This window comes from Melozone crissalis, unplaced genomic scaffold (genome assembly GCF_028551555.1).
Source record: "Melozone crissalis strain CALT ecotype California unplaced genomic scaffold, PUWL_Pcris_2 ptg000017l_1, whole genome shotgun sequence".
Classification (NCBI taxonomy): domain Eukaryota; kingdom Metazoa; phylum Chordata; class Aves; order Passeriformes; family Passerellidae; genus Melozone; species Melozone crissalis.
The window spans coordinates 5,775,931-5,917,130 of NW_026535795.1; the positions used below are offsets into that span (position 1 = coordinate 5,775,931).

The 141,200-nt window shown below is 44.5% G+C and overlaps 5 protein-coding genes across 13 annotated transcripts in view; 3 read left to right on the forward strand and 2 right to left on the reverse strand.

The window, feature by feature from the left end:
* Positions 1-4,868: 4,868 nt before the first annotated feature.
* On the reverse strand, positions 4,869-19,730 carry YTHDF1 (YTH N6-methyladenosine RNA binding protein F1). 2 transcript variants are annotated; one of them, XM_054274810.1, is made up of 5 exons: positions 19,601-19,730; positions 19,187-19,211; positions 17,625-17,704; positions 12,278-13,804; positions 4,869-6,394 (listed from the first exon to the last, which is right to left on the reverse strand). In XM_054274810.1, exons 1-5 carry the CDS (start codon positions 19,625-19,627, stop codon positions 6,368-6,370), a joined length of 1,686 nt encoding a protein of 561 aa, XP_054130785.1. In that variant the 5' UTR covers positions 19,628-19,730; the 3' UTR covers positions 4,869-6,367. The 2 variants fall into 2 exon arrangements, with proteins under 2 accessions (XP_054130785.1, XP_054130784.1); XM_054274809.1 differs by lacking the exon at positions 4,869-6,394 and having other exon boundaries at positions 9,413-13,804.
* Positions 19,731-22,628: 2,898 nt separating this feature from the next.
* Positions 22,629-35,664, forward strand: BIRC7 (baculoviral IAP repeat containing 7). Its single transcript, XM_054274821.1, has 7 exons — positions 22,629-22,740; positions 29,684-30,206; positions 31,166-31,265; positions 31,855-31,936; positions 32,026-32,071; positions 34,032-34,097; positions 34,595-35,664. The coding sequence occupies exons 2-7, from the start codon at positions 29,693-29,695 to the stop codon at positions 34,792-34,794; spliced, it is 1,008 nt and encodes a 335-aa protein (XP_054130796.1). The 5' UTR covers positions 22,629-22,740; positions 29,684-29,692; the 3' UTR covers positions 34,795-35,664.
* A 2,642-nt stretch (positions 35,665-38,306) lies between these two features.
* On the reverse strand, positions 38,307-88,979 carry NKAIN4 (sodium/potassium transporting ATPase interacting 4). 3 transcript variants are annotated; one of them, XR_008482977.1, is made up of 8 exons: positions 88,831-88,977; positions 63,428-63,565; positions 62,895-62,975; positions 54,239-54,436; positions 46,445-46,505; positions 43,326-43,410; positions 40,029-40,101; positions 38,307-39,577 (listed from the first exon to the last, which is right to left on the reverse strand). XR_008482977.1 is itself a non-coding variant. In XM_054274828.1 (7 exons), the coding sequence occupies exons 1-7, from the start codon at positions 88,882-88,884 to the stop codon at positions 39,568-39,570; spliced, it is 627 nt and encodes a 208-aa protein (XP_054130803.1). In that variant the 5' UTR covers positions 88,885-88,976; the 3' UTR covers positions 38,307-39,567. The 3 variants fall into 3 exon arrangements, 2 of the variants coding, with proteins under 2 accessions (XP_054130803.1, XP_054130804.1); XM_054274828.1 differs by lacking the exon at positions 40,029-40,101 and having other exon boundaries at positions 88,831-88,976; XM_054274829.1 differs by lacking the exons at positions 40,029-40,101; positions 43,326-43,410 and having other exon boundaries at positions 88,831-88,979.
* Positions 88,980-99,220: 10,241 nt separating this feature from the next.
* On the forward strand, positions 99,221-116,485 carry ARFGAP1 (ADP ribosylation factor GTPase activating protein 1). Of its 6 annotated transcripts, none has more exons than XM_054274814.1 (15): positions 99,221-99,309; positions 99,528-99,665; positions 103,103-103,166; positions 104,009-104,118; positions 105,074-105,245; positions 106,165-106,265; positions 106,937-107,022; positions 107,514-107,617; positions 108,978-109,034; positions 109,219-109,251; positions 110,418-110,447; positions 112,235-112,291; positions 113,580-113,639; positions 114,732-114,808; positions 115,217-116,485. In XM_054274814.1, exons 3-15 carry the CDS (start codon positions 103,107-103,109, stop codon positions 115,545-115,547), a joined length of 1,278 nt encoding a protein of 425 aa, XP_054130789.1. In that variant the 5' UTR covers positions 99,221-99,309; positions 99,528-99,665; positions 103,103-103,106; the 3' UTR covers positions 115,548-116,485. The 6 variants fall into 6 exon arrangements, with proteins under 6 accessions (XP_054130789.1, XP_054130790.1, XP_054130793.1 ...); XM_054274815.1 differs by having other exon boundaries at positions 115,220-116,485; XM_054274818.1 differs by lacking the exon at positions 113,580-113,639 and having other exon boundaries at positions 114,738-114,808.
* A 9,976-nt stretch (positions 116,486-126,461) lies between these two features.
* Positions 126,462-141,200, forward strand: part of LOC128936103 (DEP domain-containing mTOR-interacting protein-like) — a 17,269-nt gene continuing 2,530 nt past the window's right edge. The window contains exons 1-7 of the mRNA XM_054274820.1: positions 126,462-126,639; positions 133,460-133,638; positions 137,123-137,246; positions 138,571-138,749; positions 139,730-139,915; positions 140,263-140,403; positions 140,677-140,747. Of these exons, the coding sequence (XP_054130795.1) occupies positions 126,554-126,639; positions 133,460-133,638; positions 137,123-137,246; positions 138,571-138,749; positions 139,730-139,915; positions 140,263-140,403; positions 140,677-140,747 (966 nt within the window). The 5' untranslated portion in view covers positions 126,462-126,553. The remainder of the gene's footprint in view (positions 126,640-133,459; positions 133,639-137,122; positions 137,247-138,570; positions 138,750-139,729; positions 139,916-140,262; positions 140,404-140,676; positions 140,748-141,200) is intronic.

Consider the following 141,200-nt stretch of genomic DNA (forward strand, 5'->3'; position numbering starts at 1 on the left):
GCAGGTACTACATATAAAGAACAGAATTTGGTGTGATTAAGTGTCTGACCACCCAACTGCTGCCAACAGCTCAATTTCAGTACACCACAATTGAGTATTTTGATTCAAAGGGAGATCTCAAAGTGACACAGTGTGAGGACTGAAAAGAATAAAATAGAAGAAAAATCTCAACAATTTGCCAGCGGCTTAAGAAATAAAACCTGCTTTGATACCTCAGAATCTAATACTGTCCCAGAAATGGGGGAAACAGTCGTAACCAGTAACTGGTCCTTCCTGACACCCCCAGAGCCTCCATGCTCAGCCTATTTGGCTCCTACCCCTGCTCTCTGCTCTACCTGTGGGAAAGTACAAAATAGCTAATTTAAGGATTGAACTTGCACTCTTTTAACAAATGGTTCAAAAATCCTCTGCAATGGCAGAGTTTTGTTAACAGTCCTACCCTGCACCCCCTTCCAGCCTTTGTCCTACCCCAGTCCTGAGCAGCAGAGCTGGGAAGGATCTCAGCTCTTGTGTATCTCAGAGCACCTTTCAGAGGGGCTTAGCACAAGTTAAACATTGGGACAGAAATCTAGAAACTTTTCAGGTAGTTGCACTTAACAAATGTGAATTTTCATGCCAGGCAACAAATATCACCGATGTATTTATGGAATATAAGCCAAAACATCAAAGCACCTTGTCTTTTCACCAAACTGTTTTCAAGGGTTCTGGGTAATCAGCTTTTTTACAAGTGGCCAAAAGCCTGTGCTGACAGGTTTTGAAGTTACAAGCAGGAGCTTTTTGCAGACCTCTGAGGAGTTCTTCTCCCAACAAATCAGGCTATTTGCGCTCACATAAATGTATACTGTCGATATTTTACAAATTTGCATGAAACAGATTTATATTAGAAAAGGATTTTTATACATGCCAATAGACTAAGAAAGCTGAACAGTCTCCATAAATCCCCAGACCTTCCAAAATCCATTATTCCCTGAGTGGGCAGATTATCCACAAAGGGGATGAAGAAGCCACTCTCCACCACTAAGTTTAACTCCAAACTTGCTAAATCTGGGCCCAGTGCAGGGAATGTGCAGTCTTGGATTGAAAAGTGACTCTCCCTCCAGGTGGACACAATGATCTCATTTGCTACTTCTGAGCCTAATGACTCCCAGCTCCCCAAAGTTTTATCAGAACTGACTAAATACTATTTCAGCAAAGTGCCCTCAGCTGCAAGAACCTGAACATTGCATTTCTCTGCCCTCAAGTGCTTTCAGCTGAAATGTGTTGTCACAGGAGAGCAGCAGCAGCAGGAACAGCTCCTACTCCATCAGTGGTTTCTAACTCAGGAGGGTTTGCAGAACACAACTTCCAGGGAGATGCTGAGCTGTCCTAGAGGCTGAAATGTTATCAGTCATCAAATTGCTCAACTTACAATTTGCAGGCCCACAAGGCAAAGCACAGAAATCAAAGTAGATATAAATAATGAAAAAAGCTCCTTAATAATATCTGTATAAATCTATGTATCCTTTACTGATAAAAATTATTTTCTTCCTATCCTCACATCCAGATGGTGAGGGGGGGGAAAATATTTAAGGATGTCGCTCACAATATGTATTACTGCCCAAGGCATTGCATTAATAATCTAAAAATACCTGGAGACTGTATATTTGGTAAAACAAGTATTTACACCTCTTTTGCACTGTCTTCATTATTGAAACCACAGCAAAACACCAGATCCTACTGATTTAGCAGCAGTTGGACATTAGAAATGCATTTGGTGAAGACTTTACTGTCTGTCTGTTGTCATGGTAACATCCCAGGTAAAAATAATTTCTTGAATAACTTATAAACAGACAGATGGCATAAAACCTCCCACACTCTCCAAACTGAAGGATATTCAGTAAAAGACAGTGATGATGCCAGTTCCATGAAGTCCTGCATGTTGAAGAAGGCACATCTCCAAGGTCCTGCTTGTGCTGGCAGGAACTCACCTCAGAATGTGAACAAAAGGGAGATCAGGGATGCTGCAGGAAGCAGAATGAGGAGACACAAGTCAAGTCAGCACTCTTGTGTGCAGCATTTCCCAAGGGATTACAAAGGTGCCCTGAAATGATGGTCCTACATAAAACAAGGAAATTAATCCCACATTGTACCAGGGAACAAAAGCTTTTCCTGGAAATGCTAAAGCCCTGCCCTGCTCATGCTCTGACAGGGAAATGAGAAACATCCCACACTGCACGTGCAAAGCAGCTCTGCATCTGCAATAGGCAATTTGAGAGCTTTTTTTAATCAACACAAGCTTTTCTGAAGACAGGAAAGCTGTGAAATTGATAATGTTCATACCCAAGACATTTCCCTTCGCCCTCACGTTAGGTGAAAGCACCAAGAGATGTGAACTGGGAAGATGCACTGTGGGAATGATGTCAGCTATGGAACAGTCCATCAGGCTGAACCATGTTTCTTGTGAAATCCAAAATCTCCCTTTGCCAAGTCACACCCCAATTAAGTCATTTCAACATTCTGAGTCAACTCTCTGAATTCTAAAAATAGGCTGAACAAGAGCTGTTCCTTCTCAAAGGAGCTGTGGACAGGGCAGGCTACAGCCAAGGCAGTGATCACAGCCCCAGCTACACTTGCTCTGTTCTTGGGCAGGATCACAAATTCCAATTAAAACCTGCACTTGCCCAAAAATAGAGAACAGCTTTCTCCTGAAATGAGCAGATGCTGAGCACTGTTGTCAGCAAGAGCCAGAGCTTTTTCCAAGGGAAACAGATTGTTCAACATAAAGAATTCAAAGTAGCTGAGAGACCAGGAGAAGGAGCATTGCATCAAAACACACTTCCCTCCATCAGATGTTTGTGCTTAGTTTTGCATTTATCTCCTGTTTTAACTAAATTTCCCTTACTCCTCTCAGCCTCTTTTCTCAAGAGGTGCAGAAACCAGAAAAGGGCAGTAATATTACATCAGTTAGTTTTCTTTTGATAGTTTGGCACTTTCTCTGCCTACAAGGTTTTTTTATGGCCACATTTATTGGAATTTCCATCCTCTCTGGCCAAATTAAATCCCTCAGTTTTAAAGAGGAAAAGCAAAACACTTACCCATGCTCTGTAGTGCACTGTGGTCAGTCTAATGCTTAGAAATAAATACTGCTCTCTTCACTGAGATTTCACTAATACCCTTTGAGCAACTTCATAGACACCTTTAACTTCTTCAAAGAAATACCAAGTATTTTGTCAAGATACAGATCTTTGAATATCAACAGCAGTGTAAATTGAGAAAGGAAAAAAATAGAATTTTATATTTTACATCCTCTATTTCCCTCTCCCAAAAATGAGAAGTAAAAAAATCAGTCTGGCCTTATGAGCACAATGTGTTATGGAAGAGAAGTATTCTTGAATTTCTGCCCTCACATCTCAGTGTAGGTTTAACTTCATTGTTTTCTCTAGCAGCTCAAGTCACTCCCAGTGACAAACATAATCTCCATAAAGATTTAATTATTCTGTACTATTGCTTTTGGTGTGACTACCTGCAAACAAATAGGTTTTTTTCCCTCATGATGCACATTCACAGCTTCAGAGCAGTGCAATGTGCTGCCATCACCAACCAGCAATTGAACCAGAGACATAATTTAACTTTTTAATCAGCATTTGGTGCTACCAGCTCCATTTGGCTTAAAAGTGAAAGGCAGCAGAGCTAATGTCACACCCAAACTCCAGAAACACCAAGGAGTGTTTAAGGAGTGAGTTTAAGGAGTGAGTTTAAGCAGCAATTCCAAAAGCACACAGGAACATTCCTTCAGAACTATTACTTGGACTAAATAAAGAATAAGCAAGAGTTGTGACATGAAGTTATTCTTCAAGAGACACTGGAAGAATGTTTCTTCCCCCTCACAGTGAAATGTGAACTCTGTGAAACACAAAAAGTGAGTCATCCCTTGGAATTGCAGTGGCAGGGGATTGAAAATCAGGACCAGCAGCCAGCACTGCAGTTATCTGAGCACCCAACGTGCTTGTGATGAACAGGATTATTTTACCCACTCTTAAATCTTCTCCCACCTCTCTGATAGGGCTGTACAACACTGCAGTGTCAGTAACAAATCTCTTCTTACTGAAGCTGCTTTCTCTTGCCCACAAAGCCAGACAGCTGAAACACATCACCACTTTAATACTGCCAAACCAGTTTCAGTTGAAGGCTCCCAATTATTTTATTTTTGTTTTTAGAAAACATTTACCTGAAGTTCTATTGGTATATCACAGCAAAGAGTGCTTAGATCTGGAAAAAAATTACTGAAGTTGTGTAAGTAACTTTTCTCTTGAGGGTCCAGATGCAACAGTTCTTTCTGGCTCTAGAATCACCAGTGGAAGTGTTCTGATGTAAAAACTGAAACTAGCAGCAGGTGCTTTTATTGGATGGAAACACCTTTATAAAATGCACAATTGCTTCAAAAAGTCAGTTAAAAAAGATACCAAAGTAAATTACTGTAGTTAGAGCTGAGAAACACAGCCAAGTGCTGGGAACAAAACTGCTCAGAGCATTAGAGGATTTGGGAAGTTCTTTTCTCACCCTGGTGACCCCAGGCTGTGCTGCTGCCTCCTCAAGGACACAGCACAACTTCCAGTCTTCTCCTCAGCTTCTCCACTGCACCAGGGGAAAGGGAAGCACGAGGGACAGCACTGCACATGGATGCAGGTCCTCTGAGCAATGGGAACAGCCAAAGCTGCTTCCATGTGCTCTGCAGAGTCCTGTGAAACCGTTCAGGTGTGCTGAGAGCAAACATCTGAGTTAATCAAACCACTTCTCAAGTTAGATTAAATTTAGGAATCAGCATAAAGTGTGATTGGAACAGAGGAAGACAACTGAATGTAGGGAAAAAAATGAAAATGACATCAAGCTTGCTAAATATGTATTGTTTATTAAGGCTTGTATTCTCCTAGAGGAAAAAGTTAATCTGATGCTGTCCATTACTCCTTACAGGCAGTAACAGTCCAGAGACAGAGTTATACGTTCTAAATACAAGTCTAAATGATACAGATTAAACTTTATTTAAATTGGAGGTCCTTTTGGAGTAAATAGTATTCAGAAGATACTTGCTTTCTAATATAGTAAAAGATCCTCTACAATAAACACGTGCAGATTCAGTGTGCTAGAGCAGCGGACATGAGCACCATTTCCATGCTTAACTGGAACTCCAGTTGGTGACAGGTTCTCTGACGGTCCCCTCACTCCACAAAAACATGACAGCAAATTCATTTTCTTAAAACAGGTTTTTTTACTCATCCAACAGAAAAAAAAAAATTAGACAAACACACTGTCAATTTCAAATATCTGAGGCATAATCCATCATATTATCCGTACTATTAGTTCCTACGTTAAAGCTCAGCATTATTGGTATAAAAACTTTAAATGGCATTAGGATTTGGGGGGGTTGGGAGAGAGTAATGGAGGGAAGGATTAAAAATGATCTGCAATTAACTAATAACACCTGAAAGCTGAAACAGGTTTAAACACATTGTTTAAAACCCCTGCAATGTCGATAGCATCACATTATTATTTAATTAAGCTACAAAAACCGTAAAGCAGAATTATGGCAGAGAGAAAGCGTCTTGCTCACCCTCGGCAGGATATGGAATAACAGATGCACACTGAAGCACTGCTTAACAGAATGTGAAAGGGAAATATTTTCCAGAGAAACAATTCCACTGACAATTTGATTTTCTACTAGACAGAAAAAACCAACATGGCGCATCAGCAGTTTTTTAAAAGAGTAATTGTACAGATAAATAAAGAGGCAGAGCAGCTGCACAAAGTGATCAGAAATTTAGGAGTTTTTTAATTTTTAAAATTCTGAAGTGCAGTATCTTACGAGGGTTTCTTTTTTTTAATGACAGAAAAAAATTAAAAAAAAAAAAAATCAATGCATGGTTTCTTACTTCTGCCATGAAGAAAAAGGGATTGGGAGGAGGATAAAGGAAGATTTGTCATGTATTCTCCATAATCTCTATATCTGGCTAGGAACATAATTCGTGCCAAAATAAAGTCTTTGGGAAGCACTGACACTTTAGTATGCTCATGTATAGGTCCACATTAGGTTAATATAACTGTTTACCAACTTAAAAAAATAAAAACAGACACACCTTTATTAATGATTTCTACAGAATTTTACATAGAAAAAAAAGATACAAATTAATGCAGATCCACTTGGGCAAAAATAAACTACAATGTACTTAAAGATGCAACAACTTAATTTCCCCTGCACGAGAAGATATATTGGAACTGAAAGCTTTAGTTTGTCCTGATGCCAGGATACAGCACCAGTGATACTTAATTTTGTTTCTCATAGTCGAATCTAATATCAGTTCTAGTATATATATCAAACTGTTTATGTTTATTCTTATTGTTTGTTTCGATTCTGACGTTCCTGCAAAGAGAAAAAAGTTTAGATTTTAGTCAAAGGAACAAGCAGAGTTTTTAGTAGTTTAACAGAACTAATGTGATCCCAGATAATTACACATTTAAAACAATGCTGCTATATTTTATAAATATACTGTTCATACCCAACAAACCCAAGGCCTTGATAATTTATATTTTTAAGTGCAGTCTCAGGTGGAACATCTGGATGAATACCTGCAGTCACTTCAAACCAAGGTCACAGAGAGAGAAAGGTATAAAATATCAACACTCCTAAGGAGAACCAGGATCTGCAATATTCCACTTTCTGGATTATTTTAGCTACTGCAGTAGTAGCACAACCAATACACGAGCAGAAAGCAGATGGCAGATTAGTGAACTCCACAGAACTGGTCTAATTTTGAAGCACTCAAATGACTTTGGAGTTTAGTCACATTCAGTAAAAGCAGGGATTTGAGCTGTCGAGAAATTCTGTCCCTAAATCTTCCTACAGGTTCAACTACTCTGGGAAGCACTGGGAAACACCTGGGGGTAAGAGATAGAAACAATATCAGGTAGAAGGAAAGTTTTGTGTTTCTACAGTCTGATAAAACCCAGCACAGCTGGACTGACCACCTCAAGGGTGTCCCAAAGTGCTGCTGGGAGGGTCTTTGAGCCTTTCCCCCAAGTTTCTGCTAACCACAAATACTGAAGGCAGTAAAGATAGAGCTGGGGCTGCCTGCAGGGAGCTCCCCATCAGTGACCCTGTGCCCTCCCAGCAGCCCAGGGCTCCAGGGACACTGAGCAGTGCCCACAGAACACTCAGGGCTCTTCACTCAGGGTTCCAGGAGCCCCACAGGTGCAGAACGTGCAAGGACAGACAGCAGGACAGAACCAGGCTGCTGTGCCTCAGTCCTGTGCATCCACCAGCCAGGGCAGCACTGCACACTGAACAGAAACGGCTCGGCCTTCCCATTTTTGCTGCTTACAGGGCAGAACTGGCATGGAAATACTTCATTCTGTACTTAAATACATCAACAGGCACCAAATCCTATTCCAAAGGAAATTGTGAATAGCCTAAGCACCACCCCCAGCCAACTCCTGAACCATCTCCTGAACCATCACCTTCATATTTTGCTTTGTGGACTCATTCTGTATAAAGTTCATCTCAGAATTGTTTCTGTTGGGATGTAAAGCTTACTTGCTAATATAACAACCATTGTAAATGTAACAGACTGCATTTGCTGCTTCAGCTGGTCACAGAATAAAAATCAGAAGAGACTTTTAAAAACTGAATACATTGATTTCTGTCTCCAGGCAGAATGTTAATATTTTAATTTTCATAATAAAATTAAGTCAACAAAGTCCAGAATGAATTATGAATATATAATTTAAGACAGAAGTAAGAGATAGCAAAGTTGTTTTACCAAATCAACAAAACAAGCTGTGTAAAGTGGTAGAATTTATTAAAAATCTATTCCTCCTGTCTTTTAACTCTCAACTATGATGAATTATCAGTAAAAGCCATTTCCTAATGGCAGAGTATCAGAACATTACAAGTTGTTCTTAATAAAAAGAGCTTATGTCTGTCTGACATTTCAAACAAAAGGTGGTTACAGAGTATCTAGAACTGAATCATATCAACTCCATTTTCAGGCTTCCTGAAAGAGAATTGTTCCATCCTATTTCCAACTTCCATTTCCAAGGTGGCACATCCCCTTTACAGCCCTACCATGGTCATGAGCCCACTCTTTCCCATTGCCACCTCATGTAACTTACTGAATTTATTTTTAGTTTTCTGTGTAGTCATCCACTGACCTCCCTAATTCCACTTGCTTTAGAAATGGGAGTTTTCCATTCTCAAGGACTAGCCCCACATAAAAGAGGCAGGCTAGCACCTGAGACCTCCACCTGAAGTGCTCATGGCATTCAGAAACTCAGCTCAGACTGTAAGTCAGTAAAAAGTGCTCTTTACTGAGCAAGTTCCCAAGCAGTTCCTCCTACCTTGCTTTTTGCTTTCTCTCTTGGGGGCTAATCTGAGTCTTCCTCTTTACAAATGTCTCAAACCACATAAACTGATGAAACAATTCTTCGTGCTCTCCAGCATGGCTGCTTTTTAGAAGTTCTAACTCTCAAATTCTCTTCCTCACTGCTATTTAGCACTACTGCAAGCAAGAATAAACAGTTTTGTAAGCAGCTAACAAAGCTGTGCTCATTTTGGTTCTGAAGATCCGGAGCCTTCAGCTTCTCTTCTCCAGTGGAATACTCTTGATATCTCACAGGAGAGCTCCAGCTGCACTTCTCCTTCAGGACACTAATCTGTGTGGTCTTCAGACACAGGGAAAATAGGTTTCCACAAAACTTGCAGAGATTTCCACCTTGGAGGCACTCATCCCTGTCAAACTTCTTTTCTCTTCACTTCAGGCTAAAGTAGCTTCAGCTTTCCTACTAAACTTGGTTAAAGTCAGTGGGATCAAAGCATTCATCTTCAGACACAAAAATAGAAATATTTTCTGTATCTCAGGAACACTGTATTAATCTTAAAATATGTTTTTTAAACTAGAGCTTTGGAGGAAGGACAATACTCCATCCTTTTAAGTTCAGTGACTGTCACAGAAAGCTCATCACAAAGGAATCACCCAGTGCTAGGAGGAAATGAGTATTTCCAAGTACTAACACACACCAGCCAACACTTTTCAGTATTTAATCACCTAAAGCAGAACTGGTAATCTTGGTGATTCAGGAGCTTTCTGAGACTGTGCAGCTCTGCCAACACAACACCAAGGTGTAGAGCTGAGTGCCTTGCCTGAATCAGAGGTGACAGCACAGCAGCCCAGTACAGCAACTGGGACCATCTGCTGTGGTGCAGATCTGGGAGCCTGAGCTGCTCACAGCTCATCTGTCACCTGTGAAGTACCAAGATCTGCAACAAGTTTGTCTTCACAAGCTTTTAAACTTCGGAAGACAACTTTGGTAAGGCTCTGATGGCATGCTTTTAGGAAATAATAACTAATGCCACATTATTTTATTTTAAAAAAGCTCTCTCACACATCACAACTTTTTTACAGTTTTCAGAGCATGGGCTTTGATGACAGAAGTAGCTCTGGAGCTGACTGAAAAAGGCTGTGAGCGTCAGGTGAGAATTCATGCCACTCACTGTTCTGCTATTTCATTCCAGACCCCAGTCTCCTCCCAGTTTCTGGTTAATTATTTCAGTGTGGCAAATCAAAAGCTGGACTTATACCCCAGCATGACCAAACCCTCTCTCAATTCTGGAGGGATCTCTTCTTTCAGCAATGCTGCAAAGTGATCAATCTTTGGCACTTGGATGAATTTCATGCAGCAGTGTACCTGCCAAAGCATCACTGGATGATGTGGCACTGACACTGGGGCTCCTACATCAGTGACACTCAGCAGCACAGGCTGCAGCTGGCTCTGCACACAGCAGCCATGGAAATGCTGGTGAGCAACAAACTGGAACCATCTAAAGGGCTCAAATGCCAGTGCCTTGCCCTGCACAGATTACATTATTATTCTCCACTAAATATTTGTGTATAAATGAAATTGTATCATTTAAACTCGCCATGTACAGTTTTTTAAGAATTGTGTCCCTTTGTAATCACAACAGCAGTGAAATGGAAGCACAAAATTTCAATGATTTTACAGCTAAAGAGTATAATGAGTAAAATCCAGCAATCTGAAAACCAATTAAGATGGCACATATACCAATAACTATCTGAAAATGTCAACTGGGTTGTAAGATAAGGTTGTTGGCAATAAGATTCTTCAAAAATTGTCATAGGAAGACTAACTTTGTTAACAGGAAGATTTGAACTTCAACAGCACAAACTTCTTAAAAATAACTTTAGGTACATGCATATCCTGTAAAAAAAACCAAACTCTTCTAGTAATCAGCTGGACTTCTAAAATTCCTTTTATTAATGAAGGGGGAAAATATTGACTTTCCAATCACGTTTTATAGAGTGCAAGCTGACAAGCAGCATCTTATTTTTCATTCCTTCATTGCTGCTCTGCTTTAGCTCTCTAGCACTATCACCTTCCTCAGTGTACTTTGGTTTCCCATTTTCTAAGCTATTGAGAGGAATCTAAGAAATATTAAATTAGACTTCACAGTTTATTTTGTGAATGTGTAATACAAGCCAGGGCCTCTGTTTTAAATGAGGAAGGAAAATGCATTATTTTGAAAAACTGATCCTGTTATAAATAAAGCAATGACCTAGGTAAGAATATTTTTGTGCAGGAAGTGGGAATTAGTTGTTTATTAAATCAACCCAAAATGAGATCAGCTCAACAGTCAAACACCAACCCTCTGAGATCCTACAAAGCACAGGAATTCTGCTGTTTGTGCCACCACTGGGATCCTGCTGAGGCCAGGGATTTATCTGTGCAGGAGTAGATCTGTTATCACTTTCCCTGTGCTCTCACTTCTTAAACACCCACAGTTCTCCCCTCCAGCCTTGGCAGCAGAGCACAGGGAGAGAGAATTAAAAACCCAAACCAATCACACGCCAGTACACCACAAACACTGGGCAGAGGAACCCCAGGCTGCCTCACTTTGCCAGGACTCTCTCCTGCAGAAGGAACACCACTCCACATTAAATATTGAATTGCTAATTATCTACTGAAGGAATGAAGTGTTCAAGTAAAGCCCTTTAGGTTTTACTTTGTGGAATCCCACAGGGAGTATACAAGAAAAACTTGCAATTTTAAACTGTCCTTCCCTGCTGTGCCGAGTTCAGCTATGCACATCTATCATGGCCAGGAAAAGTTCAGCCACAAAGTTTTAAAGACACTGAACTCCTTTTCTCATATAATTTAAAGGCACAATCTATGAAGACAGTTTAAAGTAATTTTATCTACACTTTAAAATGGCAATAAAAAACTTTCAAGTGGCAATTTTAGAATTTAAGCTGCAGGAACAAGCATTAAGTCTTTGCTTTAAAAACATCTTAAAACAAGTGTGAGCTACCCTAAACTAAACCAGCCGATCAAACAAATGCTGTATTTGCAATGCTATACTAAAAAAGTCCAGGAAACTCTCAACACCAAGCAAATTGAAGTGTTACTTCAGTAGCAACTAGACATGCTGACACCTATTATTTTGTCAGCTCATTACTTCTAGACTGCCTAATTAGAAAAAGGCATTCTTGAAACTGAGGTATTGGGATGGAGAGGGACAGAGATCCCTTGTGGCAGACTTAGAGCCATGAAAGTGTATGGAAAGTTTTATTACACTCTCCCAGTTACTGCCCAGACTTCTCTCACTACATCTTCACTCAAAACTTCAAGAATTAGTAGACAGATTAAACCTGGGAACTGAAAACCTTTATTTATCCAAATAATACACGTGACTTCAGCAGCATAAATGCACTCTTTCTAGCACTATTCCAGCAATATTATGCAACTCTTTCTTTTCCAGAGAGATAAACTGAATAAACAAAATCAGGTTTCTTATTCTTAAAGGTGATGTACAAATTTCAAGTACCAGTACAGGTATCAATTTTGATAGCCCAGTTCCAGTCAAACAGTGTTTAAACACCTCATATTTAAGGCAAAAAACTTAAGTGACAATCACTGGCAGAACCCAATTCTGAAACAGAAACTATTTTCTATTAACCATTTTAAGATAAAAAAATAAATCAAACTGCAATAAACGGGACATAAAGTCCTGTACCCGCATTACTGCTTAGCTTTCTGCTTTGAAATTCATTGACTTGTGAAACTCTCACAAAGAAATATGCATCAGATTTGTGTTGTTAAACACACAAGAAACCATCAAGTTGAGATGTATTAAAAACATTTTGAATTCCTACTTACATTTTTCCACCATAGCAGCCTTCACATTTCATTTTCCCCATATCTGTGTATAAAATAAATTTTTTAATAAGTTTACCTTCCGCACCACCTCCTCCTCTTCCTGGCGCTTTTCATAATGAGAAAAGTCATCAAAGATGGAGGTCGTGTGCTTGTAAGTAGCAATAATTTTAAGCACTTGTTTTGCTTTTTCTAAGGGCACCTCCTGTGTATCACGGGAGTTTGTAACGGGTTTGTTGTCATTGTTCTCCAGCCTGATGTGTCTCAGTTGGTTGTTGGGCACATCCTTCACAAAGATCCACTTGACATCAAATTTCCCCTTCCACTTGTCCTGAGACCAGACACCCGCACTGGTGCCATAGTCCACAGGTGATTTCATCTCTGCTACTCCACAGAAGTGTCCACTGCCATTGACACTGAACAGCAAGTACACGGGGCCCTTGCTGTTCATGGAGCGAAAAGCGCTGTCCAGGCGTTTGTTGCCGTGTTCCGTACTACACCAAATAGAATATTTAATGGAACGATGAATATCATCCTCGGAATAGCTCTTTATTATGAACACACGTCCATTTTTAAGGTTCCATTCGAAATCTTTAGGGTTATAGCTGTGAGCAGCTTTCAGTTTTTCAAGGACCGGATGGGACTCCCCGCTCGGAACGGGGTTGGGCTGGGTGCTGCCAGCTGGGTTGGTGTCGTTCCCAGTTCCTCCACTTTGGCCAAAAGCTGCATTTCTGTTGCGAGGAGCTACCCAGCGGTTCTGGGGCGGCTGCTGAGGGGTCTGATACTGTGGCTGAGTCAATGGAGGAGGCTGAGCTGGAACAGGCTGAACAATTGGTTGCTGTGGCTGTGGAACAGACTGAGGAGAAGGTATCTGTTGGGGGGCAGGAACTTTTGCCACAGGACCCTTATTGTCCCAAGTACCTATGTCCATATTATGCTTTATAGGGGGTGGAGGCAACGCTCCTCCGATTACAGGTCCAGATTTTGTTTTCATTTTAGGCTGTGGTTTTGCAGGCTTGCTGGCAATCGCAGCCCAAGAGGTTGGTTTAGATACTGGCAAGTTTACATTAGATCCACCATTCCCAGAGAGGGCTCCTGTCATCCCGGCACTGTTAACAACAGAACCTACTGTTTTCACTGCAGAAGTCGTAACATCTCCACCAATCTTAAGTCCGACCATTCCCTGCTCAATACTGTTCATTCCAGGAGCTTTATTTAATGTATCATTATGAAATCCTGTTTGTCCATCCACAATGGTACCCCCCAGAGAACTGGGTGGGTAGCTGTAACTGCTCCCATATGCTGAGCTTTGTGTCTGCTGTCCTTGGGACCCGCTTGTTCCCCAAGCTGAGAAGGCAGGATTTTCAGGGAAGAAGTTAAAGCGGTGTTGGTAGATATTATTTCCCAGACCCCCAGGCTGTCCAAAAACGGCATCGTGCATAAAATGATGATCCCCATTACTGAGCTGTCCATAGGTGGTGAGATAAGGGATAGGAGGATCTCCTCCTGTAGACCATGGTGCTTCACTGAGAGAATAGGGGAACCCAATAGATGGTGGATAATAACTGGACAGATAAGGATCAGTCATTGATGGATAGCTACTGTTCTGTTAAAGAGAAAAAACAGTCACCAGATAAATAAACCCCTCATTTATAAACAGCCACAACACCAAACAGAAAAGAACACTAGAGACAAAGTAATGTAATTTCTAATGACAGATCTTAGTTCACATTCCAAGAGGTATTCAGTGCTAAAATGAAGCATCTGGGTATTCACAATACCCCAGAACTAGGGCCTCACACTGAGGTTAGTACTTGAGATGTTGAAACCATGTAATCTCACACTACTAAGGTTATTTAGTAGCCAATACCCCAAATTATTGCAAGGAACACATCTAACTATATTTTGTAGCTCACAGAACTGAGGGTATTTAGCATTTCTAGACTGCTACATGGAAGAAGCTTTAGATTAATCACCCTAATATGACAGTACATAATGTCATGTTGACATGTTACAATCCTCATTCTGGAGTTGTTTTTAGGGCCCAACAGTCTCCAACAAAAAAACTCACACCTCAAGCACTAGAACATACACAGGCTACTTCTGACACACATGCCAAGTTTGCCACAGGTAGGAGATACAAGCTGACATCACAGGGCCTGGTGCACCAGAGACAAATCCATGCCCAGATGGCACATGACAGAAGCCATCCCAAATCTTGGAGAAAGACCCTTTCCTGCCTGTTGCATAAATCTTTTCCTCCCTCAGTAGTAAAGTTACAACTGTGCAGGAGTGTTCCTGACCGTTCTTTCAAACAGGATATCTCTCCCACTCATGAAATAAGAGACCAAACATTTATAAACCAACAGACCCACTCTGAAATTTCCTTCTCTTCGACTGTTAAGTCTTAGAGCAAGCTGAGAAGCTTTTCCTCTCACTAACACTCTGCTGGCACCTGATCTTGAAGCATTCCATATGATTCTTACATTCAGCAATGCAAAAGAACAAAGCCAGGATGTTCTAAAGTGGGTTTTACTCCTCTTCAAATCAACTTGAAGCACTCATATTGGAGACCTTCCAAAGTGACACTCCAACTGTAATTACCAGAGAGGGGGTGGGAAGGTCAACATCTCCTGTTAATGAGTCAAACAGCAGCTCGCCTTTCCTTACTCTTAAAGGCTATTTTAAGAAGAGGAACTCTTCTTTCAAACTGCTAGATTTCAAACTTGAAAAGAAAAATCTATCTGCAAAATCAGGAAAATTGTACCAGAACTTCAGCCATTTTTCCAAAAATCTGATTATTCCTCAGCTTTCTTAAAAAAAAAAAAAAAGTAAAATGCCCTCCTAGCTGAAGATAGGCCTAATATTCAATTGATACAGAATCATTTTTACTGCTCATTTTTCAATGACCTCTTTTCCATGACACCTCAAAGCCAGAGTAATTCAATAGCTTTATGTTTCATACACAGAATACCACAATATGCCTCCAAGACTTCCATACAGTACTGCAAACACTTCAGAGATGAAACAGCCTAAATCAAATGTTATTGATTCAAAAGAAATGATCTCTGCCACTTTTCAAGCTGCCTTTATTTACACACAAATTCTATCACTAACAAGAGGTACAGAAATCACCTTCCTATGAGATGATCCTCTAAAATACACTGAGTTTTCAGAGCCTCCCAAGCTAAAGTAATCAATATTTAGCATAAAAAACCCCATTTTTCTGAAAGACTTAGACACTGCTGAGTGTTATATTTTAAATGTTAATTTAAGAAAAAAAAATAAAAACAAATACAGATGAAAGAGAGGAGATATAAGTAGTTCTCTGAGATACTTATGCTCATAAATTCTGTAAGTTTAGATTTTAAGACCAAAAAGAGTAAGCCTAGAGAAAAGCAAGTGTTTTCTCCCAGAAATATTTAGATTAAAGGATTTTAGACAATTCCTGAAGCTGTCATCTCTTCACACAGCCTGTAAAGTCTCCACACAAGGATTCTAACAAGATTCAAGGAAACTTTCAGCAGCCACCCTGACCAGACATTCAATCTATTTTGACTGGCTTTATGCCAGAGTGTAAAAGAAACCCTGACAGAAGTTCTTCCCTTCAACAGCAGAACTTCAATAAACTTATCCTTGACCTTTCTGCACCCTTCTGTATCTTTTTTATTAAAAATTTCCAAACAAAACCAACTCAACCATTCTGGTAATTAGGAAAGAATCTCCTATCCCCCAAAAATGCTCCTTGCTGGTGATTCCCTGTTCCATTGGAATAATATCTTGGTTCTCAGTGATTTTACAGGAGGATGCTTTTCTTGCTGGGTGTAAATCTGTACATGAAGAGTCTATTTGACTCTTAAAAGTACTTTTTAACACAATATTCCTCACCTACATTTGACTTTCGATGTTAAATATATTATTGTGTCAGCTGGAGCTTTAATTTCTTAAGTTTATTTTAAATACTCAGTTGGCTTCAAAATTTTCAAATCTTTTTTTTAAGTCATCTGTACTTTACAGTAATTTTCAAGGCCTGAATAAATCTGAGTGGATAACTGGATAATAAGGCTTTGTTCAGCAACATGGTTGTCTTCAGTACAAAATCTCACAGCCCTAATTAATGCTACTGCCACTTTCCACTTAAAATTGTAAGAGGACCTACACAATTGTTTCTTGTGCCATGCCAATTTTTCACTGCAGCATAAATAAATTGGTCAATGGAGCTACACTTTCATGAAGAAAACTTTTTATTATAATTATGGAAATTCTAACAGCCATAGCAAGTTTTCTATTTAATCCTAATAATTTGGCTTGTTGACAGCAAAGACAAACTTCCCAGAATAAAACTATAATAGATGGGTATATTTTTCCTATGTGAACATTCAGTATATTTAAAGTTTAAAGTCATTAAAAATCACACACAAATGTGATGAAGCACAATTTTAAAAAAATCAGAGGGAGGTGAAAACCTCAATTTCTTTTATAATTAATTCTACATTAAAAATTAGGATTTTCCTTCCTTTTTTTCCTACAAAAGTTTTTCTACCTTCCACAGCACATTAACTCCAAAGGAAGGAATGCTTCCCATTAAATTAAGTCTGGAGAACATGTCTGTGCTGCAAGCAAGCTCAGTGATGCCATCAATATTAACACTGGCATCTGACAGCTTCAGGCTGCATTATAAATTTCCTTTTTAAAATGTAACACTTTGCCATCCCATCATGTACCTGTAGTAAATGTTTCTCTCTGAAATGGGGTTTCATACTTGTCAATGAAAACTTTTTGCTTCTCCAGTTTCTATACATTTTGTTCCCTTTAAAGATCTGAATGTGAAGTCAAAAATTACTTCAGAGAACACTTTCAATTATAATGGCATTTTAGTCATGGATGTTGATTTAATGCACATTATAATGAGAGTTTACATTACAGTTCCTTACTCTTAAGTAACACATCTTTAACTCTTAAAATGTATCAGAGCACATGAAAGAACAACAACTTCTGAAGTGTAAAAAATGGGACAACTCTACTAAGTACCTAGAGAGCATCCAACCCAATCTCAACTACATTAATTTCTGTGATTATATAAATAACAGAAGCAGAATTTTTAGACTCTTACAAGCAACTGGCCTATCAAAGAACTGTAAAATCAGACTGTCCCAGTCCAGCCACACCAACAACCTGCAAGGGGAGGAGGAATCAGCTCCAGCTCCTTGGAGCATCAACTTCATTTTCACTTGTGGCCATCTGGAGATGCAGAGTAATATTAGCTTTGGGAACACAAATGCTGGTTGTATCACCAAGTAACACAATATGCTGTCATTTCTTTTTCCATTTCTATTTAAGGCATTTGCTCCCTCCACACAATCCTATGAATGGAGTGCCAACAGCATGCCTAAGGAAAAAAAAAACTAAGTTAAAAATATACTAACCTGATTTGACTGCCCGGAAAGGTAAGGTTCAAAATCGTTGTCATGAACTGTATCCTTCTGATGTAATGAACCATTTTGTACTACAAAAAAAGGGTTACAGCACATTAAAACAGCAGCAGCAGCATTGCAGGAGTGATGTTCCACCCTATGCTACTTTAGGAACAGCCAGATTTCTTCTGCAAACCAGAAAGACTCATAAAAAGACCAAGGGATGACATTTCCCACCCCCCACATAGTTTCTCTTTATATTACTGCTTATACAACAAAGTTTGAGTAAATTAAAAAAGTTAGTAATTAAAAATTCTACAGCTGAGAGTGAGTAAACAACTCATGTGAATTAACTCCCAACAGAAAATCATTATTGAGAACAATTTTGTGAAAAAAGATTGGGAAACAACATCTATTGTTCTGGCCCATAATTAGAACACACAAACTCACAGTTCTCCCAGCGTGTGTTATTCACTGCTTAAGCTGGCTAAAATAAGATGAGGTGAGGTTACATTTAATTATGAAATGAAGACTGCTAAGAGCTTTGGTATCCTGATATTTTCAAGAAAACTTAAGTTTCAACATTCTCATCTGTAAAAAAAAAGATATCTGCCATAAAGTCCTACTTCAGCATAAAAGAATGTCTGATAAGCATTTGAAACCCATTACTGAATGATATACAAACCCAAACCAGCTATTAGGTCCCTTCAAATAATTTCCTGTTTGCCTTAAATTTGAAAAAAACAAGGTCAAATACATGGTGTGGTAGTTGCTGTATTTACCTAGTTCATAGAACTAAATATAGCTGAATTAAATATAATACTGAACTAAATATAATACTACACCAAATAAAGTGTTTAGCAAACAAGTTTGGGAATTCAGCAGAGTATTTCTGCAAAGTTTAGCAAAGGGAGTAGAGATAGAAGAGTGTTTACAAACACAGGGAGATGTGATTCTTCAACTGGAAGGAGCTGGATTTTCAAGGCAGGTTAAGATGTATTAAGAAGCACTTATGAGTTGGATATTATTACTTTCTAAGTCTTAAGAGTTACATGCTTGTTAGCAAACACAGTAATTAAGATATTTTTTAGATGACTTAGTAATAAGTTTAATTTCAATTGGAGCAGAAGAGTTATAAAAATGCCTATTATCTCATCAGAAGTTAACCATCTTTTAAGTTCCCAAAATTATTACGTTTATGGGCTTAAGTAAGTGTCTCAGCCAACAGCAGAGCAGCAGCACAACTGCATTCAAAAAAGTAGGAAAAAATACAAAAATTGTACAGGGATATCCTTGTGACTTTACATAGCAACCTGTTTCATCTTCAACAGGGAGAATTATTTAGTACCAACAGAGTCCTTCCCACTGCAAATCCAGCAGCACTAAGTGGGATGCAGGCAAGCTCGGATGAATGGCAGTCGATGTTATTTTTGAAACAAAGCACCCATTCCCTCATTCCCAGATGTTTTCCATGCAGAGTAACAGCGATACATTTCTGCTCACCCACAGGTACCTGTGTAATTGAGCCCTTACAGTAACAATTTAAGCGACCAGATCACAGCATGATTTCTCACCTTTATTATCCTGTCCCTTCGGTCTCTGGGAAGCCACAGCACGTGATTACGGGGAAAAAAAAGAAAAGGGAAATAAAAAAGTTTATTTTAGAAAAACTCTTATATTGTCAGAGACACTGCGAACCCCACAGCTTCTAAGGACGGGGAAGAGACTTCTAAAAATGGCCAGCAGCATCTCAAGGTTTGTTTGGACCGGGGCTGGAGCAGCGTGTTCCACGTATCACTCAGCACCGGCCTTCCTGAGAAATGGCCCCGGCTCCGGGGAGGAGGCGGGAACGTGCTGTGCCCACGGGGGAAGTTACGGAGAACGATGGAGCTCGAAAGCAGCCGAGGGGGACAAGAAAAGCCCCGCGGGGCCTGCAGCCGCAGGCCTAGGAATCCCCCCGCCCACGGGCCGCCTCGCCGCTCACTCACCTGAGGGTCAACGCTTGTGGCAGACATAATTCATGCACAGGGCCCCGTGGTTCAGCAGAGAGCGCCGGGGAACGAGGCAGGGCCGCTCGGCGCGGCGCGGAGCTCCGGGGCCTGGCGGAGGGGCGGCGGCGGCGCCTCCTCTCCCCTCAGGCGGCGGCCGGGCGGGGAAGGGGCCGGGGCCGAGGGGGAGGGAAAGGGGCCGCCTGGCGCTTCCTCGGGGCGCCTCCTCAGGGTACGGCGGTGCAGGCGGCGGCGGCGCGGCTCGGCCGTGGCGCTAGCGGTGCCGGAGCGGGCCCGGTCTCTCACATGCCCGCGGGCCGGGCCTGGGGCCGCAGCGAGCGGGGCAGCGGCGGCCGCCGACTCCAATGGCGGCGGGCGCCGGGCTGCGGTGACGTCAGCGGCGAGCGCGCGGGGCGCGCCGGGAGCGCACGGGGCGGGGAGCGGGGGAAAGGCGCGCGGGGCGGTGGCGCCTCGTGCGCCTGCGCGGCAGCGCTGAGGGGGCGCATGGCGGACCTGGCTCATACGGCTCCGCCCCGCCACAGAGCGCTCGGGCTGCCCGGCTTGGGGAACGGCGGACTCAGGGCACTGCTCATTGCTGTGCGCGAATTCCTCCGGAGGAAAGGGTTCTTCGCCCAGCGAGTGGTCGGGCACTAGAACGGGCTCCCCAGGGATGTGGTGGCAGCGCCGAGGCTGAATGCTTGAGATATGTGCGGATAACGGCACATGGAGGGGTTCTTGGGTGTCCTGCGCAGGCCCAGCGTTGGACTCGGTGATCCTTGTGGGATTTTCCCAGCTGAGAATATTCTCTAATTCTGTTCCTCCCTCAGTCTTTGCGAGGACTCTGCCTCATGTTCTCAGGATCACTGGGGCAGAATCACTGAGCTGCCCGACCTGGAAGGACGCAGGATCCCCGAATGACTTAGGTTGGAAAAGAGTTCTGAGACCATCCGGTCCAACCTATGCCCAGCACCCCTGGTCAGCTGCATCAGGGCACTGAGTGCCAGGCCACTCCACCGCCTCCCTGGGGCCACCCATTCCAATGGCTAATCACTCTTTCTGTGGAGGAATTCCCCCTGATACCCAGTCTGAACACCAAGTACAGCTTAAGACTGTCAAGGACCATCAAAGACCAACTCCTATGCTGGCACAGGACACCCCCAGCAATGCCACCGTGTGTCTGAGAGCATTGCCCAAATTTCCTTGAGTTCCGTCAGGCTCAATGCCGTGATCACTGTCCTGGGGAGTCTCTTCTGGCTCCCCCAAGAGCTTTGGGAGACCAGCTTTCCCTTATACAGCTTGTCTGACCACTGGCAGCAGCCACCCTCAATATGTGTTTTTATCAGATTCATTTTTTTTTTCCTCTCTTCCAGCTATTTTGTAGGACCTGGGTGGAATTTGGGCCCCTTAGCCCAGTTTATGTTGATTTCAGCGGGATCAAGGTCTAAGTGCCGCTAGTTACAAAGTCTTGTAACATCTCCATGCTTAATTTTGAGGGTAAAAGTGGCAAATTCTGGTCCTCGTGGAATACATTAAACAACACAATCATGGTTTCCTTTAGATGCAATTAAAACCAGTCTTCTCTGTGTTCACATGTTTGAAAACTGTTTGAGTTTGTATTTACCATTCTAATAAAATATCGGAAACGAAGAGTCCACTTTTGTCCTTTTTTCTGATCAGACAAGAGCACCTGCACATGCTTTGGGTTCTCTGTTTGAATTAGGTAGCAAGTAATAATGAATATTTTCCTAGAAAATACTAATTTTCCCAGACTGCTTTGGGTTGGAAGGCACCTCAGAGATCATCTTGTTCCAATCCCAACTGTGGGCAGGGACAGCTCCCACTAGACCAGGCTGCTCCAAGCCCTGTCCAAGCTGGCCTGTTCCAATTCTGTTTGCTTTTGGTGTAATTATGGAGCAAATCAGTAAATCCCTGCTGTGGGCAATCCCTGAGCGAACTGGAAAATCTGTCCAAAGACCAGAACTTCAAGAAACAGGACAAAAAGAAGTGATCATTGTGGCTGGAGAGAGGAGCATGTGTGCAGCAGGAGGAGGGAAAGGCTGGGTGCCTGGGTGATGGGCACTGCTCCCAAGTCCATGTGATTGTGTATGTTCACATCTCGATATAGAAACGATGTGACTGTGAATCATCCCCGCCAGGAGAGCATGTGGGCAGGATGTTAGAGCTCTGTGCTTCAGCATCTCAGCACACAGGGGGCTCTCAGGCTGTACCTGTTAGGTGAGACCCAAAGGCAGCATGTCACATATGTACATGCATGTGCACATCTAAGTCTTTGTGGGAATAGGTTTTTTTTTATGTTGCATTTGGAAAATATGATTTTTTTTCCCCCCCTGGTAATGCTAAGAATGATCTTGTCTATCTGTTAAGAAGTGTATAGTCATTGAGAAATAAAACCAGTAAGATGAAAAGTCTCAGGTGAAGGACATGGATAAGGCAATATTCATATTTTTATATATATTATATGACTTAAGATACTCTTGGAGTGTAACATTGTAACCCAGGGGAAACATGGGGTTTGGTTCTGTCTTAGTTGAATGAAATGTGTTCTCATTTAAGAAAAAGTTGTACTTATCTTTTTCTTCCTTTGCTAACACTGAAATCTCAGAAGAGTTCATTTGTAAGCTGCAGCGTATTTTTGTTGGTGCTTTTATTATTTGTTTTTAATTCGGGTTTTACAGGAATTTTATGCAACCCTCTCTGTTATGAGCATGGAAGAAGATCAAATATTGCCATAATGGGATAATCTCCCTCCTGCCCCCTACACCCTGTGGGATGTTCCCAAACCAAGGATCCAGCATTCACTTCCATCATTTTAGGGTGAAAAATTAAAGCAGACACTCAGAGAAATTGTATCTGTTCTCCTCTCCTGTTTCTCATGTCACTGACACATTGTTTGTGAAAACATGAGGAGGGAAATCATATGCAAGGAGTGTGGCCTGTGAACAGATCCCATCTGACATCAGCATCACACATGCTGTTCCCTGCAAGACAAATTCCTTGGAAAGCTGTGGCAAGGAGCTCAGCAGAGCAATGACTGAGCACAGGCATTCTCCCTTGTCTCTTGATCTTCATCCTTGGCTACTCCTTCTTGCTGCTCTCTGGGGTTTCCATGAAATTGTCAGGTCAGTCTGTCTTTGCTTACTTTGTTGTGCATTTTTCCCTTCAGCTCTTTGCAGTGACTTCAGGTTGTTTTTCTTCCTCATCTTTCAGTCTTGCTATTGATTATTGATACAGGGACAAAATAAACTCATTCCAAGCCAATTTGCATGGAGAAAAGCAGATGATTGTAGTGTGAATAGCTCAAGAATAGATCTTTCTGCCTGTTGCCCAAGCAATATTCAGGCATCCAGGCACATTCTCTGCAATAAAAACACAGTCCAAACTATAGCAGGATTTAATTGGAAAATCAGATGTTCTGTGATTCTTGATGGCTGATTTTCTGCCAATTATAAAGTAGGACAAGCTCCATTAGAATCACAACAATGCCTGACAAATCCTTCTTTACAGGTAATTTAATGGCTGAATGGTGGAGCTGTGGCCACAAGTGGATAAGAATCTCTTCTGAGGAGCTGTTAGTTTAATATGTGAATAATTTGGAGTTGCAATGCCACTCAGTTTACATGAGGCTCCAGGTCTTCTGTTCCTGTACCTCCTGCTTTGGAGTAGGTAAAAGAAATAGAGCCCAAATGTGAGGCTCCTCCATGTCAGAACCAGAAGGAATTGGGAAATTATCAAAGTCAGTCAGAGGGAGAGGAATAGGTGAAATTCATCTTTGAGGAAACCTACCAGGTGCTACTTAGGAAGGAAAAAAGCAAGGGAATATAATTTGTATTTTCCATACTCACTGGGGGAATGTACTTAGCCCTATGGTTTTCCTCCTAAAATTTTAATTTGTATTCCCAATCCCTGTGCTGCTGCTCAGGCCTCTAAGCACTCTGCATGCTCTTTAGATCATTGGATTGTTGAACTGCTGAAAACTGAAAATAGTTTATTCAATTTGCAGATTTTTTTTCAAGTATTCAGAATGTTAGGGGAAACAAAAAAAGACAGCAAATAATGGATAGGGTTTGGGGTTGTTCTGAATTTCTTTTTTTTCCCCTCATGATTATTGAGTTAACTGGCAAGGGAAAGAAGGGCTAGAAAACTGAATAAAGAGAAAAAATAATCCTTGAAAAAGAAACTCACATTTTTCAGCTCCAAAAGACATTTAGAAAAAGAAAAGAGAAGCTATTTTCTACAAACACTTTCCTTTGAAAAAGAAGTGAACAGTGGTCAACCCACTCTTCAATAACAGAAATATTTTTTATAATAGGCTGGACACTGAAACCATGAAGTTTTTTAGATTTTTAAGACCAGTTCCTCTGCTGATTTTTTGAGTATCTGCTGTGCTTTGCAGATTTTCCTTTTCATATGTACTGTGTTCTGTTCTGTGGGCTGGGATATTAATAGGGTTTGATTTAAAGCACTTTCATGAATCACGTTGCAAGCTACATTTAGCTATTCCTAACTATTACAATACCTAAAGTTTTGAGGCAATCAAATGCCACAGTAGTGGGGGCCAGGGAAAAGAATTAGGGCAGGAGATGAAAAGATTTGAATTCCTGGGGGATCACTTCACAAAACAGGTGTTTGTTACTCACCTGTGTTAGTTCCAGCAGTCTCTATGTATAGGATGTGTACTTTCCACAAGAGCAGGCAGTGATAGGATAAGGGAGAATGGCTTTAAACTAAAGAGGAGAGGTTTAGGTTTGATATTAGGATGAAGTTCTTTACTCAGATGGTGCTGAGGCCCTGGCACAGGGTGCCCAGAGAAGCTGTGGCTGCCCCTGCATCCCTGGAAGTGCCCAAGGCCAGGTTGGATGGAGCTTGGAGCAACCTGGGACAGTGGAAAGTGTCCCTGCCCGTGGCAGAGATTGCAATGAGATTAACTTTAAGGTCCCTTCCAACCCAAACCATTCTGGCATTCTATGATTTACTTCATAGAAATATTTTCCAGGCTTCCTGAATGAAAGATTGTTAATGTGTGAAGAAATAACCATTTATTATTATTAATAGTCCACATTATTATTTAAAGCCCACTGAGAGAAGTGCAGCAAGGAAGCTGTTGATAAGCAGAGAAGATCACTGTAGATGTATGGCAGAACTTGCTAGGGGAAAATAAAAACTTGAGCTGCATGAAACAGCAAAGTGAGGCTTCTGAGCTTTGCCCTGCCCTGAGGAAATGGCTCTGTGCTTGTCCCAGGGGTGACCAGTCACTTTTCAGTGTGCTTTGTCACTATTCACTGAGTTGGATCCTGTCCTGTCCGCAGTGGATTTGCTTTGGGGATGCTATGGAGCTGAGGGTCAGCACCAGCAGAGTGCTTTGGTCCCTCTGGGCTGCCCTGGAGGCAGCTGAGCAGATGGGCTCCTCCTGGGTGTTCCTGTGGCAGGAGCTCCCCTGAGAGCAGCAGTGCAGGAGCAGCTCTGCAGGAGCAGACCAGCAGGCCCTTCAGGGGAAGGAAGGGGGAGGACAACACACAAGGAAGAGGCAGCCAGAAGAGGAAAAGAGAGGCCCTAAATGGAGAAACAGATCTGTGTCTAGGGCTTCAGGTATGAGGATTTTGTCTACTCTACACTTCATGCTGCAAAGCAATTACATCACAGGGTCTGAATGGTTTATTCTGGAAAATGGACCCACATCTGAATAATGGCTAACATTTGAGCAAGTGGGATTGGGAACTATGCCATAAATTTGCTCAATACCCAGTCCCTTTACACATCAGTTACAGTGACGAGCTATGGTGTCTCCTTTTGTGTTCCAGCCTCTTCATTTCTTCACCTATGCCAACTGATACCTTTTTTCCCTCCCGTTATAAAAGCCTCTTTCCTCAGTAAACTCTTAATTTATTGATGAAAGCACAATAGTCTACCCCAAGCTAAGCCACTCAGAACAGCTCCAGCCCCTTACAGCTGGGTGGCACCTCCAGAGTGGGGATGCTGAATTCTGCTGGAGTTTTTCCAGGGGCTCCAGTCACTTCAGTGCTTTCAAGCTCTTCATTATGCTGTCTCCAGATATATTCTGCCCCTTGTATTTATTGATTGTTTTCCTTGCAAATTAGGTTGATAATAGCAACCAGATTTTTGGTTAATTATGTTTATATTACTTTCTTCATCAAGTGTTTCCAATCACTGTCTAGTGATGGCAGTGTTGATCATTATCACTGATCTGTCCTGGACTCCTGATTGATGTTTACTGAGTCCCACATTTGTTTATCATTAGCTCATGACACTCGTCATTTTAAGGAGAATTCAGAAGTTCAGTAGGACATCTTAATGCTCTGAAAAGAAACTGAAAATGTATGACTTGCTAAAAAAGATCAGTGTAAGTTGCATACAACAGATTACTGAATATGTTATTTGCTTTCCAAATTTTGATGTGCTAAAATAAAACCCTATCATTTATACATGGTGACTTGTTTTTACTTGCTCTTAGCACCACACTTGGAGTCATTTCATCTTCTTCTGTTACAGTCATCTCACTGGTCCTCTTCAGCTTTCCTCTGTTGGTGAAATGTTCCCCCCAAAACCACAGATAATCAACCTTAGACCTGTCCTGAAGTTTTTATGATGGAAGAATGTTATGTATACAAGGGGAAAAACTCAAACCAAATAACTACTTCCAGAAACAAACCAATGTTGTCAATTAATTTAGAAGCTGCTTTTGAGCTCCTCTGAGATTTATGCAGCTCTTCCCCTTTAACATTTAGGCTGGGGCTTTCCCTAAAACAGGTGGAATTGTGCACACCTTTGAGAAGCCAGGTGTTTATAAGCAGTAGAAGATGAGGTTATTGTTTGTAAAATTCAGAATTATCAATCACTCTTATTGATTTACAGCCTCTGCAGGAGGGATTTTGTTAACTCTATCCCTTGGATTTTTAGGATGCATTCTTCAAAAATCAGCATAGACTTAGAAAGGATAGGATCCACAGAGTAGAAGATAATGTGCAATTATCTTTATATGTATTTTATTACAGAGAATTTCACTAGGGAGAATAGAATCACCTCCCCAGCACATTCTCTTGTTACAGCATTCTGTAAATGTCATGTAAAAGCACTGCCCTCTACTGCTCAGGGGCTTTCATTAGCAAGTATTTAATTAGCAAAAAACCCAACACTTCTTTTTGGATGGATGATTGTATGGGCTTGCCTGTAAAGAAAAAGGACTCAATCTTTTTATCAAAAGAAAAATGTTAATTTATAATTTCTGAGAAACACAAATCACCTATGTTCTTATGTTAATATGGAGAACTGATATTTTGTCAAGAGTTTAGAAGTAGCTTTATGCATCTTCTCAGGCAGTGGCAAAGGAAAATACATTTTCAAGTAATTGCAGCTTTCAAAACTATCATTAAAATCCTCCATTTTGTGGAATTGTGGCCACAGGAAGGCAAAGGAATAAGAAGATTTCAAGTTGTGAAGATGCAATTGCAGAAAAAAAAACTTGATTCCTGAAGTAAAGGCAATGCAATCTGTCAAAGCTGTCTGGAGAAAATTCTTGGTGCTATTTATCTGCTAATTTTACAGTACATTTTATTAAGAAACTTAAGGTGCAAAACATGTGAAAACAAGCTGAAAAAGATACAGAAATACTGTTAAGACAGTCACAGCAAAATAGGGATGTGACAGCCATTATATCATGGGAGTCAGGATGTCACACCTGGCACTAGACTAGGTTTTAACAAGATCTGGTATTTTCCAGAGAAAATTTGAGCTTAACTTTATACCTTTGCCTTGTGACTCCATTTTATAAAGATGAAATTTGGGCTCGTTAGCCAATAGAGACCTTCAGCCCATCCCAACCAATTGGGGGCAAGTAAGGATTATAAATGGCCTCTGAGGCAGGTGGACTCACTTACTCCTCAGCAGTTTTCTGCTTTGGGGGAGCCATCTGAGGAGAAAAGATTTTTGTGTGAGGCTTGTGATGTTGAGAGAGTTTTAAATTATGGAAGCTTTCTGGGGTTTAGTTAGCATGTTTCAGGTAAAGTTGGGGTATTTTTAAGGAATTTTTTTATTGTGCTAATTGTTGGTATGAGCTGTAATGATGTTTTGGCTTTCTATTCCTGTATAAGTAATGGGCTGTGGTAGAGTGTTGGTTTTTAGTGGTGTTATAGCTGTTTAAAATTTTAATTTGGTTTGGGGAGTCTCATTAGCAGAGCTAATGAATCTTCTGCAGAGTATATGAATATGCAGGTAAACCATAATGGGCTTCTTAGCAAGCCAAAGATAAATATATTTGTTCTCCTATGTTGTATCTCTTAGTAAAAAAAGTCTTTTGTGGAAGAAATACCTTCCTTTGTGAAGACACAAAGCAAAATCTGTGAAGCTTGCTCTCAAGGGCTTTCTAGGTGGAGGAAGGCTAAGATAACCTTGCCATCATCTCTGTTCAACCCAAAATTTGTTGTAGCTTAAGAGTTACAGCTTTTGCTTTGTTAAGGCTCAAGATGAGAGCAGCACTGCAAGTGGAGCTGTGCCTGATGAACAAGCTTTTGTGTTCTGGGAGCAAAATCTGCTGTGAAGGCAAACAATCTGCCTCTCCTCAGGCTGCTTAGCTTGCAGATTCTGCTGGGCATCAGTGACTGATGGCCTCAGAGCTTGTTTCTCTATGGACTTCTCCTTACACCAGTGGCACAGTCCTTGAGTAGCTTCTTTATTGTATCAAATAAAGCACAGTTTCTGAAAGAGACTTTTAGAGCCTTTTCTTCCAGCCCTGGTTTCTGTCCCTGTCATTATAGAAGGGAATTCTGGTTGCTAATGAACTTTCTTTTCCTTGCTACCTTTTATTATGAGAGACATGTGAATGAGTAAATTTGATTTTGCTTTTAAAATCTCGCTAAATGTGTAATACCTATTGGAGGACAGTTGTGAGTTTTGTGACTAGAATGACCTGTAAGCTTTTTTTCCTCCCTAAATGTGCTGCAGCCCTTAATTAAGAGAAACAGTTCTTCAGAGATGCTTCTGGCCTGAGTGTTTTTTAATCCTCCTCAGAGTCTCTGTGATGATGTTTGCTGCAGAGTAGCTGCTGTATCTGTGGTGTCCTCTTGTATGTATTTTACTGTGCATTGCTGTGGTTATCTGTTATTTTAATGTGCTGTACCAGCCTCAAAAAATTGTACCTTTTAACAGTGAGTATTTATATCTTCTTTTCCTGTGTGATGTCTTTTGGTTTGTGCTCTAATAATGCTTAGCCCTGATAACCATTAAATAGGAAGTTGAGTTGAACTCACCTATTGAGTTGGGTGGGGAAGGGATTTAGAGGGTTCTTAATTTTAAGAAGTGTTAAGTGTTGGAAGCAGTGGCTGAGCTGCAGTTCAGTTCAATCACCCAGGTAAGGGCTGTTACCTTGAGCAGGGTGAGAGCTTGGAGAATCAAGCACTTGGTAACTCCTTTAATTTCCCCCTTCGTCTTGCATGGAAGTAGCACAGACAGAATACGACAAAAACTAGAAAATCCTTGATTTAAGTACGCCACCTCATAGAAACTGTACCTAATTATTTTAGGCTTGGAAAAATTCTCTTTTATAGAGCTCTTTCTAGATAATCATTGCTTAATAATCATGACAATAAAAACATGAGAAATGTGATGTTTTGTGTGGTAAATGGGAGATGGAGACATTATTTGTTTGGGTGTGGCTGTTCTCTGTTTTGTCATGACATGCCTGGTTTAGGGAATAAAAAGCAGAGCCTTTTTCATGCTAGTTTAAGGGCTTAGCAAAATGGCTGGGGATTTATCTTGCCAAAGGTTCAGCTTGGGAGACAGCACAGGTTTTTTTTTGCCCTCCCCTCTCTGTTCCATCTCTCCTGTAAATTGGCAGAGAGCCTTGGAAAGCTCTGGACTCTTCCCACCAGGCACCAATGAAGGCTCAGCAAAACTCCAACAGCAAAGCACAGAAACACCAGATCTGTGACTGGGCTGCCATTCCCAAACAAGCTGGGCTTTGTTGTGAGCAGGAGCTTTCTGGAATGGGGAACAATAGCACGGGCTGGGAATGCAGCTGACTGCCCTGGGCTCTCCCATCCTCTCTTGCAGAGCACGGCCATGGGGGATGCAGCACCAGCAGAGGAGCCCAGGGCTGCTCGCTGCAGGCTCTTCAATTCCAGCATGAGGAGCGTGGCCAGCAGGCTCAGGACCTTCCAGCAGTGGCCCCGCACTGCCCCTGTGTCTGCCCAGGACCTGGTGGATGCTGGATTTTTCTACGTGGGCCCTGGGGATGAAGTGCAGTGTTTCTGCTGTGGTGGTGTGCTGAAGGACTGGAGACCTGGGGATTGCCCCCTCATAGAGCACATGCATTTCTTCCCTTCCTGTAAATACATCCGTGGGGAGAGTGCTGGGAACCAGGAGATGCTGTCCCTGCAGGAGATCTTTGACACTGTGGATGGGCAGTTCCTGAGTGTCTTGCAGGGGATAGTCAGTGAGGAGACAGCCATGCCCAACGAGCCGGAGTACCCTGAGATGGTGACAGAGGAGATGAGACTGTCTACATTTGAGAACTGGCCACAGAATTCCAGCATTCATCCAGAGCAACTGGCTAGAGCAGGGTTCTTTTACACAGGTAGGTACTCTGGGGAAATGTTCTTAACTCTTATTCGAGTTAACTTTTGAAAGCTTCACTGTTGCTTTTACAAATACCTGTGTGCACATGTATTGTAGTTAAAAACCACATCCTTCCTTCTGCCTGTGCTGTTTCTCTTGCTGCTTGTGCAGAATTTGTTTCAACATTTAACTCCTGTTTGAGTACTGAGGGGTCCACTAGTAAATACCTCCTTGCCAGCAGGAGAGGAACAGGTGATGTGTTTTGAACAGATGTTTTATGGACAGAAAAATGTGTGCTTTAAGGTCCATTGAGTGTATTTATTCCTTGCATTTTTAAAAGGATTTGAGGAGCTTGCTTGGTGTGTCAGGTTTTGGATAGGCTGTCTTGCACTGAAGCCTCTTCTCAAAACCCCAAACCTGAGTGACAGCTGCATGGAGTCAGCCCCTCTGGCTGTGGCTTGTTTCTCTAAGGACTCTTAATTTGAAATACAGAAATCAGATACTTTTTTTTGTTGAGGAAAATTGGCAATATTTATTGTAATCACATGCATGTGAATATCAATATAATATTATTATTTCCTTTTGAGAATGCTTTGCTGGTTAGGTAGCAGGTTTGAAGAAATACTCCTCTCTGAACTAACCAGCCAGAGGAAATATTTGCACAATGGCAGACTGTGGTTAGTGAGCAAAGTGTAACAGGTGTAACTAATTACAGCTCTGCTTCAAAGGCAGGCTGGGGGATTGTGCATGGGAGCATAGCTGCTCCCATGGATGCTGCCTGTGAGCTTGTGATCCCCTTCTGGAATCATCTCAGCCAGCTCTGGAGCTCAGCCTGAGTTCCTGCCCCTGCACAATGTGCACTGTGTTAGTAAATTGTCATGTGTTCATCAGCCTGTGTTTTGTGCTGGGTCTCACCCAGGGTTAGTGTAGGGCATGTGGTGTCTCAGGTGTCACATAATCTCTTGCTCTCCCTTTCAGGACGAGGGGATGTAGTGAGGTGTTTTTACTGTGATGGAGGCGTGAGGAGCTGGTCCTTGGGAGATGATCCTTGGAGGGAACATGCCAAATGGTACCCAGAGTAAGTCAGTCTTGCTTAACAAATACCCCCAAAAAAAGGTCATGCATTTCACACTGATACTTTCTTTCATAGGATAGAAATGTTTATATCCTCTCACCTTAAAAGCAAAATAAAATGTTCAAGCTCAGGTGAAATTACACAGTTCAGATCTGAGATTCTTTAATTTGACCTAGAGTTCACCATCTAAGAGTTCAATTAAAATAACTTTCTTTGGCATCAAAGAAGAGCTTTTATTACTCCTGCTCTGAGGTACAAGAAGAAATGTACTGTAAGCCTTGGTTTTCTGCAGCAGTTCTTGTTTCTTTCCTGTGAACTGCTCTCATCACAGTTCCTGTGGTCTGCTCTAAAGCATGTTACAACTGAGCTCCTCTTGGGCCAAAATGAAGATTGAATTAAGGGGCAGGGATCATGATCCTCTTACTGTCAGCCTTTGTGCAAGAGGTGGGCAGGTGAAACACCTGGTACCCTGTCTTTAATGGATGTATAGAGGTTTGCTCATTGCCCAACACACCCTTTACTTCTAAATTTCAAATTGCTACTTGCACTTGGGAGAGCCTGTACTGATGTATTTCAACTTTTCTGCTCCTAGGTGTGAATTTTTACTGCACTCAAGAGGGAGAGAATTTGTTAACAGCATTCAGGGAACCTTTTCTGGCACCCTGCTGGCTCCTGTGAGTCATGAACATTTTGCGTGTAGTGGATTAGGTTTGGTTGATGGGAGAGTCTTGAACACAGGCTTCTCTTTTTGTATCATTTTCAGAGACATTCCTGGGACCAGACTGAGCAAGACTCCTCTCCCTCCCAAGGTCAGTGCTGTAATTCCATGGTGTTTTATTTTCTGGTGGATGTGGTGTAGTCTGAGTTCCACCAGCCCACCTCAGCTGCTCTGCCCTCTGTAGACATGGCGCTTGTGAGATGTTTTGATATTCTAGAAGCTGTTTCACTTTGGTTTTAGGAAATGGTCTCTAGCTCAAGAAACAAAATTACTTGTTCTTGTGAGGCTTCTTAGTCAAAGGCCAGAGACACTTATCTAGTCTGGATAATCATGTGAATTTTGAGTACTTACCTTACTTACCTTTGGCTTTTGATGCTTTTGCTGTTGATGTCTGTATGTAAAGCCCTTCAGTACAACACTTTAAACATGCTTGATAAGAAACCAGAGAACAGTAAAGGGTCTAGATGTTCATGAAAATGTTGTTTCTGGGATTTACTCCCATTTATCAGTTGTTCCCAGAAATGTAAGTAGGTGAAGTTTGGCTCCCATAAGCTCAAGCAGGACTTGAGCCTTTGAAGAGACTGCCAGCTGAATTTCCTACTTCTGTTGTTACTGATGAATGGTTGAGGTAGGAGAGGCTTCAATTGGGATGTTCCACTTGATGCTCATGAAAGCAGTTCTGAGGCTTCTGTTCTGGGATGTGAAAACAGAGATAAGGATTCTGGACTGATGCCAAACACAGGAGACTGTTCACTGATAAAGTGAAATAAACCATCCAAAATAAGTGTTTGGGCTTTTATAAAAATGGCTTTGATTAACTTCCTTGTGAATAAAGATTTGGAGTAAAAAATAAATGTGGAAGTTAATCTAGCTAAGGGGATAGCTTGAGGAGTGTTCTAGGGTATATTAATGCCATTTTATGTAGAACACCTTCAAGGAATGGCACACTTTTTGCCCAAAGCTCTGCCTTTTTGGTAAAGTACCTGTTCACTGCTTTACAGATCCTCTGAGGAACTGGGAATTGCTGGCTCATCCTTCTGAGGATCAGAGTCTCATAGTGCAGAATGTCCTGCAGATGGGCTTTGACCCCGCCTGGGTGGCAAACCTGGTAGAGAATAAATTTGCGCTGACTGGGACTTTCTACCTGTCTGAGTCGGAGCTGATTTCAGACCTGCTGCAGGCAGGCTGGGGGGCCAGCAGCAGTGCAGGAGGGAGGAGAGGTAGGCCTGACCCACACCTGGGTGTTTCTCCTCTTCCTCTCTGCCCCTGGAGCGCTGCTGGGAGTGTCCTGAAGGTCTGCTGGAATTAAGAGGGATAATGCCCCCAAGCCTGCCTTCCCTTGGGAGCCTGAGCAATGAGGCTCTGATTTAGAGAAACCTGGAGGAGCTGTGGTTGCTGGGATGTCAGTGGCTCTATCTGGCTGTGCTGGGTTTCCTTGGTGTTTCCTGCTGCCCTCAGACCTGCAGTAACTGGCAGTCCATGATGTGCAGGCTCATGCACAAATTCACAGGTGATCCAGGCAGAGGCAGTTGTCTGAAGCAAAGCTCCTAGGATGGATAATCACTCCAAGCCTATTTAAAATTGGAATCAATAACCTGTTTAGAAATAGCCATAGTTCTTGTCTAGATAATATTTATTTTCCTTAACTTCCGCCTTTTGTTATCTGTTTTGTGAAGTCTATTTGCTAAGTTGAAGATTCCAAAGCTCCTGCCTCCACAGCATGGTCTGCCACTTCCGTAGCTAACATGGAAAAAGTTCCACAAAACTGAAATTTTGATTAAATAGTAGCACAGAGCTGGAATGACCAACTGATCTGATAGATAAACCACCTTTGAGGAAAGAATGTGATGTGGACAGACAGGCCTTGGCAAGGAGGTGAACGTAAAGAGCTGATGGAGCACCACAGAGAACATCAGCCAGGCCAGGCTGAGATAAGAAATTTTTAACCAAATGCATCTGAGGTCCAGAGTACTTCTGGTTTCCACACAGCACTGTCAGGATAGGGATAAAGGAGGGATCATTGAATACCATCTTCTTTTCTGGTTCTACAGGTGCTGTTCAGAGAGAGACTGGAACATCAAGACAAGAAATACGCTCTGTGCAGCAGAAGGAACCAGGTGCTCTGGGCTGGCAGTGTGGGGAACTGAGCTTAAGCATGACTGGGAGGAGTTCTAGAATAATAGTATCAGTAGTCATTATGCTAACTCATTTTTTTAAATTTTGAAGAGGACTGTGTGCTAGTTTGAGTGGTACCTGAGCACAGGAACCCTTATTTGGGGATTGGAGTGCCCCTGTGAAGGAGCTGTTACCAAAAAATCCACTTTATGGTGATAATTCATGTACCACAGTAAATGCTGTTGATCTGTGTCCCTGCTCAGCCCAGTGAGTGTAGATAAGCTGAACCTTGTGTAGATAAGCCAGTCTTCAATAGCTGTAGTTCTTCAGCTTAAATGAAACTTGCCTGAGAGGTACTTTTGCCATCTTCACAGTCTCTGAACAGAACAATGGGCAAGTTGCAGCAGTGTGACTTCCTAAGCTGTCACAACTGGCACTCTGTGAGTGTGACAAAACACTCACAATTTGGGCTCTTGTTTTTTTGTTTGTTTTTTGGTAGAGTCTCAGCTGAGCACAGAAGAACAGCTGCGGCGCCTGCAGGAGGAGAGGATGTGCAAAGTGTGCATGGACAGAGATGTGTCTGTTGTGTTTGTTCCCTGTGGCCACCTGGTAGCCTGTGAAGCATGTGCCCTCAACCTGAGGCTGTGTCCCATCTGCAGAGCTGCCATCCGGGGCAGTGTGAGAGCCTTCATGTCCTGAGCCACGCTGCACCCAGGGGGAAAGATAAGTCCATGCAACTCATTGGTAACTCAGCAGAGGGAGAAAAATAAGTAAATAATTTGCTGGAGCAATCTTATTTGTAGGGTGGCTTGGCATAAGTGTAAAAACTCACTGAATGTGTCTCCCATGCACAGTGTTTGTAGGAAGAACTGCTGGTTTGATCTCCTCTTGATTTAGGGCTGCTCCAGGAGAACTCTGCTGGGTTCTTTTGCCCTCCAAAATGAGGCTTTTATTGGCAGAGATTCTCCCTCTCCACATTTTTGTGTTCTCAAGTGAATCTTTGCTCTGTGTTGAAATCAAAGACTGTTTTCAGCAGACTTTTTTTTCTCACTTAGCAGTTGCCTAGAGATTATTCTCTTAGGGATTCCTTCAGGAAGTTTGATTGAAAATGGGAGTATTTTTTGTACAAAATGCATTCCATTGGGACTAGAATACTCAGCAACAATGTGTTGTGGGGGAGGGACAATCTACCTTTTTCTCCCCTTTTTGCTGTCTTTCTTTTTTCTCCCCTTTTTGTTGAATTTTCAACAACTGATGAAACGTTTCAGTAATACTCAAATTTGCATAACTAAGTGGAACAGTCTGGCCTAACTCTCCAGGCTCTCTGCTCTCAGCTGACCTCCCCTGGTGGAAGGCTCTGTGCTCAGGGTCACTGGATGGTCTCCTGGAAGCTTCTTATGGAGCTCTTCCCTGGCTCTTGGGTATTATCCTGGTAGGAAACTCTGGAAATATACCTTTTTAGAAAATATCTTTGCTGGCTAAAGTGGTGATTCTTATTTAAAATGGAATACTCTATCACGTAGCCAAAAAGAGTAAGTTTCATCCATGCTATGCCTTGTTAAGTGAAGGGAAAGGAAATAAGTTTTTAAAAATAAACTGTTCTTTTTCATGGAATAAAAATTTTCCTTTATTTAACTTAAAGGTTTGAGTATCTGATTTGAGTACAATTCCCTACTAGGGGAGGGGTGTGGTGGTGTCCTAAGATATTGGAGTGACATCAGGTCATAAACAACATCTGTCCTTCAGTGCTACGTGGGCATGAGTAAGAAAAGCAGCTGTTTTACCATCCATCAGTGTCCTTTGGAATTTACCAGACAGCATGTGGGTCATAGAGCCTTAGAATGGTTTGTTTGGAAGGGACCTTGAAACTCATCTCATTCCATCTCCTGCCATGGCCACCTTCCACTGTCCCAGTCTGCTCCAAGCCCTGTCCAAGCTGGCCCTGGACACTTCCAGGGATGGGGCAGCCACAGCTGCTCTGGGCACCCTGTGCCAGGGCCTCAGCACCCTCATGGGGAGAATTTGGCTCCTCAAAATTCTCTTAAACTGCAAAAGAAGGGATAAGGATGAAGGAGAATAAGGATCTGATACATGAAACTGTGCAAATGCAGAATAATTCTGATCTGTACTCTTTGTAGAATTTTGGTAGGTGGCTCTTTTTAGTGGATTTATGGATTTGTTACTAAACAGCTTAGGGGTTGCCTGTGAGTCACTTTAAGGTGTCAGTTATCTGTGGGTCCCATGGGAGGGCAGTTCTCTTTATCCCTGCCTTCAGAGGAAGGGAATATTAGCACAGTTCTTGGCAAAGATGAAGAAATTAAGACTTGAGTGGTTTAAACTCTGCAGCTCTTGGAGGAATTGGTTGGGTCTCTGCCAGACAGCAGCTTTGCTAGGGAACAGAATGTCACCATCATGCCAAATTAGGTCTTGTCTGGGTTCAGGATATCCTTGGCTTTGTTTTGCCTCTATAAATACAGCACAAACCAACAGTTTAAATAGATGTGCTAATCTGAGGAGGGAAAACACCAGCCCAGTGCTGGAACTGTGTTATTTCCTCCAAACTCACCTGAGTGTGACTGGAACTGAGCAAGGCTGGAACTGCACCAGCTCTTTCTGAGGCTAACCCCATTGAACTGTGTGAAAATGGAGAATGGCTTTTCCACCCCAGGGAAAGGGAGGAGCTGCTTTGTTTTCCTGCAGGGAAATGTCCCTTCAGAACCAGGTACCACGTTGTTCTTGGAGAGGCATCTCCAGCGATGCCTGTCCCCAACAGAGGGCACTCCGAAACTGGAGATAAGGGATCCCACCACCTTCAGCTGCTCCTGGACCGTGCTGGGCATGGCATGGGAGGGGTGGAACGGACTGGCAGCCCCTGCCTTCACAGAGCACGGTCACTCTGTCACCCTGAGGTACTCAGAGTGAGCCTAGCACAAGCAGACCATGAGAGAGAGAGAGAAGTTCTCAGGAATGGCTCTGCTAATGAAACATAGAGAAGATAATGAAGTGTGGAATATGACCCTTGGTAGCTTTGTCTCTTCTCAGACGTTTTTTTTTATGATTAATGTCTGTCGTTGATACTGCATCTTCTAGGCTTACCTGAACATGGGCTTAGTGTTTATTTTACTTCTGTTAATTGGTGCTTTATGCTACAATGAGCACAGGCAGTTGAGTGGTAGTTCTGAAGTGACTCAGTCATCATATTTTATTTCATTGATCTTTACCAGTGTGTATGAAAGCCGAGGGGCAATGCTGTTAAGTGCAGAGTTTGATGCTTTATCTCTTTAGAGTGCTTAGCAAGTGGTTTTGATCAGTTTAACTGGTGAAAGTGGCATCAGAGCTTGGCCAGTTGGGGAGGTGTAATGTTAAAAACATGTAGACCTCAACTCATAAAGTTCCCTCCTCTTCCTTCCCTCTCAATTCTTCCTGGAAGGACCAGCAAAATGTTTCAGGTATTCAGAGCTGAAACTGTCCTTTTTCCACCACCTGTGCTGAATTTTGATTGCTCCCAAACAAGGCTGACAAAGACTGCTGGTATCTGATTGATAATATTCTCTCTGAGGAAAAGAAATCATATTAAACCCAAAATGTGTGAACTCAGTGCTTAATGAGAAAAGGAAAGATTAATTTGAAAAGCCCCAAACAAATGAAATCTTTAATGGGAAAATCTCACTGAATAGAGGATGTGTATTCTTTTTGTTTTCTGCCTTTCCAGGGAATGTCAGGTGGGCAGACAGGAATGAGAGTGAACCATAAAGAAAGTGAATAAAGAGGAGGTGGAGAAAGAATTCTAAGTGTGTGCACACTGCTGTGTGTGATCTCAAAATGGAGAATAGCTTGTGTTTTATTGGTATTTTTTAATTTGGTAGTGACACAATGTTAATAATGAGGTACTTGTCTTTTGTCATGCAGAGCTGTCAAGGTTGAGCTTTATTTTTGAGGTATTAAACAAGGATGAACTAGTTGTCTGTTTTGCTCAGTCAGAAACTGTGGATTTTGGTGCCTAAAAAAAGGGAAAAAAACACCCTACAGAAAACAATATTTTTACTTGCAGCTGCACCCAGGCAGAACTCGGGATGTTTGGGGATCTAGAACAGAAGTTGCACAGAAGCAAAAAATACTCTCTCAGTGCTTATGCATTTGGGTTTATAAAAGAGGATTTTGCTTCCTGGCCCCTGTGGAATGAGACCAAAGAAAGCTGCATCATTCTGTCGTTGATTTAGCACTTAATGTTTTTATTTTTGTTTTTAATTCTTCCCTCACACTTCTCCCTAGCATGGCTTCAAGCTTGACCCTTCTGAAAAGCATTTCTCAAAAAATGCCAAGTAATCCCAAACAAATTAGGCAAGACAATAATGAATTACAACAGCACTTGAAGTATCAGCCCAAATATGCCAGGGCTGGCTGACAACTGCTCCTTCTCTGCTTTTGACACTTCACATGCTGGGAGACACAGCTAACAAAACTGACTTGGTTTTGTTCTTCATTTTAATCAACTGCTGCAGCTCATTAATGCAACTTAATTACACTGGCATTCCCCCTTCAGCCCTTTCCCTCCCCTCAAAAATCGTGTCAGAAATGAAATTCTCCCACCAGGCTGTCACCATGGAATAGGTGTGGCTCTAGGTGAAGAAGGCAGGTGCAAACCCACCTCTGCTCCATCAGGAACTGGGCTTTTTCCAGGGCCTGCAGCAGGATCCAGCCACACCAGGGTTAATTTAATGTAGCTGGGCAGACCCAGATTAGGCTACAGCTGCTCCAGAAATGGCTGGGCTGGTTGGATGTGGGGTGAAGCTGCATGCTGAGTGAAGAGCTGATGACTGCACTGGTTTCCAGCTGTTCAGCATTACAGGAGCCAGGCCACACTGAGCTCCAGGACAAAAGCCTACTGCCAAGTCTACAGAGAACGAGCAAGGGGGTCCTGGCTGGGGGCACAAAGGAGGGAAGAGTTCTCACCTATCACTTAGAACCCAACAGTGCCTAAGTAACTCGAGTGTAAAGAGCCCCCACCTCATGTTATGCAGGCAGGGAGGAGATGAAGTTGTGTTAGGGGACTTAGGCTCTGTTCAGAAAAAGGGAGGAGACTAACTACAGAAAATATGAAATGTCCCAGGGTGTTGTACAGTGCTTCCTTCTTTCTGGATCCATGGCACAAGGAAGCAGCTCCAGCTTCAACTGCAGCTCTTGAGAGAGGCTCTTGGTGAACTTGGTCTTCAGGCCTGTGCCGTTTCTGGGCCAGTACCAGCAGACTGTGGTAGGAAAGGTTCGTCAGGGCACTTGGAGGATTAAAAACCAACGGTGTGGCCGTTCTTTGATGTACATTCATTGCGTTTGAAAAGAAGACAAGGAATGAAAAAATGGAGTGGAGTTCACCATCCTGCACTTCCTCTGCCAAAGATCCAGGCCCCAGGGGACTGTTTCCTGCAGCACCTTTGGTGGAGTGCAAGGTTCATCCATCCTCTGGCTCCTCTTCACTTACGCAGGCCTAGAAGAGAGGGAAAAAGATGAAGCCAGGATGTGAGTGTGGAGCAAGAACTCAATTGATTTCTTTATGTGACAGAAATGGTGTGGAAATAATGAGGACAAATTTTTCTTTCCTCTTCTGGACTTTTAAATGTGATTGACTACAGATGAGGAATAGGATTGAGAGCTCACAAGTAATGTGGTTAAGTAGTCTTCAAGGCTGGAAAGAATGCAATGCACATGTCAGACCTGAATATGCTGCAGTTAGGCTCAAGTGTTAGATCTATGGATCCTCAGCGTTTGGAGCTGCATAAAATGTGGTTAGAAACTTAAAAAGCTAAGGGTCATCTCTAGGATAAAGGAGCTGCTTGAAATTGCAGTGATGTGCTGTTGGTGTAGGTGCAGCAGGATAAGCAGATCTACTTTTGGAGCCAGCAGTAAAGGTGAGTGAATGCTTTTGGCTGAAACATCACCTCTTACACATGCAGCTTCAGGATGCTCAAAAGAGTTTGCAAATTCATGTTGTTTGTTTGGGAAAAAGTCTACCTAGAAAGAGAAGCAGAAGTGTTTTGTTGTGTGTTTTTTCTCTCCTCAGAACAAAGTGGAATTTTTTTCCTGTTTAAGTTTCCTTTGTAAATTATTCTGCTTGTCAAAATTTGGAGGAGACAGGTGAGAAAACAATTCTAAAGGAGTTTTCCTCCCTCTCCTTCTTATTCCAGTGTTTCAGTCTTGGACTTTGGCTGTTTGACTAAATGTTCTTTGTGTGCTTGTACATATTGGTGTATTGAAGAACCCACTTTAGGCCAGTAGGGGATGATGGCTGTATGGGGACAAGTCCTTTAATGCTCACAGCTCTTCGTGCCTCTGGCCAGCAGACAGTGGCCCACAAAGATTGATCAGAGAGCATTAAGGTGAGAAATTGCCAACTGGAGCCTCAGATCCCTCAATTAACCAATACCTCCTGTTGCTGCCCTGTCAATACTGAGGTCTGCATCAGAAAAAAGTCACACCCTGTGCTAACACAGGGCCCTTTCCACTGGGAGATCTGAGGGAAGGAAAGTCCATAAAATCTGGCTCCACAACTCAAATTAAAGCTCTGGAGCCCCTGAAGTGATGCAGGACTTGAGGTGGAGATCAGCTTTAGGGGCTGGAGCCTCACAAAGGTGCAGTTCACTGCTTGGCCTTGCAAACACAGCCTTAAAAGGCAGGAAGACCTAGTGCTTGTCCCTGTACCTTTTAAATAAACAGAGAGCACCTCCTGCCATCCAGCAGGTTCTGGATTTAGCACTACCCTGTGTACAAAATCACACTCTGAGGCTATTCTGCTTTATGATTGAGATTGCACAGTGCTGCTTTCCAAAACAAATCTGGAGAGTGATGTCAGGAAACTGAAAGGATGCAGCAGGCACGAGGGGCTGACAAATGCTCAGGGATGCTCTGGGTACTTGGCAGGTGGCGCAGGGCCTTGGAGGGAACAGCTTGAGTGAGAAATGTCAAAGCTGGCTTGGCCAGCACTTCCAGCTATTGGTGCAAAAATGCTTTTTTGCCTCAAGTGATGAGAATTCTGTTACTACAAATGAACAAACAAGAAGAAAGGCAACCCAGAGCTGAGGTCCTGAGCTGTGCAGCCCAAGGGGGGACAATGGTGCCAGCAGGCACAACCTGTGCCTGTGCTTCCGTTCAGGGAGGAGAAAGAGTTCAACTCTTTCTTCCTAAATACTCACTGAAAATACTTTCTTTTAGCCTCAGGTGAGCAACTTTGTCTTTCCAGAAGTGATTTACTATCCTTTGGGTAAGTAACACAGAAACTCAGGTTCTGAAGACTTTACCATGTCTTCTATCACGAGTACTAATATATTATTATTAAATAATTAGTGTGGTGCCATGATTGGCAAAATGAATTGATTGGTTCACAGTTTGAATACTGAATTTAGCAGCTCATGTCATTGTACTGTGGAGCCTCAGATCTCTAAAATCTCATAAATTCAGTGATGTCATGAAGAGAGACTTGAGAAAAATGCAGGAAAGGGGACAGTGGGAGGAAGGAATGGGATCTCATCAGAAAAGGATAGGTAAAACTGGAGTGAATAAGATAATTCCATTAGGAATGAAGGAAAGTGATCCTGTTAGACAAGTGTGGCCTAGAAAATGCATCTGACTGCAGCCAAGGGGGTGATGCCATCCTAAAATAAAGGTTCCTGCCTGCAGTCAGCTCCAAGTGATTGGTTGTAGAAGAAATTTGGTTTCATTCAGCATTTCCATCAACAAAAAGGAGTTCTAACCAGAAACCCCGTGTTCCTGATCCTTAGCCCTTCTTAAATTTTAAATAAATTGGATGTATTTGTTGTTTCACATCTTCTTGAAGAGAATATAAAAAAACCCAACCTGCCTTCAAGTCATCACTAAATGATTTTCACAGCTGGACAAGGGCATGAGGCAGTCAGTGCCCCAGCCTGCAACACTCCATGGCACCATAACCTGGGAATGAATTATTCCCTCACTCCCATTCACACACATGGAAAAGAGGCAATAGGCTGAAATAAATAAACAAAAATTGCTATTTGGTGGCTGCTGAAATTTATAGAGGGTCACATTATCTACAGCTCAGCAGCTGTTTTCACCTTCTGTTAGCCTGGAAGAAATATTCTTTTGTGCTGGCAGAAGATATCAACAGCGAAGTGATGAGCTAAAGAAAGGGAGGGAGGAACAACAAAATTATCTGAGGACTTGAGCAGCAGCTTCCCCTCTTACTGAGGCCCTGGAAGAAAGTTTTACATTACTAACTTCTTTTCATATTACAATCTCCCCATACAGGAATCTTCATTTAGAAGTGATAACTTCTTTCAAAAGCAGAATTGGTCATTTTAAGAAAAAAGCAGCCCAAACCCTGTACTGTAAAAATGTGATGCTTCTTCAGCACGGTGCTGCATCCAGCTAGTAAATCAGGGAGCTGCTTAAAGCTGCACAGCTTCTGCAGACTATGAAAAATTCCACCCCACTGTGACAAAATGAGAGAGAAATCAATATTTAATCTCCTGTAGCATCCCTTGTAATAACACTAGAGAACCCCCAAAGTTACAGGGAATTCAGTGGCTCTGCACAAATTATTTTATTCCTGATCTTGTGCTGCAGTGACGAAGTGGGCAGTAAGTCCTTATGAAATCAGAGGGGCACATCTACTACTCTACCTCAGGGAAGTTTTTCTTCCGTCAGCCCCACTCTTTTCCACCATCCTCACATCCTTCTTTTTGGCAGGATTCTGGTAACATTGTTCCTGAAAAACAGCTTCCCTCAGCAGCTGCTGTAAAAAACTTCCAAGCGTTGAACTGCTTCTTGCAGATCAATTTAAGAAATATAAAATCAGATCTCAGTGCTGCTTTAAACAGACATAACTGGCCTTTGTGTTTGAGAATCTCATTAAGAGCCAGCTTTTAAGTGGACAGAGTGAAGTAGTGATCTTGTGCCTCAGGGCAGAAATGAGAATTCAACAGTGGCCCTTCATTATTGGGATGAGAGAAGCTGCTGTGGACAGCTCCCCTTTCTGCTCTCAGCTGAGTTTTTGGGCTCAGTTCTTGGAAGTAACAGAATTTAAAATTATTTTGGAACTGAGAAAGGGCGGCTTCACCCCTTCTGGTGTCCATTTGTTCATTCCTTCCATGCCTGAAAAGCCTGTTGTAGAAATCAACCTACAAAAGGAGGGAAAAAGCCAAACCTGTGGCACCCTTGAAACCAAGAAGCACGTGGAGTCTCTGAGCACAGGTGATACTTACAGGTATGTCTGCTTGAACAAAAGGTTGGTGGGTTTTTCATTGACATGGTAGAGAGGAAATGGATCAAATCCACCAATGAAATCAACTGAAAAAAAATCAGAACTCAAATAAACAAACAAACATGGCCAGAAAGTTGAAAGGAAATGAAAGGAAGGCTCGGTGAATGTCATGGCATAAACAGAAAAATTAGTGACAGAACAGAAAAGTGATTTTTTTTTTTCAAGTATGGATTTCTGGGACCTCCTGGGATGGGCAAGCATGCCAAAGAGGAGAATTCAGCCAACACAAAAGTTAAAGCAGAGCTAACAAAGACTCCAGAAAAGCCTCCTTGGCTATTGCCACCATACTGTGGTGCACGTGAGAGGAGCAGACAAAGCCAGAGGCGAGGGGAGGAAGCTGAGGAACAGCTCCTGAGCCCGTGCCAGGGAGAGGTTTGGCAGCACAGCCCTCCCTGCGAAGGTTACACACTCAAGTGGGAATTTTCTTGCCCCACTTGTCTTTCCTGCAAGACAACAGCAGCTTTGGAAAACTGCAACCAGCTCATTATCTCCAGCTCTGGTGTTTTTCTGCGTCTCCTCCGCCAAGTGAATTTCTTTGAATTGTGCACAAACAGGAACAAAGCCTCCCTTCTCCAGGGCTCACCAGGGCAGCGGGGAGAGCTCCCAGTGACAATTCCCTCAGTCACCGGGCAAGAATTCTCCAGGGCTGGAAAATTCTCCGTTGCCTGGACTCCAGGCCAAGCCTGCAGCACAGAGCTGGCCAGCACAGGCAGGGCAGGAGGGTGTCAGGTGCTGGGATTTGTCACTGACCTTGCAGAACCCTTTAAAACTGACCCAGTTTGGATCGTTTTTTGGTGCCAAGTTAGTACATTTTGTATGGAAGTGCGAAAACCATCCTGTCCAACTGCCGTTTAAAAAATAACTGGAGAATTTTATTAACTATTTAAGCGCCTGTTTAATTTTTTTTCCTGAAGGTGGCACTATTATTTTAAATTTAGGCTGAAGAGGTTTGAGGGTTTTTTGTTGATCAAATAATAGAAAAAATATTTACTAATATACTGGATGTGAAAAAATCCAAACTCCTTAAAATATATTTAGAAAACTAAGGACAACAGATTCTGACAAATTCCATCTTGATGGAGAGTTTCAGGCTGACACTGCAATTTTGGGACAACTGACAGGTAATGGGTGAAATCTGCAGAGGTTCTAAGTTAATTGTGGGGATAATTCCCAAATAGTTTCAGTGAAACTTTACCTTTTCTCAGCCACTTCTGAAAGTGTTTTGAGTATTCCAAAATCAAAACAGGCAGCCATTTTAAACAAAACCAAGATATTAACGTCATCACCTCAGTTGTAGAATGCCTAAATTGAGAAACTTTAAAGAATTGAAACTTTCAGTAACTACTGAGTACCTTGAACAAACACAAGTCTTATCATCTAAACACACAAGCATGAGGGCACTCAAAATCCAAGACACTTAAAAAAAATAAATCTTAAGTGTGGTTCCTTGTGATTCAATACACTGCATTAGCACATCTAAAATATTCTTGCCCACAATTCAGCATTAGTAGGCCCCTACTGCTGTGTTTTCTCATGAAAATCACGTTAGCATGAGCTTCCTGATTAATGTGCCTCTGCACTTATAATTACTTCATGCTGCATATCAAAGCAACATTTAAAGGAAACCACAAATGGAAGAGAAAATTAAAACGCAGCTCAAATTTATTCAGGTCACTGGAAGGATCTACCCCTGTGAGTGTGAAATATTGATGGTTTGTCATTGTTAATTATTCAAGCTGGCATTTTAACTCCAAGCTGGGAAACTGGGAGGGAAAGTGAATTTGTTAGTGGGAAAAAAAATACATATCCTGAAATTACCAGCTCTGTGTTGCCTAGATAAAGCTTCCTCCCATGCTGTTGCCTCTCCTAACAGATCCCTACTATAAAAATTAGTTCTGTCAAGTTATTGCTTTACAATATTCAGCAGGGGCTCAGAACTGGAGCTATTTAGCTAATACAAGAGCTATAGCCTAATTTAAAAAATATTACTATAATGTAGCACCTTCTCTAAGTGCACCGCCAAGCTCTACAGAAATGATCAATAAAGCCAGGAGAATGAGTTCAGCCAGGAAGGAAGGAAGAAAAAAACCATAAGGACAAGGCAGATAAGTAATGCATCTCCTCTCGCTCCTATGAAAACACATTCTTCACGTACTTTCAAATACTCAGTTCAAAGCTGTTGTTTTCCAGCTCTCCTCCATGCCAGCTGCTCTTTAAAACAACAAAGCTACTTGCACAAACCAAATCAATGCCTTAAAAGAATTGATACTTGGATGTAAAACCTTTGGATGAGATCCTTTGCTGGAGTAATCTGGCCTCGACCCAACACATTGCCAAACAAATCTAACTTTGCATTTACTTCATGCATCCATTTTTCTGTTTGTAAAATCATTGCTCTGAAAGGGCTTTTTAGAGGGGCAAAGCAATCCAGGAGCAGTGGGATACCTGCACAGGTCCCACAGACCTGTGGGTTTTCACCCTGACAGGTGTCACAGTGACTGGCTGTCACTGAGGAGATTTGTGTACCCAACACGAGGGAGCTGGCTCCTTCCTCCTCGTAATTCAAACACAGCACTTCCTCTGCTCTTAAATTAAGTGCTCAGATTGCTTCTTGGCAAGAACTCTCATGATCTGCTTCATCCTCAGCTGGTGGCACACGAGACTCTGCAGGTCTCCCACTTGAGCCCTGGGCTGAGAGCTTTGTTGTAGGTGCTTTTAATCACAGCAGTAATATTTCAGAGCCATTATTCTCAGGCTACATGAGCTTGAGAAGAGAGGCAGCTGCCCAGTTTCTCTAAGGCTCAGTCCAGCTGAGAAGCCAAAACCAAGTTCTTTTTGTGCTCTAAGTGTAGCAGAACTACAGCACCTAACACAGAGTGACATAGGGAAAAAACCCTTATAGCAAAAATAGCTGATCCTTGAGGGGTAGTCAGTGCCATAACACACAGAGGCAGAGATGGAGAGAAGTCTGATGGCAGCTCAGTCCTGACAGACAAACATCTGAGAGAGAAACAAAATTTACTAAAACCTTTGCCAAGGGATCTGTTGATAAATACTTACAGCTGTCTTCTTCTTCTGTAAAAACACTAACCACGTAACAGGCGTACACAAAGCCCACCAGCTGGAAAAGAGAGAGAATAAATCGTTTCAGCATCAGCCAGTGTGAGCCTGGTCAGAACCCACTGGGCACAACTTCAGCAGGCACTATTTACACTCGGCAGCATTTCTGTGACTGTGGAGCCAAGCCATATCAGGTGTGGGTGTCAGGGAAGGCACTGATGGAGCGCACCCAAAACTTGTAAGAACCATCCTCACCTTCAGAGCAGCACCTTCAGCTGCTTGAATGATTGGCAAGAACATGGGTTGGCTTTGTTGAAACTGAAATTGCTAAGTGAAGTCTCTGTAAGAAGTGATGGGAATGCCTTGTGGGACAGACAACAATGCACAGGGGACACAGAGTTGGAATGACAAAAACTCATAAACTCAGCATTCCTGTCCTATGGGGTAAATTACCAATTAGAGGTGAGTAGTTTTTATGCAAATGAGATAGAAAATTAGTTAACCATAAGAATGGTGCTGTACTGGCAGAAATGTTCAGACACCAAAATCTTTAGTAACTGGGTAGTTTCCAGAAGCTCTAAAGCATCAGAGCTGCCTCCTTCCTTCGGGCTCACTATCAAGGTGTTCCTCAGCCTAAACAGAAAAACAAACTCCTTGTACTATGGGAATTCCAGATGCAGCAGGGTCTTATTTTGCTTTGCCTTCTTCCTGTTAATCAAATATCCTCTCCATCCTTCATTTCACATCTTTACATAACACCCCACTTAGCGAGATCTTGGTTGACAGTAACTGCATTAGTAAAGTTATTGTGAGGCATAATTGTTTTCCACTGTGAACTCAATTCCTGGGAACAGGAGTCAGCCTGTAACACACAGTGACTCACTCCAAGTGGAGACAGAATGATGCATGGGAAGGCTTGAAAAGTAGAGTCCATTCATTTCTAATATGACAGAAAAATACATCACACCCGAAAACAAAAGGCAGGATAATGAGATTTCTGCTGGGGACTTTTACAATATTTGTGGTTTCTCCAGCTCTCCCTGACAAAACATGCCTTGTTGGGAGGAAATGGAATGTTTTTGTAGCATCACTAAACCCTGCTTTTCCTCTGAAGATTTTTCTATAATCATCTGAAAGAGAAGGCAGCTCACTGCTTTCCTCTTGGGTGAGCCTGATGGGAGCACATCCCAGAACCTCAGTGGAGGAACGGCAGCTCTGGGGACTCCCTCATTCCTCTGCTGGGCATTTCTGAAACCAAGGCTGCTTCAGGATAAACTCCTGTGAGCTACAGAGAAACGTAAATCCTCTGGCCACATGCAATGGCCAATCTAATTGCACTTTTAGAGTTGTCTCAGAATGGAACTATCACTGTTTAGGGCAGATAAAAACAAAGAGAGTATAAGAGATTTTTCCTCTCCAGTGGCTTGTATTGCAGTACCATAAAACCTGGATTTTTTTTTTTTTTGCCTGAATTTTGTGGCACTTTTTGGGCAGGTCAGAGCAACAAATCTGGGGAGGGGTCTGTAGCACAAGTTTGGTGAGGAATGGCTGAGGGGACTCAGGAGAAAAGGAGGCTGAGGAAGGACCTTAATGCTCCCTGTGACTCCCTGGAAGGAGCCTGTAGCCAGGAAAGGGCTTTCTTCTCCCAAGAAACAAGAAGAAAACAGGAAATGGCCTCAAGCTGTGCCAGGGGAGGTTTAGATTGGATATTGAGGAACATTTCATAATTAAAAGGGTTATCAGCCCTGGCACAGGCTGTGCAGGGCAGCGATGGAGTCACCATCCCTGGAGGCATTTAAAAGACAATCAGATGTGGCACCTGGGGACAGGTTCGGTGGCGGGCTCGGCAGTGCCGGGGCAGCTCGGTGGGCTCGGGCAGCTCGGTGGGCTCGGGCAGCTCTCCCAGCCCCAAGGACCGCGGGGCTCCCGGCCCAGCCCGGGCTCTGGCCGTGGTGCTGAAGCCCCGGGGCCGCTCCCCGGAGCCACCGCTCCTCCCTGGGCTAACCCTAACCCTGACCCAGGGGCTCCTGGAAAAACAAGCGTGCTTCCTGCACGTCCCAGCACTCCGAGAGATGTCCAACCAACCTTCTGATCTCCAGCATAAAGGCATCTGAACCCAAGTAACAAATTCAGAGTGTGCTCACACACATCCTCTGCACTTGCTCGAGCATTTTTATAGTTTCAAGATCCAGCCTCTTACATCACATCAAATTACACAATTTACACACACACACAAATATCCCGGCAGGAAAGGTGCACCCTGAATACACTCCCTGATTCCAAGGGAACTCTAGGACCATTCTCTCCCTCCCCAGATTTCCCATCACCTCTCAGAGGAGGAACTTTGGGTTAACAGCCATGCAAAGTGGCAGCCCTAAATCCCCTCACTGCAATTACACTCTATAACACGTAGACACAAATCTTATGTGGTACCTGTGTCAGGAAACTCTGGCTAGAATTACCAATGAAAATGATTTACCTGCCCAGTTTATGAGCAGAGTCAGGGGCCATTATCAGCTGTACTGTCACAGCAAACCTGATAAAGCTCTGGGCATTTTTCACGGTTCAGAAGCACCAAGCAATGTGATTGACTTGGGAAGTTTGTTTTGCACAGAAATTAATGCTCCATAACCCTCCACCATCATTCTGCTCACCCCATACATTTTTCACTTTGTGACTAAGGTGACTTTTTTTGCATTCAGAAAAACAAACCAACCAATCAAAGCCTAGTGAATTAAGTGAACTTTCCTAAATCTCTAATCCCAGCTTCACTGGAGTGGAGGGTTTTCTTTTTTAATTCCTTCCATCTCCTGGCTTTTTTTTTCAAAATCATCTGCTTGGTGTTTAAAATTTACTTTTTATTGACTTTATAATCCATTCCTTCTTTAGATGCATTTCAGCAATAAAAAAGCTTGTTAATTTAGTGGAACCTTTTATTCAAAGAAGCTTTGTCTTGTGATCTGGTCAGAACAGGAGTCTCAATGGCAAGGGGGGGAAAAGATGTACACTATAAATATGAATTCCAGTTTTTTATGTGCTGACCTTATTAAATACTCTAAAGGATTAATCTACAATTAAATAACCTCAAATTAAATAATCTCAAGGATTAACTGAACTCATGGCAATCCCCATGTCTCACCTTCAGAATAAATTAGGAATTAAATAGAGCTAAGGAGGAGAAATGCTGCTCCTGTTGTCCAGTCTTTCCCCTGGAAGAGTCTGCTGGAGTGTGGAATGAGCAGTCTCCAAGAAACACCTGAAATTCCCTTCTGACTGCATCTTTGATAACGATGTGTCAAACCCCCAAACATCACCCAGTTTATCAGCAATTAACACACAACAGGAAGCTTCACAGAAGCCAGCAATTTGGAATAATTTCACCCTTGCTCCAAGTGCCATCCTGGCTGCTGATTTCAATACCAAGGAGGAGTTTAAGCTCTGTATCCCAGGGAAATGCCAACAATTCCTGGATCTTTCCAAATTACATCGGGGAGGTGGAAGAGGAGGGAAAACGCCAGCGATGTAAAATGACACTAAGCCACTGCTCTAATTCCCCAAAGAATGTTCTAGGGCTTTAGCCTCTGCTGCTGTTTCTCTGCTTGTTCTGCATGTGCAGTACCAGCTTCCCCAAGCTGCAGAAGGATCTGATTAAGCCTTTTTATGAGGAACACATGTTGAGGGCAGGTGTGTTGTGTCAGCCTGGGAACGCACACGCTGCCCCAAGCACTCTGCAGGCAAACAGAGGGGGAAAGACAGGGAGAGACAGGGAATGGGGGAAACATGTGTCTGAGCACCCCCCTGCCCCTCAGCCCTCTGAAGTGAACTTTTTAATAGAGTTGAAAACTGTTCATCAAACAGCAGCGTTGAATGAAGGAGCGGGAGCCGGAAAGAGTAAATTAGAGAAAAACCTGGAGAAAGGGACCAGCTGGCTGCAAGTGTGCAAAATACACAAAGGATGGGAAGGCAAATTTTAGGAGGTGTTACTGTTACTTTTGTAAGATCTTGGCTTTAGTCTGCCTCTGTCCTAGTGAAGATTCTCCAACTCTTCTCTCAAAATAGACAAACTTGCCACTGCTTTTTCCACCAGAGAATAGGTGCAAAGGCTCTTCCTTCAGGCAGATGCATTCTAGGTTTCGCTTCTAATCAGAGCTAATGAAAGGTGCACGCTGACATCAGTGCAAGAGGGGGAAATGAAGGGAAGTCTGCTATGAGAAAGCAAAAATCCAGCTCGTGAATGAGCTATTGTGACCAGATAGCCAAAGAGAGGCAATCAAAATCCTTTAATTCCTTGACCTTCTTTACTCTTTGGATGCAATTACAACCACTGAAAATCTACCTTCTGCCAAGAGCAAGGCATCTCTTGCACACTGGTTCTCACATAACATCTGCTGTCAAGGCTTGCCTTGCTGCCTCCCTGGGAACCTTCCAACCTGTCAGTCTGAGTGAAAACAACAGACAGGCAGGCAGGCAGGCAGCGAGTTCTGGCGCCTGGGAAGACATTTCCAATTTCTACCCCATTCAGTGGAGCCTCAGGAAAAGCCCAAGCCTCCCCACTCCCAGAAGCACCATATGGAGAGCCCAGAGCTATGCCAGGTATTTCAGAGCTGGGAATCACTGCTCTCCCTGCTGGCTGGCGAGCTGGGGACGTGCAAGATGAATCCTTGCTAAGGAAAAGGCAAAGCAGATTCTTATCTTGACAAAGAAGTTGCTGCTGCATTTCCTACCTGGGTTTGTAGGATTATCTTTACAGTTCATTTCTATACCAGAACAGACTTTTAGATTTTGCCCCAATGAGCTTTTACCTCTCAATTTTGATTGCCTCTCTTTGGTTGGTTGTTTTACCTCTGACGTGTTTTGTGCTAAAGACTGAGAAAGATTTTCATCCTGGGCCCTACAGCAACTTGTACCACGTGTGGTGGTGACTAATATGCCCAAGTTTGATTGCATTCCAGATTAAAGGAATTGCTTTTGCCTTCAAGGAGTACAGACAAGCTCTGAGCAAAAGCAGACTGAGACCTTCTGTATCCTCAAATGTATGCCCAGGAGCAGGATGATATAATCAGCAGGAGTCACGCTGACAGCCAACACTGTGCTCACCACATGGATCCAGGTTTGCTTTCCCTCTCCTTTGGCATGCAAGACTGAGTTCAGGGAGCCTTGCCCCAGGTACACAACACTGCACTTCAGTCCCTCAGTATTCCCTCAAGGAACTGGAACTTCCAGAAAAAAAAAATTATATAAAATGCTCACCAATAAAGTTGGGTATTGCATATTCAAACAGGGTTGATTTCACAGTGCTGTATCTGGGGTGAAAACCAAACCAAGCAGAACACCCCCCCCACCCCCCCCACAACTTCTTAAAAACATCAGAAAAAGCAAACCCAAACTACTGAAAGGAAAATTTTGCCTGTCCCTTGCCCTTCCTAACAGGGAACTGACGATTGTGGTCTCAGACGAGGGAACGAGGTCACGTCTCTTGCTGCATCCCCTGAGCCTTCCAGTTGCTGGTTGTGTTTTTGTGCTATTGATCTGTGTCCCTGCCTGTCTGCAGCACTGTGCCTGCCAGCACTCTGGGGACAGCTGCCTGTAATAAAACCTGCCTCAAAATGAGATAAAGAGAACAGAAAAAGAAACTGGCAGGGATCAAAGAGTTTGACCCTCAGAGAGTAAAAAGGGAGAGAATTGGCTGACTGCTTTCAGGCAAGGTCTGAAGGAGAAAGACTTGCTTTTTGCCTGACCTCAAAGAAGAGGGGAAAAGCTCCATTCCTTCCACTACATGACAAAATTACATGAGCATTTCAGAACCAGCAGCAGTTACAGACCTGGGGCTTCAATACTCTGCTTTTATTACAGGACAAGCACAAATTTAGTTCGCTGCATAGCTGAGCCCATATGGGTTTCTTCCTACGAGTATTTTAACCCCATTTTGAGGGTTTAGGACTCAAAAATTTATTGCACCTTAAATATCAGGGTGAAAGAGAAAGAAAGTATTTCCCTAAATCCTATTTTGTCTTATATTTCCCTCCTGTCTCCCCATCTGGCCCTTAGTGATGTTTTGCAGATGCACAGAGAATATTGTCATGTGCCTTTGGGAAGAAGCAAAGGAAAAGCCACTGCCAGAGACAGAGTTCTATAAATCAGGGTGATCACTCAGCCCAGGGCCATGTGCCTAAGTCAGTAAGCTGCCAAAAAACAAAGATCTACTCCAAACAAACTCAGGAGCATTTGCTGGCTCAACCTCCGGCCCAGGGCACAGGGGCTGTGCCAGCTCAGGAGTTCAGGAAGGATGCTAAGAGTGAGAAACCTCTGTGCTCTAAAAGGGGATGGTATGACTGCAAAGTCTGCCCTTGTTTCACCAAACTCAGGTACAGTTCTGTTCCACCTAAAAGCCCTCTCTAAAGACAGCAGGCTGTATTCTGCTGGACACACAGGTTTGCCTCTCTCACACAGGGGCATGGCAGCAGCTCTCAGACAGATCCATGCAGATCATTTGGCCCCAAGAAGAGCTGAGGGGATATTAACAGCCAGCACACGTGCCAGGGAGCTCATCCAAGTCAGGAAACAGGAGCTTCTGCCTCTTCTCTGTGACAGGGCAAGAAAGGGGCCTGAGCCTTCCCCCTCCCTGCAGCTCCCTGGGTCACACACAGCCCAGCTAATAGGAAATGCAGGATCAGGACAGCACCAAAAACGTGCAGAGAAGTACTTGGCACTGCAGAAACTTGAAAAATCTCTGTAATCCTTCAGCATTTAAACAGGGCAAGGAGCCTTTCTTTTTTAAGCCAAAACTGAAAGCCAGAATCTGAATGGTTCCCCAGTTCGTGTTTTTGCCTAAAGCTATTAACCCCAAAGTAACAATCCAAAGCAGATTAGAGATGGGGGCTACAAAATGTAGGAGCAGCACCAAAGTGAGGAGCACAATGGATATTTTGTGTTAATTTCACAGAAAAGTGAGAAACAATGAACAGTAAATGTTAAGGATGCTGCATTTTTACAGAGTACTTTCAAAAGCCTGAGGAAGACTGTGATGAGGAAAGAGTGGATGAAAACATTTAGTGGCTATATCTTGGGTATCAGCAGAAGGAAAATAAGCTGCTTACTGCCTCCTAAAACTTGATTTCATTTTCTGGGGATTGTTCACAACAAATGTGCAGGTGTTTGCTCCACCACCCATCACCGAGCCATGGGGAGTAAGAGCAATCTTTCACAGAAACATGGAATTAAGGTTGGAAGAAGCCTTTTAAAGCTTCGAGTCAATCATCAACGCAGCATCACCACTACATTCATCACTAAACCATGTCCTCAAGTGCCAAATCCACACAGTTTTTGAACACTTCCAGGTGTGGTGGCTCCACCTCTTCCCTGAGCAGTCTGGTCCAGTGCTTTACAACCCTTTATGTGCAGAAATTGTCCCCAGTATCCAAACTAAACCTCCCTGGTGCCATTTGGTGCCATTTCCTCTTGTGCTGTCAAAACTTTTTCTTTTAACCCTTTTCCAGAAGGGTCAAAACGTGAATTCCCACACTCCAACAGGGATTCAGAACCCTCTGTTACTGCATGGTTGCACAGATGCATTACTTCAAGCATCAGGTTGCTGATACCCTTTTCCAACTGTTTCCAGCAGTATTCTTCATTAAGAGAGAAGAGCAGAACAATCCAACAAAACACATTTACAGCAGCTTTTGCATTCAGGCAATACAAAAAGCGGTGGAAAACACAGGCCAAGCTCTGTGCCTGGCAAAGAACAAAACCAAAGCAGCATCTCCTGGGGAGCTGCTCCCCTCGTGAGGCACTCACCGCGATGAGGATCTGGAAGGAGCTGTGCATGACCTCGATGTAGCGATACTCCAGGGCACAGCCGATGACAGAGATGTAGGAATGGTTATCCAGCCCCTTGATGCCAGACATTGGAGCCTCCTTCTTCACACAGCCAGGGCCATTCTCACTCCACCACGACTGGTGCCGGGAGATGTTGAATGTCAGGAGCTCGCTGTCCTGAAGGGAAAAGTTGCAAAGAGAGTTTTGTTTACTCTGCGAGTGTTTCAACCTCTCATGGAGTCCCTTTGGGTCAGCCCCCCTCAGAGTCAAAAGGAAAAACAGATTCTGTTGTGGTGTTTGGTCCCCAGGACAAGGTGAGAGATGGGAATCTGACTCCAAGTTTTAAGAAGGCATAATATAATATAATATAATATAATATAATATAATATAATATAATAGTATAGTATATAGACGTATATAATATATAATATATAATATCTATATAATATAATAATATATATAATACGTAATATAATATTATTATATTATATTATATTATATTATATTATATTATATTACAAAACATTGTTGTTATAATAAACTAACACAAGCACCTGGAAAATATGAACTTCATAACCCCAAAGTGAGTTTCAAAACCCAACAGATCTTCCTCTGTTCCTAGCTTTTAACACATCTGACAAGATCCTGTACCATTTTTACCTGATTTTCTTCCACACTCTTCACATCTGGTGCTTCTGCATCTCCTGCCAGCCCACCCAGCCCAGATGACCTCACAGTGCTGACTGCAGCTCCTTGTAAACCCCTCCCCTGCAATTTCTTATCAACTTTACCTCAAGAGGCTCTTTGTTTTGCTCCCTTGTCTTTCCTAAGTAAATACTTTAAACAGTTGAGGGGGTTACAGAGTGAAATGCCACACAAGGAGTGCAGGGCTTTGGTGTGCAGCCAGGTGCTTATTTTAACATGACCACACTTTCCTCACACTTGAGAAAAGCTCAGTATTTATGGGAACACTCAGAAGAGCTTTGGGATTTTGAGCCTGCAGGACATGGCAAAGGTAAAAGACAAACTCAGGGCTGGCTGAACAGCTGCAACCCTTCATGGGTGAGTGCCAAGTGCTGGCTGCCCCTGGAGGCCTCTCAGGGCACTTTGATGCAGAATCAACAATTCCTTTTGACCACAAAACAAGGCAAGGGGTTGGACGTTTTATTCTGAAAAATAGATTTAAAATTTTGAAGGCAGAGAATCTGTATTTCTACAGAGGGGGGTGAATGCTGGATATACACACATCACCCACCCATTAGTAAAGGTTTTAGCACCTATCCATAAACTATTTCACACTGCTCATGCCAGGGTCCTACACAGTCCCAGGAGGAAAGCTGCTGCTCCCAGAACAGCAGCAGTCAAAGCTTGGGGTATTCACACTTCCCAACATGGAAAACCTCACACGGCAGCTCCTTTGTGTCAGCTCCCCATGGAGTCAAAAGGAAAAACAGATTCAGAGCAGCCTATCCAAGCCCCTGCTCCAAATTCCCCTCCAGAGAGAGGGCCTGTCTCCTCAGCCAGCACAGGAGCCAAGCCAGGCAGTCCTGCAGATATAAAACAGACACTGAAAAGCATGTCCAGGGCCAGACTCGAGTCACAGGGCCAGGAACATGAACGCCAGCCAGAGAATCAGTGAACAGCCCCCAGCTGCCCCACTCTGCACCTTGTGTGGGGACCCTCCCTGCACCACAGCCACCCCAAACCAGCCTGCAGAGCCCTTATTCCAATCTGCTGCAGGAAGCACGTGCTGAGAAGTGTGGACAATGAAGTGAGGAGACGGCTGCCAAGCTCCTGACATAATCACCACAGCAGATGGCATGTGCTGGGCAGGAGATGGAGCAGGGCACAGACATGGAGCAGGGCACTGGGGCAGCTGAGACAATGGGGAAAACTCCATTAACAGTTGGGAGTTTAGCCTTCTCCTGGGCTTCACCCTTCAATGGCCCACACACAGCTCAGGAAGGCACCAAATCACAGCTTTTCTGCAAAGCTTGCTCTTTTTCTCCCAAGTTTGTGTGTTATGGGCTGATGGATTTTCCCCAGCCAAAGCCAGGCCTCCAGGCTGGGCCCTTCTCCATCTCACAAGGCACTCGCTGCTTTGGCTGGGGAAAGACGCAAGCATCTTTCTCAAAAAACAAAACAAACACAGAAATAAACCTCCAGAACAACCAAGAAACCCCTCAGGTGAATTCCTGTTTCTTTGCCTGGGGCTCCCCCCATTAGCACTGAAGCAAAGCTGTTCCCAGGGCACCACAGCATCTCCTCTCACCCTCAGTCCCCAGGGTTTTCCTCTCCCAGCTCACAGATGGTGCCTTCCCAAACCTTCTGCCTCACAGAGCCCTCAGTGTCCTCTCTGCTCCTCACAGAGGCAGCAGTGTGTGCTTGGCAAGGCAAGGAACTGCTTTCCTTCCAGAATCTCCCTTTTGTCAGCCTGCAGAGATTTGGCTCTGCCTTAACTTTGCTGCTGAACTTGTAAATTCAGGCTGGAAAAGCAGAGCAGGTGTGGCTGGAGGTGGGCAGGTGGAGGAACAGGAGGTCCCAACCAGCACTCGCTGCTTTTTGTCTACAATCACACTCCAGCTCTGAGCAAAAAAGAAAAAAATAAGGAAAAAAATCAAGAAATTCTACATCAGTGAAGAGCAGATGGGAAAAACGGAGCACATTTGGATTCTAAAAGCACCACAATGCTTTGAACCCATGAGCCATCCATCCCACAGATGTAAAGTGAATACTGATTGCACTGAATGTCTCTGTGCTCAGAGCCACCTTCCTGAGCCTCTGTCTGGGGCAAGGGCAGCACCAGAGGGTCTCAACATGCAAAGCAGAGCTGTTCCTCTGCCCTCGGGGGATACCTGTGTGATGGGGCACAATAAAAAGAGCACTCAAGAAAATCCCTTAATTGACCTCCCGTTGCTCAGAGCTTGCTGGGAGACTGCATAAACAACTCCAGGATGTCTCCTGTGGTTTGCCAGCCCCGTTTGTGAGAATGCAGTCGGAGGGAAGCGAGACCATGAACAGAACAGCACAGAAAAATCAGGAGAAAAGAGGCAGTTTTAAGAAGGTTTAGGGAACAGCTGTTTCCCAAAAGTTTTCTGCAATACATTTGAAATCTAAACACACTGAAATAGTCCCAGAAGTGGAATGTGGGCTGGGAGATGTTAATCAGCCCCAGCAGTGAGGCAGCTCTGCTGCAGGGACAGGGATCTGTGTGTGCCTGGCCCCTGCTCATCCCTTGCCAGGGCTGTCACTGCCTCCTTGTGAAAAATGCATGTATTTTATGATTGGCTTTTCGCTAATATTGAAATGAATATGTGTTGTGTTAGAAAGTAATGCTGTATTAATTCTCTTAAGTACTGTGTTAAATATAGTTTTAGGTTACAAAAATTGTTAAAATACAAACTATGCTATGTAGGATACTTTTTTTAAAGAAAGGACTTGCAGTGAGATAGGAGCCACAGGACACCTGAATCTTTCAGAGAAAAAGAATTTGTCGCCCTCTTATCAGAAGAAATGAACTTATTCCTGCCTCGAAGGCGCTGTTAGGATTGGAGGAAGAAGTTGAGGATGACCAGACACAATCCTGTGTTTGAATGGAATTTATGCATCATGTATGAGGTGTATGAATATGCAACAAGCTATTGCTTTTAAGGGTTAATCCTTTGTTAACTGTGCCCTTTTTCAGGCTCGTACTGCCCAGAAAAAGGTGCCCGGACTGTCCGTAACTCTTTGTCTCTATTGTCTCATATTGTCCTAATTCAAATTGTCCAAATGATCATTACTCTAATTGTATTACTATTTTTATAACCATTTTATTACTATTAAACTTTTAAAACTTTAAAAACAAGTGATTGGCGTTTTTCACACTCCAGCCTGGGGGGAAACACGAACCAGAAGCGACCCAAGCACCTTGAAGCCAGCCAAAAACATCACATCCCACTCTGAACTGCTGCAGCACCTGGCTGCCACCCGTGTGTCACCAGGGTGAGAGGGAGACAGGAGCACTGCAACTGCAGCACCCCCATTTCCCAGAGCCTGCCCACGGGAAACTCACACCTACCTCCCACACCCACGGAGCCAGCTGTGCTCCTGCGCTAAAATAGCTTCCTGAAAGCTGCTCTGAAATTATTTGCTAAGGTACACTACCAGAGATGGTTTTATTTCTTGTTGTTACCAGCCTTCTGAACTGCCTCCCCCAAATTTCCTTAATTATCAGGCAAAACCACACTAGGACAGCTCTGGAATAAATTGAACTTCATTTGGGAGCCACCAGAGCTTGACAGCAGAATCATTTTGAATCTCTTTAGATGGAAATATTCCTTATTAAAATAGGAAATATCATGTTCACCTTTCAGTCCTGCATCACCTTGAGACACAGAGAAACACTCCCAGTGTCTCTCAGTGGGCTTGTTGACAATGCCACAGCATTTAAAGCCAAATCCCAAACTTCCAAGTTCTACATTTAGAAGGAGCTGAGGGACAGTTTTACATACACATAAATTTATCCATCCTCCTGGTGTTTTAACCAGGTACAAAGCCATCCCAAGATGCCACCCAGATTCTCTGAAATACAAATAACCCCTGTTTGACTCACAAGGGCTGCTTCCATTTCAACAGGAGATTTAGACCACCACGACTCTGGATTGAGATCAAAGCAGTGCACAGACAAGAGAGAATATAAAGGAATGATAAAAAAAAATAAAGTTTATAAATCAGCATTCAAGAAGAATAATTCCAGAGGGAAAAGACAAAGGAACACATTGAAATACAGGACACCAGTTCCTCAAACCAATTTGAATATTTCTCAAGCACATGATGAAGAGTCAGTCAGCATGGCAGCTGGACAGACATATGCTCATATGTCTTAACAGCAGGATTTTAATAATTAACTCAGACTGAGGAGTTGCAGGAGGGATGTGTTTCACGCTCGAGTAGATAGGGAGAAGCTTTACACATTATTGCAAACCCAGCCTGGAAGCTGCAGAGCCAGCTCCCAGCAATTCACCTACCCAGATGGACATGGGAAAAGAGGGAGATGGGGCAGGAGGAGCAACAGCAACCTGGAAATTGCTGGAAACTGGGCTGTGAGCCCCACCACAGAGCAGTGGCACGGCACTTGGAGCTGCAAGCGTGCTCAGGAGTGTGGGCAGAGCCCGTCAGCAAGGCAAGGCTGCCAGGAGCTGCTCAGAGCACATCACCACCTCCTGCCAGTGCTGAGCAGCAGCCCTGCAAACCCAGCCTGCTCCAGCACCCACTGGCAGAGCACTTCCAGCAAAGCTGGCATGGGGAGCTGGCATTGTGTGCCTGGGGAGGCCCTTCCAGCAGCAGGGGAAGCGCTTCCTCAGACACTTGTGCTGATCCACCTGTGCCTGGCCAGCCAAGGAAGTTCTGCTGGGCCATATTTCAACACTCTTACTCCTGCTAAGAGAAGATTCCAAGATAAAAAACCCTGGCAGGATAGAAAGACAGAAGTCAAGTCAGTTTAGCTCTTCCAAGAAGTAGGGAATAGATTCAGTGATCAGTAGAATTTTCCTTTCCAATTAAAAATTCAGTATAACTCGTGATTGGTGGCTGGTTGGTAATTAGTTATAACTCCCTGAGCAGGGCTGACCAGAACAGCTCCTCAGCAATTCCATGGCCAGGGGACATGGAAGGGACATGCTGGAATAACCTGGAGGACAAAGGAGCACTTCAAGAAGTGTGAAAAACAGGAGGAAAGAGGGAGTGAGAAGTGGAGGAAAGATGCAGCAGAGAGCAACTCCTTGGTAAGGGAAAGCCAAGAGCCAAACTTCACCCACCAGCCCTTGTTCTACTGATGACCTGGAATTTATAACTGAGATTGTCCCAACCCCTTTGCCAAATCACCCATGGGCTGACATGGGACTGTGGGGTCCCTGGTTTCTGTTCATCAGATCAGCCAGGCACCCCAAGCAAGGGGGGCACAACAACAACATCCCATTTTTGTGAACAGCACATCCCTGCTCCCATCCTGTATCCCCTCACCACTGTGAAATCACACCTAGGCAGCAGAGCATAAAGAATTGCTTGCAATGAGTGCACATACCTGCTTCCTCATCTTTTCAATTCCCTGGGCTTTTCCTAAATCTGTTAAATCAGAAACACTTGAATCCTTTCTGTCCTGTCTCACCCCACCTGAGTTATCCCCCGTCCCAGCTGCACTGGGCTGTCATTACCAGGCACCAAGTTATCAAACTCCATTCTCTGGAGCTCCCTGCCCTTCCTGCATTCTCCCACTGTCAATAAGCTGCTGACAGAGCCTGCCCTGGCAGGCTGCCCTTGTCAGAGCACAGCAGTGTCAGTGCAGGGCTGGCAGCAATGCCATTCCCCCAGCAATCACACAGGAACAGCACCCTGAACACCTCCAGAGCCCTCAGCCCCCTCATGGACTCGCACAACCCTGTCCAAGCACTCCAGTGTGCTCATGATTAGAATGAGTCTGTGTTTACCAGACCAGCCCCATCAGCCTCCCTCCACCAAAGCTCTTCTCCCAATATTTGCAGTTTCCCTGCCTGCTGCCAGGCTCATGATGAGCTTTGACTTTGACTTCTGCTCAGGACTGGAGGGCAGCCACTATCCCCTGTGGGCACCCAGAGGTACCTGCAGCCCTGCTGCCATCCACTCCAGCTGGCACTGCCCTGTTCAGCCAAGCCCAGGTGCCCTTCTGGGGTCTGATTCCACAACTGACATCAATAAAACACCTGCTGCCTTTGGATCAGCTTTCCAGAGATGCAGCCTGTGAAGTGTCCTACAGAAATGTCCTGTCCTGAAGTGTCCTATAGAAACCTCAGCTCCTGCTCCAGGTGGATCTTTTGGTCTCTTGTGGAAGCAAAGATTTGTTTTGCCACTACAAAGACCCAAATTACTTCAGTGAGAGTGGAGGAGGATGGAAAGCAGCATCATTAGTTTTCCTTACAAAACAGCTTTTTAAAGTGAGAATAACTCATTAAGAACAGAGGCAAGGCTGTCAACTGCTTTACAGCCAAACAAGCACAAATTCTCTCTTGGTTTTGCTGGTTGCCATTAAATGAACTAATTTCTCATTGCAGCCCGAGAGGGAAGTCCACTGAGTCGGTAACAACTTACACTGCAGCCCAACTCTATAAAAAATGTCCCCAGTCACAAGTGTCACCCTGTAGGCTAAACAAAACCTCTCTGTGTGCTGGCTTGGCTAAAATGAGCCCCAGCACAGAGCAAGGTTACCAGGGGAAGCTCCTCTGTGCCACGAAAAAAGAAGTTTGTGGTGCTGTTTGAACTGCAGAACAGCAACCTGACGTGTTGCAGTGCAGGTTGGGATTAGCAAACATGAGGATCCAGCTGGCTGGAAGCAAACACTGGCTCTGAGAAGCTCCCAGAGCAGTTTATCAAGCCAACATTTTCTCTGCAGAAGGGAGCATATAAATAGTTACATAAAATTCTTTTTTTTTTTTCAGTTGGTCACAGCCAACATCGAGATCATCTCAGGCTGAGATTTCAGATTATGAATAATCGCTGTTTTGGGCAAGAACTCCCTCAAAGTTTATGGAGTTAATTGAGAGGGTGAATGAAGGTGAATTGAGACATTAGGAAGTCACATTTTCTTATCTGCAAAGGATTTAGGCCTGATAAAACCACGGGGCAATTCCAATTATGAGTGCAACTCCAGTGCATGACCTGGAATTCAGGCCAGATGTGGAGCACTCTGAAATGAACCTGCATCCCACAGTCTGAGCCTGCTGTGCTCCAGCAACACTCATAATTCATAGCTTACAGCCCAGCCTTAATTTAGGGCCTGCCTCCCATTTTTATTTTTTCTGACTCACTCCTCATTAGGCAGACAGCAATATTTAGCTAATCTACTCTTCAAAGAGCTTTGCATATTAACTCACAACAGCCTGGCCAGCAGCCATGGGTAACTACCACTGTACTTAAAAAGGAAGAAATGAGGCAGGGAAGGCATCCCAAGGAGATGAGGCAGATCCCTCTGGGGAGGGATGTTCTCTGTTCTGCAGACAGAGGAGCCTCTCCCCAAAGGTACAACAGGAAACATCTTGCCTGCTGTGGCAACAAGCAGGTATTTATCCCTGCTGCTGAAATGCAGCAAGGCTTCAGCAGGACTGGGAGGCACAGAAATATCAAGAGAGGGTCAGGTGTAGAGCTCCAGCAAAGTCCTTGGGGCAGCTCAACCCAGCCAGCCCCTGCTGCAGCCCTTCCCTGAGACACACTCAGTGCACACATCACACACCTTCCTGCCAAGGTGGGCTCAGATCCCAAGAGGATCAGCTGCAATCTGGTGATCTCACAGCCTTCCTCATCCTCCTCAGCATCACTGCTGGGAACTGGCCCTCAAAGCCCCTCTCCCCTCAGGATGGCTCTGCCCATGTATTATATCACTTATGGCTCTGCTGCCAGTCCTGCTCTCACCTCTGGAAAGCAAATGCACTGCACCTGCTGTGAGGGCAGGGTTTGTTCCAGCCACCACCTGCACCAACCAACCAAGAGCTCCAGAAATCAGCAGGGGCTCCTCAGTTTCCCATGCAAGCAGCAGTATTGCCCATCCCTGATAAAGCAGCCCCTCCACAGGCAGGATTGCTCCCAGCCCTGCCCTCCCCACTCAGCTGCACAGCCTGGCACTCACCTTTGAGAGCCCTCCCACTTCTAAGTAGAAGCAGATGATGAAGATATTCCAGGTGACCCAGACTGCAGTCCAGATGGCATACTGGGAAGGAATGGGGAGGGGGAGAGAGAAGCAATAAACATTAGGAAGTCACTGGAATTAGTGTGTGTGTATATATGTATTTATTGATGTATGTGTGCTCTAGCTGGGGGCAGTGGAATGCCCTGAGTCAGCACTGAAATCCTTTTTCTCTCCCTCTGTTTGTGTTCCATATTCAGATGCTCTCTTGCTTGATAAGCCACATAGGAGTCTGGAGAGCTGGAAGAGTTTCTGTGCTGCATTTGTCCAGCCCCCCACCCTCCCTCTCTGCTGGGCAGCATTTGGGCACAGAGAGAATGATGTGAAACCTCCCCAGCTTGGCACAGGCAGATTGCTGAGCACAGCCAGGCCCTCCTGCTGGAACAGCACGCAGGGCCTGATCCCCCAGGGGCTCTGCCCTGTCCCCGTCTCATGGCACATCCCCAGGGCACAGGCTGTGGCTGTCCCTCACTCACCACCACGATGTAGCGCGGCCGGTACTGGATGGTGCCGAAGAGCCCCAGGATGACGATGATGATGTGCAGGAAGTTGGCGAGGATTGGAGCCCACTGGTAGCCCAGGAAGTCGAACACTTGCCTCTCCAGAGCAGCCAGCTGGGAGGGAGAAGGACAAGGAGAGTCACAGTTCTGTACCCACACTGTTTGTGCCCAAGGTTTTCACACGCTCCCTGAGCAAAGCCCTGCAGCAGCTGAAGGTGGGACTCGGTTCCCAAAGCAATCTGAACCAGGTCAGCAGGACACAAGGCTTGTTCACACATCCCCCTTCCCCTCTGCTCCCATCCCAGCTCCTCTGATGGCTGAGCTCCAGTGCTGTGTGGTGTCTGAAAAATCCCTTTGCCAGGATTTCCTCTCCTGGGAAGCTGAGAAGCCATAGAGAAAAATGAAAACATAAACTATCTGATTGCTTCTCCTGTGTTTTGCTGCTTTACCATGTGGTCTGGAGATTGTTTATCCAACAGATGAATGTTTGATTGGTTTCATGTGAATTGTTTTTACTTAATGACCAATCACAGCCAGCTGTGTCAGACTCTGAGGAGTCAGTCATGAGTTTTCATTATCATTCTTTGTAACCTTCTGTCTGTATCCTTTCTCTATTCTTTAGTATAGTTTTAGTATTTTATAGTATTTAGTATTTTACAGTATTCTTTAGCATAGTTTTAGTATATAATATAATATAATATAATATAATTATATATAAGATAGAATTATATATAATATATAGTTATATATAATATAATAATATAATTTATTATTATATTATATTAGCCTTCTAAGAACATGAAGTCAGATTCTTAATTCCTCCTTCATCCTGGGTACCCCAAAAATCCCACAGTGTGGGGCATTCCTCTGTGGTGTGCTCTGTGGGGCTCGGGCAGAGGACAGAGGGGAGCAGAGGAATGGTGACATCTTAAATCCTGGACGTGAAATACGTCCACAAAGATGTCAGTGTAACTTTCTAGAGCTCGTTTGTCAGAGCCTTCAGCATCACTCCATCATTCCTGACACCTCCTGTGTCTCTGCTCTCCAGCACACATCCATCAAAGTGAGGGAGAGGAGGAAGCTCTCTCCTCCACCTTCGCCCCTCAGAAAATGCTGCCACCAGTAAGGAAATTCTGCCAGCACATCAGTTTTGCAGGACAGGCTGTGCTCTTCTCCAGCACTAATAACATGGTTCAAGGCTAGTACTGTGTTCTAGACATAAAACTCCATCACTGTTAGAATGCTGGGGCAGATTTTCAAACCACATCTGCATAAATATGTGGTTTTTACCTGTAGCCATCATCTGTGTATCAGACAACATCTGGTACCCTGGCCCTGAGCCCCTGTGCAGCTGAAAGAGAACAATGCAATTGTTTGCTGGCCTTTGCATGCCCACAGCCCTTAAATGATATTTCTACTGGAGAAATATAGTGAGTGTGGGGGGAAAACTGCTAATGCAGGTTTTTCTGCTGTGCCCAGCCTTGCATGGAGAGACCTTTTCTTTTTTTTTGTCTTTATTAACACAGTGCAAGCCCCTCTATGGACCCGTGTCTTCCCTGTCAGTACAAGATTTGAAAATATGTTTAATTATCACAGCAGGCCACAGGGATTGCATTATGACATTTCATATTTATTTTTGGCTAAATAAATAATTACAATTTACTATTGACAGTCAATATTCATTTAACTCCTAATCAGGCATTAACCATGAGTAATCCTGGTCTGCTGTGTGTAATCAGCTCTGTGACACCTTTTCCTAGCTGGGATCTAAGCAGCAGTGCTTCTGTGATGGCTTAAAGCATTTCAGGATGTCAGTGGCTGCAGGTTCCTCTCAAGCCCCAGGATGAGAGAAGCCACATCTATTAAATGGCCATTATTCCTCCTTCTTCCTGGCTCAGTGGGGAAATTGCCTTCACACCTCTCTTGGGCTAGGAAGGTATTGCAATTCCCAACACTGCTTTGAAAGTTCAATAAAAATCTGTATTTCAAAGGAATCTGTGGCTAAGGGCAATCAGTCAGGGAGGGGGTAGGCAGCTTTCCCTCTATGGCATCTTATTCCCAAATAAAGAAGGACAGAGGGTGGGGAAGCAATGGAGGCAGTCACCAAATCTCTCTCTTCTGCCAAATAATCTTCCTTTAGAAGCAGCACCCTCTGATCCCTCTGCAGCACCTGGAGATGCTGTGGGGCGAGCGCTGCCCCCCCAGCACAGCAGGTTTGCCACACCATCCATAGGTTAAACACTTAATCCTTCAGGAGGGATTAACACACATACCTCAACGACACCGGGGCATTTGGGATCCTGACTGGCTGGCAATGGGCCCCTCGACTGTGCCTGCTTGATCCAATCAGGCATTTAATTGGCTTTGTGTGCTGCAGGAGGAGTGGGAGAGCCTCACCCAGCCAGGGACACAATGGGTGCTCACTGAACCTGCCCAGCCTCCCCTCCTGCTGCAGGCTCTGAAAACCAGGATGAGCACAGATCCTCCTGCCCAGCCTCTGCCATGAGCTCCCCACTCCAGAACCAGGGCAAGCCATGTCTGCAGGAGTGTTTTCTTCTCCATTCTACTCCACGAGTATTTGTCACTAAGGCTGGATAAAAGTTTACCCTGCCACAGCCTGGTGATGTTTCCCGGTTTGTTTGCACCAGGAAGAGATTGGGCTGTGAGTGACAGATGAATGACCACCCTGGAGATGGACCTGCCGATCTACACAGCTTCAGATTTGGGCACAGATCCTTCAGAAGTCTCTGGATTTTTCCTCATAACCCTGAAAATCATCTTCACACCATGCTTCCTTCTCCCTCACCTTCCTTATCTCCAGGTTCTTTCCATCCTCATTTACTTTCTTGTGCCACCTTCCCAGCATTATTAAACTGGTTTTGTGTACCTGGGAGCTGCAGGCAAGACTCAGCTGCTCCAGAGATGGGCTGAGCACAGATCCTCCTACCCAGCCTCTGCCATGAGCTCCCCACTCCAGAATCAGGGCAAGCCATGTCTGCAGGAGTGTTTTCTTCTCCATTCTCCACCAGTATTTGTCATTAGGGCTGTATAAATTCATCCTGCCACAGCCTGGTGATGTCTCCTGGTTTGTTTGTACTACAAAGAGATTGGGCTGTGAGTGACAGATGAATGACCACCCTGGAGATGGACCTGCCGATCTACACAGCTTCAGATTTGGGCACAGATCCTTCAGAAGTCTCTGGATTTTTCCTCATAACCCTGAAAATCATCTTCACACCATGCTTCCTTTTCCCTTTTCCATCCTCATTTACTTTCTTGTGCCACCTTCCCAGCATTATTAAACTGGTTTTGTGTACCTGGGAGCTGCAGGCAAGACCCAGCTGCTGTAGAGATGGGCTGTGCCCATCTGTTGGCTTAGGGAAGGAGAAGGAATGTGGGATGTGCGAGCTCACACAAGCTGTTTCCTCATCTATAAAAAAAAAAATTCTGATTTTCTGTAAAACATGTTGGTGACAAGCAACTGATGAAACTCCAACACTGTGTTAGTGACAGGCAGGGAGTGAGTCTGTGCTGCAATCCAGCCATTGGAAACGCAGCCTGAAGTTATCCTGGGCCTACCCCTGCTCCCTCAGGAACCTACCATAATGAAGGAAATATTTGCTGGAAACAAATTGATAAACAGCCCTTTCACTCATTACACTGCAGGTCTGTGTGCACAGCTTACCCCCAAAGTGCTGCTGAGATCTGCAAACAGGGCTGATGCTGGGGCTGTGCTGGCCTTGCTTTGGGGCTGGCATGTGAAGAATGTCACTGTGTCCTTCAGCCCTGGTCCCTCCAGCCCTGCTCAGAGCTGGCAGGGTCAGGGTTTGCCCTGATCTATCTATGCTGAGCCTCTCTGGGTGCCTCTTGCTGAGCAGGGAATTGCCATCCTTCTCTTGTGCTGCCAGGTCTGTGCACAGCAATATCCTCGCCGTGCTGTTCCTACAATGATTCACAGGGTCCTATTGAGAAAGCCTATTATATTCCAGAGATACTGGTTGTAAAGAGGAATGTCACATATTGTGGCATAGGTTTCAGCCCACTCAAAGCTGACAGGACCTTTCCATCAGGGAGGACAAATTTTTCTTCTTTATAACTGTTCTTATTAAAACCAGGATTCCTTCTGCTCCTTTTGCTTCTCTAGCCTATAGTATACTTTTACCTTTCATCCTTTAAATTAAATGATTTATTGCAGCACTAAAATCAGAAGAGTTGTGGCAGAATTTTCTCTCCTGAAATAAACCCCATTTCTGCTGATCTGAGTGAAACTGGAGTAGCAAATAACCACGTGAAGCAATTGTTAGCCAGGCAAACGACACAAGCCAAAGCTCTCTCTTGGGCCATCACTCATTTATAGAGCTGGGGAAGGGCTGAAAGGCACAGGGATGTTCTGCAGCTCACGGAGCCCATCCCACAGCCCACACACAGGGAGCACAGAGAGCTCTGGACATGCTCAGGGACATCACAACATAAAACTGCTCCTGAGAGGGAAGCTGAGATGGAAGGGTGCTCACAGCAAAATAGCAAAAAAGTCCTAGAAAACATCACAAAACATGGGACAGTTCCTTATTGGGGGCTCAAACCTTTCCAATGGCCCTGGCAGGATGGTGTCACTGGCAGGTGTCACTGCCAGCAGGACACTCAGAGCTGGTTCAGCATGGCCTGGGGGTGCTTGTTTGAATTCCAGTCCCTCAAATCTTTTCTATCCCCTCAACTTTGTCTTCTGTTGCTCCTCCCCTGCTGATAAGCTGGAGAGTCCAACCTGCTCCCCTGTGCCCCATACTGCTGAGGAGGAAGGGATGCTGTGAACAGTCAGGCACCTGTAATTCCTTAACTCCCTGTCCTTTATAGCCTGCTATCAAAGCCATGTTATCAGCTAGATTTGCTCTTCTTAATTTATTAAGCTTTTAAAGCCTTTAATCTTATTTGGTTTGTATCTGTGTCTTCCACTGCATTTCTGAAATCAATTGGGACACAAAAGGAAAAATATCAGTCTCAAGACACGTTGATGTGACTCATACAGACACAGGAAAGGTGCTCAGAAAACCCCACAACAGGTCCAGTCACACATCCATTTGTATCTGTTTCTGTAAGCAAACCTGCTTTTAACCTTTCCAAGTTAAGCTTCTAAATGTTAGAAATAAATATCCAAGTGGGGAATAAAGGGAACAAATAGGAAAGGCTGATCCTACTGCTGAATAAAAAAAAACAAAAAAAAAACCACAAAAAACCCCCAAATAAAACAACAAAAAAGCGAAGAAAAAATGTTTTACCCAGAAACCCAGGCAATTTTCCACTTGACCTATAAGAAAACAACCTGAAAACTCCTTTGCTACTCCTTGTCTCTCAGTGCTGTGAGGACACAGCAGCTCCAGCTCTTGCTCCTCCTCCAGCTTCAGCTGGGACTAAATTTCCACTTAACCCCCTGTGTGTCCTTTCCCTCAGCCTGAGCCCAGCAGAGCCTCAGTGCAGCCCTGGGTCCCCCCTGCCCTGCTGGGATGCTGCTCCGGCTCCTGGCTGATCCCAACGCCCTGATCCAGGGTTTGATTTCCTGCCAAGTGGCTTCACTTTTTAAGATGCTCTTTCTTTGTCTGCTGTGCAAACACCATCACAGCTTTCACTGGAAAAGGCCTTTTCCTGAGGAAAAACCTGCTCTGGTTTCCTGAGATATTTTGGCCATGGGATGTGATGGCTCGAGCTCAGGGCCAAGTCTCAGTGCTATGACCCCTGTGATGGAAATTTACATCCTGCTACCTGAAACAGCATGAAGAAATTAAGAAGTCTCAAATTGTATAATTTGAAAAATATATCTATTTAGGTTTTGAACACAAAGATGGTTTTTTTTGGTTCTTAAGTTTGGCACTACTAAAGACCTGTCTGCAGTTTATCATTGTTAATATATTGGTATTATTATGATATAATGTTTAATTCTACACAGCTTTCTGTATAATTCCTTTGACTTTGTAAATGCTGGGACAATGCTAGAACTAAAGAATCCTAAACCCAAGCTGTTGTGTGCTGAGACTATCAGAAGTGAGCAAAAAAAATCCCTTCTGTGCCAGTCCTTATTCAAGGCAGAGAAGATTCTGTGAGTAGAAAAACAATTAAACAATGTCTGCTTTTACCACAGTGGCTGCACTTCTAAATAAATACGAATGGTTGCAATAGCTGTTCAATTAAGTTTATCTGGAAAAGCAGCTCAGTGAGCCATTATTTCCCATCCCCAAATGGAGGGGCTGGTTCTGTGAGGTGCCACGTCCTTGTCTCTCCCAAAGTCAGCCTCTCACGTGCCCACACCCGCTGCATTCATGAAATCTCATTTTTCTTCAGTAAGTGTTGTCAAGGAAACCTTCCTTGGGGCCTTGTGATCCACAGCTCCTTTCCCAGCATCCCTCTCCCCACCACAGAGGTCAAGAGACTAATTGCACAGGAGGTCTCTGTTTGTCACTTGGTCTCTCAGGCAGCCTTGGTCACTCTGGCCACTGTGTACAATGTGCCCCATTCTCTGCTCCTCTGCTCTGCTTTCTCCCCAGAAGCTGCTGAAACCTCTTCTGTTCACACAGACATCAGAGAGGCCTCCAACAGCAGGGCTGATACCTTGAAGCCATATTTCTATTTCTATTTCTATTTCTATTTCTATTTCTATTTGTCACCCTTTTTTTTTAAGATTTTCTAAGCTTTCTGATGTCGACATTCTTGTAGTGAACTTTTTCACACACTTTCTGTAAATAACTCATTGTTTTGCATTCCTTTATAGAAGAAGAGAGATTTGATAGACTGTCAGTTTGACCAGTGTCATTGGAGAGGTGTCACTCCAATCCGCTGTCACTTCTGGAAAACTATAAATGTCAGAGTCAGAAAAAAAACTTCCCTTTTTTCCTTCACCTTGAGAACAGTGGTGTATGCTTGTGTTCTTTCATGTCCTATAGTGACACATATTTATATTTATATTTATATTTATATTTATATTTATATTTATATTTGTATTTGTATTTATATTTATATTTCGGAGGAAAACTGGTCACTGTGCTGGCCCTGCCAGAGGGCCCCACAGGGCAGCAGGGGCAGTCCCCATCATGGTCCCACACCAGGTCATTCCCTGCAGCTCTCCAGCAAACACAATTTTTAGGCTGCCTTGTGCCACATGCAAGGATCAGGGCTTCTCCCAGCCCAGAACCATCCTGTGCAGAGCCTGGGCAGGTGTAAAACCCTTCCTGTGCTCATCACAATTTCTCTGCTGAAGCCTGGAGCATGCTGCTGTTAACCATGCCAGTGCTGAGCCCTCACCTGCTCATTGCCCCTGGCCTGGCACCTCTGAGCTCTCCCCTCCCAGCACCATTGTGTGTGTGAGCAGTGCCACTCTCAGCAGTGCCACTGCTGTGACCGTGAGCCCTGAGCTTTGTGCAGCCAGAGCCTCCCAGAAACATCTGAGCTGCAAAGATATGCCACTGCTCAGTCCCACATGCCCAAATGCTGCTTAGCATTCCAGGGAAGGCACAGTGCTGCTGAACAGAAGGGATGAGACTGGCGCTGAGCAGTGCAGAAGGCTGGCTGTGTCTGGAGCTGAGGTTTCCTGAGTGCATCTCAGAACCACCAGCTCTGCTCAGCTGAGACATGGGCCAGGCACAGCAATTCACAGAATCATGGGGTCCTTTAGGCTGGAAAAGCCCTCTGAGATCACTGAGTCCAACTGCTCCCTCATCACTGCCAAGCCCACCACTAACCCACGTCCCCAGGTGTCACATTTGAACATCTTTTAAATCCCCCCACGAACAGTGACTCAACACTGCCCTGAGCAGCCTGTTCTAATGCTTGACAACCCTTGTGGTGGAGAAATTGTTCCTCATTTCCACTCTAAGCCTTCCCTGGAACAATCTGAGGCACACATCCAAGCAAACCTCTTAAGCCTTTTTACTCCAAGTGCTGGATTGTGCCACGGAACTGGCAAAGCATCAGGAGCTGGCAGTACTTTTTGTAGCAAGGGAGCACAGCCCATGGCACATCCACAGGTGCTCTCTCCTGATCCACAGCCTTCTCAGCAAGAAGAATCTCTCCTGATCCACAACCTGTTCAGCAAGACAGTGAATTAGCTGAGGTTCTGAATGGTGCTCAGAATCCAGCTCCTGGCAAAAAGCAGGAGGAATGCTTCCTAGGAGGAATGCTTCAGGAAAATTCAGGAAATGCTTCCTCCTGCTTCCTAGGAGAAATGCTTCAGGAAAATTATTGCTCTGGATTGCCTGAACTTCTCCCAAATCAGGGCCAGTCTGATGAGGCCAGTGCTCTGTGCCCCTCACAGCCTCTGGCCTGTTTGGTTTATGGATCCCAGGGGTGCAGGCAGCACTGGGTATGGGAGCTGCTGCTCCCTGTGTCTCCTGTATCACCTCAGCTCTGCTGTGATTGCTGATTGCTGAGAGCAGCAATCAGGCTCAATTCATAACCAGGTGCCTTTGTGATCCAGGCAGAAAAGCACTCTGACAGAAATGACAAACTTGTTTTATTTGCAACCCACGTCAACACTCCAACCTAAGTTGCCCAAACATGATTAAATTAATCTGCTGTGCCCACAATGTTCTCCCCTAAGCCCCCCCAGTGTTCTCCTCCCTCAGTTTCATGGCTCAGCTTTGAGTCTCCAGCTTTGGGACAGAGTGAGGAGGCACTGGGGTGGAGGGATGTGACTGCATTTGCAACTGACATAAAACCAGGGAGTTTCTTCAAGTCCCTGACATTTTTATCACCCAGAGGCTCAGGCTCCACACTCCTGGCTTCCCCTCACCTGTTGAAAACTTGCTGAGCTATCTTATCCCACCTCATGCTGCTGATCCTGGGCAAACATCCCAGCTGCTCCCCTGAACAGCATCCTGGCTGACAGCTTCAGCTCTGCGGGAATCCTCTCCCATCAGGAGCACAAATTTCCCTGTTGCATGAAATAATAGATATTAAATGTGTGCCATTAACTCAGCAGCCATTTCCCTATGGAGATCTGCTAGCAGTTATGAACCCATCCAAACACTCCAAAGGCTGTGAGGCAGAGCAGTGCTGGAGATCAGCAGGAATTTAATTTTCTAATAGAGAGATTTATTTCCTACCAACAGGGCTTTATATTGTGTGATCCCTGCCTCTGCTCAGCCACGAAGGCTATCTGAAGTTTGGGCTTGTTCCCACGAAAGGGATGCAAGGAAAAAAGTGAAAATACTTGAAAATTAGCCAAGGGCTTGTTGTGTTTAGGGAATATAACCTATATCCTTTTGACCTGCTATCCTAGGCATCACCTGCTTAGCTAACAGAGGGAAACCATTGACAGGGCTGGCACAGAAGGCACAAGGCTGCCCTGAAGCAGTGCCTGGGCCTGCACTGCCCAGCTCTGTCTTCTCCTGATGCAGCCTCTGGAGCCTCCTGGGTGCGGGAGCAGCAGAGTGCAAAGAGCTCAGAGATCCCATGAACTCTCAAGTGTCCCAGAAAGACTTTCAATTATTCAGGGGTCTGACCAAAACTCTCAGTGTGTATAAAGCCCATGAGACACCAGCTGGACTCACCCAGTTTAGAAAAAAATCTGTCTCTCTTTGCTGTTTTATAGGCACTTACTGCAAACTGCAATTTTATTTCACTGCTGTTTACCCCAAAGCAGAACTGTGGCTGTAAATTCACCACTGGCAGCTTCCCCAGGGGAGCAGTAACTCTTGCTTCAGGCTCAAAAAGCCACGCTCAGTTTTCCCTCTGTCCTGTCCACACACAGCCTAAAGACTCACTGTGACCAAGAGACACTGAGACCACCCCCTGCTTTTGGCTTTATGAACAGGAATGTTCACTGGCCAGTCTAATTCATGGCTTGCACCTCCTCTTCAGGGAGGGTCAGCTGTGACCTGAGTGACAAAAAGGGAAAACACTGCAGAAGGCAAAACACCTGCAGAAAACAAAACACCTGCAGAAAGCAAAACACCTGCAGAAAGCCACCTGAAGCCCTCTTTTCTCATCCAGCAGAAGATGAGGGTGAGAGTTTTTTGGTGGCCCTGGAGCACAGCCAGCAAAGCCCCACTCTCTGCACGGGTCTGTGTCACAGCAGCCCTCAGGATGCTCCCAGCACATGGGGAAAATGGTCCCTGTGGTGCTGGACCTTTGTAGGAACAAAGGATCACTTTTGCAGGACCCCTTGTGAGCCCCAGGTCCGTGCTCTGTCCCCTCCCTGCGCCCCCAGCTCCTTCCTGCACATGGCGCTGGGAGCTCCAGCAGCTGATCCCCTTAATTAGGTCACAAATGGATCACGTGTAGAACACTTGCACCAGCCAGATCTTCTGGAGGAAAAACACGCAAACCCTGCAACCGGGGTAAAAGCTGGGGAGAGGAAAGATGCCAAAGCTGAAATAACTCCTCAAAACTTTCTCTGGAGGAGCCTTGCTTCAGTTTCTGCTCGACAGCTGGGCCCTGCTCCCTGACACTGGAGCTAAGCGGTAGCTTTGCTTTAATTTCCTCTTGCTTCTGCTGCAATGCCAGATTGCTTGGATATTCGTAAACAGAAGGAATTTAATGAAAATTATAATTAGAGCCCTGCGGTGCTCTCGCAGGTCGCCTTTACACTGGGCTGCCTATTTACATTACAAATCAGGCTGGTGTCACTGCAGAGTCTACAGCAAGAGAGGAGAATTCATTAAAAGGGAAGCACAGGGTGGGTGAGAAACAGGGGAGAGAGAGAAAATGATATTATTATTATTAACAATCTAGGAAATTGGGATCTGCCACCGGCTTGCTGCAGCTCCGCTCCTCGAAGGAAAGCTCGTCCTAATCAGCCTGGAGCAGGAGGGGACACACCACAGTCACCCAGAGACTTGCATGGCAATTACTGTACAAATGGAGCCTTTCTTCATAGAGCAAGGCTTTCTCACCTCACCATGACACAGAGAAGTGCTCTTAGCACCTAGCTGTCAATTTGGGGTGTTAGGAAGAGACAACATGAAGCCAAAGGGGTGCAATTCCCATTATTTTGCAGCTTTCCCTTTCCACCTACCAGCAGCTCCTGATGCTTTTTGCCCCCTGTAATGCCATGGGCAGCAGCTCCTGCTCCTGCTCCCTCCACCAAAGCCCTCCAGCACAGCTGGGGACTCTCTGTCTTCCCATCTATGCAGTGAAATTAGGAACAACAACCTCATTTTACACAGAGGATTGCTGGAGACTTGCAAAAAGGTTCTGTAACATTCCACACCAATAATTCTGCCTCAGCACCAACAGCATTTTCATTGCCATTGTGGTTTTTTGGACACCTACCTGCCCGTGGTGGCAAAAAGAGGTGGCATTTTAAGTTGGGAACTTCCCATAATGACAGCAGTACCAATCCTAACCCCTCACCTTTCCCTTCACTGTCACATTCTCAGCACAGAGAGGTGAATTCCCCCTGTTCCCAAGCCTGCATCCCCCAGATGAGAAGCTGGAGGTATTTTAGGAGTTGGGCTGTAAACAGGCCAAGTGGTTTGTTTGCATTTCATCCACACAATCATCATATAAAGTGACCCATACTGTGACAGCTGGGTTTTAATCATCACCAGTAACACTGATGTTTGTGCTTTCCCAAAGAAAAAACCCCAACCAAAACACAAAAATGTGTTTATATCAGTTAAGAAAAATGACAAAATGAAAAATTATAGTTGAAAAAACATGTAGACATTTTTTTCAGCTGAAAAATAGATATCAGTGAAGAAATACTGACCAACTCTCCCCTAATGAATGTACCAGCAAATTTCCAGGCCTGTCATCAGAGCATGAAATAAAAAAAGAACTGGGAAGAAAATAGTATTTTGGACAAGAAAAGCATTTAGCATTTCAGCTTCTGGTTCCAGTAAAATGCTTCTGACAGGAAGAATTTTAAATTGGAACAAACAGGAAAACAACAATTTTGTTCAAAACAGGGACTGTCAGAGGCTTTCGGGGTATTGCAGGAATTTTCCAATAACCACAATCCCCACAAAGAACTTCCCTCTAAGAAGTGGATAGAAAATGAATCAATCACTATTGATTCTCATCATCTGATTGCTTCTCTGGAAGAAAATCAGTCTTACTTAAGCAATTGATTCGTTACCTTAGCAATTACAGGTAAAAACCCTGGCTTTCATTGCCTCCTTCAAGGCATGCCAACTAGGGATATTCCAGTTTTCCAGCCATTTCAGGAGGCAGAGCCAATTTTATGTGATCAAAGATGAGTTCTGAGCCGTCACCAGCATCCTCAGAGTGGTCCCTCAGAGGTGAGGAAGGCTGGGCAGCTCCTGGGCTTCCTCCTCAGCTGCACCTCCCCATGAGCAATACAGATGCAGAGCAGAACCCCAGCTCTGTTTTCCTCTAATAAAAGCAAGAAAACAGAGACACACAAAGTGCTCAAACACATTAATCAACTAAATACCTAAAGAGGGAGCTGGCAAAAAGTTCAGGCACGATTTGAGGCGGAAGATGTGCCTCTCTCTTTCACGGGTGATGGAGCAGTTTGGGAATTGCAATCTGCTCTGGGCAGTCATGGGAGGGTGAGGGCACAGCTCTGCTGCAAAACATGTCTTAGTGCTGGGAATCAGGGCTCCAGGGTGGATTTTCTGGGATTCACAGCATGAGAGAGGCTGTGGGGGAAGTCACTGTGGTTTTCTCATGCCCACTGTCCCCTGCACCGCTGTGTTTCTGCTAGACTTGAGAGGAGCTCAGCAAAACCAAAGATCCTCATCAGGGATTTACCAGCAATACAGAATCATGCTGAAAACCAACTAAGGTTTACCAAATCTCCCACTGGCGCTGACAGCATTGACCACCTCACTCCTGGTGCTGCATGCCCTTTGTTTTTCCCCTCAGCCCAAGTGGATGATGAAATGAGAGCCGTGACGTTCACTTTGATGGAGGGAGCTGCTGGCTCTCCAACAGGGTAAATAGGGATTCAGTGCCTTTTAAAAAGCATTATTTTTAAAGGAAAGCCCTTTTGAGTGAGGGCTAGAATGGGGTTATTTTCCACATGACCAAGCACCAAAAGGAAAGCAGCAGCCCAGTCCATGCTCTTATCACCCTCCCTGAGTCACCCACTGGATAGATTTGTCACAAGGTGAAATAAGAGCAAGTCCTCAATTTATTATCATTTTCTACTTGTCCTCCTTAATGCAGTTCCTGCCAGGATGAGTTTGCTGTGGGAAAGTGGAATGAAACCAGGCCTTTCAGTTTGCTGCTAAATGGGACTGGGGGGAGGAGGCTTCAGGGGGGAGGGAAAATCTTCCTCATTAGAAGGGGAAAATGTGCAACGCAGAGTTTTCATCAGATGCTGCCCAGCCTCCCAATTAGGGTGGTTGGGACAAACAGTGGTGTTATTATATGTAACTGTTTATCCAGTGTCACTCAGCCATTGTTTATTTCATGAGCATAATTTATCTCCTCCCTTGTGCTACCCAATTTGTTTGCACTTTGAGTCCACTCGAGTGTCCCTCTTTCATTGTACACATCTTTTGGCCTCCCACCAACCAACTCTCCAAGTTTCCAGGAGTGCCACACAATGGCCAGGCCCCTCCTGTGCTTCATTTTTCGCATGACATTTTTGTCCGATTATTTCTGCGCTGCCCCTGCCCCTCCCCTGCTGCAGACTCGCAGCTCCTCAATGGCTCATGATTTATTCAACAGCAAAGCTGAATTTCTCTTTTCCCTCTCTTTCTCCACTTTCCCCTCCTTTTGGAAGCAGAGGCTGGTCAATAGATGCCACTCTGGCAGCTCTGGAGAACAAAGTTCACTTGCAGCAAATCTTTTGTGATCGTGTCTCCACAGGGCAAGAGTTTGGTGACCCTGAGGGGGCTGAGTCCCAACCAGCAGCTCACCCATGGGGCCCCCACAGCCTCCTGTGTCTCCTTCAGCCATGGAAAGGGACAAAGACTTGTCCTCTATTAGTTTGTGACACCAAAGCTTCATCCACAGCTCTGCTTGGAGGTGTGAGATGATTCCTCATCCCTGGAACAATGGCATCCTTGGTTTGCTCCTACTCTAAACTTTCCAAATTTTTCCCCCCTCAAGTCCTTTGATCTTCTTGCTTGTTGGGTCTGATTGCAAGGATTAGCTAAAATAGAAAAGTGCTAATCCCCATTATGGAAATTCAAATCCTTGCTGCTACATTAAGTAATTTCAGGGAGGTTTAATCTGGCAGGACTCAGAGGTGGCTCCAGACAGTAACAACAACACCACCTGTGAATCACCTCTTCCTCCAGCCTGGTGACACTGCAGCAGGAAGATGCATTTTCCTCCTCATTGTAGCAGAACCCAATTTCTGATGGGTTCTGATGAGCTCTCAGCCCTGGCCTGTAGCTGAACCTGGGGTTTCCTGCTTCAGCATCCCCACTGAGTGTGCCAGGCTTGGGATTCTGGGATTTCTGATAGAAAATCTGGACAGTGTCTCAGCACCAAACCCTGGAGCTTCATCTGAAATGCCCTTTGTTTATAGATTAGCGGCCAAAACTGGGAGTGAGGGACTTTCCATAGCCCAGGGAGGCTTCATGAGGAAAAAAAGCTGGCAGCCACAAAACCTGGGCTGCATCTCATGCAAGGAAAGCATCCCACAGGACCCTACCCTGCCACCTCCTGTCACCGTGAGCTGCTCCAGAAATTCATCGTACTCGAAATGATTCACTCAAGTGTCCATTCAGTCCCAGTTCATGGATTGCAGAGCCTTTATTGCACACCCATATATTTAGCACTGGGATGGTTCTCAGCAGTTCTAACAGCCCTGTCATCTAAGGAATAGAACAAAGAGCCATTATTCATCACAAGGGAGACACAGTCTTTATTGTCTGGAGCCATGGCAGAGTTCTTCTATCACCCTATCTATTCTTTCTCACTGTCACACAATTCAGCTTTAAGCTGTCTCAGTGGCAGCCCTGGAGGCCCAAATGTTCTGCAGTTTCTCCCAGAGAAGTGCCCAGATAATGCTGTGTTGGACTGACCACAGGAATGACCCCGAGCTTCCAGGAGCAGGAGGGGGAACCTTTCCAGAAAACTTGAGGTGGACATTCATCTCTGCTAGGTCAGGAGTAAAAGCCAGGCAGGGTTATTTAAAGACATGGGGAAGCACAGCTACAAGGAGAGATGGATGGATGTGAATTTCGGGCACTGATTACACCCACAATTTCTGGGTTTGGCCCAGGCTGATGGCAGAGCTGCGCTGGCTGTAGGACACACCAAGCTGTGCACATCACCTGTCCCAGCCTCCCTGCAGCCCTCCCAAACAGCCTCAGGGTTTCCTTGGTGGATCCGTGTCCAGCATGCAGCAGGAGGAGCCAGCCTGGTTCTCTGGATCTGGGTATGTGGGGAATAATACCTTGGGACCTAAGCATGAACCACCCTCCATGCTTAGCATCTGCCTGACTTGCTCTGTGCCTCTGGGAAAACCAGGCCAGATTTGGGGCTACAAAACCCCCTCAGGCCAGATTTGGGGCCACAAGATCCCCTCAGGCCAGATTTGGGGTCCCAAGACCCCCTCAGTGGTGCAGATGAGCCTATTAAATGCAAACAAAGCAGCACCATTCAAAGAACCAACTACATCATGGTCTCCTCAGACTTCAGGAGCATTTGAGGCTGTGCCTGGCTTAACATAAGGCAAGACAAGGAGCAGAACCCTCTGAGAAGGTGCTGTGTGGGGGCTCTCACCAGCTGTTTGCAGTAATGCAAATTCATCCTTCCCCTGGATGTCTCTGCTCAAAATAATGAGACAGGAAACTTGGAGACCCACAATTCTAAAAAGTGTCAGACATCTGAAAAAAAAATTGCACTTTCCCAGCTTTTTAAGTTGTTTTAAGGTTGGCAGTCACATCTCCAAGCATCCAAGCGCACTTTTCTCCACATGCTCAGACAGCAAAGGGCACAAAACCGCCTGTGAACTCCCATCACACTTCTCCCAGCACCCGCTCTGCTCCCTGCTGAACAGCCAGCAATCTCCCAGGCTAATTAGCCAAACGGTATTCTGCACATATTTAGCATTTCTGAGTAATTAGGATAATCAGATTTCTCCCCTAATTCTGTACATCCACAGTATAAGCAGGTGTGCTGCCTTTCCCACAACGACACCACAGAAGAGTGTTTGCCTGCCAGAGCCAGGGGTGCCAGCAGCCTGGCAGAGCCCATCCCCATCTCCCACATGGTCATGGATTACCAGCAGCCATGGGGGATTGGGAACTGGCTTTGTGTTGGCTGAGCAACCAGAAATTCAGATATCCATGCAAGTTATCTAAATGCACAGTCCTCAAACCTGGCCAGAGATCCAATGTTCCCTGCACCATCCTCAGGGATTGGCTGCGGGAGGTGTTTTGTGATGCAGCTGAAGAGCAGGGGCTTGGCCCAGAACCTCTGAGGTGTTTTGGGTTCTGGGAGTCTGCCCAACACTCAGGACTCAGGTCTTGGTCATTCTCCACGAGGTTCATCAGCTCATGGGCCTGGTCCTTATCTCTGTGAACCTGTGAGCTAGTAACCACTTATTTGTGTCTGTGTCACTTCCAAGGTCTCCTGAAATGAGTGACCTTAAATGAAGGCCCAAGACAGTCAGGCCAGGCCAGCTTTTCTTGTCCTGCTGAGGTTGGTCTTTGATTCAAGAGGAGATTTGCTTCCAGCCAGCTTCACTCAGTAATCCCTTCTCAGGGAAGCAGAAAAATTTTTTTTGTTTTTTTTTTTTTTTAAGTGCCCATGAATATATCCTGGTTCGAGGAGCATTCAGATGTGGTGCTTCCACCAAAGTGGAAGTTCTCAAAGGAGTATCAATGATCCAGCATCTCTCAAAGAAGGAAAGGTTGCTCCCAAGCCCCACAGCACAGAGTTACACCCTCCCAAGTATCTGGACCATGGCATCTGCTGAGCTTCAGGTAGGGAAGAAGTTTGCTTGGAGACCTTAGAGTAGACCCCAATGTACTCTCAACTCAAAGAAGTTTCTAACATGCAGGACAATGCTCTTGTTGCACTACTTTACAATAATATCCAAACTTCCTAACTATGAACAAACCTGAGTAAGGCCAGGACTTAAGATTCCTCCTGATCTCCAAGTAGGTCAACCGTGCTGGTAGTGAGATTGAGCTCTGGTTACTACAGAGGTAATGCTCAGGTGGAGCTGAAGATAGACAGTGACAAACTGTTAATTGTGGGGAGCCTGTTTGCCCATGATGGATGACCACAGCACACAGAGCACACCATGCAAGGCTACACTCAATATTCTATAAGTTGTGTGTGGGTAATAAAATGCCCCATCCCCTTCTTTAGCGTCCTCTATCTCACCTTCCTGTTCAGATGAAATGGTGCTCACAGATGAACTGTCCCCAGGGAATAGCATTTAGAAAATATAAATCAGTACCAAATTCTTTAATGGGTCCAAGGCTGTTGTGAGGTCGCCACACGCACAAAACAGGTCCCTGGTCCCCTGAGAGGTGTCACAGGAGGCATCTTCCCAGGCTTTGTATATTTGCTGTAACTGTGTTTTCATCGGAGCATCTGAATCCAATTTTTGTAGAGGGTTTAGGACTTCAGGAGAAATGGAACTGAACTATCCTCAGTACTGTTCAATTCTTGTTCTTTCCTCTTAGCCCAGGTGACCAGCTGGCCAAGTGCTCATCAAGAGTGTGTCCTGTATCATTCTGACCCAGGTCAGCGATGTCCCATGTCACAGGGGTGGCACAATGACACACAACCCAGACTGCTGGGCACAGGGATGGCTCTGCTGCTGAAACAGGAGCAGCCTGTGCTCCCACACCCCTGGACATCAGGGCTGGGCACACATCTGTGTGCTTGCTCCACTGGTTCAAAAGAACACCATGAGGATCCTGGCTTTCTTGAGTTTTGAGCATTGGACTGAAAAAATGGAAGGTTAAAAAAAAAAAAAAGAGAGAGGGAAGAAAGCAGATATTTTGCTGGACAAAGAGAGCCTGGAGAGCAGGTGGGAAGCTGCCTGCAGGGCTGGCCAGGAGCTGAGAGGTGGCAAAAGAAGCTGGCACAGCAAGTCCTGACTTCTGCCCGCCTCGAGCAGGTGATGAAGACAAGCTTCTGCCTCAATTCCCACAGTATATTTTCATTAGGCCCAGGCAGATGGCAGCTGAGGTCACTGCTTCCACACCATCATCCTTTCAGCCCAAAGGTGTCAGGGAATCTGACATCTCAATTACTAAACCTGGAGTCACCCAAGCAGCACCTGATGGATGATGGGGGAGAGGGGATCAGAAAAGCTGCGTTCCTGATTTCCATGAATTCTCCCCTTTGAGAGAAAATCTGGGACGTGCACTTCCCTGATAAACAACATATTTGTGTCCAATGTTCTGACACAAAAGCAGCTGTGCTAAGAAGGAGCCACAGACACCAGGAAAACGGCAATTAAGCTCTTGTGGAAAACAGACCAAAAAGCACCCCTTGGAAAAGACATTTGATGTTAATGAGCTACAGCAAAGTCAAGGGAGGAGATATTGATCTTGCCCCAGCACAGATCTGCTGCTCACTCCTCCATGGCCTGTGAAGCCTCAGAACACAGAGCAAAATAAAACTTCTGTTCTTCACAAGGACTCTCAGATGTGAGGCCAGGGCTTGGCTAAGACAGGAGGAGCCAGAGGAACACCACCATTGACTTTTCTGTGCTCAAGGTGAGACACAGCTCTGACATGCTGGTGAGAAGCAGCAGCTCTGCTGAAGCATCATCTCAGAGATTTCTGCCAAATACTTCACTCATTTCAGTTCTTCTCCTCCCTGTTATTACCACCTACTCTGCTATTATTACTTTACTACTACTGATTCTTAACTTTTTACTCCTGTTAATCCATACTTTTGTAATCCCTACAATTATCCCCACCAAGAAGATGAAATAAGATTCTGACTCTTACCAAAGATCAATAAGCGAAAAAAGCAGAAGTTGTTTATTCCTAGTCTGAAATCTCATGAACTTTAAGGTAATATTATGACTCTGGAATGATTACAAAATATCTCAGATTCCAATTTCCACAGGGCGTTTATTCATTGAGTTTCCTTCTGCAACAAAAATACCCCAAACCACTGTGAGCAGATGAGTCACTGCAGCAAAACACCACCCTGAACAACACCCAAACCTGCGCTTTCCCCTTGAGGATTTTTCTCCTTAAATCCCACCATGAGCTGGGTTTGGGGGAGACATGATGATGTCAGAGATATTTGAAAGTGAAAACATCCAGTGTGCACAACCCCAATGGAAAAAAAAAAAAACAACAACAAAACAACTTCTTTTTTGGGGAGACTTTTCAGCTGTTTTCAGAAGTGTTTTCAAGCTTCTGTAAAAGTTCAAAATATTTGGGGTTTGGCACAATGAACACCCCCATCATTTTCAGCAAACATTGCTAAATGCCAGGGTATTTTCTTCCTTTTTTGTCCAAAAATGTCATTTTTTCCCTCCTCGTGTTCTTTATACAGGGAAGAGGTGAAGAATGTGCTGCTTTTGAGACAAAAGTTTCCAGTTGGTTAAAAACTCTCTTTCTACCAAACTGAAATACAGAGACACAACCTGTGCAGTTGGCTGTGCTCATCACATGTACTGTGGGAGAAGTGGGACAAAGGGAACATTAAATCACAAATTATCCCTGGTTTTGGGGGGTGTTTTCACAAGAAAGAAAGGTTCAGTTCTACTGACCTCAGACCCGACGTTTTGTTAATGGGAAAGGCAATGCTACAGCTGGGGCACTTGCTGCTCACTGGAAAGCTGCATTTTCTTAAGTGCTCAAAAAGCAATGGGCTAGTCCAGGGTTTTCCTGGAGGAAAAGAGATCACAATCTGGCCTTTGTTATCCAGTTTGTTCTCCAAGAGTTCATACTTGAGGCCCCTGGAGCGGATTCTTGGAAAAGCTCCACTTTGCACCCCAGCCAAAATGATCCGAGTTTCCATATATTATTAGCACACAATGGAGCAACGTCAGCTCCCTTAACCCCACACCAGCCAGAGGGAGAGGGTGCCCATCAGGGAAAACCAGATCCTTCTCTTCTACTGAAAGGAAAAGGGGAAGCCAAAGGAGCAGAGAGCGACTGAGAAAAATCAAAGCGGTCAACAAAGTCACTGTGTCAGCCGAAATAAAACCCCAGTTCTCCAAGGAGAGTTGACTTCAACACCACCCTGCCCTCAGCTGCTTTTTTGGCTTGGCTTTGGCCAAATTTCATTGCTGGTCTGAGTGGGTTTGGTTAGAGGACACAGTTCCTGTGAGTCATCTGCAATCTCCAGCACCACCATAGGAAAGGAGGATGTGGGGAGCCAGGAGACCTGGGCACGTCTGAAACACAGACCCCAAACTGCTCCTCCCTTGTTTGTCCCTTGGGCTGCAGGGTACTGGCTCCAGCTGCTCAGGAAAAATGGGGGGGAAAAAAGAAAAATCTCATGCAAAAATTCAACTTTTCGTAAGAAAAGCTCCACCACTCCAAAATTAAAAATGTTCGCCAGCACAGCAAACGTTTGCCAGCACATTTTTGACTTTTCGCCAAAATATTCTGGCCAAAACTTGGGAGAAAAAGTCAGGATTGTCTATGGAAAGCAGATACTTCTCATGAAAATATTCATTTAGTCAAATCCCCAGGTTTCTACTGAAAGTCAGCTTCAGTGGAAAATGCTGACGAGCTCTATTATTGGCACAGCTTTAATTTTCCTTTGTCTGGAACAGACAGGGAGAAGACAGCATCTGTCAAACACAGCCTTTAGTCTTACGTTATTATTTAGCCTGGAATATTGTTCAAGGACTTCAGGATAGGCTTGAGCCATCACAGAGCTGGGTGCTGTTCACATCCACCAAAGATGGCCCTTTCCCTGGAGGGATGGTTAGGATTTAAGCACAGCCCGTGGAGAAAAAGATAAGCAGCTGGGGAGAGCACAAGGTAATTTTGGAGGGGTCCTGAGCAGCGTGATGAGCCAAGGGATGCTGCGCTTCCCCTTGCACCTGCTCTTCCCCCCAAGGCTTTGTGCTCAGCCACATGGCAGCTGTGCAGGCTCACAGCTCCCTCAGGGCAGCCCGACTCTGCCCTGGCTCCAGAGGCAGCTGCAGAGGAGGGGAGAGACAAGGCCTCCAGCCCAGATGATCCCCGGGCTGGAGAGGAGAAAGCCAAGCAAGTGATTTCTATAGCTCCCAGACACTGCAGTCCTGTCTCCTCCTCACCCTGGAGAGGGACATGCTCTGCCACCCTCCCCACTGCAGCCCACGTGTGCTGAGGGACCGAGTCAGACAATTGGGATCACAGAACCCAGGTTTGGGCTGGAAGGGACCTTAGATCATCTCATTGTCACCCTCTGCCAGGGCAGGGACACCTTCCACTGACCCAGGCTGCTCCAAGCTCCATCCAGGCTGGCCTGGGGCACTACCATGGATGGGGCAGCCACAGCTTCTCAGGGGCTCACTACCCTCAAAGGAGAGAATTTCTTCCCAAAATCCAATCTAAACCTACTCTCTTTCAATTTATAGCTATTCCTCCTTGTCCTATTACCATACACCCTTGTAAAAAATCCCATTATTCCAACTATTTTAAATCACACTACATTTGTGCCCAGATCGAGCCTTTCCAGGGCATCCCACTGCCAGTCTGCCACACTCCCCTTCTGCCCTCACTCCTCACGTGCCCTGAGTCATTTCATGCCTCAATCAAACCAATACAACCACTTCAAGAGAGTAGTTAGAGAAGGATCTGTGCTGGTTTCAAACAGCTTCCAGAACTGGTCACCCTCTTCTGTAAGAGATTAAAAAGGAATCACTAAGAAAGGATCAAGGCAGAAAATAAATAAATAAATAAATGCATATAGTTACTTTTGGTTAGCTGGTTGTGCAGTCCCGTCCCAGGGCGCCTTGTTCTGTGCTCATTTGAAGTATTAGTCACTTTTTCCATTAGAAGCTGTTATTCTAGGGGGATTTATAATGTATCTGTAAAATTGTCTCCAGGCTTTGCTTGGCATCTGAGCTCTCAATCCATGGACAGAATGTAAAGAAACTACAGTTGTTTGATTTATAGGGACAGGGCATGGGGAGCCAGGGAATTTTTCCATGCTCAGTGGAAATAAATTCACATAGTGCCTCCGGTGCACAGGCACTTACTGCTCCAGAAAATTCACCAGTTGGGTGCAATCTCACACTGGCCGAGAGGAAAGCAGCAAATCAATGATTATTTCATATCTCCCTGCCTGAGACCCAGCCCTGGTCTGTGGCTCCCCACCAGGACCCACCCAGCCCACTGGTGGGTGTGACACCTCATTCCACTCGGGTTCGAAAATCCTGCCCTTGGCAAACCCTTTTCAATTCTAATTCCAACACAGGGCATTTCTTAACCCACTACAGAGGCTCCCTGACAGAGAACCTCATGATTTTTTCCTGGGGAGGCCTATGGCTCATTTAAACTTTGCTCTTGTTTCTTAATAAGCATCTGCCCAAAGGTTGGGAGGGATGAGGAAGGGCTGGTGGTTTGCTGTAGGTGACAACAGCTCCTGGATGGCAGAGGTGTTTGGGCAAAGTGAGAATGGGGAGGGGGCAACCCCTTTGGGAATCACAAACCCTGGAAAAACACCCCAACACTTTGTTGATGGTCGTCCTCTGTGCCATCCATGGCTGAGGCGAAGCTGTTTGGCAGGGCAGCCCTGACCTGGGCCAACTTTCACCCAAACTGCTGCAGGAGGTAGGGCTGGACTGGGAAAAAGGGAAGGATTAGGGACAGGGATGCACGCCAGGACAGAGGGAGGGAGAGCCAGAACCTTCTTGCAGCTTCCCTGCAGCACCGCTCAGCAAAGCACCAAGCCTAGCGTGGACGCTTCAAGGAAACAATAATCTAAAATTGGAGCACGGCAAATTATTTATTCAAACTACAGCCTTCCCTCCCCCCTTGATTAGCAAACCGCTGGGGAGTCAGCCCTGATTTTCCTCAGACAGATGCAGACGCTCTCCTCTCTCCCTGTGCCTCGGCTCAGCCCGTGGGGGGCTGAGGAGCTCGTTGGTATTCGCATTGTGTAGCAGCTCCTTCAATTCACACGTTGTTCTGCTCTTCGGCTGGAGCACAAACTTTTTCTTTGGGAGCACACACTGCAAATGATGAATTTGTTTGTTTTCTGCCTCTTTTTTTTTTTTTTCCCCAGGGAAACATTTAGACGGCAGTGTGCAAACACTTCCCTGCTCACTCAACTATTTGCACCTAATAATAAAACAATTTATATGAAGCATTGCAACTCAGAGCGCCTGAGTCGAGTTTTTTGGGAGGTTGTTCATGTTTCCATTCATCATTTATATAAAGAGCCCTGTGAAGCTTTGAGGAACAGACATGAGAACATGTAACACATCTCAGGGGTGTGCTCCAGAACTGAAGTGGGAGATCCCAGCACCAAAATCCTCTCCCCACTTGACTCAGAGGCAAAACGTCCACACAAGAGCCAGAATTTCACCCCTGGGACTCCGGCAGTGGGAGACCCAGAGCTTGGCAACGAACAGGGAAGGCTGTGAAGGGTTCAAAGTATCAAATGAGGCTGAGCAGAGACATGAGATGAACAAAGGAAGTTCACGTCATTATAATTTATTGATGATCTCGGCCTGATTGCTTCAGTGTTTTGTCTTAGCAGAACCCACCCCGGGCACAGCGAGCCCTGCACGTCACTTGGCCGTGCGGATGTGGAAGTGATGTGATGATTTACAGACAAAGTTTGCTCAATTAAATAAGAACATAAATAACAAAGCACCACGCTGGATCTCACCCTCACCCAAGCTCTTGCTGGGAACTGGCCAGGATCTCCTGACCTCACCCCCCACCAGAGCACAGCTCCAGAAATTCCCTCACCATAGTTCACATTTTTCCAGCTCTACCAATTCCCCCAGCAAGTGCCATGGGAAATCGCTACAGCTTGAGGCATCCAAACTTGCTTAAGAATGAGCCAAACTGATTCTTTTCTTCAAGGAGGAGGGTCTTAAGGAAAATAAAATGCTGGGGGTTCTTTGTCCCCGTATCTTGGATACAAGAAAACTCCCACGCTTGTCAGAAATCAGAACGGCACCAGCAGTTCATGGCTTTTTCTTTTTCTCATTCCCTCCCTTTTTTTTTCCCCCAGTGTGTGAGTGTGTGCTTAGAGCAGGATGACACAGTGATGGGTTTAAGAGACAGTGAGTGCTGAGACACCAATTTCTAATGTAATACAGGGTGCAGCTTCTTCCCTGTGTCATCACGGGTGAAAAATCAAAAGAAATAATCCAGGAGACTAAACACACTCCCCAGCCATTCAACTCACTCATCAATATGCTGAGCAAGACGCTTTGTGCAAGAAAACCCCATCACTTCTATTCTGTATTTTGTTTAATGATGAGTCAAATCCTCCACATTTGTCTTCCAACTGTGCCAGTCTGGGTTCACAGGGGTGCATTCCCACCCTCTTTCCTTGCAATTTTAGGCTGTTGGGTATAATTTCAAAACTATCAAGTTCCCAGTTTTCCTCTCCCACCTTCAGTCCTGTGTCTGCTCCCTGACTCTATGCAGGAAAAGAAATGTTGTCACAGCACCCAACTCCAAAACAAAGAGTTTTAGCTAAACTCACCCCTTGGCACCAGCAAACTATTCAAAAGAACTTCACAGGAAGCCTGCCCTTTCCTGCGCGCTGCTAACGCTCCAAAATAAAGCAAATTTGGGACACGGCAATGAAATTAAACCCCTAGATGCTGTCATTTCCTTTTTAAGGCTGGAGGAGCCCTGGAGCCCATTAGCTATTGACAAGAAGGGGACCCTCCGGACCCAGGCTGGATGCGCAGATACTCAGGGAACAACCAGACCTTTGTTTATCATCTATGCAGATGTCACAAGGACCAGGATCCCGCACCCGCCAAGGACCGACCCGTGCCCACCAGGGACCGCGCTCTCCGCACACTGGGAAGTTTATTCCTACATAAATACATTCGTAATAATAGGCACATTCTATCCAAAACCTCCACTTCATCCCGAGGAGGTCTGAAATAATTCCCTCCGAGCCAGCACAAACCCCAGCAGGAGCGACCAGGGTGGGATGCGGGCGGACCTCTCCATGAAAGAGGCTGAAGGTACCGGTGGGTTTGTGCACGTACCAAGTTTGGTTTGGTTTGCAACACCGCCACCGAGCCGCCGGGACTCCTCTCTAATAGTAATTTACTTTTTTTTTCAGTTGTATTTTATAAGCGCAAAGTTATTAATTGAAAATACTTTTTTCCCTCCCTTTTTCTTTTTTCTTTTTTTTTTTTTTTTTTGAGTTTTAAGCACGGATAAATCCTCCCCAGCGTCCCCGGAGCGCAGCCCACATCCCTCCGCCTTGCTGCTCTGAGCCGAAGTTGCGGAGGAGCGCAGCCCTGCCCGGGGCAGCGGGCACCGAGCGCTTTTGTCCCGGCGAGCCGAACCCGCAGGTCCCTCCGGCTCCCCGCGATGCCGAGCGGCTCCACTCACCAGCTGCAAAGTGCAGAGGAAGATGAGGGTGCAGCGGCCGGTGCAGCATCCCATGGTCCCCGAGCAGCGGGGGCAGCGCGGGGGCAGCCCGGTGCCCGCGGCCCCGCCGCCGCCCTGGGGCTCCGCTCCGTTCCGCGGCCGCGGAGGTCGCTCGGTGCCGCTCGCTCGGTGCCGGCTGCCGGAGCCCCTCCGGGAGCCGGGGAGGAGGCGAGCGGGGCCACAGCTTAAAAGGGCAACGCTCCGGCGGCGCTGCCGTCCCGCAGGCTGGGCGGGCTGGCGGGGCGGGGGCTGCCGCCAACGCCGGGATGCGCCCCCCGGGCCCCCGCAGGCGCGCTGGGACGCTCCGGCCCCGGCCCCGGCCCTCCCCCGGGAGGCGGGGGCAGCTCCGATTCCCCGCACAGGGCAGCCTCTCGTTTTCCTCCCGGCCGGACGCGGGAGTGACCGGTCCGTGCTGGGGCACAGGGCTGTGCTGGCCAGGTGTGCGCGCAGGACGCGCGGTCTGTGGAGATCCACTCCTCTTTCCACCCCGTGCAGGTGCTGGCGTGTTCACCCTGGACATTGTGAAGCCCCAAACTAACCTAAAACGCAATGGTTTGTCAGAGAGGGTGTACATGGAAAACAAACTCCTAAAGGGCGAAAAGACACGGGATTCTTTAAAATTCATGTTTATGGGTATTTTACAGTGTACTCAGGCTTGAGAAGGAATCCCAGCTGACTGGGGGCTGAGGGATGTAGGAGAGCATCACTCTACTTCCAAAAGTGCTTCGATCTGAGCACCTTGTATGCACCACTCGCTGTACCTTGCAGCTGTAGAAAAGCAAGTCAGTCGACTTTAATTGTGAACAGCAGAGCAAACCCACAAGCACAGAACCATCTCCTTTATGTGCCCGAGTCCCCCCTACTGCCTCCCCTGCCAAAAGAGAAGCAGGATCCAGAAGCCAAGAAGAAGAAGCAGGATCCAGCCCACCCTGTGCACGCACTTCACTTGTGGCCGGCCTGAGGAGCAGGTCACACACCACACACTGTGACTGGGACAGACTTGCTGCTAAGCTCAGCACAACACGATAAGAAGCTTTGGGAGAGCCTCATCTGGTGACAAGGTCGTCTCTTGGCAATCTCCGGTGGCCCCAGCGTCTGCACAACAGTTTGTTCTGTCGCCTCTGGCTGTCCCTTCTTCCTCTGAAGCGAGTCAGGGTTTCATTTCTGCCTCCCAAGCAGCGTGTGTGTGACTCCCCAGCAGCAGTGATCAGCTCCACTTTCATTTTAAATAAGCACAGCCCGCTGCTCCTTGCAGTAGGGTGACAAGGAGGTGGCAGCTGAAATCATTGCAGCTCTGTCATTTCACTCGAGGAAAGCACTGTCTGCCTCTATCCAAAGGAAGCAGGATTGGTCTTCAAGTGCTTGGAATGTTTAAAACCTTATATTAACTACATTATTGTTATTCACATCAGCCACAGGGAGAAACAGAACAAACAAACAAACCAAGTCTGAATACCTGAGATTAGAAGGCAGACTGAATTGATCACAATCCTTCTGGTTTTAAATGGTAAAATATATTGATTATCTGACCTGTGCACTGTGCATAACCAAGGCATCAATTAATGCAGTCAGGTACAATAAAACATATTTTATTATAGGTGAAAGGAAAACACCCAGAGAAGAAACACCCAAAGAAGAAACCAATTTATTTCACCCAGAAAACTGTGGACTGAGGAAGCCTTGGCAGTATTAATATTCCCCAGAAGGTGGAATTTTGAATGGAAAAGGCAATGGAGCAAAGATCAGTTTATTTTTTCATGAATGCAGATAAAACATTCCTTACAAACTGCACAGGAAGGTCTCACTCTGCACTGCAGGGTCAGACAACTGACATCAGAATTAGAACAGGAGCTCAAGTTGGCCAAAAGCAGCCTGGGGTTAGGCTGGACTTGTTACATGCTCTGGAAACTGCTGGGAACAGCAGGGGAAAGCTGGGATACAGCCATGCAGGTTAGAACCTGGCTTTTGTGCCAATTCTTAAGGTTTTCTGCATCTCTTGTTCCACCTCCTGCTTCTAAAAATCTCCTGTAGGCATTGCTATTTTCCAGCTCAGTTGTAGTGCAAAGGAGACACAGTGTGAAACAGCAAAAGGTATTGCTGCTGAAGGGCTAAGCTTGACAGAAATAGGATTTTTTCCACTTGCATTTTTATCTTGATAAGCTGTGCAGAAAGCAAGCATGGCTTGGCTAGGACTCCACATGCATGTGAAGGAAAACACAGACTTTGCTGAGCTTTTTAATAAGGGTGAGGCCACAGGAATAACCCAAAATGTATTTCAAAGAGAGACTTAAAACTCCCAGAGCCTAATATTATAATCTTCATTCATATGATTTCTTACCTGTGTATCTGACCATCTGAATTCCTGCATGAGTGCTGCAGGATCATGCATCTACCTTGAAATTTTAATTCATAAAACCAACTACAACTTTAATTTAGCAAAAAAAGAAAGAAAACCAAAATTGCTCAGTATCCTGAATATTTTATTTCCTGAAGTATAAACTCACCCTCAGCTTTCAATGGATGCAATGTTGCTTTCAAGAGTCCAGTCTGAATGTTAAGAAGGATTTCTCCTGATTAAGAGGTTCTGGATGGGGTGTGAGTGATTCTTAGCAGAGATATTGGTGTACAGGGATATGTGTACACAGGGCAATCACAGGCAGCTGCATCCCTCACCATCTGGAGAGGACCAAGGACAAAGAATTGGTCAAGCAGTCATTACTGCAGCCCTCTCCAAAATCCCAGGCCACAGGGATGTTTAAGAGATCCTGGTTGTTTCTTTTATCCTCCTTAAATTCCTGAGGATGTGCCTGTATTTTAAGAATCTGATGCACATCCTGACTTCATGGAGGGCATGGAATTCCTCCATGGGGCGAGAAACATCCTCAGGTTCAAATGATGCTCCAAAGGCTGAAAGTCTCTGTTCCTAGACAGTGTTTGAATCAGGAACCTCTTCCCATCCAGATGTACTGTTGCATGGATCCAGCTGCATTGCCAGGGGTGATTAACCTTAGATAGTGGGACCTTGTTATCACCTGTCTGATTACATTCAAATTTCTGGGAGAAATCACTGGTTTACTTTAGAAGAGAAATGAGAAACAAAGTTAGCACACTTGAAACAAAGCAGCAGCACCTTACCACAGCTTGTTATCTCTAATTCCTGCAGCCTCCTCACTCTGACAGATCAAGAAGAGCAGTAGAGGCTAAAAGTATTAGCTGGGGACGTGTCTCTTCACAGCCAAAGCCTGTAATTGTCACAGCTGCTGAAGGCTGGAGGGGCTCTTACATCCCACAGTACCATGGGGTGCATTATTCCACTCAGTTCATTTCCATCCACCTCCTCTCCATTTTAATAACATCAGCTGGGTCACGGTGCCTTTGCAGATGTCTGATCAAACACAGAGGTGTCAGAGTGTTCCAACCTTTCCCTCCACACCCCAAAGGCAAAGCCTGCCTGGCCCAGAGCTAATCAGCCAGCCCACTCCCCTGCTCCAGGGCATACAGCAGCCTTCCCAAGGGGGAATGTCACATCCTATTTCTGTGTCACAAGTAGAAGTAAGCCCTACTGCCAGTGGCCTGAGGGATGGCAGCTCAGCACTGCACACAGCAGGATTTCCTGCAGACACATCCAAAATGATCACTGGCAAGTCTGCACATGCAAGGTGGGTGAGCTGTGAAGTTTCCTGCCACAGGACACTGTGGAAGTTTAAAATGTACAATTGAATTAGGATAAATCATCTTCCTGCGTGGGAGAAGGAAAGGGCTCTCGCCCATCTCCTCAAGTTGGATGCAGAGAGAGGATCTAACTACTGGTGACTCAAGATTGCCTCCAATCACCTTGGGCAGCCAGCTCTGGCTGTAAAAACTGGACTATGTGATGTGTCCCACGTGTCTTATTGAAGACTTTCATCATAGAGAAAGATTACTGAACCAACCAGAAAGAGAATATGAAAAAAAAGGACAAGAACTCTTGACCTTCTAATTTTAAACTTGTAATTTTTCAAACCTGCCATTACCCTGGCTAATAACTGCTGCTCTGGGACTGAAGCCAAGACTATCATGGAAGAAGACCCAAGAGAGGTGGCAATAGCCCAGACATGTCCTTCTTCTCTCCAGAGGGACCAGAGAGGCAGAGAAGCCCAAACTGAGCAGCACCACAGCGGCACAACCTCAGCAGGCCATGGCACACTGATCTTCCCTTCCTTTTGCAGCCTGGATAATTAATTGCTGTGGAAAACAGTCTGGTGACAGCAAAGCACAATGTTTCAGAAATTTTTCTCATCACTGCACAAGAAAGGAAAAATTCTCAATGATTTTTACGCTTTGAAATGGTTTCCCTGCAGCCCAGGGCGATCTGTAAAATTCATCAGAACTGGTGTGTGAAATCTGTCATTTTTTCTCTGATCCCTGTGAAGTCTCCAATGTTGGAGGGAGGCAGCTCCTAATCAGGGCTTTTCGGCATTTTTACACCACCATCCTCTGCATTTCACATTTGTAATTCTCTAATATTAACTTGCTGGGCTGCACAACCAATTCTCATCACTCTTTGATGAGCAGGTGGAAGATGGCAGAGATAGATGCAGATTCACCAAAGTTCTCTGGTATATCAGAGTAACAGCAAGGGGAACAATTTGTCCATATCTGGCTGATGCAGCTGCCCTGTTTGTGAGATCAAGGCCTGGATGAAGGAAACCTGACTGCTCAAACACATCAGCAGCACCCATTTGGAGTCCAGGTTCAAATTCACACCTTTATAGCTTTGCTAATGTGGTAATTCTACCATAACATCCCACAAACAGCCTCTCACAGCCTTCTTTGCTCTATTTCTCCACGGCTCTAAAGGAAAAACATTGAGACAGATACAACCTGGAGGTTGCCAGCATATTTGTTAGTCTGAGAGGGTGCCTTGTGCCACAGACCACCTCACCCAAGCAGCAGCACTGAAAATCCTCCCTGATCCACTGAAATCCCTCACCTGTCTTATTGGTCTGGAGACCAAAAACATGTAACAACTACTGAACTTGAGAAAGGCTGCTCAAACTAGTGCTGTAGTAGCTCTGGGGGTGGCACGTGTAGGGATAGGACCCAGGGAACAGCATGGAGTTGTGTTAGGAGGGGTTTAGGTTGGATATTTAGAACAGGTTCTGCCCCCAGAGGGTGGCTAGGCATTGGAACAGCTCCCCAGGGAAATGGTCTTGCCTCCCAGACTGGCAGAGCTCATGGAATGTTTGGACAATGCTCTCAGGCACACGAAGGAATTGTTCTGTGCAGGGCCAGGAGCTTGATGGATCCTTGTGCCTTCCAACCTAGGATATTCTATGATTTTATGTCAGGATTCCTGACAAAACAGGCACAGCCTGGAGCAGAGAGGAGGCAGTGCCCAAAGGGTTAAACCCTGCAGGAGAAGCACAGCTGACACCCCAGCACCTCAGCCATGCAATCTGAGTAGCTGGCATGACTGCAGCCACATTTCCAGCCGCAGTTTCGCTAGGCACTGTGACCAAGGAGTAATTCAATGCAGCTGCCAAGGTCCCTGGGTATTGATACCAAGTGATTATTCAAGGTTTCCATGCAACAGTTGCATTTCTCAAATGATATGACAAAAAAAGAGAGCCTGAAGGGTGAGAGCAGTCTCCGGTTTCGGGCACTGGCTTAGGGCGCTCTCATTTAGAAAAGCTGCTTCCCCATTTGCTTAGGAATCATTTCTTCCTCTCAAATGATTACAAACTTCCCCCAGCCAATTTAACAAGTCTCAAGTGATGTGATGGAGAAGAAATCAATAACAAGTTTCTTTTAGCATGTCTCTTGAAGGACATCTGCAGCAGTGTGGGTGTGCAGTGTCAGGAGTCCTGCCCCGAGGAGGGATGGAACCTGCAGCCAAAGATCTTCCAACACACACACACACAAACCCAGCTATTTTTCTGCTGTGTTTTCAGTGATATTCTCTCCAATCCCAGCCAGGGAGAGCTAATGCTTATTAAGAAGTCAGCAGTGTCAGGTGCCACCAGGCTGAGGGAGCATTTTTTACACACATTTACTTAAGAAAGACTTAATTACCTTGGAAATAAGCCACTTGAACCAGCCTCCCAGAGTTCATTCTGAATATCCACAGAGTAGATTCAAGCAGCACTTCCAGGTTTTTTCCCTCTCCTGGACCAAACTGGCCACTTTGACAGCTTTGATTGACAGTGCTACAAACTGTGATGTGACACACATGGATGTGACATAAACACAAAGTTAAGGCTGCATGGAGTAACAGCTGCTTTTAAAAGAAAAGGTTTTGCTTTTCTGTTTGCTGTTCTAATATCAGAGTAAAGCTTCCTGTGGTCTCATGTAAAAGCCTTCCAAGCTTTGTTCAGTTTTTGAAATTAAAAAAATGTGCACAGGGAGAAGGACTGATGGGGGTTTATTAATGCAAGCATTTGCTTAACTTTTGTTTCAGCTCCAGCTCTGAGGTGGAAAAATATAATGAAAGGATGTCTGAGTGACCTGATGAGTAGCAGAAATACACACATTAAAATGCCCTCCCAGCTGTGTGGGGGAGTGGGCACAGGGAGCTCAATCAGAAGTGAATTCCCTATAAATATGCAGAGGAAGGATGGGGGCTGATTGCTGTCCTGATCTTGTTTGTGCTTTGAAGAGCTGGACATGAAATTCAGTGCTGGAGCCTGTGGTGTGTGGTCATGGCATAAGCAGGACTGTGATTTAGCTGCAGGACTAAAGCCCTGCCTAAACTCTGGCTTCTGGTGCCTCACCTGAGCAGGGCTGTGCTGGTCATTAGATGGAGTTACTGATTTGTGTCAGTGTCAAGTAACTGAGGAAATGTATCAGAAAACACTGGTTTCTCAGCTGAAAAGGAAGCAAAACATTCATGTTCCCTTATACAAGGAAAGGGAAGAGACTGTTTTATTAAGTGCATGTGACATTTCTGTAGCTTAATGGCAATATTCATTGTAGCTGGCTAGGTTTGCTAGACTGTGGCTGCCAAATACAATGAGTATCAATAACCCCGAGTGCTATGATTAATAAAAATAAACCTTATTCATTCAGCATAATAAATAATAATATAAAAACAAACATTTAATAACAACTGGTGTTTCATCCCGTGGCAGAAAATATGTCACATACAATTTTTCTAGTATTTTTTTTGTGTAATATAATGTTAGTAGGAATCTTCTGTTGAGATTTACAAAAATAAGACCCTCACCAAAGTCCCTGAACTTTCAAGCCAGTGAAGTTGAAAAAGGTGAAGCCTTTGGTGGCTCAATCTGCAGTCCCCAGGGTGCTACTCAGAGCAGGCAACACACAGAAGTACCAAAAAACCCTGCAGGAAAAGGGTGTTAGCACAGTCCCATCAATTAACCAGACCTCTCCTGGGCTAGAAGGGCTGAGTTTGGAGTGGCATTATTATTCACACAGTTACAGACACAGCTCTGAGTTACAGACACACTTCTGTGTTACATCCACAGTTGTACTTTATTCACACAGTTCCATAAGTCACACCCAGTGACAATGCAGAACTCCAGTGGTGACATTTATCATGCAAACAGGCCCATTCCTCGCTCCTTGCTCCTCAGATTTATTAAGCAGATTTATCTAAGAAGGGATCTGCATTTCTTCTTGTTCCCCCTCAATTTAAGTGTTGTGACATCCTGATATAGTGGCTCATCTCAGGTGTGTTGGGAGGGAAAAAGGCAATAAAAAAATCACGGTTTCTCAGTCCATGACAAGTGCTGCTACTAGTGAGGGTTGTAATTCAGCCCACATAGGCATCAGTAAACAAGTGCAAAAAGGCTTTTGCCTTTAATATTTGAAGCTCAGGCTGTCAGCTGTTCTAGAAGAGAATTTTTCAGGTATTTTTGTGCTATTTAAGCTGAGAAATAATGCCACTTCATTAATGTCAAGGACTTCAATATTTAATAATCAAAATCTAGTCTTATTAATAGATTAGAAAGGGATTAGTAAATCTGTAAAACAGGAAAAAGTGGAAATGCATGCTCTTTGGTTTAAATCCTATTCCAGAGATTCTTTTTCCCCTAAGTTTCAAAGCCATCATACAAAATCATTAATTTGCCAGCAAAATTGCACACTGGGTAGCTTATCTTAGTAAGTTTCCACTTGCTGTTAGTCTTCTTCACTGCAATTATGGTGAACTTATTCATGAAATCTCTGCAGAATTTGGCTCTAGCTGTTTTCTGTGCTCTCAAATCAGACTGACCTTTACATGTTTGCATATTGTCCTTTTGAAGCCAAGCAAAATGATTTCTATCTGGAAAATCTCAACATGGAAAACAGCTCAAGGATACTGTGCCTGCCTTGTATTATTTTATGCTGTAATTTGTTCCTTATCATCATGTTTCATATGTTCTTGACATTGGGCATAACAATTATAACAATGGCAATTGTGCTAAAAATATTTATCATTTAGTTTCAAGCTAGAAACAGCTCATAAGCAGATAAAGGGAACAAGTAGGGAAGCCAGGGCTGGCTGCCTTTGCAAATGTTTTTGCTTGGCATTATCTATTATCTCAGAATAGACATTTGCACACATTGCAGAGATGGGGAGAGAGCTATGCACCCATCCCAAATTCCAGGAACGGTGCAAACCAGACTTGCCAGGCAATGGCACACATTTATTTGCTTGCTGAGAAAGACAAATGTTTGTGGCATCTTTTCATTCCTGCTGCACACCAGACAGCCCCATCCTGCAGCCCTCACGTAGAGCCTTTTCTGCTCACTGTGTGTCTGGGGTTGAGGATGACTCCTGGTTCAGGCTGTGAGCACACACATTCACCCAGAACCACTGCAGAGCCAACACAAATCCCTGGATTATCTCCCAATTATATGGAAAAACAAAGATTAATATGCTCATTAGACCTTGTAACACAGCATTTGTGTAATGGGAACCTCGTTACCTGTTGGTTCACGTTTACCAGAAAATGATGGTGCTTATGAGAAGAGATTACTTTCTTCTTAACTGGAAAAGCAAGTTATTTAAGCCGAGTTTGCTTTATATTTCATACTCCTTCCTCTGTCAGCCTTACACATGCACACTTAAGGGCCCATTATCTTCTCATTGATGTGAGGGCATTATGTGTGTAGCCACCATTAATGGTAATGAAAATGGCTCCTGTTAATCTCCCGTGCGCTGATAGTCAGATAATAGCCTACTTATTAAGTACAGAGGCCAGACTAGGAGTTGCACTGAAATGAGCAGCGTATTGTCTCTGTGGGATTCAGATGTAAACACTAAATCATTGCCCTGTGCCTACAGCTGATGATTAAAAAGAAGTTAGCAGTAGCATAAATGTGCTCGCCTGGCCTGTGCTTACAAACATCACAAAGCAACTCGGGGTGCTCTTTCCTTTTGATCCACCCTCACCTTTGGGAGGATCTCTGGAGACAAAGTTCTAGCTGGAAGGGACATACAAGGATCATTGAGTCCAACCTGGACTTTTTGGTACACAGGAAACCCCAAAATCCCACTCCGTGCATCCCTGAGAGCATTGTCCAAAAGCTCCTTGAGTTCTGGGAGCCTTGGGGCTGTGACCATTCCCTGGAGAGCCTGCTCAGCACCCAACCACCCTCTGGGGGTAGAACTTTTCATAATATCCAACCTAAACATCCTCTGACACAGTTTCAGCCATTCCCTTGTGTCCTGTCACTGGTCACCAGAGAGCAGAGATGCTCCTCCAGTTCCTTTCGTGAAGAACACAAACCTCGATGATGTCTCCCCTCAGTCTCCTTCAGGCTGAACAACCCAAGGACCCTCAGCTGCTCATCTAATGGCTTTCCCTAGACCCTTACTCATCCTTGTGGCCTCCTTGAGATGCTCCTTAGTAGCTTTAGCTCTTCCATATATTGATTGGGGTTCCCCAAACCATCCCACAGCAGTGCAGGCAGAGCTGGATGTGAAGCTGGGGGAGGCCCGGGGGTCCAACCAGCCCATCCCCATCTGCTATTCCCAGCTTGGGAGCAACATGGGGCATCACCTGAAAACCCTGCTTTGCTCACATCCATAGGTGTGAGAGGAAAAACAACATAATTCACATAATTCACCCTCATGGGCAGCCTCCCCTCAGCGATAAAGCCGGGGGTCGTTTTTACAGCCTGGAACCGCACAGAGAGCAGCGCGCCCGCAAGGTTGGCTGTAAATCTTTATTTCAGCTTTGCCCGGTGGAAACAAATCCCTTAAAATCCCTTAAACTTCTCTCTGGAGCACGAGAGTTGGACAGAACCGAATGTTTTGGGCGCTCCTGGCCTGGCCCGGCCCGGCACGCAGCGGGTTAAGCCGTGCGCCCACAATGCCTCGCGCCCTGCAACGTCGGCAGCGCCGGGCGGGACCGGGCCGCGGCCGGGACCGGGATCGGCACCGGGATCAGGACCGGCACCGGGATCAGGACCGGCACCGAGACAGGGGCAGCAGTGTTGCTCAGGGTTGTGGTGCGTCCCCGTGGCTCCCCGCGCCGGCGCTGGCTGTGCCGGGGCCGCCCGTGTCCCCCAGCGCAGCGCTGAGGTGGCGGCGCTCGGGCCCGGCCCCCGCACTGTCACACAGGACGGTGCCGAGGGCGGGCGAGGTGCGGGTGTCGGGCTGGCGTGGCGGGCAGGACGCATCACCCTGCCCGCTATTTCAGCTGTTTCTGCGTTCTTTTCTTGCCTAGAAAGCAGAGGCCGGAGGGCTCGGCGGAACCCGGCCATGTTCTGAGGGAAGCTGCAGGACGCCGCTGGGATCCGGGTAGCGCAGGTGTGCCCGAAGGAATCGCCCTTCTCTCGGCCCTGCGAGGCGCTGGGTGAGACGGGTGAGTGTGAAATTGCTCTGCTTTAAAAGTGTGCACCGGTCTTTGATGTATTTGCGGAGGAGAACCGTGGCAGCTCCATGGAGATGGGCACAGTGTGAGATTGCAAAGGTTTCTTCAGCCTCTGTGGCCTTTTTGCACTGGTGGGACTCGCAGGGAGCCTTCAGGACCATGAAGTCACCAGGCCACGTCACCTGCTGACATTCCGTGTGCTGAATTGCAAAGCCCTTTGCAGGCTGGCTCTGAATTTGCTGCTGTATTAGAGGAGCAAAGTCCTGTTAGGTGTTATTTCCACTTCTAGTCCACTTCTGCCTTTTTGCTTATTTAGCAAGTTTCTGGTTAGTTTCATAACCAGAAAACTCATATGGTGTACATGTAGTTTTTTCTCTGGGCGCTGATTGTTTGGGAAATAAGAGTGTGAGATTGATCTGTGTGAAGCTGCCTCTGCTTTGAAACCCTTGTCAAGAATATTTATATTCTTCAATGGAAACTTATTCGAAACTAAACATTTGCTTCACTGCTTATGTCCATTTCTATTAGATCAAAACAATGTATATTTCTTTAAGGTGGTTTCTTTCTTCAGTATTTAGTCATGAAACTTAAACAGCAAGTGGTTATATGTCCAGTTAGTTACCAGGGCTCAGGTTTTTAGTGGTAATCAATGATAGTTTGAACCCTTAAAGCTTTGTAGGAAAATCATTAAAAGTAAACTAGGTACCTCTAAAGATATTGCCTATTAGAAAGCTTAGAACATGATATTTTTACTTTGTCTTTTATTCCCAAATGCTTTGGTGGAGGAGGACAAGATGAAAAGCTGGTGCCTTTAGTTACCTCCTCCTTTTCTTGGATGTCGTGGTGTGGGTGAAGCTCTGCCTTCCCACCAGACAGACATGATTTGGGCAGGGAACTTGGTGCATGTGGAGTGGGTGTATGTTCAGACTGCAGTTGGCCAAAGTCTTTCAGTTTTTGTTTAAAAAAAAGTAATGCTTTTGGCAGAACCAAAAGCAATCACTTCCTCTGTCAGCTTGGAGCTGGAGATCTGAAACTGGTGTATAAGCCCTGAAGGGGGCTGGATATTTGCTGTTGGAGGATGGATTTAACTTTCTGCTTTGTAGACAATTCCATGTGCTGAGTTGGAGTGGGGAGAGATTTTCTTTTTCAGCTCCAGCAGTGCTCATCTGCCATTGAGGCTGGAAGACCTCTGCATGTAGACTGCCTCTGTTGGTTATTCTGATTGAAAACCTGTGAAAAAGGAGGAAAAGTGGTAAAGGAAAGGTAGGGGTAAGAGGGTTGAACATCCAGGCAAAGAGAAGAGCTGTGGAAGCTGTCAGTAATGTACAGGAAGATGCTGGGGAAATTCATTCCTGAGGAAGAGATGTTGGCATGCAAAGAGCAAGCAGCAATGATGGCAGAGAGGAGGGCCCAGAGGGTGTACTGTTGTCTGTCTGGCTATTCCTGCTGAGTTATTTACTTAATTTCTCTACTGCAGAGGAAGAATTCTACATTATCTCACCAGGGACAGATAGTGGAATTGAAGACAGAGACTGGGAGTCATATAAGTGTGTTTATGGTTGTTATTTAGGACATGAGCAAATGCATATAGTGCTATCTCCCTCCCTGCTCACATGCACATGAGTAAGTCAAGGAAGGCTAAATGTTATTGGAATGCTGTTGGAAAAAGTGTGTTTCATTATATGAGGAGTCATATGACACACTTTCATTCTCCTGTTCTTAAAGTTACACAATTTTTATTAGATTATTGATAAAAATAACTGTGCTCAGTTTTATTTTCATACAGAATGGCAGGAAGATTTTATTCACCACTCTTTGCAGTAATTTTTATCACAATTACCTGGTTTTGCCCAATTAAACCAGGCTGAAAAGGTGGCACGTTCTAAACATCAGTGAAAGCACTTCACCTTAAATTCCACAGAATTAAGCATTGTCAGCAAGATGTTTACAGAGGAATAAGTGCTTTAGATAAAAAGCAGTGACTTCTGCTACAAACACCCTCTGCTTTTAGCACTGGCAATACGTAGGTTCAACACCGAGCTTCTTTTCTGAGTCATGGTATCTTAGTGGGTGATGCACAGAACTATTTATTGTACTGCTTTGCTTTAGGGGTTGAACTTGATGTCAGTCATACAAATGCAATTTTTCCTTACCTGGAGCATTTTACCTTTTTAACCACCCTTCCTTTATTTATTAAAGATCAATCCTTCCTCCATCCCCTAGGGCTGTTGTATATAACAATCATTTACCTTCTAAAATTATTGTGAGCTTGTTAATTTTGTTGATGTTCTAAGGACTTCTGATTATTTATTCAAGTAGCACAGTGAACAAGTTGCATAAAGGCATTTTTTCCTCTCACACCAATATTTGGTAAAAATATCAACCTGCTGTTTTATGCTTTGTATCTGCCTGGCCAGTAAGCTTGACATTTAGTAGTTGGTGCTGTTTCTAGTCAGCTCGGTGACTTCTGTCTTTTATTACATCTTAGAAGTTTGTTTTCTGGAGTAGAAATGATAAGATGGAGAGGAAGTAAAAAGGAAGAACAGATGTTGTTTATTTTTTAAAGTTAATTTAAATATTATGCTATTAGTTGATAATAGGAATTTATTTTTAATCTAAATTGCAGCCTTATGCTGCACTCTACCCTATAGTTTTTCACATCATGAGTGCTTTGTGTACTTAGGGTTTTTCCAGGCTGTGTACTGTGTGTAAATCACATTTTTTGTCTTAATGTGAATTTTATCCATAGCTTGACACTACTCCCTGCTGTTTTCTGCGTCATAAAAATTAGAGTGAGATGATGTGGTCTGCCAGCAAGACATGCCTGTTGAATTACAATATTATTTTGTGTAGAAGATCTCAAGAATTGTCTTAATTTCTTAGAATTCAGTTGACAAACAAACTCAGTATTTCTGGAAAATTACAAGTTCTTCTATAATCTAGTAAAGGGCTCTTTTAGCAACATGTTCTGCACTCTGAAGTGTAAGAGTTTCTGCTATTTTTTGCATAGGTCTGATGAGTTGTGTGCATGTGATCTGGTGAAATCGTGGATGTTAGGAAGTGCTTTCAGGAAGGGTTGTGGATGGGCCTGGGAGCAGCAGCCAGCAGAGTCTGTTTTGATACCACTTGTGTCATAGAAGAATTCCTGTATTTATCACCCCCTGCCCACTTTTCAACCACGACTGAATTACACCTTTCCGCTGGTGGAGTTAAGATGAATAAATCACCCCAAAAGTGCAAAGTAAATGGAAAAACCAGATTGTGGGGTTTCTGGTGGTTTGGTTTGTCTGTTTTTCCTCTGCAGCTGGTTGTGAGTCAGTGGTTTAGATTGCAGGCTCTTTGTCACAGAGCTGTGCTTGTGAGGTACTGAGTGTCCTACCAACATCAAATCCCTCATCATGACTTCGTTTCTTTTTCTCCCTTTGCAGAATCATGGCAAGTCCAAGGACAAGGAAAGTCCTCAAGGAAGTCAGAGCGCAAGATGAGAACAATGTGAGAAAATTATGATCTTTAGATCAGTTTTGTAGAATTGAATTTGCTTTTTACCTACTCTAGAAGTATGCTGGGGTCTACTACACCTGCTGTTGTCTTTGTGCTGTGGCTCACTAAAGCTAACAAAGAAATTTGGATATCTCATGCATGCATTACAATACATTGCTGAATATTTGGCACAGGTATTTCAGAAGTTCTAGTAATGCTGAAGCCCCTGGGGTCTTTTCAACAAGTTGTGTCTGGGGCACAAATTAAATTAAAATAGTCCATTTCAAGTAGCTTGATTATACCTTAAATGTGATAGTCCATGGAAAGATTCACTTTTATTTATATCAATACATTAAATCTTGAGTGATAAATCCGATCATAAAACTGAAGTTGTTGCACTGTGTGAGCAATAAAGCTATTTCTAAAGAAAAAATTCTGTTTAGATCTGCTACCATTTACTGCCAGACTGTAGTGTGACTGAAAAATGTTCCAAACTTTAAATATTGCATTTTTATTTTGCCAAGAAAACCTCAAGAATTCAGTTTGGTTACTTTCTTTCAAGGCAATAAAAATGAAATCAAAATGAATTCTTTGCATGGTAATTTCCATTTGCTTGTCTGTATTTCCTCACTGGTGTTTGGTAGTTGGTGCAGTAATTTTTATAATCCAAGCAGCATAAATAAATATCTGAAAGAAGTTTATGATAGCAGGGAAGGTGTTTCCAAACACTAAGAACCCTTCCTTCTGAAATCATTTTCGGTGTCTGATGTTTTCATGATTTGCCTTTTTGAGCTGTGAAAACTTGCCATGGACAGTGATGACAGATTGCAGAAGTAACTGTTTTTCTGTCACAGGTTTGTTTTGAGTGTGGTGCATTTAACCCCCAGTGGGTGAGTGTGACCTATGGAATTTGGATCTGTCTGGAGTGCTCAGGAAAACACCGAGGCTTGGGAGTTCACCTCAGGTCAGCCTTTCCAACACACCAAGGACTGAGTTGCAGAACCTCAGGGTTCATTATGGCTGTGAACAGCATGTGTTGGTTTGGAATGTATAGAATGTCACAAATCCAACATTTCACTGGCAGTTCTGCTTCATGCTCCTCTCCAAATTGGGCTTTGCTCTCTGTGCCTTGTCTGTAACTAGTTGCTTACAAAACTGTAATCTGTTCAGGAGATTTCTTTTTTCTTTGTAATATAAATGATAGTTTTTGTTGTTTTCCAAGAACTGTGCTTAGCTGAGATGGGATCTATGGAATAAGAACTGTTTGGGGTTCTGGAGACCCCAGAGGGTCAGAGCAGGGAACAGTTACTCACATGAGGAAAGGAGAGGAAGTCCAGGAGGGAAATCATCAAAGCAAGGAGGCCATTCAGAAGTACATTCTTTGCTTTTCCAGGGGTGATTTGAAGCTCATTAGTGAGTAGAAGTTGCACAGGAGAGGAACCTTTTTAACTGTTCAGTATGTAGCATGGAAGAAAAGATGAAATTTCTGAGATGAGGACACAGAATCATAAAATTGCCAAGGTTGGAAAAGACCTCTAAGATCATTGACTCCCACCTTCAAAATACATGATAATAGACAGAAAAAGAAAATCACAGAGTGAAGTATGGGAAAAGTTTCTGTTACTTAGTGGGCTAGATTAATTTCTGGACTTTGAAGGAAGCTGCTTTTTCAGTCACTTGCCTTCTGTTGACTGTCTCCTTTAAATGCCAATAAATGACATGATTTTGGCTTATTTCAGTGAGGATCTGCCCACCTTCTTATGTTGATCTGTCTTTCTGTACTTGGAGAGTGTTCTCTAAGATGTTTATACTCTCAACTTTTGAGATAGGTTGTAATAAGCTTTTTTTGTGTCCCTGTTGATACAGCATGAAATTACAAGCTGTGATCTAAATTTAATTTTTTTAAACCTGCTTTTCAGTTTTGTACGTTCTGTAACCATGGACAAGTGGAAGGATATTGAGCTGGAGAAAATGAAAGCAGGAGGTAACAGCAAATTCCGACAGTTCTTGGAGTCTCAAGATGATTATGATCCATGCTGGACAATGCAAGAGAAATACAACAGCAAAGCTGCAGCTCTGTTTAGAGACCAGGTAGGCTCAGTTTTAGGTGTTTTCTCACCCCTGTGATCTGAGAATATCAATGTGTTTTGTAAGCACTTCGTTTTGAAAGGAGAGAAATTGCAATTTTTTGAACCTCTGCAGTGGTTCTTGAAAAGTTAAATGTGAGAAAGTGAAATCCTGGAAGAGTTAATGTAAACCTGAGTGAGTTCATGGCTCAAGTATTTGGCAGAAGAGAAAAGGAATGTTGTCCTACCAGGGAGATAAGGTGGGGTTAGGAAAGAGTGTCTTGGGCAGGCAGGAGCTTTTCTGAACTAACTTCCTTATTTTGGGTAACTCTCTCTAATTTAGCCCAAGGGTATCCTAAAAGTCTGGTACCTCAGAGCTGGCAGTCCAGGACTGCCCTCTTGGGACCCTAAATGTCTTAGAGTGCCTCTTCCCAAATCTGGTAAGAGTTTTCTACTGAAATTTTCCTTTCTGCATTTATCTGAGGTAGCTCTGATTTTCAGTGCTGCAGTTTGTTGCAGCTGTTTAGTCAGTGGAACTGTCTCAGTTCTCAGTTCACTGCAGTTTACTACTTCAGCTGTACAGTTCTATCCAAAGTGATTTGATAATTCTTTAGTGTGTGTAGTAACATACAACAATAATGTAGTTCTGCTCCTCCATTACTCTGTGATTAGTGTTTACATCTCTTTGTTAATCCAGTCTTTCCCCTTCAAACCAAACCTGCTTCTGTGAGAAAATTGTCTAATTTTCTGTTTCAGTTGCCTGAAATAGAACCAGTGTTCAATTCAATATCACAACCTGGGAGTCAGAAAAAAAATTGGCTTCTTGTGGAAAGAAGTGATCCAGCAGCAAATTGGAAAAATGACTTGTCCCTGTGTTACAGAAGCAGTTTATAATGTGTATGAAATCTCTGACTTGGCATTCTTGATTATTCTGCTTCTTGTAGGTAGCTACAGTAGCTGAAGGCAAGGAGTGGTCCATTGAAACTTCTCCTGCCAGGAACTGGACCCCACCTCAGCCTAAAATGTCTCTGTCGTCTTCTCACCGGTACGTGCCCTGCTTACCCTGCTACTGTTGGTACAGATACAGCATCAGATACAGACACAGCATCAAAACCTGATGGCTTCATGTCTGCTGGGTTTACCCTGTTGGTGCTGGTGTCTGAACAAGCTGAAGTTTTGGAGTATGAGGTAGCAGGACTTTGGTTTTGTAATAATTCTCACCCCCTGCACCTGAGCCTTAAACCATGGCAGAGAGAAGTCAGTGAGAGCAGGGAAGAAGCCATGCTTGTTTTATCCTGATTTGTAATGCACCTGAAATTGGACATTTGTGTCACTCACAGGTAGTATGTGACATCCTCACCTTAGCTGTGGTGCTGTGCCAGTTTGGGGTTGGATGCCAGGGAAAAAGAAACAGACTTTTCCCTTCTGCTGCTAATTACCAGGGGAGCATCTGTACCACAGCAATTCTTTTGTTCTGCTTTTGCATGTAGTGTTTGTTACTGTGTGCGCTAAAGACCCTAGTTAACTGCAAAAGCAGCTGTAAATCAAAGGAACAAGAGCTTCATGCCTTTTAGTGGTTGCATTAGAGTTCCCTTCTTGATAGATGAAATAAATAGTCAATATCTAACCTGTATTATGGTGATATACATCAAGCTGTACTGCTGAGCTGGTGGGTTTTGCTTAACATGGCTTTGATTCTTCAATGTTTTATTTCAGTTCTGCTGGACAATCTCAGACTGCAACTGCCTCTTCTGACAAGGCTTTTGAAGACTGGTTAAATGATGATGTCAGCTCCTACCAAGGGTAGTGCAATATTTACTGACTTTCTGTGTGTCTCTCCGTTTAGCATAACAAAATGTTTGAAGCATTGAAGAAAAATTTTGTAACTTCAAATAGTATTGTGGTGGGTCCCAAACCAGGGAATTCTGATTGTATGTTGTACCTTACAGTGGTTTGAGTTAAACAGAGGCATTTATAAAGCTTCTTTCATTCCTTTTCTCATTTTCATGTGTCACTTTATTAGGATTTACTCAGCTTTCTGATGTCAGTGATTTGTTAAACCTGGAGAATCATTAAGACCACATTAGCTTCCACAGAGGAAATTGTATTGTGCTAGGATTCCTCAGTGGATCCTTGGTGTTTTGATGAAGTGAGTAGTTTTGTATTTTGGGTGCTGGGTCCTACTTTATTTTCCAGGTGCAAAAAACAATTGCCATCCTTCTGTGCTTTTCAGTTCTTGTTTAAAGTTTTTCGTGGCTGCATGCTGATACAAGGACTGTTTATTCCTCTTCCTGTGGCAGTGGCCAAGAGAATCGCTATGTGGGCTTTGGGAACACAGTAAACCCTCCAAAAAAAGAGGATGACTTCCTGAATAATGCCATGTCCTCGTTGTACTCGGTAAGGAATTGCTTGGAGCTTTCTGAATTACTGTTTTCTTCAGGTTTAACCCCTGGTATGGGAGAACATTAATGCAGAGGAGAAACTAAAGACTGCAGGTGGATATGGAGAGATGCAGAGTATTGGTTGTATTCTCAAAGAGTGAAGAAGATACTGGTGGACTTTAACAGGCAAAATGGAGAAACTTGAGCAGAATTTAATTATGTCTGGTATCAGTTCACAGAAATAAGTGAGGATATAGCAATGGATTAAGAAATAATAATCAAGGGGGCTGAAGGAAAAAAAATATAATTACCTGTAAGGAATAGCTCTAAATCTGTTAACCATATTAGGGATGTTCAGAGGAAAACAACTGAAATGTGTGTTTATGTGGGTGCCAGAAGCCCTGAGCAGTGATGAAAACATTTGAAATACTTGTGACAGGGTGTGAAGAGATAACAGCATATGGCTGAACAGTTGTCGTGATTCAAGTAGAGATAGTGAAAGATGTATTGTTGAAATAAAATGGGAATAAAGTCAGAGGCAGTCAGGGCCATACTGCTGCTTTGATAGGCTCAAAGTCACAGTGCTGAGCAATATTTGGGGTTTGGAGTCATATGGAAATACAGTAAGGTATTCTACCAAGGTTAGTGGCCAACAGCCCTCTGTAGAGCCTCACTACCTAAATACTCACACCAGGTTCCACTGTTTATTTAAAAATAAATAAATAGATAATTTCACTAGAACTTACCAGAGAAAAGTAATGCCTGAGCTTTTGAACAGGTTGATCACTATATTCCAGGTGATCCCACAGGTCAGCTAAATATTTTCTAGGTATCTCACAGTTTTAGGCCAAAGAGTTCAGATTAGAAAGCACATCTGCAGTGCGTTGCAGGTGAGCTAAGGCAGCCAAGGAGAGGCAGCACTGTTCTTGTTCCTGTGAGCCATTCTGTGAGTCCAGGATCTCCCTGAATATCCTGGCTGGAATGCCCTCGTGTGAGCACAAACACACATTGCAGTGTGTCCTGAAGCCCTGTATTTCTGGGAGGCTGAGTTCCTTGCATGGGTGTTCATCCTGGAGAGGAAAACAATTTGTCTTTCACTGCATAGGATGATTTTTCCCCATACTTGTACATATTTTTAGCAGAGTAACATCTGAAACACTCTGGCTCATTCAAATTCACACAAATACTGGAAGTTCATTACTATATTTCAGTTAAATGAGAGGCTGTAATTTTTCTTTCAGTAGTAGGTAGTTCTTACAACTACAGGACAAGCTGTATTAGAGCATTTTGACTTAAACTAGTCTGTTTTAATGAAAACTTGGTTATTTGTTCTTATTATTCATATGTAGCTCACAATTTTCTTGCTTTCTTTAAAGGGATGGAGCAGTTTTACAACTGGAGCAAGCAAAATTGCCTCAGCTGCTAAAGAGGGTGTAAGTAAATAAAATGTGGTTTAGTTAGCAGTGGAATGCCAGAGGTGGTATTAGGGGTATTCTGTGAAATTCTGACAAAGCTCCATTACCTTGGAGAGGATCATGCAGCATTTCTAAATGCATGGCTTTAAAAATCAAAGGGTTTATTCCAGGTAAACCTGCTTGTATTTGCTTCTCTTCACAGGCTACCAGATTTGGATCTCAAGCAAGTCAAAAGGTGATTATAGATTTAGCTCTTACTCCATCTAATTGTCTTTAAGTGCCATGTGTTTGCCTGCACCAATTGACTTAGATTTGATCATCAGCAGACCAGTGTGCTTTTCCTTCCTAGTGCACAGTAGTGTTTAGTTCTAGCTTTTAATTCCATGGGAATAGCAATCAGCTGCAGTGATCAAATTAAGCAAGAGATAAACAGGGATGCTCTGCTGTTTGTTCCTGTTGGATGTGTTGGAGAGGCTGCAGAGCTTGCAAACTTAACAAACCCGTGATTTACTTCTGTGAATCTTAAATGTGATCTAGATTGAAGCAGTTTTCTTTAGTGATGCAATACAATGCCAGCCAGCTTCCCATGGCTAAAGCCTAATAAGATGTTACAAGTGTGAACTGCTCAATATTATTAATAAATCAGCTTGCTTGTATGTGTTTTAAAAAGTAGCAATGACAAAAGGATTTTGTTTATCAAACTGGGGTTAAAACAGAGACAGATTACACAGAGCTCTGACATATGCAAGATCTGTCTGCAAGGACAAGTTTTAAATTCAAATGTAAAAGTGAAAAAAGAATGTGATTCCTAATTTGCCCAGTTCTGAGTGAGATGCAGATATTTATAGGTGTTCAGAGAGGTCTGTGCACTGGGATATTAATCCTTCAAATGGCTAAACTTGGGCATATTTGCAAGAAAATGTCTTGTTAAAGCACCCAAACATCCTACTTCAAAGCTTTGAAATTGCTTGGCTTAAGAAAAACTAAGTTTTCTCCAGGTCTTCCTCTTCACTCCCTCTGGCAGTTTTCCTTTTGTAATAAAAGCTGCCCTTTCTTTAGTATTATTAATAACTATAATATTAAGTTTAAAAGCTCATCACATCTACTGACAAGGACTACAGCAACATGATGCTCTACAGTCTAAGCTGTATTACTGAAGGTTAAATTTTGTTCCTTCTGACCCTTTGCAGAACAGATTTAACACATTTTTAATGCACTACATTGGTTAAAAGTTTATGTGGGGCCCAGTGATGAAACACATTCACTCTTTCTCTTGTCAGTAGATGTAAAAAGTTGAAAAAGGTTTATGATACTTAACTTGCCTGAAAAAATGCTGCCAATTTTTTGCTAAAAGCTGCTTCTACCTTCCTTGCTCTTTTCTCTTTTGCTCTCTGGGTAAAGTTTTGGGGCTACAAGCAGCAGCCAGAGCCGGTAACACCTCACATCTGTTCTTGTGCATGGACTCCTTGTCTGTTCGTGCTGAATATGTGCATTTGCTCCTGAGCTGTCTTTTCTTTCTCTGCCTTACATCAAGCCTGTTTAGAATAATGTTGTGTGTTTTGTATGGTAACATTTCTTCAGACCTACTTAAAATTTGTGAAGTTGGATAGAGATACCCAAGCTGTGCACTGTCTGAAAGTTGACTGTGCTTGCTGCTGTCCACACTCTGATGATTTCAGGATTTCTGTTTGCATGTCTGCCCCAGGAATGTGCCAAGAGCTGGGTGTTGCTGGAAGGCAGACACTTGGATGAGGTGTTTGTTATGGTGGTTAGAGTGCTGTCTTAAATTCAGCAATAGGAAGGAAGGATGAAGTGATTTAGATGAAAATACAGTTATACCCAAATCTTTCCATTCCACATCTACAAAATTATGTGGCTGAGTAAGAGATCAGATAAGAATTCTTCCTAATTCTAGCAGTGACTCCACTTGGACACCTGAACTGTTAGTCTGGGTGTGTTACACTCTTTATTACCAAACATAAACACTTTGCTGGGTTCAGTAGACTCCAGAGGGTTTTTCAAAGGTGAAAACACCCCTTTCTTGTTTTTCTTAAACACTTCATAGCCTCACTTCCAAAGATAGCAATCCCTTTGTGATTTGCATTCATGTTTCTCACTAGGTGGAAGTAGGATTTCCTTTTGCCTTTGCTTCTCAAAGAATTTTTATCCTGTGAGGAGTAGAAGTACTGGAGCTAATGGCTGGGAAAAGGGGAGATCCTGGGAATGCTGTGGCTTAGGGAAAAGCTTCTTACACCCCTGGGAGTCTGTGGAGGAAAGATGTTGAAGGTGCTCCATTCCCAAGAAGAACATGAGTAGCAATGGTAGTTATCAAATATAAACCCTTAGGAAATCAAACTTAATTCTTGGCATATTGGCCCTTTTGGATTAACCAGGAGAATTCTGGAGGCACTCAGTATGATATGGCACTTCCGAAGAAAGTTTAGATCTGTAAAGGGCTTTTCATAGTAGTAGGGCAAGGAGTGATTTCAGACTCTTCTAAACCTGCTGTCCTTGTCAGCTTTGCCTTAGCAAAGTAATTTTGTGACTTGGACTGTGGGCTTACATTTTTGTCAGCTGCCTCTGAACTACAATATCCTTGTGCATCTTGTTCTGGATTGCAACAGATTTCTGCAATTCATTGTTTTTTCTCCCTGCAAACCTGGAGCTTTAAAGAAAATAACAAAAATCTTCTGTCACAGCTTTAGTTCTTGTGTATTGCTTAGAAACACTTGGGCTTTTACTAACAGATGATAATTGAAGCACTACAAGACAGAGAAATTGGGGGGAAATCAGCCAAAAATATCTACTTCTATAAGTAATTTAATTAGTTTGGAAAAATAAGGGGGAATGAGGACAGTTCTTCCAAATATTCAGCTGCAGGCATTAACAAGGGGCCCATCCTCAAAACTGTTGCTGGTTGCACCATTGCTTCTGCTTCCAGTGCAAGGTCCGACTTTGCTTGGGCTCTGGGCATCTATTGCCATGTGTATCTGATTTTAATTTATTGTCTTTTAATGTCTTCTGCAGCACTTTGTGTGTGCTTTTCAGCTTTTCATTCTGCTTGTATGAATCAAAGCTAAAGCCTTCTTGTGTTTTTGGAGATAGTGCTGAGAAATGAGCCTGCAGAAGTTGTTGGCTGTGGGTTTTTATTGGGTTTTTTTTTTTTTTTTTGGTAAAGAAATTATAACTGACTTTGTTTTTGTTTTGCTTTTAAATAGGCATCAGAGTTAGGTCAGACATTAAATGAAAATGTTCTCAAACCTGCACAGGAAAAGGTAACTTTGGAACTAGTAAATGACTTGCAGAAAAATGCTTGTGCTCACTCAGGGAGTGGTTGATTCGTGCTGCCACAGCTGCCCAGGTTCTCAGGGGGTCTTTCTGTAAAAGGGAGACATCAAATAACTCCAAGTTAGGCTGTTATCAGAGAAATGTTAACGAGGGTAAAGTCCCTCCACCTACCTCTCTCATGTCCACCTGAGTCTGTCACATTCTCTCTTGTTAGGTACCAGTTTGTGGATTTCATGCTTTCAATAATGGAAGATGGAACAAGGGGAAAATGCACCCTAAATGGATATAAAATCAATTGTTTAAATATATATATATATATTTCTATCTATTAATAGTTGTATCTTGGAGTGTTAAGTTCCTAGTGTTTTACCTACCTGCCAGCTTTATTTTAATTCAGTCAAACATCTTGGAGCCATTTGAAGAGAATGTTTTAATCATATTGCAAACTAATTCCTCTTCCATTACCTTTATTAATTTACCATTCTTTACATGGCATTTCAAACCACAGGAGAAGACTAATTGGTTTTCTATTCCCTAGAATTATCCACAGCTTATTTCAGAGGGCTTAGATGCATTATTTTCAGGGTTATTTTTTAGGGTGCATTTCCTTGAGCTGCTTTTTATTTTGTAGGAAAATTTAATGAGAAATTATGCATTTTGTGTTAAAAAGAGATCCATTTCCCTTAGGATGTTGTGCTGTTAGTTCTAAATAAGTGTTACTTTCTGAAATAATTATTCTCTATATGGTTATACAAAATCACTTGCTTTGGAACAACTGCCATTTATTAAGTGGTGAAAGGTACCTGTTGTATTGTGTTCCACCAAAATTCAAAGCCCTTTTAATATTTAAATAAGCATCTATAAAAGGGATCTGCTATGTTTCTTAACACAATCCTTATATGCAGTGGAATATATTGATAAAGCTTCATGTTTGCAGATGTTTTTTGTACTTGTGTTTTATTGTTCAGCAGTAGTGTAATGATACCTGAACTGTGTTTAAATAATACCTTTCTCAAACTGGGTGTGATACCTTCCTCAACCTGGGTTTTTAGCCACAGAAAATTCCCACAAACTCACAGGACTGAGCTTCACTCTACTATAGATCAACAGACTTCATATATCATTTTCTTAACTTAGTTTTGACTTAAATCTGTTTTGATTCAGTTTGGGGTTGGGTTTTTTGACATTTTAGCTGTTAAGCACAAATGAGGCTGTTTTGAAGGTTTCAGTAATACTTTGTTTTATGACTAATTACCAATACTTTGGTCCACATAGGTGAAAGAGGGAAAAATATTTGAGGAGGTCACCACGGGGGTATCACAGTTGGCCAGCAAGGTATGAGGTGGCCTGCCTGGCTTTAAGGAGGCCAAACAAGTCAAGCCAGTCTCCATATTCTCATAAAAATAATACAAAACCCCAAAAATAATACAACCTCCCAAAGTGCAGCTTTGGTCTGTGCTTGTGCTGAATAGAGAAATTTGGAAAGTGGAATTTTTCAGCAGGAATTTTCTGTTGGGGTGTTTAAAGCTGCACAGGCATGATGGTGTTCTCTTAATAATTTGAATGAGGACTTGAGGTGGTTACAAACAGCAAAGAAAATGTGTGAGGGAATATGGAGACAGCTTGTGTTCCACTGGTACAGTAAAAGCTGCTAATGCTCTGCACCTTTCTCCTTTGCCTTCCGCTGCTCTCGGTGACGTGGTAAGTGTGGCTGAGGCTGCCAAGCACAGAAATCTGCACAAACTAACAGCTGCTGGGGTAACTTGCATGGTTTTACCCAGGAGTGTGTCTCTTCTAGCACTGGGACAGTCAGCACTGGGAACTCTCCCATAGACAAGCTCAGTGTCTTAGGTTTTGGTACTGTTTGAATAAAATAAAATAAATAATGTTACATGTTCTGTTTAGAGCCTGGAAACTCTCAGGCTGAATTCTGGGATTCATTCTCCCTGTCTCTGTCTCAGAATAGTGCCTTCCATGGTGTCACTTCAGAAGTTGTATTTCTAATCCAATTCTAGGACTCAACTTTAGGCCTGTTTTATGTGGGTAGTGAAATAATGCTGAAACAGAGTGAAAGTAGCTGTGTAGAGCAGTAGAAATATAAATACAAGTTACATTAATCATAAAACAGCAGTGCTTTCATTAAGTTTAATTTTATGTAAGGACTAATTCCAGTACTTTTGTCAAGGAAGTCTAGGAGAGGATTCAAAAGGTTGTTACAATTCCCACCTCTTCCATCAGCACAGTGCTGTCAAATGTATGTTCTTTACATCTACCATGTAACTGCCCATCAGAAACATTAATGAGCTCTGAGTTAAATGTGTTTGATTTATGGGAACAAGTGGAGGAATTTGTCTGGCTTTTGCTATTGCACTTGGCAGGGGTGTTGGTTCAGTCCAAATGAATGGAGTGTCTTTTTTTTTTCTTTAGGTTCAGGGAGTTGGGAGTAAGGGATGGAGAGATGTCACCACTTTCTTTTCAGGCAAAGCAGATGATAATTCTGACAGGTAATATTTGTTCTTGCTTTCTATCTCTTTGAACACATAATTTTATCTCCTGTATGTTCTCTGTAGTATAGTAGTGAAAGGTAATTTTTCAATATTAAGAACTTATTCTATAACTTTGCATATAACTGTTTTTAAACTGAGAACAAAGGAGTGCACATTATTTTGGATTAACACTTGCTCCACGTGCACATTCCCTTTCCCTGGGCTTGTTAATTCTCTGAACAAAATCTGTGAATTAGACAACAAGCTTATGTCATTTGGAGCAATATTTAGTTCTTCCTTTATCATCAAGGGTTTTTTTTTTAAGCAAAGAACAGAATTACAGTTTTCTTTGGGGTCATTTATTTTTATTGTTACATTTGTCATAACTAATTTATTTCTACCTTCCTTTCCCCCCCCATCCCCCAGTAGACCAGCTGAGGGAGACAGCTACCAGAACAGTGGAGGGGAGGGCTACCAGAACAATGCTGTAGATCAAAGCTTCTGGGATACCTTTGGCAACTCAGATGCACCAAAAGCTCATAAATCTCCAAGCAGTGAGAGCTGGACCTATGTGGACAATTCCACAGAGAAGAAGAGCTCGGATAGCTGGGACGTGTGGGGCTCGGGAACGGTCTCCAACAAGAACAGTAACAGCGACAGCTGGGAAAACTGGGAGACCAACTGGGAGAACACAGGAGGGGAGAGCAAGACCAGAAAACCTCCTAAGGCAACAAAAAATGCATGGGATGACTTTTAGAACTCTGTTAACCCTGCTCTGCACAGCTGGGAAAGGGAGGCTGTGCTGGTTGATGGAGGGGAGGAAGTTTTACACACACCTGGAGTATCATGGCTGACCTTTCTGATCTGTTTGTGCTTCCCATTCATTCTCCTTCCTTCTACCCTGGTATAGGGAAAAAAAAAGTAGCATCTGAATCTTTTCTTACATAATGGTGGCTCTCCCTTTTTTAAGGATAGTGATAAGTATATTCTCCTTACACTATTGGAGCTGGCTACAGCAACTTTCTTAACACAAATGTTAATGGAGAGAAACCAGTGCAAGGACACTTCCATGGCACAACCTTGCATGTGTAGGTTAATAGGTGTTCATCCAGTCCTCATCTGAGATTTGGGGTGTTTAATGCAAACAAAGGACAGGGTGTGACTTGGAAAGACAGCCATTAACTGGGCAAGCTGCAGTTGGATACATCAAGTTCTAATGCCTTATGGATTGCTCTGACTACAGGAGGTCTGGCAATTCAAGATGGTCTTTAACATATTTTTTATTGAAGCTTTGTTTTTAAACATTGTGACATTATTTTTTTTAGTAGTTGAAAACTTATTTTTCTCCTTTAGAATTCAGAAGGAATCTAGAGCTAGATAATAATTTGTGTAAACTTAAAGGATTGACCTGAGCTCTCAAGGGATATCCAGAATGGCTTTATTTGCCCACCTTACTCAATGGATTGAGTTTTCACTCAATTGTAGTTTCTGCTACACAGAAAAGCAAAGCTGGGGTGTTTTCCTTCCTCACCTATGCCCTTGCCCCAGTTTGAGTTTTTTATGTACCCTCTTTTTTTCTCTTTCTTCCTTCTACCTGTGTAGTATTTTATTAATGCTGTTAAAAAAATGAAGTCTTTCTGCTGCTTATGTCCTTCTGGACATCTGTTTGGCAACCTGGCAGCAAAAAAAAAATAATTATAAAGAAGATTCCAGCAAGAAAAAATGGGTGGAAAATACAACATTGAGGAAAAAGCCTGGCAGCAAGCCCCTTTCAAGATGAGTAGATGTCTGGATTTAATAGTAAAATTTAATTTAAGCAGATGTTTTCCAAACGGTTCTTTAGTGTGTCAGGCTGGATCTCTCTTTCTGTCATGTATTTCTCCACATTTTTTCCTGGATCTTGTTAAAGAAACACTGTTTTGGAATCATGAGAACCTCTTTGTCAGCATTAAGGACTGGAACAGGAGATTCAGTTATGTGTCAGTTTTGACCCAACAAATCTCTTTGCATGACACAAACCATAACTTCTGGAGAAGAATTGTGACTTTTAACATCAGAGGTATCATAGGTATCCCATTTTATTTTGGGGGATGGGTTGTGAATGTACCCTCAGCACGAAAACAATCAGCTCACTTGAAAACTCAAATCATGGTGTTTTCTGTGGTCTGCTTTTCCAGCGTGGAGTTATTTCTGTGAACCCTGTAGATCCTAAAAAGCCTTTTCTTTTTAAAACTGGTTAGTTTGTTCAACAACCAACTGAAGGTGTCAAAGTTACCTTAAATAACACTCCACTTCTTTTACTTCTCACAGGGGTTTTTGAGCAGATAGTAATATCAACAGTTTAAAAAGGAAAGAAAATTAATTTCCTCATAAGTAGCAGATTTTAAAGGCTTAAGTCTGAGTAGAAGTAGCTCTGTTTACAGCCTGAGTCTGTATTTCTACTCCCAGGATCTTTCAGATGGTGAACAGAATATTTTTTCCAGTCTCCTCTCACCCTGTTCTGTGAGAGTTGGGATTTCTTTTTCCCCCTTGCCTCTCCTGAGAGCGTGGTCTGAAGCTCGTGGTCTCTGAGCCTCTGCACACCCAGAGCTGCTCAGAGCCAAGTGCTGCTCCAGGCTGAGCCATTCCCAGGGTGTCCCTGCTGCCACAGACCCTGTGGAAGTGCCAAAGGCACGAGAGCTCTTGGTTTGCAGTGCTGCTCATGGAACCATTGGCAGCAGTTCACAGCCTGACTAAAACAAGGAATTTTTTCTACTTTTTCTCCAGTTCCAAGTATAACTTTGTCATAGCTTAGCTGCATGTCAAACATAACTTTGGTTTTTTATGCTTACACCTCTGTTGCCTCCTTGTCAATGTGTCTGCTCCCCAGTCTGAAGCTGGTTCAGCTTTTGTATAAGTTTATTACAGTTTCTCTTTCATAAACCTCCTGAAATGGCTTGTGGCAGGAGAATCTTTATTTCAGCCCACTCAATCAGTGGTATTATGATGTGTGTGTGCATGTTCTCCTCACCTGTGAGCTTTGCCTGGGACAAAAGTGATTTATTTATGTATCACTTGCAGCCACGATTGGCATGAGCCATTTGTTTGTTCTTCTGATTTGATTTTTGTATCTTTTGAAACTTTTATGTTCTAAATCAAACAGCCAGAGCCCTGCTCAAGCAGAAGCTTTGGGTAAGGATTTTTCCTCCAGTTGAGGAGACAGGGACAGAGCAGTTGCTATCTCTCTTTCTGCAGTGTTGCAGGGAAGCAACAAAATGCTACAACTGGCAGAAAGATGTTACTGGGAGATCCAGATAAACCAATATAATGGCAGAAGGTGTAACTGCAGACACAAACCAGTGTGCCAGCTGGTCAGTTTGATGGGCATTTTTTAATGACTTATCTGAGCCTGAATGTGTCATCATGCCTTCCAGAGGAGAGGACAAAACAAAGACATTTTCTTTTTTTGCACACCAACTGTTTTATTGAATTTTACTTATTTTCAGAGTAGGTGGCTGGGAGGTTTCTGCACTGTGAAGAAAATCCCATCGAGTTGCATGTGCGGAGCAAGTGTTTATGAATCAAACTTTTTTAATTTTTAATTCCTCCTCCTCCTCTCCCCAAATCCTCCCCTTTTGTCCTGATGAGGAGCAGAGGCATTGAGTGCAGGCTGCTGGAGCTGAGGCTGCCTGGATCCAGCCATGAATCTGAGCGTGTGGGGTGGCAGGGCTGTGGTGGCACCATGGGCTCTGCTCCCTCTCATCCCACTCCCTGAGTCACAGGTTTAGGTCATACAAACTGCCAGGAGATGTGCAGGAGATGAAATTGCTGCACCAATTGGACATTGCAATGTCTGGTTCAAATCTGGGGACCAGCTTTTATTTCTCTGTATGGCTTCAGCTTTGGAAAATACAGAACAGCTGGATTCCTGCAGGTAGTCTGATACAAGAAAAATGTCAAGAAATCAAACTAAGTGCCACTTGCAAAACAGTGAAAGTCTTGGAGAGTGCTCCCAAACATAATCCTGGGAATTAGGGATTATTTTTAAATGTTTTATTTGTGTTTTGAAACCTGTTAATAATTAGTACAATTCAAGAAGTGCTTGGCCAGCTCTCCCTCAAGGATAATGCTGCTGCTTTTATTTTCCAGGCCAGACTGTAACATTCCATGGGTTCATAATGTACTTGTCAGTGTAATGGTCTGTGCAATAATTTAACAAGTGTAGATAAAACCTTTGTTTAATCCAGGATACATTTAAAGATACAGTGGTCCTCTTGGAGAGTAGCAGTCTACACAGCTTATTTTGGCTGAAATACTAAATTTCAGTGACCCAGGTAAAGGTTTGAGCAATCAGTGATTTAAACAGAAATCAAGAAAGATTTCCATGATCATTATTAAGAGTTTGATCCTAATGGCTGAGTGGCCTCTAGCTGCAGAACCCTCTTTCATTTCCATGCCAGCAGAAACTTGGTCAGTCTGGAGTACTGTATCTTTAATTTTCCTGCTGTGTTTTTTTGTGAAGTTCACAGGAATGGTGATTTCAGTGAACACTATTCATTGTTCTGTAGAGTGGTTCTGGACTTGAACTGCAGTGTCATCTTTTAAAGAGTATTCTAATAAAGCAAAGAGATCTGGAGCAGAACGGTGGTCAGCCCTTTTTCAGGAGACTTCAGTTAATTTTCAACCCAGGTGCTGGTGTCAGGAATATTCTTCCCTGGCAGTAACAAAGGAGAAAGGAAGCTGCCAACATTAATAGAGCCAAAAACTTCTTTGTATTTCATTGGAGTTTCACAGTCTAACTTCAGACTCTTACTTAGGAGCAGTTTGGAGACATTGTTTGCCTCCTTATTTAAGGAGAACTATAAATAGAAATTAAAGTGCAGATAAATTTATGTACTCTGAAATTTTTATTAGCTGTCTACAGAGGCACTTATTACAGCAGAAAAAGGTAACTTTTAAAGCAGTTTTCCTGCAAGAAGCAAGAGTTCTCTGACAAATCCTTCAGCTGTGGTGGGCTTCCACATTCAGATTCCAGTTTCCTCCATGAGCCAAACAGCCATGTGAGTACTCCAGATGACTGCACTTGGCCTTGTACAAATTTAAAGTATCTTCTATTATGTTCTTGGTCAGCAGGACTGAATTCTACTTGCTGTGTAGAGGCAGTTTTACTGATTTTTACACCAAAAAAGCCATTTGTGTTTGATAACATCACTGCTCTTATTCCACAGACAGGCTGTGTCCATTCTTCCTATAAGGGCTGCTGTGTGGGGTGCAAAGTTTTCACATGGGATTACTGAAAGTAAACAGCACATGCTGGTTCTGGAGAGAGGATTTGGGCCCTTTATTCTCTGAACACCCAGAGTTAATGACCTAAAACCAAAACACCAAGGAAGCGGTGATGTGTGTTCTGGATTTCAGACTGAGCACAGTCAGTAAAAGCTGATAGAAAAAGGGGAATCTAGACCAGAAAACAAAGCAGAAGACACAAGGCTTGGACTTGAGGGAGGACAGGTCAGTGCTGCATTGCCATGTCCCACTCTGTGCTCTGATCCCAGACCAGCAGCAAGTGCCATTGTTGATCTGTGTAGGTGTCCTCCAAGGCAGATGCAGGCTCAGAAGTGACTCTGGGCTCACTCACTCCACACAACCAAACACTCATGGCCTCTGAGGTGTGGAGCAGGCACTGGGGATGTGTCCTGCTTTCCCTCCTCATGCTCTTCTCCTGTTCCAGAGGGTTTGTCCACAGCAGCCATCTGCAGCAAGTTTGGGTCAGCAGCTTCACCATCACCCCTCCAAACTCCACAGGAACCCCCTGAGGCTCTGCAGCTGCCCACTGCTTTGGCAGAGGTTTGCAGGATGCAGCCATGGAGCGAAAACTGAAAATCCCATGAGAAAAACATGACGGAGCTGTGCTGTCCTGTGGGGAAGCTGTAAACCCTGCTGCTCTGTCAGCTCTGCAGTGTGATCATTCCTGCTGGTCAGTCACTGATTTGCAGGAGGCCAGGAGAGGCTGCCTGGCCGTGTCAGCTCCAGCCATTTGTGCTCTGTCAGCAAGGAGCTGCATCTCCTCAGGAAGGCAGGAAAAGAAAGGTCAGCTCGTGCTTTGAGCAAGGCACTGATGTTTGCTTTAGGTGAGATGAAACCACCCTGCATTTATCCTCAAGTGCTGCTTTGCCTCCAATGTGAATTTCACCAACACTGCCCTGATGGCAATGTTTAAACTGGCTAAAAAACAGAAGAGATGAAAAAAATACTGAAAAGATCTCCTAGGAGAAGCCTCCGTGTACTTGGAGTTGCTGAGAATGAGTGGGAGAGACCGAGTCTCTGGCAGGGCTGGCTGCAAGCACTGCCAAGAACAGTCATGTTGTACCTCACCAGGATCATGACTGCTGCTCCAGCAGGAAAATCCAGTGCTATCAGCTCTGCACAATTTGGAAACCAGTTCTTGTCTGTCCCTATAAGCCCTGCCAAAGTGTGCTCCCTCAGAGAGGCTGCTCAGCGTGGCTGAGGCTGGTGAATTTTACAATAGATAAATCAGCTTCTGCCAGGAAAGGCAGAAAGGCTGGAGTGTGTCTTTTATGAAAAAAATTCACCACTTCTGATTGAGATTGGTATCAGCAGTTTGCACTGGATTGCTCATCTTGCCTTCAATGGAATGGTGTTTTACTACCTAGGGCAAAACCCACTTGTGTATACATTTTTTCCCCTACTCTGCTGACATGGATGGTTAATATATGTAAATTGATGTGCCAGCCTATATAAAGGCTGTTGTGATCAAGGTCAAACGAGGAATTTTCCTCCTTACAGAACCTCTTCTGTGTGTTGTTGTTTCATTGAAGCTTGATACCATTCAAGAGGGAATTGCTGTTTTAATTCTGTGTTCACAAATTGCCTATTGACTCCAGCCATCAGCTGTCACCTTTGGGGATCAGCTCAATGCACTGGACTTGAATTACAAATCTGATCTGCACAGACAGGGCTTCACCAGTCAGGTCAGGCTGCCCAGTGTTGCTGCAGGACTGGCAAGAAGAGATAGAATCTGGAGCTGAGGCTGCTGCAACTCCCTGAAGCTTCTTGCCCACATCAAGGTGTATCTCTAAGCTGGTCCCAGACCTTGGGAGGGAGCACAAAGCATATCAGAGAGGAATTTGTTGAGGAATGGGGAAGTGGAGGTGACAAAGTTCTGTGTCTTGTTGTGTAAGAGCATTTCTTGCATTTCTTTTGTTGTCATTTTTTCTTTGTTGGTTTTCTTTTTTCCCAATGAAAACTTTTATTAGTTAATAAAGAAGGTGAGTACTTGGTGGTGTTTTCATTGAAGCTGCAGGTCCCGAAGCAATGCAATCATGGGAGAATTTAATTTTGCAGTGTTGTTTGTTTCTTTCTTTGTTTGTTTGTTTTCTTGTTTGTTTTCCAATCTGAAGTTCTATTCCTTGTAGTTCTGGTCTGGAGGACCAGGACTGAGCTGTATTTGTTTGCAATTTTAAGGACAACAAAGATCCCCCCATTTGTTACTTTGAAGCCAACCAAACTATTTTGGCTTCCACTTAATTACTTCAGGTTAGCAGCCTCTCCTTTCTGTAGAAATATGCAACATATTGCTCAAACATCCCAATTTGTTTTTCTGGAACAAAATGAAGGACACTCAATGACAGGAGAGCTCCAGCTCAGATTTGTAACTGAGTAATGAGAAATTGCTGAATACCGTGTTCGTTTTCTGCCACTAGATGGAAATAAATCTTCCACTTTTCTCTGAGAGCGCTGCTGCCCACTCCAGCCCAGGAGTGCAGGATTCTCCGGGGTGCAATGTGCTTCCCTGGTGCACAGCAGCCTCCAGGCTGGCTTTACTGCTGCAGGAGCATTCCCTGGCTGCTGTGGATGTGCAAGATGCCCCCAGAATTGCTGATGTGCTGCTTCACGTGGAGAGGGTGAATGCCAGGTGGCCTCTGGTGTTTGCTGTGGCCTGGGCACAAATGAGTTAAGCACAAATAGCCCGGGGGTGGCCTGTGACCTTTACTGGAATAGAAACAACTTTTCCCGAAGCAGCAGGGAGGGCCTGGCTGCCAAACAATGCTGGGCACTGCTGCCAGCCCAGCTCTGGGCTCCAGCCCAGGTGAGCACACCTTGCTGGGGACAAGGACTTGCCCCCAGGGCAATGCTCTCTGGCAAGGACAGCTGGCCCGGGGAAGGGATTTTATAAAATCAAATCAGGGGTTTTATTGTGTTGATGTTGGCAGTGAAATCCTTTTAAAGTTTTTTTTAGGGGTTTTTTTTTGTTTAAGCAAAATCAAATTTGGTGTGTGGGGTGAGCAGTGCTGGCTGGCTGCGGCCTGCTGCCATCAGATGGGCAGCTCAGAGCAGGAAAAATCTGCACCTGGTCTTGCCAGACTCTGCTTCCCTGCACGGGAGATTTCTCCAGCTCTCTGCTTGAAATGCAGGCCTGACTGCCACTGAGAGGACAGAATTTAGGCAAAGGACTAAGGCAAGCTTTGCAGCCAGGGACAAAGATGGCTGTGACAGCTCCTGATGTCCTCCGTGCTCACTCCTGACAAGATTTACAAACAGCTTTTTAATCTTTTTACAGCTTTTCAAAAAAAACTCATCTGATTTCTTCCTGTCTTTTCCTCAGCCCCGCTATGGAAAAAAAGAAGGAAACAAAAAAATCAAAGAGTGCTGCACCTTCTATTTGATGTAACAAAGTTGGGAGCTGAAAACAAAGATATTTGGCTGTACCCAGAGGTGCCTCTATCTTTTCTGAACACTTAATGAGTCAAACTACTTCCTAATCTATGGAAACAGAAAATTCAAATGTTGCAGTTCCTCTGGAGGGGAGATTTAGCTGAAGGGACTCTGCACATCCATTGTAGATTGGACTCCAAAGCCATGCTGGGGAAAGCACTTTTCATCTGCAGATTGAGCTGATAAGTAATTCAATCTAATTAATCCCTCCATGGGTGGGGAGTGAAGGAGACATATTTAGGGATTGTTTTTCCCAACCCTGAAATTCTGTCATCTCCAGGATGGAGTTAACAGCAGTTTGCTGGGTGTATTCCTTACATTCCCTTCAAAAAAGGGAACAAAATGCTTTGGGGGAAAGCTCAGATTTGCAAAGGACACTGCTGAGGTTAAATAAGAGCTCAGTGCTGTGAGCACAGGGTTTTGGTTTAACATCCCTTTTCTCCTGAATTGGTGAGGTGCTCTTCCCATTAAATGTCAGTGTGAAACCCCTGGGGTTGTGACATTCAGATGTTGAGCTGAAGAAGAGCAGAAATTCCTCCAGGCCTGGATCCTTGCTCTGGTGTGGACCAGTAGCAGAAATCAGGGAAAGAGGAGAAGAAATTGTGAGTGACTTGTCCACTAATAATTTCTTGTAAATTCCATCACTGAAAACAGAAGTAATCACCTGGATTTCGGTGTTCAATACCAAGACCTGTCCTTCATGAATTTACCTAATTCCTTTTTAAAATTAATTCAGATTTTGAGGCTTAACATCCAGTATTGATAATTTGCACAGTTTATGCAGCTGAAGGGGAAAATCCCTCCTGTCAAGGAGTTTGTCTCAAGGCTGCTCCTCATTTAATGAGCTTGGCCCTGGTCCTTGTTGGGAAAACAGCCACTCCAGACACCTCCTGTAGGTCAGCTGCAGGTTCACAGTGGTGCTCTGTCCTCTCGGGAGAAGTTTTAGTCCATCCCCCTGCCCATCATCCTTTCCAAGCACAGCTCCCTCCGTCCTCAGCAGCCCCAGATATCCCTGCCTGCCCTGCCCTCACTCTGCTCCCTTGACTGCTCCCCAAGCTTGAGATGGGGACATAATATATTTTATATTTCTCTTCCTTTTTTTGTGTATCTTAAGTATAAACATTAATGTCTAATTTAAAGGACACATTTTACAAGGTTATTTACTGGAGAAAAAAGTTTTTCCCTCCTGTGTTTTTTGTTTTTCATGGAAGAAGCTGGCAGGAGCTGAAATCCTTTACCTTGTTACTGTAAAACAGTCTCAGGATTGGAGCTGAGTATTTATATATACATACATATTTTTTTTTAAGGAAGATAGCTATTTATATATATATATATGTGTGTGTATATATATATATATACACACACATATATATATATATAGGAAGATAGTTACTAGATATATATTTTTTAAGGAAGATACTATATATATTTTTTTAAGGAAGATACTTACTGTATTTATTTTTTTTTAAGGAAGATACTATATTTTTTTTAAGGAAGATACTTACTATATATATTTTTTTTAAGGAAGATAGTTATTATCCAATGACTGAAAATACTTATTATCAAGTGATTGAAGATAGTTATGATGATTAAACCAGCAGCAGTTTCTCCCTAGCTGAAGCAGCACGGTGAGCAATGGGATGGGCAGGTTTGGGGGGCTCTCCCCACTGTGTTCCCGTTGGGAATGAAGGATGTGCAGCAGGGCAGGGATCAGCCCAGCCTGCCCTGGGAGCCCCCCTTGAGCTGAGCTTGGCTCGGGCAGCCCGGAGGGGGCTCCAGGAACCTCCAGGGCACACAAGGGGAGCCTGTTCTGCCTTTCTGGCCAGGGGACACGGGCAGAGCTGCCCCGGACAGAGGATCCTTGTTGGAACATCCCATCCCATCCCTCTGCTCCGCTGTTTGCCTTGGACGGCAGCGCCGAGCTCTGCCCAGCCCCGCTCGTTCCCTCTGCTGCTCCTCCACCAGCAGCGAGCCAGGGTAAACCCAAAGTGCCTCCATTTACGGTGATGCCTTTACCCCGTGTCTCCTGCTCCTCATGCTGCTCTTCCCAAACCCCCAGCCCAGGTGGGTGGATTTAGGAGCATTTATGGGATGGGGGGATGTAAGCCTGGAAGTCTGTGCTGATGAACTACTGCTAGAGGAGCTAATTAAAGACAGTGTTTAGTTTATTGATGCTTTATTAGACTTAAATTGAAGCAGAACCTCCTTAGTTGATAAAATTTCCTTCCCTGCCCTCACACTCATCTTCTCCACACTCTCTTTTGGTAGGTTTCTTTTGTATTTCTGAGGTTCGGTCCCCTGTGCCAGGCAGTATTGAACTGATGGAAGCATGATTTTACAGGAACCTGACAGTAGTGATGGGTGTAATTAACCCTCTCCACATCCCACTTCCTCTGCCCTTTCCTTTGCTGGTCACCATCGCTGTCAGGTCAGCTGTGGCCTTGCAGAAAGTTCCTCAAATAATGAGAATGACGAGTGGTAGAGGCACATTTTAGAGGTGGTATCAGTGTCAGCTTGGCACCAGCGGAGCTCCAGGCTCACCAGTGCCAGATCTGGATACTCACAGCCTGTGCTTCTCCATCCAGCCTGCACAGAAGAGGCTCGAGCTGCTCCGATCCCCCTTTAGCAAGTGCTGGCCGCGGTGTTGGATGCATCCCAACCTGCGGAAAGGCACAGAGCCCTCAGGGAGGAAGATGGGAATGAGGCACACAGCTTTTCGTGGGGAACAGCACATTTTTAACCCCCATAGGAAGGTTACAGCGTAAGGAAGAAGCCGCTTTGTCCATCGTTGGCTCATCCTCCATGCGCTGAGTGCCCGGAGCCCGCCAGAGCCATCCCCGGCAGCGCCGGGCGCACCGCGGGCACCTCCCGGGCGCGCAGCGAGGGAGCAGCCGGCAGAGCCGCGCTCGGATTGCAGCAGGCTCCTCCTCCGGAGCCTGCCCAGGAGGAGGAACAGCGTGGGGCCGCAGTCAGCAGCTCGGGCTGCCTCACCTGCCCCGGGGGAGCCGCATCTCCCCAGCCTGCCCATGGGGAGCATCCCGGCCCGGCATGGAGAGCCTGAGCAGCAGCCTCAAGAAGAAAGCCACGGAGCAGCACTACAGGGCTGAGGTGATGATTGCTGGAGAGCAGCTCAGGTAGGAGGTCCCGGGCTCCTCCTGCACACGGGGATCTGGGCTGTGTCCCGTTAGCAGCAGGCTCAGAGCTTTACCTTTGAGCGAGCTCTTTCCCCCTCTGCAGTGCCTGCTGATCCTTCCTTCATCCACCAGAGTGCTGAGCCAGCTGCTCTTGTTATACCTTGTCCTGCTGCTCCTCTCTGGCGTCTCCCACCCTTCACCCCCAGGTACCAGGGCACTGACAGGTGAGTTTAGATGGCCACAGGTTTTTTTTGTCCCTTTCCACCTTCCCCGAAGCACAGAGAGTGATGTCGCGGCACCAAGAAGCCCCCTGACCCTGCCTGGATAAGGACAGCAGCACTGCTGGGGATGCTTTTGGGGTGACTTCAAAGGGCATTCCACATGCCTGAGCTGGATCTTCCCTTTCCTGAAAGTCTCTTTTGGGAACTTCTGTAGTGCCAGGCCTTCAGCAGTTTCTGAGGGTTTTCTTCTTATGAAGACAGAAATCCATCCTCCTATCAATGTGTGGCTGAGAAAATGTGTTCCTTGTGTATGTGGGGTCAGAATCCCCTCCTTGCTTCTGAGCATCTGACTGTGGGCTTTCCTAGCTCCGGAGCAGTTTGCTTATTTGTTCCTGGAGCTGTTCTGGTTTGTTATGAAATGTGGGTGGAAATAGGAAATATATCCTTGATAATGTAAATAGTCCAGAGCCTGAGTGTGCTATCATCAGAGCCCTAAAATTAGCTTGCTGTAGGTTTGTTGTCCTTTCTTAGTGAGCACTGTTAGCTTTATTGTTTGTACTCTACCAAGCACTGATAATTTCCACCTAAGGATTGGGGCCCCATCTTGAGCATACAGCCAAGGAACAGAGCAGGTTTATTCATATTTGTATTTCCAGTAACTTATCTGGAGTGACTGAGCTTTAAGTTGAGCTGCATAGCCTGGGCCAAAGGAAGGGGTTAGATATTAAGAGAGAAAATAAAATATTCAAGCTGTGTGTTAAAGCTGTGTTCCATTTGTGGGGGGTGATGTGACTTCCCCATGCCTATGGCAGGACAGGAGCAGATCAGACCCTGGACCATTTGGTGATTGTGACTGTAAGCACGAGAAGGGGATACAGTAAATTTGTTTGTGAACAGAACTCTTCCAGTACGCTGCAGACTGGGCTAAAGTTGAATAGCAACCCCAAAGTTTATGTAGTTTTGGGGACATCCATAATTTTTTCTTATTTATTTATTTTTCCCCCCATAGCTGTAGTGCCTTGAAGTTTCCTGGTTTGGGGAGCTCCCAAAATCTGAGAGTTCCCAGTGAGGGAGAGGATGGTCCTTTTTCTGGGGCTGGGCACACAGCAGTTGCATCCTTCTGCTTTGGTCTGGGCAGGAGCCTGTTCCTGGTGCACAAGGATGGGAAGGAGCTGTTGGTGTAAAACCTGGGGAGGAAAATGAGGACATGGACACCAGCCTGGAGCTGGGCTGCTCCTACACTGAACCTCTGGCTGGAAGGAGAATTGGGAACTGAGGCAGAACACACAGAGTTTGAATTTGTCCCTTGTGTTTTGGGGATCTCACAGCCTGGCAGGTCAGGAGTTAGTGGTATGGATTTTCCTGGACAGCTGCTGGAGAGCAACAGGGAAACTGAGGCAGAGAGGCTGGGTGATGTGTCAGAGAGCATCAGATGGACAGGGATAAATGTCCATGTTGTGCTCTCCTGCTTTTCCCCAGATGCGGAATACAGAGGCATGGAAAGGAGCCTGCCCTGACTCAGTAAGCCTCCATCAGCAAATAACGCCGCTGTATCCACACGAAACATCAAACATTTGTTTTTCCCTGCTCCCCGCTTCCTGCCCTGCCTCCCCACTATTACATTAAATCAAACAAACCTTTGCTCCATCTTTACAGTTCTTTGGCTCTCCAGCAAGTTTGCAAATGCCTCAGAGTTTGGTTTGGCCAGAGGGGTGAGTCTGTTCAGTGTCAGGATGTGTTTCCCAGCCAGGAATAGCTGCACAGTGAGGGCTGGAGGAATGCTCCCTGTGGATGGCTGGGAATGAAGTGGATCCTGAAAGAATCAGTGGGAGATAGGCAAACCCAAACCTCCTGGCCAATCTGCCAGGGTCCCTCTAATTCAACAGCTGCCTGGTCCAGGGAGGGGGGAATAAAATTTGTATTTTGGTCTCTCTTCACCAGAAAGACAAAAATAAAATTTTTACTGATATTTTGGCCTTGAATCTGACAGAGCTGCTGGCTCAGGCTCGTTCCTCACGTCTGCTGTCATTCCTCTTGTGTCAGACATAAAAACTTGCACGAAAATCACATTGGTTTTACTGGGCGTTGTGTATTCCTGGGTGGCATTCTGTAAGAGAGGCCCAATTAGTCACTTCTAATTGCAACAAATGGCTTATCTGCGCAGAGAGGTTCTGGAGCAGCTTCCTGGCTTTGCATTCACGCCCTGCTGTAATCAGAGTTCCTCAAGTATGGACAAGCCCTGGTGCACTCTCATCTGGGTATTCCCATGGTCAAGAGAAGCAGCTGTGCTCTAATAGCTCTGCTAAGCTGCATTAATCACTCCTAAACATAAAATATACTCAGTAAATTTATATCTTGCGCAGGAAAAGTGAGAGGAGAAGGAAGATTTTTTCCTACAAAGAATAAAACTGCAATTTCTGCCACTGTCCCAAACTTTCAGACCTGGCGAGTGTTTTATTTGGGTACTCAAACTGAAATGCTGTTAAATAAAGTGCTCATTCTTTGATGCTCTGGAAATTGAACTGACTAAAGGTGTGTGGCTGAACGTGCCAAAATTTGTATTCTTGCCCAAAAGTCATTTGTCTGCAGGAGGTTTGGTGGTTCTCTGTTGGACTTGGATCTCTTGTGGAGAGTGTGACTTCCTTGAGGAATCATGGGCCACTGCTTGATGTAACAGTGAACATTATTCAAAAATGAGACTTCATGGTCACAATGACCTTAAAAAGCTAATTATTAAATTTCTAGCACTGGTAAAAGGGGAGGACTGGGAAGAAGACTTGTGTTTGCTGGGATTTCTTTTTGAGATTTAAATCTTCCTATACTTATAATTAAATACAAAGAAAATGAAACATCTCAGTATCACTTTGGGCTGTCACAGGTGTGCAAAGCCTGTGTCCCCATATGTACTGCTGCTTTTTCAGACTGGGGGTGATGCAAACTGGGCTTTGCTGAGCCCATTTACAGCAAAATGTGCAGTGTTTGCTGCAGCTCTTTTGCCTGATGTGCCTCTCCAGCAGCAGCTGCTTTGCAGAAATGCTCCTGTGGCTGCTGCTGCCCTTTAGTGAGCATTTAGTTGTTTGTTGTTTTGATTTCTTTTTTTAATTTGTTTTTTGTTTGTTCCTGTGGAAATAGGAACAGAAAGTATCTTTTGGATGAGGCATCTTTCCAAGGCCACTCATTTGTGCTTAGCTGCTGTGGCACTGTGAACTGGAATTAATATCCTTGAAAGATCCACCTTGTCATTTGAGATGCTCAAGGTTTGTTTACATGGGAGGTGAGGGAGAGTTTATTCCTCTTCTGTTTGGATGTCCCTTTCCACAAGGTTACCCAGGATGAATAATGATGGCTTTGTAGTGACCTTGACAGAGAAACAATTTGCTTACCCAACACAACCTTCCCAAAGCAAACGCACGTGGAGGCTCTGCCTGCCAAGCCAGGAGTGTTTCATAAGAGCCCATTCTCATGTTCCAGCAAGTGTTTCATCCTGACCTTATTCTGGTTTTCTTTTTTTCGTTTTGAAGAGGTAATATTTCCACAGGGTAGATTTTGCCATCTACAAAACTCATAATATTGCATATTATTATATATTTCCTTAATCTTATTTATCTGGAAGCATGATTAGAGCCCGCTCATGGTTTCACCAGCTTTGTTTTTATAACATCACACAAGAGCTGTTACATCCTGTGCCTGAAGGACAAAGTTTGTCTCTTCAGGGTTGACAGGAAGCAGTAAACAAGAGGAAAGTGAAAAGTCTGCAAGGACATTCCAGCCGAGCCTCTTCCGCTGCCCTGAGTCTGCAGGACAGAGGGAAAACTCGTCACAAGTTTAAAACAGCCCTTAAAGGTCCAAGATGCTGCTCCAGAGGTGCTGAAATGCCTCTTAATTCCTGTCCTGGCAGTTGCTCCCAAAGAAATATTTTTAGAATAAATATATTTTTAAAATTTTAAAATATCATACCTTGGAAACATTGCTTCCTAAAAATATTTTCTTTTTAAATTTTATTTATCTCCTTCAAAATCTCTGCATTTAAAAAATTTATTCTTAATGTATTATTATATATTATTAATATATATATTAACATTATAATAATATATTATAACATTATAATAATAAATAATAATACATACTAAAATATTATAATAATACATTTTATATGAATATAACAATATGTATTATTAATATATTATTTGACATATTTAATATATATTGATATATTTAATGTGATTTTAATATACTGTTATTTGAACATCTCATGTTCAAATAAAAGGAGTAAAATACTGAAAATAATGTTCTCCTAACCAGTTTCTATTCAGACTTTGTGTTATAAGGTCTGTGTATTATTATATGTATAGGGGGTGTATGTGAGTGTAAATATATATATATATATAGTCTATATATATCGGAGTCTATATTCTTATATACAGACTTACATATATATAGACCATATATATTCTATATATAGACTCCTGTAGACTCTTGGTGGCAATAGAGCACTCCTAGAACATTTCTTATCTTTACCAAATACCTCTCCAAAGTGTCTTCCCACTTTTTGATTGTGAAGGAGAGAAAAATAAAATTGGCTGTGTCTTCCTCCATGGGTGGGGATCCTCTGTTTGCAGTCACTGCTGACTGTGTCTGGTTGCATTTTGACAGTGGACCATGAAATAAAGGAAGAAAAAGGACAAAAACTCTATAAATAGCCAGGCACTGTCTGTGGAGTGTTCTTTCTGGGTAAAATCCATCTGCAGAACGAGTGCTGCTCACATGTGGGAATCAGCCTCCCAGGTAAAGAGTGAAAGGCTGGATATGGACCTCAGGGTTTGAGGGAGGTCTGTGCAAGGCAAGGCCAGGAGCAGGTTCTGCATGAATATTTAGTTAGTATTTTAATTAGCAGGAAGATCTGAAAACTTCTGTCAACTTCTCAGCATTAATTGCAACAATCAATTACTAATTATTCTTCTAACAAAGCATTTGACGGTAAAACTTTTAGGAACTTAGTATTTATAAATCTTTCAATATAGGATAATCCACTATAAGCTGAGAGATTTTTAGGGTATTCAAACTTCTTGTGAGGTACTTAAAATTTTGTACAACAGGCAAAAAGAACAAAAGAACTTGAGGCATGAAATAACAAAAGGCTGCAGTGTTTAATGCCCTAGTAAAATTCACTGGCCTGGGGCGAAACTGGGAATTGCGATGAATAATTTGAAACAAAAACCATCCTGCAGTTACAGAGATGTTTAATTAACATCTCCCCTCGGAACCTGCTGCACACACTGGGCATTTTCCAGCTCTGGTGTTTTGGGAACAGCCATGGCCACAGGGCAGTGTTTGGCCCCTGCACAGATCTGCTGCCAAGGTGGGCTGGCTTTGGCTGGAGCCCAGAGGAACTCTGTGCCTTGTGGCTCACTCCCTTGTTAAGGTCCTTTTGAAAGTCAAAGCTGTGCTCACCTGAGTTACCTTCCCCCATCTACCTTTCCATCAGAGCTGCAGACCAGCCACAACATTGGGGTTGTGGGGAGAGGAGCGTTGTGTTTGGGTAAACCCTGTCCCATTCAATCCCAGCTAGAACCAGAAAATGCCAGGACTGTTCTGCACTGCTGCTGTGGGTTAGTGGGTACAGGGATCAAGTGGTGCTGGGATCCACTTGGCACTGTTTACTTGGACAGGAGAAGGGAGAGCTCCTGTTACTGCTCCCACCTGGAGTTATGAGTAAGGCTCTGTCCTGGAGGCAGCTTTGTTCCTGATTTTGGGGCCATGGGGAAGGAGAACTAGACACAGAATCATGCCAAGAGACATATACAAATACAAATGTGCTATTTGTACATACAAATACATGTACTTTTTATTTTCTGAGTTTTGTCCCCTCTTCACCCTCTTTGCTTGGCTGCTGTGGGTTTTAGGGGCTTGTTTAGAATTACAAGACATGTATGGGTCAGACTACATCTGCTCAGGCAACCTGAGTGGTGGCAGGAGGGGAAAAGGGGATGGTAGAGAGGTGTGACCGTGTTCACAGGGGTCTGAGGATGAGGGAAGAGATGAGGATCTGACTCCATGTTTCCGAAGGCTTGATGTATTATTTTATGATATATATTATATTAAAACTATGCTAAGAGAATAGAAGGAAGGATTTCATCAGAAGGCTAGCTAAGAATAGAATAGGAAAGAATGATAACAAAGACTTGTGGCTCGGACTCTCTGTCTGAGCCAGCTCACTGTGATTGGCCGTTAATTAGAAACAACCAACATGGGCCAATCACAGATCCACCCGTTGCATTCCACAGCAGCAGACAACCATTGTTTACATTTTGTTCCTGAGTCCTCTCAGCTTCTGAGGAGGAAAAATCCCAAGGAAAGGATTTTCCATAAAAGATGTCTGTGACAGAGAGGCTCCCTGGGATTGGCTGCTGCAGCCTGGCAGTGCCAAGGGGTCTGGTTGAATTGATCAGTCCCTGGCTGCTTGGCACCAGCCCCAGCACATCCAGGGTGGTCTCTCCCCAGCACATCCAGGGTGATCTCTCCAAGCTGCACAGATCTGGCCATCAGACCCAAGCTCCCCTGAGAGCCCAGCTGTGCTCAGTGGCTGCTGTTCCCCCCAGGCTCCGTCTCCACGATGGGAAGCTGATCAAGGACAGGAGGTTCCACCTGCGCACGTACCCCAACTGCTTCGTGGCCAAGGAGTTGACGGACTGGCTGGTGGAGCACAAGGACGCGCCCGACCGCGAGACCGCCATCCGCCTCATGCAGAAGCTGATGGACCACTACATCATCCACCACGGTGTGTGGGGCTCCTGCCACCCCCAGGGCGGGCTGCGTGTCTGCTCAGCCCGTGTGTCACAGGGCCGTGTCCCTGTGTGCCACCCTGCCGTGGGTGAGGGCTCCTGGAGAGGCTGGGGAAGGATGGATGGGGCTGGGTTGGGGGGAAGGTGTGTTATTTTGGGGGATGTGCCAGGTACTCAGCACTGGTGAGGGCACACCTTGAGTGCTGTGTTCAGTTCTGGCCCCTCACTTTGGGAAGGATGTTGAGATGCTCGAGTGCGTCCAGAGGAGGCAACGAGGCTGGAGAGGGGCTGGGAACACAAACCCTGTGAGGAACAACTGAGGGAGCTGGGGGTGTTTACCCTGGAGAAAAGGGGACTCAGATCTGACCTGATCACTCTCTAGAACTCCCTGAAAGGTGGCTGTACTCAGGTGGGGTTGGTCCCTTTCTCCAAGTGGCACTGACAGGGCCAGAGGTTGTAGTCTCAAGCTGATCCAAGGGAAATATAGGTTGGATATTAGAAAAAAAATTTTACAGAAAGAGTGATAATGCACTGGAATGGCCTGCCTGGGGAAATAGTGGAGTCACCATCCCTGGATGTGTTTAACAAAGCCTGGATGTGGCACTGGGTGCCAGGGTTTAGTTGAGGGGTTGGGGCTGGGTTGGATTCAATGATCTTGAAGGTCTCTTCCAACCCAATCATTCTGTGAATTCTGTGAGTTTCCTGCCCACCAGAGAAGGAGCTTGGGCTGTGCACTGGTAAAATGACATCTAAAGTGTCTTCTCTTTGAAAGCAAGCCCAGTAACACCTGACCTGTATTCCTGTACAGCAGCTGCTCTGGCTCATGTCTGTGTCACACAGAAGTGGAAGCTGAATTATAGCACATTTCACCTCTGCACCATAACACCCCAGTACTCCTCAGTTTCCTCATGCTGGGACAAAGAGGGTTCTGGAGTCCACATCACTCCAAGGAAAAATTTATCTGTCACCTGTGAACCTAAAGCTGAAGCAATCCTGTAGGAAAGCCTCCCTTGGGATTTAAGTGTGTGCTGCCATTACAAAGGCTTGTCTGTGGAACATGATTAAAAATAAATTTAAAAGGAAGGAAAAAAAAGGAGGTGTGGACAAAAAGCAGCTTGATGCTCAAGCCCAGCTCTTAGCAGTACTCAGGTTTTTTTTTTTTTTTTCTTTTTAACATTTCTTTGGAACTCTCAGGAGTTTTGAATGAACTCGGGTCACATACTGAGCTCTGTGCTGCAGAGCAAGGTCCAGCCCTTGGTCCTGACATAACAACAGAAAACAAGCTCTGCTTCAGATGGGCAAGAAGCAATTCCTGTCCATGTGGTTTTCAGGCCCAGCCAGGAACAGAACCCCCAGACTCTCAAACATCCCTGGAACACCTCTGCCATGGGTGGGAAGGGTTGAGCTCCCAGGGCTTTGGGGCAGGAGCTGGGCGCTGCTTTGTCACACGAGGATGCAGCTGAGAAGACAGAAGCAGATGATGACCACACCAAACCAAACCCTCTCCTCCCCCCTCTTTTCTGGGGTCCAAAAATAGCTGCCTTTGACCACTGCAATGCAAACACTCCCTGTTGCCATCTGCTCCTTGCTGAGGGTAATGCCCTTTACATTAAACTGCCTAGAATAGAAATAAACTGCTGCTGGGCTTTATCACAAAAAAACTGAAGCAGGGAGTTCTCAGTTAACCATTAACGCTTACACCTGATTATTCTTCCATTTCCCCAGCTGACAGTTTCAAATAAATCCATTAGTTAATTAAACCTGGGCAGCACTGGGTGCCAGCACTGTTTTGACTGCATATTAAGACATGTCCCTCCTGCTCCTGTGACAATTCCTGGCAGGACACAGAAGCTGACTTTCCAACTTGCCTTGTGTCCATTAATTTTGTTAGTCCTGTGGAAAGAGGGCTGCCAGCACAGTGCTGGGTGCTTGGCAATTGTCTGGCTGAACTGTTTGCCCTCTTCTCCCCTGGCATCCAGATAATTATCTCATGAAGATCATCGTGCTGCCTCTTAATTGTCTGGTGTGCTTTGAGCTTTGGTTCTGTTACACGCTGGAAACACAGTGAAATTGGTCTTTAAAAAGAAAAAAAAAAAACTGCTTTGGTTTTCTATGGGCACAGTCCTGTAGGATTTTTTGTTCTATTTCTGGTTGCAGTGGCTTTGGAATAGTTGCTCCTTGGGATTACAAGGCTGCCGACTTTCACTTAAAACAAAGGTTATTAAAACAACTTTCTCATCCTGCCCTCGTGCTTGGTGAGTCACAGGCTTTGGAGTCCTGATTGCATCTGAGACAGCTGCACTGCAGGAATGATGAGATAATCTGACAAGTTTTGGCATTTTGCTGCTCACCTGAAGGGGAATGTGGTTTTGCCAGTCTGCTCAGAAGGATGAAAAAGAGTTAAAATTTTCACGAGAAGTATCTTGAATCTTTTGAATTTCACTCTAGTGGATGGTGTTAGATGGTGTTACTTTAGTGAGGAAACATTTGTGGTTTTTCTTTTTCCCTTGAACTAATTTTCTTTGCTTTCCAGGCATATTTTTTATTCTGGTTGTTGTTGGTTTTTGTTGTTTGTTTTTTTTTACCACCTAAATTTCTTCTTCTTGCTTCAGGTGGGTGCAGCTGAAGGCAGGCTGGCTTTCAAGAGCTGAACTATGACTTTTGGGTTGGGTTTTTTTGGTATTTTAGTTTTGTTTGTTATCTTTTTTTTTTTTTACTTGTAGTCTAGGAGTCTGTTTCTGGCAGGTTTATCTCACATATTTAAATATTTGATATCCCAAATATTTACTTGCTAAAGGTTACATGAACTATAGAGCCATGTGTTTACAGACTGTGTGCCCATGCCCAAGGTGAATCCCAGGCTTTTCATACAGATTTAATTATTCCAGTTGTATTGCACCTGGCTTTGAAGGAAAGTTTCTCTTGAGGTCAGTTTGCCATGCAAATGAATTGGGCAGGGTTGGCACAAAATAATGTGGAAAGGTTCGTACCGTTTTTTTTTTTAGCTTATGAGTAATTTTTTTGTTTGTGAGTATTTTTGATAAACAGAGGTGATTTTATGGGGGTTTGAGTGCACTGTGGTTTTGTTTCCTCTGTCCTCTAAGTCTGCTTATGTATGGCTGTAGCTTTTAAAAAAGTTGATTGAGGCATTTCTGTTCATCCTCTTTTAGTCCAAACCGAAACATTAATACGTAAATTAAAAAAAAGTCCTGTTTCTTCTAATGAATATTCTAATGTTTAGAGCAAAATTCAGCCCCCAACTCCATCTTTGCCAAGGTCTGTTCTTTGGGATTCACCTCTCCCATTAGCATGAGCTTCAGGTGTTCACAGGCAGGTAATTTTTGGGGACTGGGGGCTCGGATGCCGATTGTTCCGTGGGATGAGGGGCACAGGGAGGGACGTGGCACAAAACCCTGACAGCTTTTAGCCAGGAGACAACACCCTGTGTGTCCCTGACAGCCCTGCCCTGTGTCCCTGCAGTCTGTGACGAGCACTCGGATTACAAGGATGCCAAGCTGCTCTACCGCTTCCGCAAGGACGACGGCACCTTCCCCCTGAGCAAGGACGTGAAGGTGTTCCTGCGGGGGCAGAGCCTCTATGAGAAGTACGTGAGTCCTGCCTGGCCCTGGGGCACTGGGGCTGTGCCCTGCTGGCTCTGCGGGCTGTGCTGGGAGCCCCTGGCTCTGCTTTTCCTTCTCTGCCCTCCCTGCTGGGAAATGCTGCATTTCCTGAGCCCTGCCACAGCTGCAGGACAGCGAGGGCATGGGACTGGAGCTTTGCCATGAGCCCCTGGATGCTTCCAAGGGCTCCAGCCCACGTGCAGGACCTGGGATGTGCTGCAGGGAGGTGCAGTCTGAGTGCTCCTGGGATGGGCACATCCAGGGACCATTCCCAGCACTCTTCCAGCCTCCTGGTGTGAGCTGTGTTAGGACTTATGTCCCACCAAAATCAGCAAGGTATGGGACTTTCAGGACCCTCATGGGCCTGGGTCCATGCCCCTTTCTTAGCCTCATTCCCAGCACTTTTCCAGCCTCCTTGTGTGATCTGCTTCCGACAGCTGTGTTAGGACTTATGTCCTACCAAAATCAGCAAGGTATGGGACTTTCATGACCCTTGTGGGCCTGGAATCTTGTCCCTTTCTTAGCCTATTAGCCTATTTAGGCTATTAGGCTATTTCTTAGCCTAATTTGCAAAATTTGTAATGGAAAAGGTTATTCCCAGAGAGTAGAGAAAACTCCTTCCATCTCCAAGTGTTTAATTTTCATTGTGTCAGTTGTTTCTGGTTCTAAATCCAAGCCATCTTTCCGGAGTTTAACCCCAGCCCACTCTCTGGACCCGGTTCCTTTAACAGCCTCTTCACAGCTTCACATCCTCCCCATTCTAGCAGCGAGAGTCACAAACCGGCCCTGAAGGAGGGTCCTCCATCCGGCCGGGGGGTGATTTTGGGTGTTTCCCTGCCCCTGTGCCAGATGTGCATCCCAGATGTGCATCTTCGCTCTTGGTCCGCAGCATTGCCCTGGGAAGGGAGCGCATCCCTGCGCTCTGATGGCTGAGCCGGCTGCACCCTCTCGTGGAGACACCGGATTGAGCTCTCACTCGCTGCCAGGGAGCCCCTGCTGGCTGAAACACGCCTTGTCCTTCCATTTGGACTCTCTGCCGTGTTTTACCCACTCTCAGTCGCTTGCTTGGCTTTCCCTGCGATCTTTACCTGAGCTCACCTGGTTCTGCTGGAGCTGCTGCCTCGCTGGGCTGAGGATTTACAGAGGTGCCCGACTGCAGCTGCGGGTTCCTGCCTCCCTTCCCGCTGCTCCCCGGCAGCAATGTTCTGGCTGCAATGCTTTGCCCACTCCCCTCAGCCTTACTAAACCCGGCTGCAGCTGCCCAGGGATGTTTGGCATCACGGCAGCCTTGTCCCACCTCTGTGCCAGGCTGGTGAGCGTGGAGGAGTCGATCCTGAAGGTGAGGGAGGAGAACTCGGTGAAGTACCAGAGGACTTTCCTGGGCTCTGAGATGATCGACTGGCTCATTCAGGAGGGAGAGGTGGAGAACAGGCAGGAGGCAGTGGAGCTGGGCCGGGCCCTGCTGGAGCACGGGATCATTCAGCATGGTGAGCCAGCCCGGGGAGCGAGGGATGAGAGGAGGAACAAATCCCCATTCATGCCATGCAACAAGTGCTGGTCAAGTGCCCACTTGGAGATGGCAATGGAGCCTTTGAGTTCTATGTTTGGAGCTGGTGACCTTTGAAACTGGAGCAGTCTTTACCATCCACAAAGGCTTTGAGATGAAATCTGAGCTCTTGCTCTTCAGTTCTTCAAAGCCGCCGGCCACGGGGCTGGGCTGCACCCCTGGGTCTGGAGGGCTGGGGCATGAGGATGTCATGTTTAGCTCCTCTTGGCTGGAGATCCTATCCATCTGCTATAATTAAACTGTAATTCGGAAGGCAGGGAGTCCTCTGAGTGTGTTGGGACAGGGACAGGCTGTGACACTGGGAGATGGCACCTCTGGGGGTGGCCCTGCTGTTCCTCCCTCCCTGCAGGCAGAAAAGCTGCACTAGAGCACAGGGGCACTAAAAACAATTAATGAAGATCCCTCAGTGTCACTATAGGACACAAAATAGGGCACACACAGCTTTTTTAAGGTAAAAAAAGCACTTTTAATTTCTAATATTTGTAGATTTCTAAAAGTGACAGTGGATTGGAGGGTGAAGGTGCCACCTCTCTAATGACACTGGACAAACTAACAGTTTACCAAATTTCTCTTCTTCCATATAAGATTACAAAACTTTTAATTTCTGATTCTAACATTTATAGATTTCTAAAAGCAACAGTGGATTGGAGGGTGACAGTGCCACCTCTCCAATGACACTGGACAAACTCACAGTTTGTCAAATTTCTCTTCTTCCATATAAGAATGCAAAACAATAAGTTACTTACATAAAGTGGGTGAGAAAGTTCGTTACAAGAATGTAAACCTCAGAAGGCTTAGAAAAACTTAAAAATTTAGGGCGACACCCCTCAGGATATTTGTTATTATTTTTCCACCCCCTCAGCCTCCTCAGCCTCTCCCTCCTCCCCTGTTCTCTCCTAGTCTCCAACAGGCATCACTTCTTTGACAGTGACATCCTCTACCACTTCTGGATCAACTTCCGCCGGCGGCGGCGTCTGACGGAGCTGCTCAATGAGAACTCTGCCCGTGCCCTCTCCGAGAGCCCCGACAGCCCCTTCTGCCTCCGAAAGCTCAACCCAGAGCCTGGCAACACCAGCTTCCTCTCTGGTAACCACGGGTGTGAAAGCAAGGCTTAATGACCAGAGTACCCAGGGATGAGGGTGTCGCTCCAGCAGAGTTTGAGAGGTTTTCCTCTGGGCACCCCATGAATGAACACCCATCCCACTGGCTTGTGGTGGATGTCACAATGCACTGGCCCCCCATCCCAGGAAAATAACTCAGCTTAGCATCAGATCAGCTCTTGATCTTTCTTTGAAGCTGCTTTTACTCTATCTCAGCTCAAGTACCTTCTTCAGTGCACCTTTCAAATGTGCATCAGGCTTGTTATTTTAAAGTTTGTTATTTTAAACTAGTCTGGTTTTACATAGAATGTTTTTTTTATGTGCCTCTTTCAGTCCAGACCAACAAGGAGATCAAAGTTGTCTCAGCAGTCCGAAGGAGCAGCATCACTTCCCTCTCTGGAAACTCCAACACCTACTTCAGTGCTCCTCCTACCTTGGTATTCCCTCCTGTGGCTGAGTGCAACCCCAAATCAGGTCTGGGCTTCTGCATTGCCTGTTGTTGTATGGGAGACTCTGCTCCTTCAGGGCACAAACCCCTCAAACCCCTCAGCCTCACCTCTGCACCTTGGTTTGAAAAGTTGTGTGTGTGTTTGGAAAACCCCTGAGATGAACTCAAAGGTTTCTGTGTGCAGGAACTGTGGTTCTAACATCTGTTTTGCAGCCCAGGGTGATGCCCAGGCTGCCTTGTTATGCACTTTCCTGTGCAAACCCCTTGATTCTGATGGAATCTGTCACCTTCTGCTCTAGTGTTAAAGAGACCCGTCACCACTGAGGAGCTGCTGTCCCCTGGGGCCCCCTATGTCAAGAAAACACTGACTGTGAGTGACCATTGGGAGTGGCATTGCTAAAGCAGCAGTACCCAGCTCCCTGCCTGCTCTTTGGTGCTTTTCTGTTGGCTGCTCTGACCTCTCCGTGCTAAAGCTTTGTCTGCTTGTCACATCATCCTGGCTTTTTGTTGGTGACTCTCCAGGGGTCGATGTCTTCACACATTCCTGTGGGTGGAAATGTGCTCAGCCTCTCTGAGAGCAGGAAAAAAAATGCTTTCTGGCCAGAAAAAATCTCGCATTTTGGATTTTTTTTGCCATTGGTCAGGCCCTGGCACAGGGTGCCCAGAGCAGCTGTGGCTGCCCCATCCCTGGAGGTGTCCAAGGCCAGGTTGGATGGGGTTTGGAGCATCCTGGGATAGTGGAAGGTGTCCCTGCCCATGGCAGGGGGGTGGGATGAGGTGATCTTAAAGATCACCTCATATAAATTTCCATATTGGAAATGGG

Bases quoted from the DNA above. Each gene is read 5' to 3' on its own strand.
- YTHDF1 (XM_054274809.1), bottom strand. From the start codon at position 19,627: ATGTCTGCCACAAGCGTTGACCCTCAG. The intron at 17,705-19,186 runs GTGAGAAATCAT...CTTTTTTTGTAG, and splicing joins GAAGGGACAGGATAATAAAG to TACAAAATGGTTCATTACAT. The intron at 13,805-17,624 runs GTTAGTATATTT...TCTCTTTAACAG, and splicing joins TTTCCGGGCAGTCAAATCAG to AACAGTAGCTATCCATCAAT.
- BIRC7 (XM_054274821.1), top strand. From the start codon at position 29,693: ATGGGGGATGCAGCACCAGCAGAGGAGCCCAGGGCTGCTCGCTGCAGG. The intron at 31,266-31,854 runs GTAAGTCAGTCT...TTCTGCTCCTAG, and splicing joins CATGCCAAATGGTACCCAGA to GTGTGAATTTTTACTGCACT. The intron at 31,937-32,025 runs GTGAGTCATGAA...TATCATTTTCAG, and splicing joins CTGGCACCCTGCTGGCTCCT to AGACATTCCTGGGACCAGAC.
- NKAIN4 (XM_054274828.1), bottom strand. From the start codon at position 88,884: ATGGGATGCTGCACCGGCCGCTGCACCCTCATCTTCCTCTGCACTTTG. The intron at 63,566-88,830 runs GTGAGTGGAGCC...TCTCCCTCCCAG, and splicing joins TCCTCTGCACTTTGCAGCTG to CTGGCTGCTCTGGAGAGGCA. The intron at 54,437-62,894 runs GTGAGTGCCAGG...TTTTCCCTTCAG, and splicing joins AAGTGGGAGGGCTCTCAAAG to GACAGCGAGCTCCTGACATT.
- ARFGAP1 (XM_054274814.1), top strand. From the start codon at position 103,107: ATGGCAAGTCCAAGGACAAGGAAAGTCCTCAAGGAAGTCAGAGCGCAA. The intron at 104,119-105,073 runs GTCAGCCTTTCC...CCTGCTTTTCAG, and splicing joins GGCTTGGGAGTTCACCTCAG to TTTTGTACGTTCTGTAACCA. The intron at 112,292-113,579 runs GTAACTTTGGAA...TGGTCCACATAG, and splicing joins TCAAACCTGCACAGGAAAAG to GTGAAAGAGGGAAAAATATT.